Source organism: Gouania willdenowi, chromosome 9 (genome assembly GCF_900634775.1).
Source record: "Gouania willdenowi chromosome 9, fGouWil2.1, whole genome shotgun sequence".
In the NCBI taxonomy this organism is placed as follows: domain Eukaryota; kingdom Metazoa; phylum Chordata; class Actinopteri; order Blenniiformes; family Gobiesocidae; genus Gouania; species Gouania willdenowi.
Window position 1 is genome coordinate 29,677,200 of NC_041052.1, and position 137,464 is coordinate 29,814,663.

Genomic DNA, 137,464 nt, shown 5'->3' on the forward strand with positions numbered 1-137,464 from the left:
TACAGGAGCAAACACACAAGGGAAGAAGCAGACATAGAGGGAGTGTTAGAGAGAGGAATGGGACCCTCTCCGGTCCCTAACCTAAATGACCTCTCTCTTAACGCCCTCTCCAACCTCTCTCCAACCGAGCATGCCAGACCCCCCTGGCAGTCTATGCCTATTGCATCTTAACTATGAGCTATGAGCTGGTTCCTAACTAAAAGCTTTACCAAAGAGGAATGTTTTGAGCCTAACCTTAAAGGTAGAAAGGGTGTCTGCCCCCCGAACCGTGGTTGGTAGATGGTTCCAGAGAAAAAAAAAAATATATATAATTTTTTCTTCAAAACTTGGTGGAGGCGTGTGGCATGGGCCAAAGCAGAACTGCTTAAAAGGGGAATTATGGTTTGGATTCTTCAAACAAATATTAGTGTGGATCCAAATCACATCAAGGGGTGTGCTCTCTGTGCACCATTTTAATTGGGCATGAAGGGGTTAATTTCTGTACAGTGGGTAATGCCTGAACATGCTCAAGGGGGCAATAGAAAATGTAAATATCGACATTTTCAATTGCCCTATTTGAATACATTGAAACAAGCTTTGTACCTGCAGTCGTCGCTTTGAACTGGAGCAATTGCAAATATTGAAAATCTTACCACTCATTTAGACAAAAGTAGATGGGAAAATAGGGTCCAGGGTGCTAAAACCATACTTCCCCTTTAAGTGTTGAAATGTCTTGAAATGCCTGTGTGTTGAAAGTCACACTGTGATTAACTTGAATACTTTTGTGTCCTTTTTTCTTTTTCTATTCCACTCCAAGGGAAACAAGACACCCAGCACTCAAACTGCTGAGTGAGTCAACTACGGACAAGCTTGACCTCATCTCCCTCCCGGACTGTATATACTCCACTTCCCTTGTCCCTGTCTCCTTCCCATATTTTTATATTTGTCTGTTTTTTGTTTATTCTGTTTTGACATTGTTGTTGATAGTTCCTATTTAAAAAGAAATTGTAATTAAAATCACAAACTGCAATGAGTTGTCACGCCCCATATGTCTTGTTCCCAACTCGGAGGGGAAAATATCTGAATACATACACAATTACACATATGTATAGACATGTCTCTAGTGCCAAGTGTTAGGACTCTGCTATAATTTCTATTGAAGCAGTAGGCTTTTCTATTTGTTTTAGATCTCAATGGGACAAGTTTTCTCTAATGGTTTCCTCTAATGGTTCCTAATGGTTACCTCTAATGGTTTCCTCTAATGGTTTCTAATGGTGTCCAACTGCCATTAGACCATTAGAAACCTAATGGTTCCTATTGTTTTTTTTCATGGTTTTCTACTGGATTTTTCAGCAGGGGCTGCTGTTCTCTCACTTCATTAGAGGTTAGATCGGGACCAAAAAAATCCAGCCCAACCCAACCCGGGCCCGCGGGCATAAAGCCTGACCCGACCCGACCCCGACCCATTAACTTAAATTGTAGGCCCGAGCCCAAATCAAACCCGACGTAAATTATAATTTTATTGAACGTATTGCTGCCGCGCACACACTCACCGCAACGCAAAAGGTATTGTAATGACGTGACTCAAGCCATTATCACAGTTTTACAGGCTATAATGGAGGTCGTAGTAACACGTTAAAAATAAACAATCAGACACACAAAGAACCATCTTACACCTTCATACACTCACACTAAAAAAAAAAAAAAAACTACCGTGGGAACAGAATTATTCACTAGTCTTTTCCCCGCTTATGCCCGCTCTTTCCCCAGCCTCCCAGCCAATCAACACTCAGAACACATGCAAACAAAGACACGCATTGGCAGAGAAAGCTGCAGGTAACCATGATGCCTTCTCGGCCATGGGAAATCTCAATATCATTTAACCACTGAATACACACAAGTGAAGAACATAGAACCCAGTCCGTTATAGTATGCAGACCAGACTGGGCGGCTCGTGCGTGGAGCGCAGACCTGACTGAAGCACTCAATCATATTTGTTCCCTTAAAAGTTAAAAAAATCTTCTTCAACATGAAGATTCAACTATTCATATTCCATGATTATTGATCAAGAGTTTCTGCTTTTGTCTTTTGAGTAAAGTATACAAGTTTATATAGCAAATTAGACAGATTAAGAGTAATCATTGGAATATTTACTTTGAAGGGTGAATTAGCACAGTGTGACTCATATAATAATCAGAGCCGTATAGAGAGAGTTGCGACAACGTGAGTCCAAAATGCTTGACCGTCACGTGATTCATGTAAGACTGAATTTGTTCCCGGATGTTAGTGGCGGGCCATTCGAATCCATTGATTCATCAATAACTGCATTGATTGACAGTATTTATACAGTACACCCTCATATGTATGTGTATATACAATATATGTTTATGTAGTTCCATAAATAGTTTTTTTTTCCTAATGTAAGTTTGTTTTAATCCATCCATCCATCCATCCATCCATTTTCTTCCGCTTTTAGCCGGGGCCGGGTCGTGGAGGCAGCAGTCTCAGCAGAGATGCCCAGACCTCCCGATCCACGCACACCTCCTCCAGCTGTTCTGGGGGGACCCCGAGGCGACATCAGGCCAGCTCAGAGACATAGTCCCTCCAGCGTGTCCTGGGCCTTCCACGAGGCCTCTTCCCAATAGGACATGCCTGAAACACCTCCCAAGGGAGGTGACCAGGAGGCATCTGAAACCGATGCCCGAGCCACCTCAGCTGGCTCCTTTCGACGTGAAGGAGCAGCGACTCTACTCCGTGACTGAGCTTCTCAACCTATCTCAAAGGGTGCGCCCAGCGACCCTGCCAAGCAAACTCATTTCTGCTGCCCGTATCCGCGATCTTGTTTTAATAATTAGCGTAAACAGCTTACCTGCTTTTTTTGACATAGTGAAGGCCAACATTGATTTGGTTTAAAAAATGTGTTCATATGTATTGTTTACCCGATGTATTGCTTTGAATTTTTTTTAATCTTCTTTAAAAAACGGGTCATTAAAAAACACCACATCTTGACAGGATACAAAACATATTTATTATGTTCATACACATAAAAATAGAGATTTTTTACTATGCACTTATGTACCAAGATAAATTCATTAAATAAATGTCTAACAAAGTCAGAAACATTAATAACTTGTCATGCAGTTTGCTGTACTGTATGGGGATGCTCCACTCGTTCCGAAAAAGGAGTGAAAATGTATGGCTTCCCAACCGAACCAGAGAGGAGAAAGAAATGGTTAGCCTAAGTCAGCAGGAGCAATCAAAAAATAAATATATAAATAAATAAAAATTATTGATGATTATAACAATCAAAAAATCTGTGAGGCGATCATATTCAAACAATTAATTTGCTACTTTTTCCACAAATAACACAATTGAAAAGCTTAATGTTTGATAAAAAAAAAAAGAAGATACTGTATGTAGCCTATGTGGGTAGATAAAACTGTGTGAAATAAACGCTGTATATCTGCTCATGATCCCTTAATTTTCTAGGAAGAATTTATAATTTTTTTATTTTTCTTTTGAACATGAAAACAACAGCAGTGTATCTCACAATGAAAAAACATGCACTTTTTGAGTAATCCTTTGTCAAAATCCTGTACAGATCACAAATTTAAGGATATTTCACCTAACTTTGACATGGAATAAAAAGACAATTTTCCATAAGTAACGCATGATTCATATTTCACTGAACTTAGTATGTCCTCGACTACATGCATGCATAATATTGTACTTTATGAGTAACTTAACACTTCTGACAGAGGATTACTCAAAAAGTACACAGTAAAAGTACTCAATATTATTCATGCAAGTAGTCTATGAAGTGCTAAGTCAATCAAAATATGAATCATGAACTACTTATGGGAAAAAAGTTTTTTATTCCATGTCAAATTTGGGTGAAATATCCTTAAATTTGTGATCTGTACAGGACTTTGACAGAGGATTACTCAAAAAGTACACAGTAAAAGTACTCAATATTATCAATCAATCTTCAATCAATCAATCTTTATTTGTATAGCGCCAAATCATAACCAATGGTATCTCAAGGCACTTTACAGTAGAGCAGTCTTAAGGACGGACTCTTCATTTTATGGATACACACATATGCATATATACGTATATACACATACATATGTATCCCACACCCAACATGAATTCATCATGGCGGCAAGGAAAACCTTCTGTTAAGCAGCAGGAACCTTGTGTGGATCCCATTCCTATGATGAACAGCCATCCACGTTATGCTGTGTTGGGTGTGTGCAGAGGAAAGGGTGGAGACAGAGCCGCTGAGTCTCTGTAACGCCACACTGAGGATCCCACGGACCTGCAAGACAAAAGCCAGAAGGAGTACAGGAGCAAACACACAAGGGAAGAAGCAGACATAGAGGGAGTGTTTGAGAGAGGAATGGGACCCTCTCCGGTCCCTCTCTAACCTAAATGACCTCTCTCTTAACGCCCTCTCCAACCTCTCTCCAACCGAGCATGCCAGACCCCCCCCCCCGGCAGTCTATGCCTATTGCATCTTAATTATGAGCTATGAGCTGGTTCCTAACTAAAAGCTTTATCAAAGAGGAATGTTTTGAGCCTAACCTTAAAGGTAGAGAGGGTGTCTGCCCCCCGAACCGTGGTTGGTAGATGGTTCCAGAGAAGTGGGGCCTGATAACTGAAAGCTCTTCCTCCTATACTACTTTTAGAGATGAATGGAACAACGAGTAGTCCAGCATTTTGAGAGCGTAGTGTTCTGGGGGGATTGTATGGCACTACAAGCTCCTTGAGATAGACTGGTGCCTGTCCATTTAGGGCTTTATAAGTGAGAAGAAGAATCTTGAATTCTATTCTATATTTTATGGGAAGCCAATGCAGAGAGGCTAATACAGGGGTAATGTGATCTCTTCTCCTAGTTTTAGTCAGTACACGTGCTGCAGCATTTTGAACCAGCTGAAGTGTCTTAAGCGACTTGCTCGGGCAGCCTGCTAAAAGAGAATTACAATAATCCAGTCTAGAGGTAACAAAAGCATGGACTAGTTTTTCGGCGTCGCCCTGAGACAGGATAGATCTGATTTTAGCAATGTTACGGAGATGAAAGAAGGCAGTTCTTGAAGTTTGTTTTATGTGAGAGTTGAAGGATAAGTCCTGATCAAATAGAACCCCAAGGTTTCTAACAGTTGTGCTTTGTGCCAGAGTAATGCCATCTAGGGCAGTTAGGCTAGCATAGGTTTCTCTAAGGTGTCGCGGGCCCAGTACAATGACCTCAGTCTTGTCTGAGTTGAGAAGAAGAAAATTTTGGTCCATCCAGGCCCTAATGTCCTTTAGACAGGCCTCAAGTTTAGATAGCTGATTTGTCTCACCTGACTTCATTGATACATACAGTTGGGTATCATCAGCATAGCAGTGGAAGTTAACAGAGTATTTTCTCATAACATTACCAAGGGGGATCATATAGATACAGAAGAGGATTGGACCTAGCACAGAGCCCTGAGGAACCCCGTAGCTTACTTTAGTGTACACAGAAGACTTATTATTCACGTGTACAAACTGGTACCTATCAGATAGGTAGGACTTAAACCAGTTTAGGGCAGTCCCTGTGATTCCAAGTAATTTCTCTAATCTCTCTAGTAGAATATAGTGATCTATAGTGTCAAAAGCTGCACTAAGATCTAATAAAACCAGCACTGAGAGTCGTCCTTCATCTGAAGCCCAGAGTAGATCATTAGTTACTTTAACTAAAGCAGTCTCTGTGCTGTGTTGAGCTCTAAAACCTGACTGGAAGTCCTCGAACAGGCTGTTGTTTTGAAGAAATTCACAGAGCTGAGCTGCCACAACTTTCTCAAGAATCTTTGAAATAAAAGGAAGATTAGATATAGGCCTGTAGTTTGCTAAAGTGCTGGAATCAAGAGTAGGTTTTTTGAGAAGGGGTTTGATTACAGCTACTTTAAAGGACTGTGGCACGTAGCCTATTGATAGGGATATATTTATTGTCTCCAACAAAGATGGGCAGACCAGGGGAACAACTTCTTTAAACAGCTTAGTTGGGATCGGATCTGAAAGGCAGGTCGATGGTTTGGAGGATGAAATAATAGAGTTAAGTTCCTGAAGTCCTATATGTGTGAAACAGTTTAGGTTAGGCCTATTTACATTTAATGGTACAGCAGGCCCAGGTGAAGGCAGGGAGTGGCTAATTTTATCTCTAATCTTGTGAATTTTATCGTTAAAAAATGTCATAAAGTCCTCACAGCTGAGGGCTAGAGGAATCATGGGCTCAATAGAGCTCTGACTTTGTGTTAGCCTGGCTACAGTGCTGAAAAGGTACCTCGGATTATTTTTATTTTCTTCAATTAGTGAGGAATAGTATGTAGATCGACTATGTCGTAAGGCTGTCATGTATTTACTATGGCTTTCTTGCCAAAGTATTCGTGACTCCTCTGTTTTATTGGAGCGCCACATTCTCTCTAATTTACGGGTTGTTTGTTTGAGTGTGTGAGTTTCAGAGCTAAACCACGGAGCTTTCCTCTGACGTTTAATAGTTTTTTCCCTCAATGGGGCAATTGAGTCCAAGGTGGATTTTAGTAGACTAGCAGAGCTATCGACAAGCAGATCCAGTTGAGAGGGGTTATAATTAATATCATAGTTATTTATTGGATGGTGCACTGAGTTTAAGGCAGCAGGAATGGCCTCTTTAAATTTAGCCACAGCACTGTTGGATAGATTTCTACTTGTAACTATTTTATTGCACAGTGCGAGATCCTCTAGGATAATGTTAAAAGATATTAAAAAGTGATCTGATAGCAGAGGATTTTCAGGGTAGACTTTTAGTTCATTAATATCAAGGCCATATGTTAGAACAAGATCAAGAGTATGATTTAAACGATGAGTAGCTTCATTAATAGTTTGAAAAAAGCCAACTGAGTCTATTAGGGACATAAAGGCTGAGCTCAGGCTATCACTATCTTTGTCCACATGGATATTAAAATCTCCTACTATCAGTATTTTATCAGAACTGAGGACTAAGTTTGATATAAACTCAGAGAATTCTGATAGAAATTCAGAATAAGGGCCTGGAGGACGGTAAATTATCACAAATAAGACTGGCTGGCAGGTTTTTGATTCGATATGAGATAAATTTAGAACCAGGCTTTCAAAGGAAGTGTAACTGGCCTTTGGTTTAGGATAGATTAGGAGAGAGGAATGATAAATAGCTGCTACACCACCTCCACGGCCTATGTCTCGTGGCATATGAGTATTTAAATGACTGGGAGGAGTGGCTTCATTTAAACTAACATATTCATCTTGATACAGCCATGTTTCAGTTAAACAGAATAAATCAAAGTTATTTTCTGAGATAAGGTCATTTACTAGTAGAGATTTGGATCTCAGTGATCTAATATTTAATAGAGAACATCTAATGGTTTTATGTTTTGGTGTTTCTAGATTTGAGATTTTAATTTTTTTCAGATTTTTATAATTGATAGCTCTTTTATTTGATTTTATGTTAAAATCATTGTGAAATATGGGTCGGGGGACAGACACCGTCTCCATAAAATAATATTCACCACCATCACAACAGTTGTCATGGCGATGAACACAGCTATCCTGATAGCAATGGGAGGGAAACTGTCCTAAGGCAAGCGCAGAGGGGCGTGGAGGACTCCCCCTCTGTAACATGGTCTCATTCATGAGATGTCATAAATGTGCCATGTTTTCTGATAGTAGAGATGCTCCCTCCAAAGTAGGGTGGATTCCATCTCTTCCTATCAGGTTCGGTTTTCCCCAGAAGGATCTCCAATTATCAATGAAGCCCACCTCGTTTTCTGGACACCACCTCGATAGCCAGCGGTTAAATGATGACATGCGGCTATACATGTCATCACTGGTCAGATTTGGTAAGGGACCAGAGAAAATTACGGAGTCCGACATTGTTTTAGCATAAGCACAAACTGATTCAATGTTCACTTTGGTTGCTTCCGACTGGCGACGTCGGGAGTCATTAGTGCCGACATGGAGGACTATCCTATCAAACTTACGATTACTCTTTGCCAGCAACTTTAGATTTGATTCTATGTCGCCCGCTCTGGCCCCTGGGATGCACCTCACAATGCCCGCTGACTTCGCTAGCTTCACGTTTCTCACTATGGAGTCGCCAATTATCAGAGTTTGTTCCCCGGTGAGTGTGTTGTCCTCACGGAGGGGGGAGAACCTGTTTGAGACGTGAACATGGTGGTGTCCCGAGCGGCTTTTTGACCTTCGACTATGCTTACCACGGACAGTAACCCACTCATTGCTGGCCGGGGGGGAGGCTAAGCTAGAGCTAGCACGGTCCGCACCGGCTAGGTCCTGCTTGCTAGCTTCGGTTTTGGTATCAGGGGTGCGGAACCGCTTCTCCAGATTGTTGATCCTCGCCTCCATATCTAACAGTACGCTACACTTTATGCAACTACCATTGTCCCTAAAGGAGGACGAGGAGTAACTAAACATCTGACACACCGGGCAGGAGAGCGGAGGGGAGGAGAGAGAAGCCATAGGTGCTAAAGTTAAGCTAAGCTAAGCTAAGGACAAAAGGAAGTTTAAAGGAGATTGTACTGCCTATAAGAGGCGAGATTGCTTTTTACTTAACCTTCGTACGTTTAACTGTACGGTAAAAAATTAAAACAAGTGTTTTCAAGGCTAAAATATCAATGACAACAAGTTTGATTAGAGTTAGCAGAACACAGTAGTAGAGCGCTGCAAACAGCGGTAGAGTGTAAACAGGAAATGATCGATACGTCACCACGTCAGCACGTCAAACCCCGCCTCCTCAATGATAACCTATATGTAACCTATTATGCATGCATGTAGTCTAGGACGTACTAAGTTCAGTAACATATGAATCATGGACTACTTATGGAAAATTATCTTTTTATTCCATGTCAAAGTTAAGTGAAATATCCTTAAATTTGTGATCTGTATATGATTTTGACAGAGGATTACTCAAAAAGTACACAGTAAAAGTGTGATCCTGCTGTGAAATGGTATTTTATTTTGTATTGTGTGCTGTGTTTTTAGTGTGTTTTGTATTGGTTTTATTTTTGCAGTGCATTTTAGCTTTTGTTTTATGAACCTTGCCAGTCACATGCTGTAATTTGATCAACCCCATCACATGACTATGTCCAACCCCTGAGGCTAATCAACACACCTGAGGTTAATCAGCACCTGTGGCTGGAGCACAATAAAAGGGGCAGACAGGAGAAGGAGCAGGGGGGATGAAAAACGACACAGACAGGAGAAGGAGCAGCAGGGAAGCTGTGGGTCCTCCCCAGGTTCCCAGGGGCAGAGGAGGACTCTGCCCTCCAGGTTCCCAGGGCACAGGACGGCACACGCATCGGGGACCACAAGCACGCCGGGATCACAAGTGTTGCGAGGCGATATACACGCAGGGGCAGAGGAGGACTCTGCCTTCCGTGTGTCCCAGCGTGTGGAGGGCTGGAGCCAGCGGGAAGCATCGAGACTGATTGGAGTGTTAAGAGCCACATACACGCAGAGGCAGAGGGGAACTCTGCCTTGCCCTGTAAGTGACGTGGCAACACCCCTCCTTCGGACGTAGTCTCGGACCCCCGTGCTGGCCTATGTTTTGCATTTTCAGGGGACCCTGAGCCTGTGACCAGTGGGATCTACCGCCTTGGGACAAGGGAGAGCGGAGGACCTGGGCGTAGCTGCACATTGCACTTTATTGTGGACAGTGACTTTTTCCCCTATTTTATTTGTTCCTTAGCCCACATCGTTAATGGATTTTAGCATACATTGATTTTAATTTGTGGGCATTTTAATCTGTTTTACCTTAATCTTTTTAATAAATTTGTGACATCATGGTTGCTGTCCTCCTTGGTAACTAAGAGGTGCTCACACCCGGTCGCTTTACTCTCCCTCCATAAACTTTTGGTCAATTCAGTGTGATTCAAACTTCCCCAGCAACACCCCACCCCCCCATTACAAAAGTACTCAATATTATGCATGCAGGTTGTCTTGGACGTACTAAGTTCAGTGAAATATGAATCATGCACTACTTATGGAAAATTATCTTTTTATTCCATGTCAAATTTGGGTGAAATATTGAGTTTGTGATCTGTACATGATTTTGACAGAGGATTACTCAAAAAGTACACAGTAAAAGTACTCAATATTATTCATGCAAGTAGTCTATGAACCGCTAAGTTAATAAAAATATGAATCATGGAAAATTATCTTTTTATTCCATGTCAAATTTGGGTGAAATATCCTTAAATTTGTGATCTGTACAGGATTTTGACAGAGGATTACTCAAAAAGTACACTCTAAAAGTACTCAATATTATTCATGCAAGTAGTCTATGAAGTGCTAAGTCAATCAAAATATGAATCATGAACTACTTATGGGAAAAAAGTTTTTTATTTTATGTCAAAGTTGGGTGAAATATACTTAAATGTTTTTTTCTCTCTTCCAGCAGCTCTGCCGGGCGGTCTCATTGTGATTACCGTAAGTGTTAGTATATTTGCGCACAAGAAAACAACGTGCGGCTGATTTGACCAGGCAAACACGAACCACGGCTGGCTTGACCACAGACCAGGCAGGCAGATGGTATCCAAACGAGCCCGTGAAGTGTATCAAAGTATTTAACATCTTTATAATAAAAGGTTTACAGTAGTCCCTCGCTATATTGTGGTTCACCTTTTGTGGCCTCGGTGTTTCGTGGATTTTTTTTACAGTGCAACTTTGGATGCATTTTTTACAGCATATGAACGTGCATTGTGTTCTGCGTCGTGATTGGCTAATGCTGCTTTAGCCCACCTGCGACACATCCAACTGGGCGATTTTCACTGCCTGCTGAAGTGAGGAGCTGTGCTTCTTTTTTTTTTCCTCTCACAAACATAAACCACCAGTGAAAAAAGCCGGTGTGATTAGTGGCTAATGCTATCCTAGCTCAGTGCTACAGAGAGAACTTTTAGCTGCTACTACCACCTCATCGCTGATTTTCCTCCGCGCCTATTCCTTCCTCGTCCGGTCCCGGTTATGAAGGCCGTGTCATACAGCTCCAGGTGGTCACACACAGCTTCTACTCCATGGGTGAATGGGTGAACAGACCAGTGTCCGTGTTGGCATTACGTCATCGTCAACAAAGACTCTGAATGCGTTTCGCCATCAATGTCTGATCGCTAGCGGTGTGACTCTGAAGTGCTATATGTTTGAAAACAGCTTTATGTTTTAAAATCTACAAAGGTTTGAACGTTGAGTGTTTAAACAAGAGAGAAATGTTAATTCCTGTCTGAGATAAGTGTATAAAGTCTGTGGTGAGGGGTTTTACAGCCTTAAAACATATATAATAATTATAAAAAATAAAGCTGACTACCTAGCGGATTTCACCTATTGCGGGTTATTTTAGAACGTAGCCCCCCGCGATAAATGAGGGACTACTGTATACTCTTTTGAACAAAGGTTGACTGTTTTGTATACGTCACAGTGAAGAGCTTAGAGGCTTTCATTTTTGAGTCATGTACCATTGAGATATATTTAAACTTGAGGGGTCAAGACAACAAGCTCCGTGTCAATGATTGATAGGTTGTCTTTTTCTCCAACTATTTCTAGAGCAAGGTGATTCCGTATATGGTAATGAGCTAATGTTAGGGATACACCTCCTTTTGGATGATATATGGGCATTTGGCTGTTGGGAAATGCCCCAGAGTTTGTAGAGTTTTTGCAGAGTTTGCAATGATCTGGCTAGCTACTCTCAGCAGGTTTTGACACCCTGTTCTTGGACTCTGACTGTACAATGAATGTCATAATATTTGCTATTCAGTTGTCCCAAAGATTTCTTTTACACCACCTTTTTTGTCATCACCATCCACACCATCAGATGCAACACCCGAGTGTAAAAAATCCTTGAAAAAAACGCCAGGAAAAGCTATTTCTCCTCTCGCTGCTGGTTACGCATAGGGAGCTGTCGTCATCACGCCTGTTCGAAGGAGGTTAAAAACCGCACATACACACACAATTCTGGCAAAAGGTGTTGTATAACCTAACAAATTCTCTCAATCAAAAATTCTAGATTCATAGTCCATAATTTTAATTTTAGTAAAGTTTGTTATTTTCATTAATTTTACTTTCCATTTTTCCTTCTTTCTCCATCTCAGAGCGTTAGAAAACCCCTATAAATCCCAAATTTACTCAAATATCTAAAACACTCCGTGTCTAAAATGTACATTTTGTGTGATAACAATGAGTCAAAATAACTGTGAATAATTGTGAAACTGCTGAATTCATGCTTGTACTTATGTTAATAGCCTGTAAAATAAACATCTACATATTGAAAATGCTGCGTTTTTATCAACATTCAAACATTTATTAATCCTCTATTCTAATGACAAGAGCCCACTACAAAAACAGGGAACTGTAACAATTAATTAAAATAAAGTGATATAGAACATTTAAAACTCAATTCTAGATGGCACCTCTGGCAACAAACATATTAAAATTCATAATTAATATTTTTTAATATTGATTACCCTTTGTTCCCCTACAATAGACTTTTAAGAGTAGGTGGTCGACTATCAACTATGATCCCCTGGTAAAAGAAACTAGAGATGCCTGAAGAGTCCAAATATCCAATTATTTTCTCAAAAGACCTTCACATATCCACACTGTTGTCGAGACACATCCATGAACAACTCGGACATAACAGAAGAAATCATATGCTGGCTCACCTCCGCAAAAAATACTGGGTTATCAAAGCAAACTCTGCTGCAAGAAAAATCATAACAGACTGTGTTGTGTGTAGGGCTGAAACGATTAATTAATTACAGTAAATCGATGAATTTGATTAGAAAAAAGCTTTGATAAATATTTTATTGCCTCGATGACTTGTTTAATTAATGTGGCGCATTAAAATAAATTAAAATCCGACAGCGCGTAGCACCCGAAACTTTAGCAAAGCTTGTTTCCACACGGCAGCAGCGGGAAACGCAAGCGGGGCCAGGAAAGGCTAGAGTAGCAGAGCGGAGCTTGTCTGTGGGCATGTTGGAACAAAGTTGTGTTTTGCTGGGAATAGTGCATGGTGACGATGGAAAAAGATGGAGAAAAGGAGCGAGGGGGACAATGAAAATGACACGAAATGTCAAAAGTTTGGGAGCATTTTAAGTAAAAAACAGGCCGACAACTTACACATGGTACAATGTGTGCATTGCCAGATGGAACTAGCCTATCACCGCAACACTACATCCATGCATCAGCACTTGGCAAGAAAGCAGCAAATCTAACAACCAAACAACCAGAAACAATTTAAAAGACACGCGTTTGCTTCACATAACTTATGTCCCGTTTTTCAAACACGTGGGGGAGCCTGTGGGCACATGCTAACGGTCAGAAAGAAAACGTCTCCAATGCCGAGGTCACAGATATTTGCCTATCAACGCACATGATTAATATAGCGTGGTATCAATTGTGTGATATATATATAAAATAAAAAAAAACTCTTCCTCACCCTCTGCCGGCGGTCTCTTTTTTCCTCCAAGCTCGGGTCCTCTACCAGAGGCCTGGGAGCTTGAGGGTTCTGCGCAGTATCTTTGCTGTTCCTAGAACTGCACTTTTCTGGACCGAGATGTCTGATGTATTTCCTGGGATCTGCTGGAGCCACTCCTCCAGTTGGGGGTCACTGCCCCGAGTGCCCCAATGACCACGGGCACCACTGATGCCTTCACCCTCCAGGTTTTCTCCAACTCTTCTCTGAGCCCCTGGTATTTCTCTAGTTTCTCGTGTTCCTTTTTCCTGATGTTGAAGTCGCTTGGTATTGCTATGTCAACCACAACGGCTTTCCTCTGCTCTTTGTCCACCACCACAATGTCTGGTTGGTTCGCCATTACCATTCTGTCTCTCTGTATCTGGAAGTCCCACAGGATCTTGGCTCGGTCATTCTCTACCACCTTTGGAGGTGTTTCCCACTTTGACCTTGGGGTTTCCAGCCCATACTCTGCACAGATGTTCCTGTACACTATACCAGTCACTTGGTTATGGCGCTCCATGTAAGCTTTCCCTGCCAGTATTTTACACCCTGCAGTTATGTGCAGGGTGTAAGATGTCATTGGCCTCTTTGCACAGTCTACACCTGGGGTCTTGTCTGGTGTGATAGATCTGTGCCTCTATTGCTCTGGTGCTCAAGGCCTGCTCCTGTGCAGCCATGATGAGTGCCTCTGTGCTGTCCTTTAGTCCGGCTCTGTCTAGCCATTGGTAGGATTTCTTGATATCCGCCACTTCAGTTATGTTTCGGTGGTACATCCCGTGAAGGAGCTTGTCCTCCCATGACGGAACCTCCAGCACCTCATCTTCTGTTCCCCATTGTCTGAGACATTCACTGAGCACGTCATCTGTTGGAGCCTTGTCCTTGATGTACTTATGGATCTTGGATGTTTCATCCTGGATAGTGGCTCTCACACTCACTAGTCCTCGGCCTCCTTCCTTCCGGCTAGCGTACAGTCTCAGAGTGCTGGATTTGGGGTGGAACCCTCCGTGCATGGTTAGGAGCTTTCGCGTCTTAACATCTGTGGTCTGTAGCTCATCCTTTGGCCAGCATATTATTCCTGCAAGGTATCTGATTACTGGCAGGGCGTAGCTGTTTATTGCCCGGGACTTTTTCTTGCCATTGAGCTGGCTTCTTAGGACCTGCCGTACTCGTTGGAGGTATTTGGCCGTAGCCGCTTTCCTTGTCACCTCTTCGAGGTTGCCATTTGCTTGTGGGATTCCGAGGTACTTATAACTGTTGTTACGGCAAATTTGCGGTTGACCTCATTTGGAGACATGATTTATTGCTCTGGTTGAGTGATGGAGTCCAGGCGAAGCATTGATGATTCTATAAAAAATGTTTATTATAAAACTAAGTAAAGAAAAGTACAAAGATGGAACAAAGTGGAACAAAAATTAGTGACCGTCCGGCCGGACGTTCGAAGGCAGAGTGACACACAGTTCTAACTCAACATGTATATTCCCCCTCAGTTCCCCTCCCTCCTCCCCCCAGGAGATAAAGAGGACAGGGTGGAGGTGATAGAGGAGGGAGAGGAGAGACAGTTTCTTCTTTGGGTCAAAACAACCAGTTCTGGTATCTGCTGGTTGTCATGGGAGTGGAGGTGTGTGCGTATATGTGTTTGTGTGTGTAAATGGATGTGTATGGGGTGTGTATGTGTGACTATGTGAGTGTGTGTAAGCATGTGACTGTGTGATGCCTCCGTGTCTGAGAGATAAAATGTGTTTTGGAAAGCTGACCTCGAGAAGAGAGCAGAAAACATGAGACAGCAGAAATGAAAAGTCTCAACTTAAAGCCTATAAAAGAATAAGGTCTATGAGTAAATATGTTAATAAACATAACTAACAATTTTGGCCCTGACACTGTCCTCAATGTCTGCTATTGTTCCTTCTGGGAGTGAGACCCCTTCTGTGTGGACTACCTTCCCTCTTTTAGTCACCATCCGACCACACTTCTCTAGTCCGAATGACATCCCAATGTCTGCACTGTATATCCGGGTGGTATGGATCAGTGAGTAGATGTCTCGCTCATTCTTAGCATACAGCTTGATGTCATCCATGTATATATATATATATATATATATATATCAATTTTTTTTTTTCCTCCTCTCATTCAGCAGAGCTCAGCAGCATATAGACAGCTTCCTGAGAATGCCCCCTCCATGTACACCTCAACAAGCAGCAGGACATATGGACAGCACCCTGAATATGCTAGTTACTGACATGCATCCTCTCTCAATGGTAGAAGGCAGAGCTTCAAGGAAATGATTGCTACCTTCAGTCTTCAAGATGAACTACCATCTAGGATTTTTTATTTATTTATTATTCAAATGACTGCTCTCCTGTGGAGAAAAAGGGGCAATTTCAATATTGATGGATGTGCAATTCAAAATAAAGGTTTTTGATTTTCTATGTGGTTAAGGTCAGGCGAGTTTGCTGGCCAATCAAAAACAGGGATACCATGGTCCTTAAACCAGATACTGGTAGCTTTGGCACTGTGTACAGGTGCCAAGTCCTGTTGGAAAATGAAATCTGCATCTCCATAAATTTGGTCAGCAGCAGGAAGCATGAAGTGCTCTAAAACTTCCTGGTAGACGACTGCGTTGACCTCAGACCCAAAAGAAACACAGTGGACCAACACCAGCACATGACATGGCACCCCAAACCATCACTGACTGTGGAAACTTTACACTCGACCTCAAGTAACATGGATTCTGTGCCTCTCCTCTCTTCCTCCAGACTCTGGGACCTTGATTTCCAAAGAACATAACTTTGGACCGCTCAGCAGCAGTCCAGTCCTTTTTGTTCTGACGCTGTCTCTTGTTTAAGAGTGGCTTGACACAAGGAATGCGACAGCATTTTTGAATGGGTTTTGTTTCACACTCTTCTCCAGGGTGCGGTTATCCCTATTGCTTGTACACTTTTTTCTACCTCATCTTTTCCTTCCCTTCGCCTCTGTATTGATGTGCTTGGACACAGCTCTGTGAACAGCCAGCCTTTTTAGCGATGAACTTTTGTGTCTTGCCCTCCTTGTGCGAGGTGTCAATGGTCGTTTTTTGGACAACTGTCAAGTCAGCAGTCTTCCCCATGTTTGTGTAGCCTACAGAACTAGACTGAGAGACCATTTAAAGGCCTTTGCAGGGTACCAGGTGTATTCAATATTGAACCTCTCCACAATATTCTAATTTTCTGAGATAATCAATTTGGGGTTTTCATTAGTTGTCAGTTGTAATCATCAACATTAAAAGAAATAAGCACTTGAAATATGTCAGTCTGTGTGAAATGGATGTATACATTATTCAAGTTTTACTTTTTGAATGGAATTACTGAAATGAATCAACTTTTTCATATTATATTTTAAATTATATAATATTCTAATTTTTTGACCAGCACCTGTAGAGTTGCTCAGAAAGTGACTTTTCAGAGGGCTAAAACTCTAGAAAACAGGCGAGCTTTGGAAAATAAACCTCAAATGCTATGTTTTTAGGTTTCTTAGAACAAATGGAGATGAAAAATAACATGACATGGAACCTTTAATAAAGGTCCCTTTGTGACATTTGGTATGTGGCTTTAACTGACTTACCTTTTTTTAAGGGTTTGCCTCTGAAAAAAAACAGGTACGCTATGCTATAATAGTTAGGGGAAACCCCAATTACATCACAGAGAAAACATCAATATACTGTATATTTATTGCCATTCTGGTTCAATTGTATGCATCAAAGCATAATCTCAAGGCAAGGGCAAAATATCAATATATATTGTATATTGAGATATAGCTTGAAAATATCGAAATATTTAAAAAAGATCACATCGGCCAGCCCTACAATCTATTACAATTTAATTTATTAAAAGCAGCGCACAACAGACCGGACTAGAGGACGCTTCACTGTCCTGAGAACCTGTATACTCCTCCCTATGAGGATGAGGAGGATCAGCCATGTGACCTACGCTCTGCCTTTGATCCAATCAGAGGCAGAGGAGGAGCTTAGCGAGAGAGAGATAGAGAGAGAGAGGGAGAGGAGGATTAAAGAGAACAGAACTGAGGAGGATCACAGGGGAAGGATGGACAGACAGGCAGACAGACACCTGTGACCTACAGACGGTGAGTCTCTAGCAACTACAGACTTCAGTAGGCGCAGAACGTCCTGACAAAAGTCACACACACTGTCTGTTATTGTCTGTAGTTAGTTTGTCTTTAATCATTTAAAAACTCTCCTTAGAATCGCACCATAATTCCCAAGGGTCTGTTACTGTCCTCTGTCAAAGACGTATACAGAATAGATTTGTTCCTGTCCTTTATTACAGACATTACAGACCAGCAGAATATGTCTGTTCCTAAATGTACAAACATGAAGACACATCATCAGCAGCTGTTTAATGTCTCGTCCACATCTTTTAGAGCTTTATCTGACAGTCTGTGCAGTGTCTGCTTCATATTCCAGGTTAGAATATATTTCAAGGTTAGGGAGAAGAAAACATGAAGATGAATCTTTGTGTTGCACGTATTACAGATTGTACATTTTCTTCTTCCTCTGAGACTAAAGGAACTCCGTAGACCACTACACATGTTTGGTTAGCTTAGCAGGTAGCCACCAGTTCTAGTGTTGTGGTGGTCAAGACCGGTCTTGGTCTCGAGACCAAATTTTAAAGGTCTCGGTCTCGTCTCGGACTCTGAAGCATTTTGACTCGGTCTTGTCTCGGACTCGGGATTTTCCGTTAAGACCGTTCGAGACCAGCACTAATTCCTGCTATTTTTAAACTTTTTTATAATGTGATAATAACACGGAGAAGAACGGAATAAAACAATATTTAATTCATTATTTAATCCACCCCGTATAATGACCACAACCTTCCTTAATGTGACTGAGTGACGTGTGTGACACATTCATACGTGTGTGGCTACGGTGTCAGTTTGGACCGCGGAGCGCAAGGGAGATATGAACTAATCACTGGTAAGAAATCCCAGTAAAACTCCAGAAAACAATCACCAGTAATAAATATGATCTCCCTGGTAAAGACAGTAGCTCTAACAACTGGTAAAATGATAAACTGGTGATATTACAGCCTGTGAAGGCTGGATAGAGGACGCACTTACTCTGCTTCTGGGTCCTAGTGCCAGCCGAGCGGTGAAGCCTGTTCCGTTTACCATGTGTACTGAGGTCCGTGTGTGTTTAATAAGTCTGTGTGTGTCCGTGTGTTTATGCATCTGTCCATCCACTCTTTTCATTATATCCATGTCTTTTAAGGCTTTATTACATAATGTCGGCTGTAGTCCGGGCCGCCGCCATCTTGGTTTATGTCGTCACCAGCGCATCATCGCCGCAGAGTTGCACAAGCCAGAATGAGTCAAATAACTGTAAAGAGGTCTTATATTAGTCTATTTTCTTTTTAAAGTGGTGTTTTTTTGTGGCTTCAGACTCCAATTACATCTATGTATATAATATGTTCCCCACAATATAAACAGGTTCACAATATAATTATTTTTTAAAGTTTCTGTTTCCACTGTATCCAGAATAATAATAATTCTCAACAAGAACAATTGATTGATTTGTCACATGACTGTTCCAGGGTTTGAGTTTGTTTTATTTAGTTTCACATCTACCTGTAGCTCTATGTTTTTTACACTGCTGACAACTTGTTTGTAGTTTTATTTCAGCAAGTTTCACTTTTACAGTTACAGTTGGAAACCTTTGTTAATTGAATATCCTAGGTACATTACAGCAATCAAATTAAACTATATCAACTAAGTGAATGAATAAAAAATAACCTGTGTAAAGGCTTTTTCAAACTAAAAAATTATCTTGTGAAATCTGTGACCTGTTGACCTGCACAACTCAAAGAATCAGAATCGAGAATCATTATTTCTTGGCAGAAATGCTTTTAAACACTTGCTGTACATTCAGCTGACATAAAAATCTTGTTTTCAAATATGTAGAATAATTGTGAATTTATCAGTAGCAGTAGTAGTTTTAATATTTTAGTTAATTTTTTGAATTTTTAGAAGGTAGCCACCAGTTCCACGTGTTTGGTTAGCTTAACACGTAGCGGTGCTGGCTGAGCAGGGTCAAGGGTTGGGGCTACGTTATCAGTACTAAATGATCATTATTGGACAATAATTCTTCTCTAGTTCCAATCCTGACTGCAGGACTGAGTCCTGATAAAGTTCTGCTTTAGTTCTGTGTGTTTTCAGAGCTGGACCTGAAATTTGCCACCATGAGATCCTGAGGCTGCTCTGACCATGGCTCACCTCCTTGTCCTGCTCTGGTTCCTGGTCCTCTGGGCTCAGGTTGTGGCTCAGTATGAGGTCTGTGACTCAGCCTGTCAGCCACCGCCCGCCAACATGAAGGAGGTGATGCAGATCAGAGTCGACCCTCCAGGAATCACCTGTGGGAACCCTCCAGAGAGGTTCTGTACACTGGTGAGAATCACATTACATTATATTACTGACATCACATTCATCACAGCTCAGGAGCTTCCTGCTGGTCTTTCATCAACACACGCCCTCACTCTGGGATCCTGTGTGTCAGTACTTGTCAGTAATGTGTCTCAGTAGTTGTCAGTAATGTGTGTCAGTGACAGTTGGTAGCAGCTGAAGTTCACAGATTAACTCTCAGTTAGGAGATAATCTGAGTTAATCCTTCACACTGCAGCCGACAGGGTTAGCTGAACCTCACTGCCTTACCTGTACACGCTTACCTGTAACAATAATAATAATTATTATTATTATAATTATATCGGCTTGGATTTATACACAGAAGCCGTTATTCACTCACACCAGTTGGTGGTAAGCTACATTGTTGCCACAGCTGCCCTGGGGCAGACTGACAGAAGCGTGGCTGCGATTTCACGCCTATGGCCACTCTCAGCAACATTCACACTGATTCATATGAGGCAGTGTGGGTATAGTGCCTTTATTGGACAACCCACTCTACCACATTTACCTGTATAGCTCCACCCCCTCCTGTCTCACTTATAGGAGAACCCGTACCTGTGCAGTGACGAGTGTGACGCCTCCAGCCCCGACCTGTCTCACCCACCTCAGCTAATGGGAGACAGGGAGAGGGGCGGGCTAATCACCTATTGGCAGACGGTCACCTGGTCCAGGTACCCTGAGCCGCTATTGGCCAACATCAGCCTATCCTGGAACAAGAGTCTGGAGCTGGTCGATGACATCATTGTGACCTTTGAGTATGGCCGACCAACAAGCATGGTCCTGGAGAAGTCTCTGGATAAAGGTCAGTGTGTGTGTGTCTGTTTGTGTGTGTGTGTGTGCTAATGTGTGTGCGTGCGTGCTTTGATGTGTGTGTTTCAGGCGTGTCGTGGCAGCCCTATCAGTTCTATGCTGACGACTGCCTGGAGGCATTTGGCATGGCGCCGAAGCGAGTAACGGATCTGTCTCCCAGTAACGTGACGCGGGTCATCTGCACCGAGCAGTACTCGGGCTGGGTCGGAGCCAAGGTGTGTGTGTGACTTGTTGACAGATACGAGTCAGGGCTCTACACTAATTACTCCAGTGGTGGCACTGGTGCGACCAATTTTTCAGTTGGTTGCACCAGCACAGAATTTGGTCGCACCCCTTTTTGAACGGGGGGTGGGGTGGGGGTACAGCATAGTCATGCATGCTGATGAATAGTTGACAACTGGCATACCGTAGTTTTTTATGAAGTAAAGATTGACAATGACTTGAGATATTTGCAAAATATTTTCAGGTTTTAGTGACAATATTAAGTTTTTCTGCAACAAGCAGTGGCTGAAATAACAGGTAATTTATTTTATATAATTTTAAAAGATGTAACATTTTTTTTTTAAAATAACAGCAAAGCATAACAACAGCTTACATGTATTCTGTTTTTTTTATTTGTACTTAACTGTAACTTAACAGTAGCATAACCAACTTAGCATCTGCATTGCTTCACTACATTGAATTCAATTCAGAGGGTTCATCTCTTATAGTGGGGTCTCCTAACCCACTTCCCCTGGTCAGGGGTCTGCCACCTTTACTCTACAAGGAACTATTTTGCCTCATCTCACTTGGATTGAAGTACTCCCGGAGCCGAAAAAATACCTTCTCAATGAAGACAATACAGCGTATTAATCATGTAAATGGAAACGTAAAAACAGTTTAATATAAAATTTCAAAAATTGACATCAAGAAATAAAACAGTATCTTGCATCTTCAAATTCTTACTCATATCAGTTTACATGAACTATTTTCTTCCAGAATAGTGTTTTTGTTGGTTTAGATATCTTACCAGGGATTTAAAACTTAAGGTTAGCCACAGGTGCAGGAAAGTTGATGGTCCGTAAATGTTGCAGGAGGTGAAGTAGGGAAGGTGCAGAGACATTGCACAACGTGATTTATTTCTAGGTTAACAAATTGTTATATCTTGATTTTATTTGGCATGAATCATTAATAGCCTCTGTAAAAAATAACTCCTTATTTCAATAGTTTTTTTTAAAGCTATAGGGAGCCATTGCAAAAGAGTCAACGGGCCACATTAGGCCCCAGAGCCACAGGTTGCAGACCCCTGCCCTGGGAGAATCACAGCTGAACATCTGGCCTGGCATCATAGTCCATTAGTTCTGGTCCCTCCATGCTGATTCTGATGAGCGTGTACGTTCTAACGCTGAGCTCAGCACGTTCTTCATTTTTACTACTGCTCTCAATGTTAGCGCGCACTACGTGAAGGACTCGTTATGCCTGGCTCCATTCACGGACCGCGCGCACTCCAAAGGAGCACATAGGTAACCAAGTTGTGAGCGCGCACCGTTTCCTCACCCGGGCCCGCGGGTATAAAGCCCTACCCGACCCGACCCGAGCCGTGTTGCACTGGAGCAATGTTGCACTGGATAAGAAGAAATGTTGCAGTACCTAGCTGGATAATTTTGGAGAGAGGCTTGATCATAGCTCGCTCTCCTGCCACACTGCTTTGTTCTGAATTACCTTTCAAACTGTCCATCTCATCATATTCTTCCAATCCAGTAGTAATTCACACAGTTCAAATTTGGAATCAGTGTAGGAGGTCTTTGAAGTCGACCAAGTTATTGTTCACAGCACCCATCTCAAAGATCCATATCTTTACTCCATCAGTGACTGACAAGGCCTTAACATCTGGGATGGGAACAGATGGCCCCCAAACCTGGTCTTGGGGGCCATCAGCTCTGCTGTGATGAACCATGTTGGTGTGTGCAGGAGGAGAAAGCCGTTGTGTTGGAGGTGCGGGCGCGGCTTGCTGTGCTGGCTGGGCCCAAGCTGCTGAACATGGAGGCGGTGTATACTCGGATGGAGACAGTGCGAGGTCTGCGGGACTTCTTCTCCTTCACCAACCTCCGCCTGAGGCTGCTGCGGCCAGCACTCGGAGGGACCTTTGTCCAACCGGACAACCTGCTCAAGTACTTCTACGCCATCTCTGACATTAGCGTGCCTGCAAGGTGGGTCACACGAGCCGCCGAGTGCCACCCCGGATCTCTACATGTGTGTGTCTCACTGTGTGTGCGTGTCACTGCTTGTGTGTCTCACTTAGGTGTGTGTGTAACCTGCATGCAGAACAGTGTGTGTTGAGTGATGCGACCCTGCAGTGTGCATGTGAACACAACACCCAAGGACAGGACTGTGAACGCTGCAGGAGAGGGTTTGAATCCCAACCCTGGAGAGCAGGGTCGTACCTGCCTGTGGGCACGGGCAGTGCCAACCGCTGTACGCACAAACACACACGCACGCACACACACATACTGTACACACACACACACAGAAACACACAGAGAAACATACAGTAACACACAATGTTTTACATTTAATGTCTCTTATACAGGTGAACCTTCAGAAGAAACCAGTAAGTACTCTGTGTGTGTGTGTTCGTACGTACGTGTGTGTGTGTGTGTGCGTATGTGTGTGTCTCAATGGAGCTCCTACGCTGTTGGATGATCAGCTGAATGTTAGTTAATGCTACAGTTAGAGAGTGTGTTCCTAAAGTAGGTAATATCCTATTCTATTTAAACACACGCGCACGCGCACACACACACACACACACACACACACACACACACACACACACACACACACACACACACACACACACACACACTCCTGGTTCTTGTTCAGATCTGGATCGTTAGTGTAATAGAGCAGTGATGTCAGCAGTGATGTCTGTATGTAACTCTTCTTCTCTGACAGCGGACAATGAATCAAACACAGAAGCTTCATCACCTGGAGTCACTGACACAACTTGGACTGAAAGTACTGACAGCAGTTTCTACAGTATCACTGACCCAATAACTGACCCACAATTTGTAACTCTCAACAGTACTGCTCCTGTCAGTACTACTCTAACCGACAGTACCATTGTTCCTGTCAGTACTACTCTAACCGACAATACCACTGTTCCTGTCAGTACTACTCTAACTGACACTACCACTGTACCACTCAGTACTAGTCTAACTGACAGTACTACTGTACCGGTCAGTACTACTCTAATCGACAGTACCACTGTTCCTTTCAGTACTTCTCTAAATGACAGTACTACCATACCTGTCAGTACTACTCTAACTGACAGTATAGCTGTACCGGTCAGTACTACTCTGACTGACACTACTACCATACCTGTCAGTGCCAGTGTAACTGACCGTAGGGCTGTGACAGACACAGTATCACCTACAGACAGTGCAACGATGTGGAGCACTGGTTTAGCGTCAACAGTTCCAGTCCTAGTTTCAGAAACCTTCAGTCTGGCTACTGACACGTGGGGAACCAGTACTTTCTCTGAAGGTGTTACCAGTGCCACCATTACTGCTACAGACGCCACTGACACTGCTGTCAGTGTTACAATGTTTATCCCTGGTGGTACATTTAGTGCATTGACCCCCGAGGCATCCAAGGTGGACACCAGTCCTGGACCTGGTCAATCTGCGGAAACAGGGGCCCGTTTGTCCACAGCAGCTCCCAGTGCCACCAGTAGCTCCTCCCTGTTTACCAGCTTTACTGACTCTAAGGTGTCTATCTCTGAACCAGTGACCTCACAATCAGGGACTGCCAACATCGAGATGCTGACCACTGCTGCATCACCCTCTGCCGAAGCTCCACCCACTGCATCTGGAGTAGACGTATCTTCATCCAAAGATGCTGATCCATCTGACAATGTTCCAATAGCTAAGCCTGAGTTCACCAGTAAGGGTGAGGACGCTCCAGCAGGAACTGACTCAGCCCCTCAAGTAGATGCACCACTACCAGATAAGCCAGGCCTAGAAAACCTAGCCCTCCCTGATGTTCCACCTCAAGACACCCCATCGCCTGATGCCCCACCTCCAGAAGCTCCAAGTCCAGACACACGCCTTCCTGATTTAGCACCCAAAGTGTCCTCTTTTGGGACACCTATGAACTCTGAACGAGCTGAAGAAGAAGTTCTAAGCTCCATCCTCACCGGTGGTTCAGACCCACCTGGTGGTTTAGATCCTCCTGGTGATTCAGACCCTCCTAGTGATTTAGACCCAACTGGTGATTCAGACCCAACTGGTAGTTCAAACTCAATTGGTGGTTCAGACTCACCTGGTGGTTCAGACCCTCCTAGTGGTTCAGACCCACCTGGTGGTTTGGACCCTTCTAGTGGTTTGGACCCTCCTGATGGTTCAGACCCTCCTGGTGGTTCAAACCCTCCTGTTGGGTCAGAACTTCCTAGTGGTTTGGACCGTCCTGGTGGTTCAGACCCTCCTGATGGTTTGGACGCACCTAGTGGTTCAGATCCTGGTGGTTTGGGCCCTGTTAATGCCTTTTCCCCTGTAGACTTTAGCTTCCCTTCTCAAGAGGACCTTAAACCAAAAAAAACTGAAGATTTCGGACCTGAAACTGGAGAGGTTTCTCCGGGGGATCCGGGAAATTATTCAGACAATCCTCGTGAACCAATGACGGTTTCTGATCCAGATAATCAGGCTGTGGACTTGAGTGCAGCAGATTCAGATGGTGTAAAAAGCGGAGATGAACAATCAAAATCTGCTGGACGAGATCCCTTTGGGCCAATTGCTGGAGGTCGTAAAGACAATCCTGTGTCAGATCCTCCTCCAGTGGTTGAGAACACTGGACTAGGATCTCCAACAGAGAAGAAGGACAGATCATCTGCTGAGGAATCAGCTGGAGTACCAAGAGCCACAGAAGGAAAGATGGAGTCTAAAGACAAGAATCTAGAAGACCAAAGAGAGGAGAAAGGTACAAACTAGCACTGAGTATCTAGACTGTGGGTCCACATGTGCAAAATCACAGGAACATGTCTAAGGACAGTTTGGTGATTGTTTGACCATGAAGAAGGTTTTCAGAGGAAATTACTGCTTTGCTTCTGTTCAACAAACAGCCACCACAACTAACAAGGACACCATAGAGACAAAGAAGAAGGAAGGAGAAAAGGAAAAAGGCTACAAGAAGAAAGGTACAACATAGAAGTTCAAAACTGCTGCCTGTCAAGCTTGGGCGCGACAGTAGTAAGGCGTAGTAGTAGTAGTAGTAGTAGTAGTAGTAGTAGTAGTAACTAGTAGTAGTAGTAGTAGCTAGTAGTAGTAGTAGTAGTAGTAGTACTAAGGGGCAGTAGTAGTAATAGTACAAATAGTAGTAGTAGTACTAAGGGGCAGTAGTAGTAATAGTACAAATAGTAGTAGTAGTACTAAGGGGCAGTAGTAGTAATAGTACAAATAGTAGTAGTAGTAGTAGTAGTAGTAGTAACTAGTAGTAGTAGCAGTAGTAGTAGTAGTAACTAGTAGTAGTAGCAGTAGTAGTAGTAGTAGTAGTAGTAGTAGAAAAGATCAGTAGTAGTGATATGGGGCAGTAGCAGTGGTAGTAAGGGGCAGTAGTGCTAGTAAGGGGGGGCAGTAGTAGTAGTAGTAGTAGTAGTAGTAGTAGTAGTAGAAGGGATCAGTAGTAGTGATATGGGGCAGTAGCAGTGGTAGTAAGGGGCAGTAGTACTAGTAAGGGGTAGCAGTAGTAGTAAAGGGCAGTAGTAGTGGTAAATAGTGATGGTAGTAGTAGTAGCAGTAGTAGTAATAGTAGTAGTAATACTAGTAGTAATAGTAGTAGTGATGTCTATTAAAGCATTAAACATGTGATATTAAAGGTTTATAGTCCTTTTTTGAATAAAGAATTGACTCAAGGCAAAAGTGTAAACTATAGGTTAAACAAGAGGCCCTGTTTAAGCAATAACAGCATGACGAATTCCACAAGAATTTGGGTGCAGTATGGTAAGGATGGAAAACAGGCATTCAGACTCTGTGTCTGCAAAGTTCCTCTTGAATAATAAATCCTAAGGCTCCCCATTTTGATATTAACGGGAGGTGTACATCTTTTGGGGCATGAGGAATGTTTATCCAGCTAGTTACTTGTGATTTTGAGGCCTGGGAAGACATAGAATGATTCCAGATGTAATACTTGTTTTCCACAAGTCTGTGTATTACTGTGCCTGTTTTTTCCTTTACATCAAACTAGAACTGAGTTGACTCCTTACAGCATATGGTGATGAGCTAATGTTAAAGACATACCCCAAAGACATATACGCCTTGGCTTTCCCCGAGAAGTTCAGAGTTTTGCTTTTCTCTTTCGGGTTCAGAGTTATGCAACGATCCGGCCAGCATGCTCTTGACAAGTCACATTTTTTGTTACTTGTCCAGGACATTGATTGTATTAATAAACTGCATATTTTTTACAAGTCAGTTGTCCCGAAGACTTTTTCTACATCACCTTTTTTGTCATCACCATACACACCACAAGAAACAATAGTAGTCATAGTATTAGTAGTAGTGATACTAGTAGTAATAGTATTAGTAGTAGTGATACTAGTAGTAATAGTAGTAAAATGTTACAGGGTTTGGTCAAAAGTGGTCAACTTAGATGGGGTTCTCATCAGGGTCTAAAAATTTACAATTGCTGCCAATTGGTAGTTGAGTGAAGTGGCCAGCTGTGATTGGCTGGTAAAGTATTGGCCTGTTGCCGTAGTGACGGATGGTTTGTGTTCAAAGTGACTCAGAAGATTTTGATTCCTGGAGGACCAAAGTTCAGTGAGCTCTCCAAGATCGCCTACGTCACCTTCCAAGGTTTGACTCCTTACCTTTGATTCCAGAGAAACCTCTCCCATCTTGACTCCGACCCCACGCCCTCTGTGATTGGCTGCTCTCTTCTCAGACTGTGAGTGTAACGGTCACTCAAACCGCTGCAGTTACATCGACTTCATCAACGTGGTTACATGTGTGAGCTGCAAACACAACACACGAGGACAGAAGTGCCAGCACTGTCGACAAGGTTACTATAGAAACACCTCCCTGCCACTGGAGGACGAGAATGTGTGCGTCGGTCAGTCACACACATACATGCGCACACACTCGCACACACACTCCGTGTAAATCACCTGTTGTGTGTGTGTCCTCAGAGTGTGAGTGTGACGCAGCAGGAAGTGTGTCCCCGCTCTGCTCCGTGTCTGGTCTGTGTCAGTGTAAAAGCGGAGCCACTGGGAGGCGCTGTGACTCCTGTTTATCTGGATTCACCTGGAGAGATGGCTGCACAGGTACCACAGAGTTAACAATCATTGGTAACTAGTAGTTTATAGCTGGTAGTTAGTTGGCTAACTAGTTGTCTGTGCTCTCAGAGAATGTGTGTGATGATGAGCGTCGCCCGTGTCAGAACGGAGGAACCTGCGTTGACTCCCAACGCTGCCTCTGTGCTCCGCCCAACACAGGTAACACCTGATGATGTCAAAGCTCTGCCTCATGATGTCACAGCTGATGTTAATGATGTCATATATGCAGGGCTGTACTGTGAGCAGAGCGTCTGCGGGAAGAAAGATGGGTGCCTTGGTGGCGCTGAAGGTTCTGCCTACCTGATGACATCACAGCTTCACCTGCTGACCATTGGTCTGATTGCCACCACACTCTGTTGATTTTAAATAAACTTTGTTAAATAAACTTTATCAAAGTTTGTGTGGGATCACCTTAACTAACCCATAGAGACAGACAAGAACAGACTGACAGAGTTGAGGAAGCAGAAAGCTGAATAAAAAGCTGGTGGGAGGCATCATGTCATCTTTCCTTTTTCTTCTTCTATTTTGTGTAATAATGTTTATCGTGGCCGTGTTGTAAATGTCATCTTAACGTACTACTCATACTAAGTGTGACATCTAAATGAGTATGTAGTGCGTTCTGTCAGGTTTTCTCTACCTTCTTCCAGATCTTTTAATTGAACAGCTCTGAGGACAGATGACTAGAGTAGGATCATTTCAATGAGGTTTAGTCATAAGCAATGTTAAGTAGATTAAGCCCCCAGGCAGGGGGTCAGAGGAAGACGTCTGTGTCTCTCCATGTCTGTGTCTATGTCTGCCTCTGTTTATCTTCATGACTGCACCCTCCTTGCTCCAAGAGGAGACTGGTACAGATTTGTCTTAGCCATTATTCAGAGGAAGCCTAGGTCCTCTGCTGCTGACCTTGAGGTCATTCAAACAGTTCACAGTTAGTGTGAGTGTTCAAAATAAACATATACAGTTTCAGGGCCTATCAGACACATGTTAAGAAATACAGAAATACTCATTTTAATCCCCATTTTGACATGATTTAATCATGTCAACATAAAAGACACACTACTATGCAAATAACTTGACTTCTTCAGGTGTGTGTGTGTGTGTGTGTGTGTGTGTGTGTTATAGTGTTCGTTTACTCGTCTAAAAAACTAACACTGCATGTGTTTTTCTTCTCTAACTTACTCTGTAGCAGAGGAGCTGCTGAGGCATTCTTCAAGAGACAGTGTCCTGAATGTGATTTACTTTAAAAACGACTTTCAGCAACTCAGAGCTGCAACACAACATAATTTAATCACATTTCAGCCTTAATGAAGGAAAAAAGTCAAAAGTGACACAAAATGGTGTTATTGCGCTGCTAGTGATTAATAAAATGGTCTTTGTGGCTCCACTGACTTTGACTCATTATAGTTTTTCTTGTAAAACTATTGAAAAAAATAAAATAAAATAAATGGAGTTTATATCGCTTATAGCCATTTTGAGGAAAAATATAGAGATATGAATATTGGACCATATCACCCAGGCTTAATGTAACCAAAACAATAACGTTTTATCTTGTAAAGAATATTAATGTCCAAACTGTGTGAAATGAGGCGTTCAAACCGTGATTAAAGTAGGATTTTATTAATATGAGTATGTTACCTCAATAACAAATAGAAATCACTAGGCTGATCTGCTGCCTTGTTATGTAGCAAGTGTTGCTAATGCTGATGCTACATTACTTTAGTTAAACAAAGTAAAAAGACTGTGTGTGACTATAAGAACATGTCAGCCCTTTTGTTTGATGTTAATTGTACTTGGAACCAGTTTGATAAATTGCTTACATACAATTTAAAAGATTTTTTGAAAATTACCTTGTCTTAAATCATCTTTCATTCCTTTTTTCCATTTAAGACAATGATTTTGAGTCAGTGAATTGGTTTGTTTTATTGGTAAATAACTTTAAAATAGTCTAAATTATTTGAATGAAAAAAATCGTGATGTGATTTTTTTTTTTCCCCCTATTTCGCCCACCATTATGTTTGTGTGTTTGTGCTAGACATGAACTTAAATGAATTAAAACTCGTATTCAGCTAGAGTGTTTTGAACACTGCTAGTAGCTGAATTGCACTTGTAGGTTATATCAGAATAAATACATAGTAAATGAAACAAATGTCTTGTCTAATTTAATGTTCATTTGAACTGTTCTTATAATTATTTTTGTATGTAATAGTGTTTTTCTGTGGACCTTGAGTCTGCTGCTAAGACATTCATTCAATCAAAAATCACTTGATGTTTTAATGTTTTTTACATGATTTGCTTTTTAATGACCTCCTTTCTGTTGCAGACAAGGAGAGCTGAGGTAAAGGTAGCACTGCCTTGTGCCACAGTGTTTTAAGTGGGAGCCCCCTGCCTCTGTCATCAAGCATACCTGTCAAGTTTTGGATTTGAAAATAAGGGAAGTTTTCAGGCGCCCACTACCAGCCGTCCCACCCACCCAACCAAGCTCCAGTATCCCTTATATTTTAAGATCGGTGTACAAGAAATCTAAAACACCCACTTGTCAACCACTTACTAAATACAATTATGTGATTAGAATCTGGTAGGTCGACCTTTATTAACATTGAAATGCTGTGAACATTCCTACTAGGGCTGGGCAATATGGACCAAAACTCATATCTCAATATATTTTCTCAAAATGGTGATATACGATTTAAATCTCGATAATTTTATTAAATAAAGGCTGACCAGAGAGACAATTATGGGTTAAATTTGCTGATGCAAAATGCCACACAGGCTCATTTATTAACAAACAGATGATCAATATGTGCACTCAGAAATCCATCTAACTGAGCTTTACATGCTGTTCTGAGAAGTAAAAGCAGCAACTCTTAAAACTAGTATTTTGAAACATAATAAGCTATAATATATATATGAAATATTATAGTTTTCTATATCGCCAAAATAGAAAACTCAATACATCTTGAATCTCAATATATCGCCCAGCCCTAATTCCTAAAATATAAAACAGCCTAAATAAAAACATAAATGTGTATATGAAGCACCTGTGTTTATTTAATATACTTACAGTTTATATACAGTCAACACGTTGCATATTGACTGTTAATTTCACGTTACTTGTCTTTAAGTTAGATATTAACGTTTTATTTTCATTATGTAGGGAACCAAACCACATCAAGCCGAAAGACACCTCTTCCTAACAGGGATTAACCAAGGAGCCTGTTTCTTTATCATGAACTGTTAACAAAATAACTGCCCCAGCAACTTTGAGGTTCATAGCTAACCCCAATATGCTTCATTTGAACCCAATAATGGAGCCAAAGAGACTAGCTCTGACACTTTGAAGTTTTCATTGAACTCTTTTTACAACTCCACACGGGGGAAGAACCCCCATCTTCTCCAGTGACGTGCCGTCAGGGTAGGCAAGGTAGGCAGTGCCTACCCAAGGGTGAATTGATATTTTGATATCAATTCACCCTGTCTAGTCTAGTATTTAGACTAGACAGGGTCAAATCGAACGTTGGGAAACATAGTACTGTGTATAGAGCCATGAACCTCTGGAAAAACCTGGAGACACAACAATCCGGAAATCTGACAAGATTTAAGGAGAAGACACAAAGGATATTCCTTCATGCATACAGGTCCCAAGTCAACTCTTCATCAAACAACACAGAGTTGGAGGAACGTAAACAACGACTGGAAAAGAAAAAGAGATACGGATGAAAAGGACAGTGAGGAGGAGTAACAACAGGAATAATGACTGCAGACGAGAACACATCACACAAAAAAGGAAAAAAAAAAAAACATAAATGAAAAGATGAAATTGTGGTATGAAGAAGATAAAACCAGAAAAAAAAAAATGATGATGTGATTTTGCTCTGAATGTCAAAGTGAAATTTTGTGATTGCAACCATGTCGGAAATGAACTAAATAAATAAATTTAAAGAAAAATCATTTGTTTTAATTATAAATTATTTATTTTTCTATTTCCAATAGCCTACAGTACCTATAAGTTTGTGCGTTTCATAGCCCAAATTACTAAACAGCGCTATTTCCTGTAACAGCTGCACAGTCTCACTCAAGGCAGAGGGATGCCACGCCCCCTCCCAAAGGCACGTTGCTCCTCTGCCTCCATTCCCATTGCATGTTTTTACGTGTTTGCGCATGCGCAGTCATGTCCCCAAGATGACAACCATTTATGTCCAAAGGCAGCGTAGAGAGCTGCCTTTGGACGTAACTGTGCTATGCTAAATATTATATGTAAGTTCACAGTGCATTAGTGAATTGATGCCATGTGACCGCTGCTGCTACATTCTCTAGATAGATAGATATATAGATATATGTATTTTTCTATTATGGCGTGCTATAGTTGCTAACAGTGGACATGCCATAAATGGCACCAGTCAAAAACGCAAGGCATGATGGGAAATGTTTCAAGGCAGTCATAAATAGGCTTAGGCAAATGTAATATGTGTGAATTTTGGAATTGTGGCATGCTAACAAAAATTAGCATTGCAACTTTGCGGCGGCGCCACAACAAAACCTTTAGAGATACACAAATTATGATTTTTAATCTTCAGTCAGTCTTAGCCCCTCAGACTAGTTCATGCAAATGTGTTTCCAAGGCGAAATGCCCTCTTTGACCTTTGACCCAAGATGGTTGACTTTCTGTTTGGTTTTGGCCATGTTCTTCATGAAACTTTTTGCTCATCCTGGGGTCAATAATAAATGTGGCAAATTTCATACGAATTGGTCAAACCTGACGGGCGTGCAGTTCTATCACATTTTTATTTTACCGATTTTTTTCATAAATTTTCAAGATTTTCTCTAGGCCTGAGGTGCGTGGCAATTTTGGTGAGACTTTGGGCATGCTCAGGGGGTCAAATTAGCCATCAAATGCAGCCTGTGAATAATAATAAAAGCAAAAACAACAGGTTCCTATGTCCCATTTTGGTACTTCGGACCTTAACTACTGTCATGACTTTACTGATGGTGAAATCTGCGTGGTTTTTTTTTTCAGTAAGGGAGACAGAAGATGACCTGGAGGACAAAGCTGATGTATTTGAGAATGACAGTTATATAAGTCTGAGGAAGAAGATGGTCAGCAAGCACAACCACAAGATCGCCAACGTTCTGTCAGAAAAAAGCAAACTGTGCCGGGAGTTCCAGAGGAAACAGGTGAACATGTGACATATCAATTATCTTTCCTCACATCCTTTACATCTGACTTTGTTCATCTGACCCGGACTTCCTTGCTTTCTTCCTGTTGTCACCTCAGTCGTCCAGGCACTATATGTCCATTTTGTGAAGTAAAGCTTAAGTTTTTTTTATTTTTTTAATCTTTGTTACTGCCTTACTTTAAAGCCAAAAGTGATTTGTTGAATTAATGAAGGGTCATGATGAATGGATTTTTGAAAGAGCACAGTTCAACTCTAGACGTCAACAAGACGGTAAGAGTGCAGAATCATTCATCACATCTGTACACAAACTAGCAGAAAATTGTGGATTCGGAGTGCTTAAAGAAGAACTTATAAGAGACAGAATTGTAGTTGGCATAAGAGACAAAATACTGTCAGAGCAGCTACAAATGGACTCAGACTTAACACTTGCTAAAGCCATACAAAAAGTCAGGCAGAATGAAACCGTAAAGAAACAACAAACAATTGTGCACAGCAGCTCTGCAGAGGAACAACCACATAATATGGATTTGATACAGACAAATAAAACAAGAAGAAAATCACAGACATGGCAAAAGAGAGAACAAAAGCAAGCAATGCAAAATTAAAAAGAGTGCAGTCGCTGTGGTCGGAAGAACAAACACTCATGGAAAGACTGTCCAGCAAAAGATGTACAGTGCCGAAAATGCCAGAAGAAAGGACATTTTGCTGTAGTTTGTAGCAGTAGCGGAGCTGCAGGGTTACGTGAAGTGACAGAAAACCAAAATGATACAGACAGCAAGGATTGTGTGTTCCTGGGAGAAATAGGAACAGAGAGGTCAGAGACCTGGGTGCAAAATATCAAGTTAAACGGGGAAAATCTAGAATTTAAACTAGACACAGGGGCAGATGTCACATCTATTCCAGAGAATATGTATAGACCAGACAGGGACAGCAAGCTGCAAAATCCTAGAAAGAGACTACTAGGGCCAGGCAGTTACCCTCTAAAAGTAAAAGGCTGCTTTGGGGCAACGCTGGTAGTAAAAGGGCGCAGCACATCACAAAATGTTTACCTTGTGTCAGGTCCAGTACAACCACTATTGAGCAGACCAGCGTGTGAGGCTTTAGGACTAGTGTGCAGAGTAGACACAGTCACTGAAACAGAGACAGATTTCAGAGCAGCATACCCTGATGTGTTTAAGGGTTTAGGAGTGCTGAAAGAGTCTTATCACATAGAGCTGGAGCAGGGAGCAGTACCTGTAGTAGCCCTGTCTGCTTCACGACATATCCCCCTTTCCCTCAGAGATGCAGTGAGAACAGAACTGCAGAGAATAGAAGAAATGGGAGTCATTTCCAAAGTAACTGAACCAACAGAGTGGTGTTCAGGTATTGTTGTGATTCCCAGACCAGCTAACAACCCCCCTATAATATGTGTAGACCTCACACCCCTGAACACAGCAGTAAAATGGCAACGGCATATTCTCCCAGCAGTCGACCAAACTTTAGCAATGACGAAAAAGTTTTCACCAAGCTCGACGCCCATTCCAGATTTTGGCAAATACTCATCACAATAGAGTCAAGGCCTCTCACAACATTCCTCACTGCTTTTGGAAGGTTCCAGTTTAACAGACTTCAATTTGGCATAGCATCTGCACCCAAGCATTTCCAGAGCAGAATGTTGCAGATGCTGGAGGACTTCCAGGGTGTGATCTGTCATGCCGATGACGTTCTTGTTTACGGCAGAGACAAACTGGAGCACGATAAGAGAATGCACTGTGTTCTCAAAAAGTTCCAAAAGGTGGGACTCACGCTTAAGAGAAGTGTGAGTTTTCCAAAAGTGACATTATCTTTGTGGGACACAAAGCTTCTGCTAAAGGCATTGAGGCGGATCCAAATAAGGTAAAGGCAATACAGCAGCTGCCACAGCCCCAGAGTGTGGAGGATGTGCGGCGTCTCATGGGCATGGCTAACTATTTAGCTAAGTTTATGCCACAGTTAGCCACAATCACCACACCACTAAAGGAGCTGCAGAAAGAGAGAAATGAGTGGATTTGGGCAGAGCCACAGGAAACCGCTTTACAGAGACTAAAGCAGATATTAAGCTCTCTTGAAGTGCTCACTCAGTACTCCAACTCAGCAGACACAAGAGTAGCCGCAGATGCATCGCCATATGGTATTGGAGCCGTACTCACACAGAAGCAGTCTGACAGCTCGTGGCGACCTGTGACATATATCTCCAGAGGACTCACTGACACGGAGAAACGCTACGCGCAAATAGAAAAGGAGGCACTCACAGTCATGTGGGCGTGCGAAAGACTTTCTTCTTATCTGATGGGACTACAGTTCACACTCATCACGGATCACAAGCCCCTGCTTCTTCTTCTGAGCACAAGAGGCCTGGACGACCTTCCTCCACGCATATTGAGATTCCGCCTCAGGCTGCTTCGCTTCACATTCACCATCATCCACGTTCCAGGGAAGAACCTCGTCACCGCTGATGCCCTGTGGCAGGCCCACCCTCCACAGGAGGTCTTCAGCTTGAGAAAGAGGTAGAGGTTTTTATGGACTGTGTAGTATCTCATCTCCCAGCTACCGATAAAAGGCTGGAGGAGATAAAGTTAGCACAGGGAAAAGATGAACTGTGTATAAAAATCAGGAAACAATGTGAGTCAGGCTGGCCAGAAAGATGTAGGCTAGACCCAGACATAAAAGGTTATTGGCAACACAGGATGGATTTATATGTAGCTGTAGGAGGTCATGTCTATGACAGATACCACGCCACACTTCTTGACCACTTTGGTCAGAAACAGTTTCCTCCTTTTTCCCTTTCAAACAGAGACAAAGAGCTGAGTACAGAAATTTACGACTGTGTGTTCTTCCCCCACTCCTCCTTGAAGCACATGACAGAATCCTTTCCTTTGTGTCTACTGTTCTCCAAGTATTAACAATGAAACATCCTAAAAGCGGACACAAATTCCTGATAAAAGTTTGAAATGTATTTTTCTATACTGCCACTAACTCTCTTTATTCACAGGAAATCAAGAACATCCTTAGAATAAGATCATATAATTGTTTTTACAGTTAAAGTGTTCCTAAACAATATCTCTCATTCACTTTATGTAAAGTATATCATGTTTGGTGCCAGAATAACCGGGAAAATATGATCTCTGCTTTCGTCTCGCTTTGAAAATTATAATGTAACTGGTTTCTGATATATTATATCATTATATTCATATTTCTTGTTACAAAATGTTTCTCATTCCTTCATCTCTTATCACACATACATGATAGCCAAACCCACAAAACATCCAAAGCAATCTAATTGGCTCCCGAAAACAAGTCGACCAATAGAATCGCATAGACCACGATGAAACCGAAGCGCAAAATTCAAATCATTGGATTTTGGTGCTGGCCGCTAAGATGCCCAATGCAGTGTTATGTACGTCTTCTTTAATCTTTTATTTTCTTTGGAACAAAGTGTTTTCTTTCATTAGACCTTTTAAACAAGCTTGCGCGTCCCAGAGATAGAACCTCCTGTTCCAACTGAAGATGCTGAACACTGAACCAAGAACCTAAAACCTAGCCTGAAGGAGCTGAACACTGAACCACAAGAACAAAGCCTGCACACGCTGAACAAAGGCCAGACAGGCCTAACACAGGTCAGAACCAGTGGAAACCTGCTGACTGAACGAGCTGTGAAACCCGCTGAACAAGGAACAGAACTGTCCAGCCTAACACAGGCCAGAACCAGGTCCAGGAAAGGACCCTTTCGTACACCCTCCAGCGGTCCAGAGCCACGCTTTGCTGCTTCAGACTCCTCTTGCCAGTCCGCTCTGCCACAAGAGAAGGACCACCGACCACAGACCCATCAGAACCGAGGTACTCTGGATCTCAAATTCTAATCGGGCCTAAAATAATTGCAGCCACATTATTCTATACTGATTTTATCATAGCTCTCACACACACACACACACACACACACACACGCACACACACACACACACACACACACACACACACACACACACACACACACACACACACACACACACACGCACACACACGCACACACACAGAAATCATGCTACTTTTCTTTCTTTCTTTCTCTACTAAGCTTTTACCTTTAAAGTGTATATACATTTATCCTTAGTTTAGTGAGCATAGCGCTCTTTTAGCTTTATTGTGCTAGTAGGTTTTAACTTGTTTTGATTAATAAATGTTTATACTTTGAGAAGTTGTCTGTGGTTTATGAAAATATTGCAATCATAAGGTTTATTCAATGGAGAGTAGACAGTCTTGACAAGAGTTCACAACCCTGGATGACAAGGTATTAATAACTAATTAAGTGATCTGAAACACTAACTCGATTTCAGATGGCACCTCTTGGCAAATTACTGTAATATTAATAATAATTAATATTATAATTCTTATCACTCCTTGTCCAAGCTCATCCCCCTACATAGCACAGGGTCTTCTCATAAAAGGAGAGAGACTTGTGATACCACATCCGCTGACAGCAGGAATTTTTACAATGTCTGCATAAGGCCACCAGGGCATTTCAAAGTGCAGAGCCAGAGCAGTATGGTGGCCAGGCATCTCAGCACAGATAGGACAGATGGTGGAAAGTTGTGAAACATGTCAAAAACATAGGTTACAGAACTGTGAACCATTGTTGCCTACTCCTGTTCCTGACCGTCCTTGGCAGAAGGTCGGCATGGATCTGTTTGAGTGGTCAAAGAAACAGTACATTCTTATTATTGACTTCTTCTCTAGATACATTGAGAGAGTCGAACTGAAACACACGTCAGCAGAGGTCACTATTAAAGCAGTCAAAGAGGCCTTTGCGAGACATGGAACTGCAGAAACTGTGGTATCAGATAACGGGCCGCAGTTTTCTTCAGAACAGTTCAGGCGGTTTGCAAAAGAATATCAGTTCACACATGTTACGAGCAGCCCCAGGTACCCCCAGGCCAACGGTGAGGCAGAGCGCGCTGTTCGGACCATTAAGGACTTGTGGAAAAAGGACAGTGACTTTAACATTGTGCTGCTGGCGTACAGAGCCACCCCGTTGGAACACGGGTTCTCGACGGCGGAGCCGCTCATGGGAAGAAACCTGCACACCTCCCTGCCCCAGTCTGCAGCCAAACTGGTTCCTAAATGGCCAGATTTGGTCACTTTTGAAAAATGAGGAGTGGAGACGTGAGCAGGCAAAACACTACAATCGGAGACATCGTGCCAGACAACTCCCAAAACTATCGACGAGACAGAAAGTGTGGATTACAACAGAAGGAACCACTGGAGCAGTAGTTGGACCTGCTCCCAGATCTTATGTGGTGGAGACTGAAAGAGGTTTCCTCAGGACGAATAGAAGTCACCTGAGACCAACTGGGACTATTACGAAGTCTGGTCAAGTGGTGAGACCTCCAGAAAGAATGGACCTGTAAAATACTGTCAATGTCCATGAATGCTAAGACCTGTATATCACCTACCTCTCGACCTGTTGTGGTCCAGAGCAGGCGCTATTCCTGTACGGAGCCCCTTAAGGGACAGGGGTGACAAAAAAACTTTTGCGAGATCTCGCAATACCTTTTGCGAGATCTCGCAATACTTTGCGAGATCGCGCAATACTTTGCGAGATCTCGCAATGTTATTTTGTGAGCCAGTGAACCGGAAGTAAAACAGACACACGACAATGGAGAAGCATATGGGAGCATAATACGAATGTGGGACTGATCATGGAAGATGATTTGGAGCGGTTCTTAGTTTGTAGAGAGGTTCCAAGAGAGGACATAACACGAATGAAGAGAGACAAGGTGAGCATACAATTCATTCTATAACTTAACACACTCGCATTCGTGGCTAACAAAGTTAGCGTTAATGCTATGCTATTGTAAGCTAATATAAGTAACGTTTGTAGAAATGCATCATTGTTTCGTTTTATTATAGGGAAGGCACACTTGACAGCCTAATGGCAGTCATGACATGATATGATTAAACTTGAACAAAGAACAAAAACTTGTTGCCATGGTAACTTTGGACGCCATGGCTGGTTGTGCTTAGCGACTGTAGACTATTAAGGCCGGTCCGGTCTGGTAAATTCGGGTAAATCAGGAAAGTGTATCATCGTGACCAGCTGGTTAACGCTCCTTGCCAGTTATTTATCATAGTATAAAGTTAGAGAAATGAATATAGCCAACACCTTTTGCGTTAAAGGTGGCTTAAAGAGCTGAGCTTGACCTTGTGAGCTTTGCATAAAGTGTAATTTAGCAAAGCAACCTTTGCCAGTGGTCAAAGATCATTCTCAGATTATTTTATTAATCAGATTAAAACTACTCAATAAAATAACACATTGATAAGATCTCTGACAGAGCACTGTCTTTTACTTTATTAGCATGAATACCTTTCTGAAACATACATGATTTAATGTAGAAGCCATTTGAAACTAATTGGAAGAATTCATATTTAAGTTGGCAAATTAAACCTTAATTTTAAATCAATAAATATAAGGATGAATGTCGTTAAAATGATGTATTAATTTCAATATAAGTAAGTGGGTTGTGTATGTTATATTCTATACCTGCCCATAAGAAGCTGGGTTATGGGTGGAGTTGTTTTTCTTCTTTCTTTTGATGCTGAAACATGGAATCCTCATCTGCCAAAATAAGTGGTACATTAACTTTAAGTAATGGAATTATTTAATGAATGAAAGTGGACATATCATTCAGGGTGCTTTTAAAACTGTTAAAGAGGAATCTGCACTACAGTCAATAAGTTAATACATTTGAATGAATAAATACACAAATAAAAATTTCCATAAACCTGGGTGCTTCCGTCACTGTCAGGTGAATGTGAAAGATCCTGCAGATATGTGATGGCATCATCTAAGTGAGATCCATCTTCCAGCAGCTCATTTTTCTCAGATGAGGAGATAGATAATAAATAAATAAATAGCATTTCACTTGCATGGATTAACTAGATTTTTGATTAATAGAAATAGACATAATGTGATATCTGTGAAGTTGGACAGCTTTCTAGCTGACATCTCTATGTACAAACTTTTACTGTACTTACTCTAAGACCAGCTATGTCAAATTGCGGGTTACCACTGAAACACTGCATTGACACTGTTCTCTCTCTCTCGTGTTTGTAGGTTGACAAGGCAGTGTTGCGCATCATGACTGATGAGCAAATGACAAAATACATAACGTCATATGGTGACCGAGTAGCTGTCCTATCTTTCTGTGAACAAACACAGTGCCATTGCACCAATAAAGACACTCTTTTACAGAGATTAAAAGCTAAAATAGGGACACGCAAAATGAAATCAAAGACAAAAGGATCACTGAATGGTACCCCAGATGAACCCCAAAATACCATGGCCAGACAAAGAAATTCGGCAGAAGAGAAGACTTCAAGGAAGGTTGAAATTGGGTGGCTTAATTTTGGCAGTAACGGGTACAGTCAAGTACGGACCAACAGTGGTGGAGGTACAAGACATGTTACACTGGCAAAAACAACAACTGTTGCTCAGATCATGGAATTAGGAAAGGACCTATTTTTTCCTGATGGGCAGTCCACAAAAGGACCAGCTGATGACTTCACGATTGACATTTGTGATTTGAAAATGAACAAAATTCCCTTAGATAGCACTGTTGGCCACATGTATGAACAAACTAAACTGAAGCTACTCAGATTTTACATTTGTACAAAAGAGGGAGCTTCAACAGATCACTCCTCATCTGAGAAAAATGAGCTGCTTGAAGATGGATCTCACTCAGATGATTCCATCACAGAACTGCAGGATCGTTCACATTCATCTGACACTGATGGAAGCACCCAGGTTTATAAAAATTTCTATTTTTGTAATCCCTAAAGTCATATGAGTAGGTACATTCCATGTAATTGTCAGTGCCTTTTGTTTTTAGAGCCATGAGACAGACGTGTGTTGCTCAGTGAACACAGTGGAGGTGAACTAAAGATGAGTTGTAAACCACTCATCACAGCACTATGTCTGGAATGTAGTTCCGGCTATGTATTTGGCATGAAAACAACTCTTTTTGTAATGTTCGTTATTGTTTCATAGCGTGGTGAATGTGCGGATCACAACTTGTCCATTAAGACTGTTCTGAAGTTGTTGGATGATTTATTTGATAAGTTTTGAACAACGGAGCATTCTTTCACCTCCATTGTGTTCACTGAGCAGCGTGTGTCTCTACTTCATGGCTCTAAAAATAACAGGCACTGATAAATAAAGGGAATAGTCCAACTCATATGACTATAGGGATTATTACAATGGTCCAATTCACCTGCATGTTCAATCATCCCTTTTAATAGATTTTGTGTTTTGGTATGTATTCTTACACAGCATTTAATATTAAATTTGGAGCATATGTTCTGATGTTACAGCTGACAACTTTTTATCTTTGACTTGTTTTCAGATACAACCAAGATCAAAAAGGATAAGGGCAATATCTGAGAGTGAGACGGCACAAAGTCCAGATCCATCACATCCCTTTCAGTCAACCCCAACAGACATTAAATATAGTGACATTGGGCAAAGGCAAAACACAAGTGAAGTTAGTTTACCGGACCCCTTGTTTGACGAGGCAGATACACTTCTATGGGATTCCGACGATGACGTGGTGGTTATACAATTTAATCATGCTGAGGAAGATGAGGATGTCTCACAGGTAATGTTTTATTTAAAATTTCTATATGAAAATATTTTTTTTGGACTTTCATTTCAAATGCTTAGCGGTGTGTCGTGAACAACTTGTATTGAAAACAAATATCCATTGTTATCTTTAGTGAAAGTGGAAGTCAGGCAAGTCCTTTTGATCTAATTCCTGGGATTGTGCAGCAACTTTAACTGGCTAATGATTTTATTATACTGTTGTCTCTGCAATGTAAGATGTTTCCTTTTTTTTATTTCTCAAAACCTAAGTGGACTTTTTACATGTTATTTGGAGTGTTCCTGAATTTGACTCAAAGTTACACTGATCTAGAAGAGTAATTTATAAAGACTTCTATAAAAAATAGTCAGCAATGACATCATATATTTTAGGGTTAATGTGTCTGCTGTCATTTATTGTATTCTTCAGGGCGCTGAGGTGAGTGAAACACCTACGCAGGTTATACAGCTTCTATTGCCTTCAGCTGATGGCCTACCTACACTGGATGAGGAGCAGTCCATACATGAGGACGCAGTGCAAACAGCCCAGGTATGACACATCACTTCAATCATTTCTGATATTCTGGGGGGTAACTTGTATTGGGGTATGAGATCACTAATTTGGAATAGAAAGCAGTTTGTAACAGGGTCTCATAAAACATGCGTTGGTTGAGTTTTTTTATGAGATACATTGGACCCAAAACTATTTTAACCTTGGCACAAACATGCTAAAAGCTATGATACTTTGGCCTCTGCTTTATTCATTGACCACTCTGTTTGTTTTGTTCTTCTAGTTGGACAGTGGGCTGTATTTCAATTTGGCCTCAGATTCAAGCAACCGGATTTCATCACCAACATCAACCAGCAACCCAGGAAATCCACAGACAACACAACGTGCTTCAATTTGCAGGATAAAGGTTGTTGATGATCTTTTAGCTGTATTTACCGACAGCAGGATCATGAATGTGACTTTAAAGATGGACTTTGTAAATGAAAAAGCTGTTGATGATGCCGGAGTGTCAAGGGACGTGTATACAGCTTTCTGGGAGCAATTTCTTGAACAGTGTGAAGGGGAAACAGAGCGAGTTCCAAGGCTTAGGCCAGATTTTTCTGAGGCTGAATGGCAAGCGGTGGGACGCATTTGGGTGAAAGGATTTGTAGACCATGGTGTCATGCCAGTGAAGCTATCGATGGCTTTCATTTTAGCATGCATCAATGTAATCGACCATGTGGATACAGACATCTTGATGTCATCGTTTCTTAACTATCTCCCTCCGGTCGAGAGATCAGCTGTTGAGAAGGCTCTCCAGGGCACAATGGAGGAAAGTGATCAAGAAGACTTGCTCGACCTTTTCACACGAATGGGTTCCCATTTCTTACCTCCAGAGAACAGCATGAAGTCTGCCATAGAAACAATGGCTCACAAAGCCATTCTCCAAGAGCCAAAGTATTGATTGCTTATCCACCCCCATGTCACTTGTAAAGTTGAAGCTACCAGATAAGGAAAGTGTGTTGAGTCTGTATGAGTTAAAAAAGCCCACAGGCAAAAGAGTGATGCAACTGCTTGAAACAACAAAGGTGGTGCTGTCTCAAAGAGAACAAGCAACCTTAAACCATCTCCAACGTTATGTGAAAAATGCTGATCAAGCCAAAGCTGAGAAAATCCTACGCTTCTGCACAGGTTCATCAGTTATATGTGTTGATAAAATTATGGTTAGCTTTAATGCTGAAACTGAGCTCAACAGGAGGCCTGTTGCTCATACCTGTGGAGCTACACTCGATGTTCCATGTACATACAGTTCTTACCCAGAATTCCGTGCAGAGTTTGACAACATTCTGTCCAGCAACTACCTAGAAATGGACATCATTTGAACTTAAGAGCAATCTGGATCAGGCCAAATAGTAGCAGACCTCATTATATGGTTGATTCTATTTTATTTATTTTTTAATTTATTTTAGTTTGTCTCTTTTTGTTATTTAAACATTATGCACTGAACATTGTGGTAAGCAGTCTTTCATTTAATTTTATATCAGCCTGCTATTCTGTTTTTTAATGGTGCAATAGTACACCTCCATAATTTGTAGATTGATTTTATATTTTGAATTATAATTTGAAAATGACTGCAGCATAAATTTCCATCAGATTGAGTCTAACCCAGCGTCAATGCTGAACTTGTTCCTAAAAACCATATTAGTGTCTTATTCTGTACTTAATGAGTTGTCCATCACTTGGAGAATTGTTGATTGTTGATGTCATGCCAGTTGGTTACTTATTCAGAAACCGTTTGCAATTCAATGTTGAGATACCAATGAGTGTTCCTGTTTACAAAATGTATGAGATGATTTTGTCTGTGTGAGATGGCCTTCAGAATGATTTTAATATTTCCATTGTATTACTTTAATTTACTGCTGAAACTTAATGCCATCACATGTATTTTTATTGAGTGTGAGTGCATTTTGCCATGAAGTGATCTTGAAGTGCTGTAATGTAAATATTTGTATCAACTGTTTTTTACTGACAGACCAGTCCAATTAGGCAAAATTTACATTTATTCAGGGTGCAGATTTCACATGTTTTTCAAAATTCATACAGAATAATAAATACATTTCCTGCTAAACTCTGACAATACAGTTCTGGGCTACAAAGTTTGTTCATCTGCAGATACTGTATCTTCACTATCAATTACACGTCATTTCATATGAGCTGCAACTAACTATTCCCATCTGTGAAATAGAAAACATTTTGTGACATTTTTACAAGCAAATTTCACTTAAACGATTAATCCATTATGAAAATAGTTGGCAATTAAGCGCATAATGAAATATCCCTGACTTACAGAGATGTAGTGATGGCCTCTCTTAGGTGCCTATACAAGTTCACAGCCTGATAGGGATCTCTTGGTAGAGTCAGATGGGACTCTGCCATTAATATGTTGCATAGTTCATACACATCTGAATCGCATGGTATCGGCCGGCGAAAGACACATTCATCTTTGCACAGCTGAAGATGTTCATCTTCAACAGGGTAAAGGAAGTCTCTGGTCCCATAGAGTTGAGGCAATGCATACATCACATTTGGCCGACCACTGGGCACACTGATGTTTTTTGATGGTCTGATGGTGTGTGCATTCCAAACCTGGACAGTGTCATCCAACTCATCCTGTTAAAGACAATGTACAAAATACAATTAGGAAGAACTGTACATACATATAAACCTTAATAATGCATTTATTTATTATATATATTTATTATATATATATATATATATACACGCACACACACACACACAATTCTCCCTGTCTGTCTCCCCCTCCTGCTTCCTCCATCCTGTCCTCCCTCCTGCTTCCTCCATTTTCTTTCTTTCTTTCTGTCTGTCTCTCTCTCTCTCTCTCTCTCTCTCTCACACACACACACACACGCTCACCTGGATGAGTCCCATGCAACAAAACTGAAGGATAGCCTTGTCCAGAAAACCGCCGTCAAAGAATCCATTGTCTCTGATATCTGAAAACAAGGACATCCAGAACTGGTTGCGCAGAAAGCACTACCAATACTCGATCCGTTGATTGGCAGTGCTTGCGCCGTCCAGGTAGCTGTCAACAGTCCCGTCTGGATGAATCGGGACGAGGAACCGCTGAAAGCCTCTGACATAGCCGTTTTCGGTCCCGAGATCAGCTCTCACAATCCTAGGGCAGCCCCCTAAATGTTGGACTGCATCAATGTAATAACCCCGATCAACTTTGGATCACTACTTGTGGTATAGGCATTAAGCCAGATTATTTTTTGCGAAAAACTGTCGATGCTTCCGTTGATACAAAAGCCATATGGCTTCAGTTTGTCATAGCTGTCCATGTGCCAAATGAAGTTGGGACCTTTCGAAAAGTAGTTCCGTCGTCTTAGGCGTCTTGCTTGCCTTTGTGACACTCCTCTCGGATCCAGCTCCTTTAACACCAAACGCACATCCTCCTTCTTAACTTGTAGTCCATGTTCTCTACACTTTGCGTACATCCACCTGTATCCGTGAAGCTGGCCAGAGTACTGTAGTTCGTTGCTGATGAATTCAACCAGGACCGCAAGATCACAGTATCCATTACGACGAGAAAGTCCCCTCGCCCTGAGTATTCTTTTCAGATGTCTCTCACTTATGTCAAAGCCATGTCTGCGGCCGAGAACGGCTTTAATATCTTTACACTTTAGGCCTATAGCAAAATAGAAATCAATAAACTTCCCCCACGGATGAATATGGTCCTCCATTGTCCTGTGTCTGTTTTACTTCCGGTTCTCAGGCGAAGGAAATAACGCATACCTACTGGTACGGCCCCTGCTTGGGCAGTGCCCCGTGAGGCAGGGTGTTGGGGCCGGAATAAGGGGCCACATCCCGGCGAGGCGGTCTGGCTTGGCCCTTGGAGGGGGCCCTGGCTTTAAAAAAACTGAAGCTCGTGGTGCGGGCGGCATCAACAAAAGGTGATCTAGGGCGCCATGGGGGGCTAGGTTGGGGTGCCTGGGGGCCGGCGGGGAGACTCCCGGCGGCCCCCTGGTGCCTTATGCGGCTTGGGGTGTGGTCGTCCTCCCTGGGCGGGCTGCTCCTGGCGCTGCGTTCGTTCCGGGTCCCTCTGGCCTGGGGTCGGGTCCCTGTTGGCTCTGGGCTCGCCGGCGGGTGCCCGTTCGGCGTGGCTCTGGTTGTTTGCTGGGCGTGGGCTTCGGCTCCTCCGCTGGGGTCTCGGGCAGGGAGCTCTCTGGGCCCTCCCCTCGGGGGGCTGGGCGCGGGGGTTGGATCGGTGGCGTGGTGCGCTGGGTCCTTGGCTCCTTGGGGCTTTCTCAGGTGTGTATGGAGGGGGCGATGGCTGCCTCTCGGCTTGGGATCTTGGGGGCGTTCGGGGGGCGGCTTGGCTGTGGGGTGGTCGCCGGGGGCCCCTAGATTGCCCACTCTTGCTGCTGGCCTGACTGCTTCTTCGGGCCCGGGGGCGGCTCGTGGGTTTTGCAGTGGCGGTTCTTGGAAATACATTTGTCATGGATGCACTGGCCTTGGGCTGTGGGATAACACTCATACTGGGCTCAACCATAGACACGTTGTTCCCAAATACCTGTTTTATGGAATTTCCACTCACTTCTTCCTCTGTTCACAGCCACCACCATTATTCCTAAGCCGCACACTGGTCACTAAACTGGCTTGATAACACAACAATAAGCACAATATACACAACCACAATTTCACATCGCATCACTTGAAACCTATCGACTACTCCCCACCCATTCCATTTCCTATCTTGTATCCCTCTTCCCTGTTAACTTCCCCACCCCCCTCCACCCCCTCACCTTGGTGTAACACTCCCCTCTCTTTTTTACATCCTCCCTTTAATAAAGTATTTCTTACCCTTCCCTAGGGAGGGCTGGTGATGGTCACAATTATGCAATGAAATAAATAAATTTATTTAATTGCAATAATAAAATATGCATTGCTGCTAAAAGATTGCACTTCTTGTAGTGTTAACCTTCGACAGCATGTGCAAAAAAAAAAAAAAAAAAAGGAAATAACGCTACGAAATATCGCGAGATCTCGCAAAAGGTATCGCGAGATCTCGCAAAGTATCGCAAAGTTTTTTCGTCACCCCTGTCCCTTTAGGGGCTCCGTAATTCCTGCCAGTGTCCAGCGACTGGAATAAAGAAAATCCGCCTGTGGACAGTTAAACTGGCAAAAAAATACGCAAGATAGCTGAGAGGAGAGGTGGTGTTTGAACGGTGCGCGTCTGTCCACGTCCTCCTTTTACAGGAGGTGGGTCTTCCCCTAGCAGGCGAACCCGCTTCATCTGCCAATCAGGATTGGCAGATTGAAATAAATGCTTCTGAGGAATGCAGACAGAGGTTGCATCCCATAGTGAGACATCTCACGAACTATTATGAAATAGAACTAGTGTTTATCCTCCCTTGGCTGGCACATGGCTACACGTGTGTCTTCTTTTGTTATGATACTAAGATATTTGTGATTGTCAGGGTCAAACATGAGCTAATCAAAGATAAAGACATAAGTATATAGGTCAAAGCACAGTTTAACTTTAAAAAGTTTAAATCTTACAGTGTTCTTTTAATTTGAAGATGTTTTACATTTAGAAATCAAACTATCAGTTGTTATGTGGTTAGTTAAAGATGACATTTACTGCTGATATAAAGCATTACAAAGTATGTTCAAGATGATTTATTTATTATTAATAATAATAATAATAATAATATAGGGGTCTATTGTGTCTGTTTATTTAATTTATTAGGTACATCCGTTGTTTAATGTTTAGTATTTAAAATAGTATTAGTCTTATTTGATAACGATATAGATTTTGCACACTTTAGTCAAACTGTGTTTTTTTTAGTGTTACTGTTAGTATATAGTAAACAGTATATATTAATTTAGTTTGTAGTGTGTTTTACGTTAGTGGAACATTTACAACACAGCGCCTGTTTTTTGAAAACCCAGGTTTAGAATGCAAGGATGATCACGTGTGTAATGTGTATATATATTTCATTTTCCAGGATACACAATCACTGCTGTAGTTGTATCAATGGGTGGATTGATGCTGAATTCTGACTTTTATTCAACATTTGTTCCTTTGCGCTTAAACAATCGCTGCGGAAGTGGTATTCTTACGTGACGTCACAGTTTGAATGCAGCTTTATTTAAAGGCGACAGTATGAGGTCGTGGCGGAGCTCCGTCCTGTCGGCGCTGCTCGGAGCGGGTCTCGGGGCTGCTGCTGTCCGCCTATGGAGCTTCGAAGGCCCGCATGAAGAGGCCCGGACCGCCGCTGCTTTCAGCCACTGTCCCGTCATCCCCGTACCGGGAATAATACCGAGAGTTCAGGCCTCCGAGCTGACGGTCAGTGTGTGTGTGTGTGTGTGTGTGTGTGTGTTTCAGCGCCCCCTCCCGGGGTGGTGCACCTCATCGTGGGATTAAAAAAAAAAAACACACAAAGAAATGACTAAATCAGGGGTCCCCAAACTTTTTGCTGTGAGGGCCACATAACTTTTCCCTTCTCTGATGGGGGGCCGGGGTCAGTTTGTAACAGAAAAAGTATGACGATCACAGGGGTGCCTAAACGTACACATTTATTGTTTTCCAGAAGGCCACACATAACCAAATATTAATAACCCTTTCCAGGATCTTCACAGAAAACAAAGTCAGGAAATAAATAAACACTATTAATGAAATGAATAACACTATTTATGAAATAAATTATAACCAAATAACACTCTCTGGGATCTTCACAGAAAAAAGTCAGGGAATAAATAACACTTTCTGAAATAAAATTACAATATTTATGAAATCAATAAAAAACAAATAACCCTCTCTAGGTTCTTCACAGAAAAAATAAAGTCAGGAAATATATGACACTATTTATGAAACAAATAATAATCAAATAACCCTCTCTGGGTTCTTCACAGAAAAAACATCCATGGAACATTAACTTTCTGTTGTGCCGTGCACAATCTTAACAGGTAAAAGTTCAGCTTAGTTGTCAGAGCAGAATGTGTAGGTTCTAGTAGGCTTGTAGACACCGCTGTTTGCAGCCCTCTCTCAACTTCCCTGTGAAAACCACAAAGCCAGCAGGCTGAGAAACCAAACTAAGTGATACAGCACAATACATTTCACTACCAGTATGGTTGTGGAGATGGATTTTATCCCAGTAGATTTTTTTATGATTATATTTGTTTATACTCAGAATGACTCATTCAAGTCAGAAAAGTGAGCTTACCTGTATGTTCATCAGTGTGAACTGTGCGCCTGCATCTGGCTGGTGAGAAGGTTAATGTCAGGTTCCATTCTAGTCACAGCCAGCCTCAAACACTGATGCAGATGTTCATCCGTCAGTCTTGATCTAGTCGGAGTTTTCAGGTGTTTCATGTGTGAAAAGGTTTGTTCGCAAATATACGTACTGCCAAAAAGTGTGGACATCTTCATTGCGTGTTTTTTTATGTTAGGGTACGTGTCTTTTGGGAGGGCGGCATAAAAGTTAATGAGACTGTTGGGCTTGAATGCGTCTTTCAGAACATCACAGTTCTGTAACTCAGCCAACTCTAACTGATAAGAAGGCTGGGCTTCATCGATGTCGGCAACAAAGAGGTTCTGAAAAAGACGGATTTCTTTTGCATTAACATGTAGTTCACGGAATCGCACACCGAACTCCGCCTTCAGCATTTCCAGTGCTTCCACACACTTTTCAGCTGGGAACGGGACCGCTGGGTTCTCTGTAGAGAGGTTTTGGGTAGCAGGGAGATGGATGAAGTTGTGCTTTTTCACTTGTTCCAAAAGCAGCGCTAGTTTCACCTCAAATGCTTTTATGTGGGAATACATGTCGCAAATGAGTTTCCCCTGGCCCTGTAGCTGCAAGTTGAGGCTGTTCAGCATTTCTGTCACGTCTGTTAAAAAGGCGAGGTGCCATTTCCATTCTGGGTCGATCAGCTCTGGGGTTGTTTTGTCTTTTAAATGAAGAAATGCGTTAATTTCGGGTAGCAGCTCGTAAAAACGCCTCAAAACTCTGCCCCGGCTTAACCATCGGACCTCCGTGTAGTACAGCACATCGCCGTGCGCAGACTCCAGTTCAGTCAGGAACTGTTGGAACTGCCTGTGTTTAAGTCCGTTTGCTCTGATAAAGTTTATGCATGACACCACAACCTTCATGACAGAATCCCACTTCAACACTTTGCAGCACAGTGTTTGCTGGTGAATTAGGCAGTGGACTTGTAGCGGGGCGGTGAGACCCCGTTTTTCCATCTCCCGGTTCATGCGTCCCATTAGACCCCGAGACGCGCCCACCATACTAGGAGCCCCGTCAGTCGTAATGCTGGCAAGCTTTGACCAGTCCAGGTCCAACTCTTCCATGGTTTGACATACTTTGCCGAAAATATCCTCCCCCGTTGTAGTCCCTTTGAGACTTTGGAGGGCTGCCAGCTCCTTGCGCATCTCAAAGTTTGCACTAACTCCACGAATAAAAATGAGCAGCTGCGCCGTGTCCTGCACGTCCGTGCTCTCATCCATTGCTAATGAAAAAAAGTCAAATTCTTTCGTCTTCTGCTGCAGCTGGGCATATACATTACCCCCGATTTCTTCAATGCGTCTGGTGATTGTACTCGCAGACAGACTCACGGCATTAAAAACATCTTTCTTTTCTTTCGGGACACACCTCCTCCACGACAGCATTCAAACATTTCTTGACAAACTCTCCATCAGTGAAAGGTTTACCGCTGCTTGCTATCAGTTGAGCAACCCGAAAGCCGGCCCGAATGGATGCCTGGTTCAGCTGAGCTTGGCGTACAAATGTATTCTGCTGAGTTAACAGTCCACTTTTTAGCTTTGCGAGTTTGTCTGCGCTCATTTGGCCTTGCAAGCTATCATACTTGTCTTTGTGACGGGATTCATAGTGTCGGCGCAGGTTGTATTCTTTAAATACTGCCACCGCCTCCTGACAGATGAGACAAACAGCCTTTTCTTTGCATTGAACAAAAAAATAATCGTTTGTCCATTGCAGGTTAAATACCCTGCATTCAGAATCAATTTTTCTCTTACCTAACCTTTTCGCCATTATTCTGTTCTAACAGGGAGGGGAAAGTCTAGGAGGGGAGGGAAGGGGAGGGAGGGGGGGGGGGCACACACTGCAGAAGGGTGGACTAGCATGTCATGTTCTATGCGGGTAATCTCGATCGCGTGGCCAGACTTTAAAAAAATCATAAGGTGTCTCTGGTATTGTTCAGGGGGCCGGGCCAAATGTGGAGGAGGGCCGTAGTTTGGGGACCACTGGACTAAATGAATAAAATGTAGATATTTGTCCTCATCTCTTTACAACTCATTCTGAGTTAATAAGTTTGATGATTTTTCTCTTTAAACAGTTGTTACACCCGCTTAAGGATTTAGCAATACAAAAGAAGCAGTCAAATAGGTAGGGAGAAAGAATCTTTATTATTAAAACCAGTTCATAAAGATTAATAAGCCTCACCATACCAGACTCCCAGTTCAACTCTCAATTATATAACAGGATTGGGGGGGGGGGGGATATGGTTTCACAACAATTACACACTGCAATTCAAATATTGCTCTCAAAGAGTTTACACACGTGAATATGCACGGCACACTTACACCCTTAAGGCCCCACCTGAATGCCTGACTGAGAGCTTACCGGGTATTGGTGACAAGGGGGAGCACAAGTTCAAATAAAACGCAAAACAAAAAATGAATAAAGAGAAGAAAAAAAAATAGGAACTAGCTCGCCCCACGGGCAAAACCCAGCTATTTGCCCCTGACCGGCTCACGTGTCAGGGCGGACTAGAACAAAGGAAACAAAACCTAACTAATAAACAAAACAAACAAATTATTCTCAGCAAGAGCAGCGTATGGACCCCGATGCTCTGTAAAGAAAACATTAATAACCATAAAAACACTTTAATACAAAAAACATTAAAACATATCAATAAAAGATGAACTACAAACAAACTTTAAAATACCTGGTCTGTCGGTAATCTACCAACAACCAGCTGTACTCCACTCAAGCAGAGAACAAGCAGGGAAGCACATCTGAAATAATAGAGATGGTAAATGTCATGTGCAAGACACCAACACAACATACCATATACACACCAAACAGAATTTCCTACCAGCTTTCCCTGCACGCTCATGTGGAATAAGGTGTGCACCTGCCCTATTCCACTGTCCTCATACCAATGGCTAAACAACCTGTGTTCTTCCTGCAGGTCACCATTTGCAGCAGTCTTGATTAGAGCACCTGCCACATTCCACAACCCAGTAGCTGGAATACCTGTGTTCTTCCTGCAGGTCACTATTTGTAGTGTTCGTAATTAGTGCACCTACCTAACACCTGTCACACAGTGTTTGCAGCTCCAGTTGAAATACAGAGCTGTCTCACAGACTGTTGCTGGTTTGTGTTTGAACACTTCATTCTACATCTGTCCTATTATCTGATCAGTTAGAATCATCATTAAATCATTTAGATCAGAGCCATGTTTGTTTGAATGTTTACGGGGACTGTGTTCAACCAATGATCAATAACACGCTCATCTCTTACCATCAGGGCGTGTCCAGGGTGGGAGAGATCAGCCTTACAGGCCTGAGGGGTATTCCATAAAGCGGGTTATGTTCAAACTCTGAGTATGTTCGGGCTCAAATGAGGGAAACTCTTGAGTATCCCATTCCTGGCTCCGCCCACCTGAACACTTACATGAACCTGAACCTTGACACTTTTCTCTTAAACACATTAGTAACATTACACACCACAGACATGCTCATAACATTACCAATGTTGTTGCTTGACGTTTTTTTTCTCTTCGTTTTTTTGTTTTTGCGCAATCTGTAGTTTTCTTATTAACATTGTGGATGCAGAGCATTAAGTGAAAGTCACTGAGAAGTTGATCTGCATTAAAACACCTACTGACGTCTGTAGTTCCCTGAATACAAACCTGTGAGGAGAAGATGACAATTTAAGTTGTTTTATATTGTAATACAGTTTGATCTATAGATCACGCAACTTTGAAGTTATGATGGAGCAGTGAATTATGACACTGCTTTTCAAAGCGATGGGTCGCAGGTTCACGTCCCGCTTCAGTTTTTTTATGACATATTTTTTGGACGTTGAGATGACTCTGGTGACAATATTACATTGAAAATCAATATAAATTGTGATATCAAGCGGCAGTCACTGTCTTTATATCCAGTGTAACAGTAGGGCTCTCTATGCAGCCATCCTATGCTGCTGTCACATTTCCTCAAACACATTTCATTCATATTATTCCCCGCTCGTCACGTCACTGAAGCGATGAAGTGACCCAAAAGCGCGACTAATCACAGGTGATTTAGAACAGGCTCATATTCCTCAAATGCTGGCTTGTTTCCCCTATCAGGGTGAATAAATCACTCTCTTCCGGGTGGTTGCCATGGCAGCTCAAGTAATCTCTGATCCATTGATGATGGCTTTGTGAACGAAAGTAACCCAAGGTTTACATAGTCAGGGTTGATTGACCCACTTCATACCAGCTGTAATGGAATCCGATACCCAGTTTCCCATCGCGGGGTATGTTGACCCAGAGTTTATGGATAAACTCACGAGTTTGTTAACCGTCCTTTATGGAATACCCCTCTGGACTCGGTGTACAGTCCTGCAGAGTGGATGACTCGCTGCAGCATATCATAAAGTGATGGTCATCCTATCAAAAACCCACTGGGGGCATCTGGGGGGCGCTTCTGAGCCTTATTATAGTGCAAGCTACTGACATTATGTCAGTTTAAAACTAAACCAAATCCTGTCATCATGACAAACAAATATCCCACTGAGTGCATGAACATAAAATCAAAGTTGGAGAGAGAACAGATTTAGGATCTGTGTCTCCTGCTGTTGGACAGACACACTCACTGGGACAGACGTAGCGGAAATGAAAAGGATGCAGACAGAGAAAAGGCTGAGTCACAGAACAGCTGCTGCATGCTGGGAATGATGGAAAACCATAGATATATAAACACAGACATCACACACAAACGCCTCATTGACCGCTGCTCCAGATTGGAGCTGATGTGACTATCAACGCCATCTTGCTTTGATCCCACGTGCTGCTGTAGTGCATTGAGTCTATGAAGAAATGAACGATTTAAGTGTTGATTGGTCCAAATATATTAACAAACATTATGTTCATTCTATGATAGAACCTGAACACAGAGCAGATCTTATATTTATTTTACACTCTCCATTATCTACCTGTAAACGTGAGTCCACAGGGTCTACTTTCTACACTCAATCCTTAAAACAGCCACAGGAGGCATCAAAGAGCAGTATAGTTTTCTCTTCTGTCACAAGAGGAAAACAATTAAATCAAACATTGTGTGTGAGAGCAAGATGTGATCATTAATTAAATGTTTTAAAACTCCATCGTTTTAGTCAGTATTTCTGCTTTTGATTTATAAACACAAGATGGCGTCGCTTGGCCAGGCTCCTCCAGGGGTGACGAGGCGTCTACGTCACTGCTGTGTGCGTGTGTTCAGCAATCATTAATGTGCTTCACTCTTCTGTTGTGTTATTGTGCGTCTCAGGGGAGTCCGGGAGCGGTGATGAAGTACGGCTTCCCCTCTTTGGCTAACGTGAAGAGCAGAGATTCTTACATCACTTCCTACGACCCTCGCACACGCACGGCATCATGGGTTATAGAGCGGCTAAGCCCTGCCTCCCTGAGTGGGTCAGCTGACAGGAAGTGTTGCACCTTCAAAGAGGATGACAGGTAATCAATAAACAAACACACAAACAGGTGAATTACCAGTCTCTGATTGGCTGCTATTGCTCGTCGGTAGCGTGCACGTTTTTCACAGAGCGACCAATGAGGACTACAGGGGGAGTGGCTTTGACAGAGGTCACATGGCTGCAGCAGCCAATCACAAGTGGAGTCAAAAAGCCATGGACGACACATTTTACCTGAGCAACGTGTCGCCACAGGTACACAACCACACACTAATGCACACACATGACAGGTGAGTCATCTCCTTGTTCTGATTGGCTGTCAGAACCCTCACTTGAACCAGAACACCTGGAACAACCTGGAGAAGCTGTGCCGTGCGCTCACCAAACGCTACCTGAATGTGTATGTGTGCACGGGGCCACTCTACCTGCCCAGGTACGCCGTGCACATCTCCTGAGGCTAGGGCCACAATGACATCACACTGTGTTTCAGACAGGAAGCTGATGGGAAGCTGTACGTCAGGTATCAGGTGATCGGACCAAACCACGTCGCCGTGCCAACGCACTTCTTCAAGGTCAGTTTCAGGAGGTCACTCAGGACTGGTGATATCACTGATAACGTCACCGATGTCACAGGTCCTGATCCTCGAGCAAATGGATGGAAAAGGGGTGGAGCTTCGGTCCTACGTGATGCCAAATGAGCCAATCAATGAGCGGGTTCCTCTGGAGCGTTTTCTGGTTTCCATAGAAACCATCGAGCGAGCGTCCGGCCTGCTGTTTGTCCCGAACATTATGAAGAGGACGAGCACGCTGCATGCCATCACCGACAGATAACCTGTCATTAATTGTCTGTACAATCCTCAATAAACTACATTGCCCACAATCCTCAGCACACTTTATTGTTCATTTCATAAATCTTCTCTGTAAAATAAAAACATAAAATTCATTGAAACCCATTGAAAGTGAGTAATCAATCACAGGGCAGTGGGCGGGGCCCGTGAGCTCAGGTGTTGTCAATTTCCACATCCTGTTGGTTGAAGATGTCATTCAGCTGATACAGCTCCTCGTCAGGCTCAGCTCCAGGCTCCGCCGTGTTCGTGCTGCACTTGCTCAGTCTTTTCTGAAGCTGCGGCACCACGTGTTCCTGAAGGAAGTCCACGATCTCTGAGGGACAGACGGTCAGCAGTTAGCAGGTCAGTGGTGAACACGGGCTTTATGTACAAAGACTTGCGTGAAGTAAGCCAACGTCTCAATCCAGAAACAGGCGTACACTCGTAAAAATTCAGAAGTTTGAATCTGTGTGTAGGACTGGATTCACGCACCTATCCTTTGAACATCTGAATCAGTGTGGATGTGAGCACACATGCCCCCTCCCTGTCCACAGCCCCTTTTACATATGACAATCGTATTGAAATTAGATCGGCACCGGGATTCTTCTTAGCGTGATCAGAAAAAGCTGCGACTCTTACCACCAGCAATACAGGAAAGAAGAGATTAGATCGATATGAACATGTACTGTTGATGATTCAACAGTCAAGATACTTTAATTAGACACATACAGTTCCCAATGTGGGAATCGAATTGAGGAACAGAGGTAAAACACTAATAATAATAACATATGTCCCTGAGTAACAATAATGAGCAGGGACAGAGCAATATAACAGACAACACTTCTTCTTGGGAGAGAATCAGAGACATTCTGAAGGATCACGTCAGTCTTAATGTTTGTTATGCTTCATCTGAGCATAAACAGGTTGTGAATGTGTAACAGGTAAATGTGACTCTGTAAAATGCTCTGAGAATAAAACCTCTATAAGTGAAGTCCATTAACAATACGTCAACCACCAACCCCACGGCCTCCACCCGACCCCCCTACAAATAGTGAGGCTGCTAATGATGCTGAACTGAAAACGTTAACCAAGTGTTCAGGCGTAAATGTGTCTGTTACTCAAAGGATGACTGACCACCTGCAGAAGATCTCAGCACACACAACTTTGACAGGTAGTGAACAGCATATGTCTGACTCACATTAGACAGATGAAAAAAATTTTACTTTAAAGGTGCAGTATTATGCTATTTTTACATAGTATTTGAGGTTTTGTTTTCCGGAGTTTTAGCCCTCTAAAATATCACTTTCATGACTGCTCCTAAAAACAAGCCGTTTTGAGGCCTTTATGCATATGCATGAGTAGGCGTGTCTGTAGACGCCAACTCCCAGGTTAAACCCTGGTAGAGGGAAACAACACCAACTTGTTAGGGCCTCCAGCTGGTGCAATTCGAACTCTACCCGGGAATGATGGACTTGGGGGAACCAGACCTTTCCGCTGATACCTCGTTCCAATTCGAGCACTTTTGGAAAATCAATTGGAGATCCTTTCAGGCCCCGCCAGCCATGACTCTACACAGGAATAAAGCACTCTGCCTGGCTAAAAGGGCAGCAGAGATGCCCCTGGTCCCATCGATTGGTCTCTAAGTGAGGAGTACCGACTTCCAAAGACTCCAGCAGGCGCAATTCAGACTCTAGGCAAAAACCGAGCACATATTCGTACTCAGGGGAATAAAATCTGTCCACTTCTACCACCTTTTGACCAAAATTAGCATGTTTTTGGCTCTAGCAGCTGCAATTCAGACTATCTAGGAATGATGCACCTATTCGAACTCGGGGGGGACTAGACCTTCCCGCTGACACCACTTTTAGGGTAAAACATCCAGAAATTGTGCACTTCGGCTCCAGAGGGCCCATTTCGGACTCTATTACCATTTGGATTTTGCCCCCTTATGACTCATAAGGGGGCAAGATCCAACTCGCTCATGTGGAGCTCACTTTTTACAAAATGTGGAATAGCAATGGAGGGAGTAAACAGAAGTTTTTCAACTTTGGGCCTCACTGGATTTTAATTTTTATTTATACTTTAATGTTGCTGTTCTTATGATATTTATGCACTCTTGTTTTATTCTATTGTGTTGCACTTGTACTTTTACCACAACTCTGTACAGCACTTTGTGATTTTCTCTGCAAAAAACGCTTTATAAATAAACTACTTACTTACTTACTTACTGTAGCAAAACCATTATAAAGTGCTCTTTTCATAACACTGCCCCTTTAACTCACAGTAAATGTGTAAATGATACAGGTCAGCAGCAACTCAGAGGTTTGTTTGTGAATGTATTGTAATATGTGGGCAGTGTGCTTCATAAATCATTAGAATTTAAAGCATCAACTACGGCAGTGTTTCTCAAATGGGGGTATGCAATGGCACTACAGTGGGTACTTAAGAGAGCGAAAAAGTGGAAAGTTTACAAGTAAAGTGTCAGTGTTGGTCCCATCCCAGATCATGGGAAATGATGAAAACTGTAGAACTTAATCTTTCCAGGAGCCACTAATTCAGTGTTTTTCAACCTTAAGGTCAAGACCCCATCTGGGTTGGCCTGAAATTTCTGAAAAATTCAAATAGATTTTTGAATTTTTGTAATTATTTTTTTTTTTTTAAATTAAAACAACACAATATTTAAATTTAGTTCAACTAAAATGCACTAAAAATAGATATAAGCTCAAACATAATCAAAAACTAATTCTAGAAAAAAATGTTTCTTTCCACTTATTTATAAAATTAGATTCTTTAAAATGTGAACTTGGGGTGCTTGAGCCAAAAAAGTTTGAGAGCCAATGAACTACGGTATGTAGAAATGTACGTACGCCACCTCGGGACTCGACATGAAGCACAGCACATTTCAACGCTCACTAGTTTTGATACATCCAGATTTTGCCATGAGGCCATTTGTACATGAAGCCCCAGGTCAGTAGTTAGCAGGTCAGAAGTTACCTCCGTACGACATTCGGCTCCAGTTCGGGACTTTAAAGACTTTCAGACGATAAAAAGTCTTCTGGACGCACACAGGAGTGACATCACTATAACACAACGACACACAGGAGTAAGAGCACTGTAACAAGCGACACACAAAGGTTAATGTGTCGTTTCTTACCCGACACTTTGAGCCACTTTTTCCCAGTCAACATCTGCTGCATCATCTACACCCATGTTATACAACCTACACATGCACACACAGAGTTCTTGGGTTCTGTTCCTGCTGGGCTTGAGTTGTGGTTTTAGTTGATGTTCTTACGTGTTGATGAGGAGGATCTTGGCCTGCAGTCCTTCCCGTCCTCTGTTAAACACTAAATGTCCTGCGGACAGCCTTGCCTTCAGGACTGAGAACCTGCAACTTGCATAACAACAGTCAGAACACTTGAAAGAACTAGAACTGGACGGGGAAGTACCCACCATTTGAGACGGCACTGGATCCAGGAGCGGGTCTGCACCTGCTGGCTGATGTCCTTCCAGGGCAGGTTGGTACAGAGCTGGGTTCTGCTGAGAGCCGAGCCAGGTTCCACCAGACCCTCCAGGTGAGCCCTGAGAGCCTGCAGCAGTCTCTGCTCCTCCTCCGTTTCCCACAACCCCCGACCTGTAGCTGTAGGTCGGTTACAGGTGTGACAGGGTCAGAGATGTAGACGTGTATACGTAGAGGCTACATTGACTGAGGAGGGCTGCCCTTGGGGGACAGTGGTTACCCCCAATTTCCACTGGAAGCGGCTCCGCTGCGTTACGTCACCGCCGCGTCACCGGAGCTGATAGGTTTCCACTTTAGTCTATGTGCTAATTTCCACCGGGTCCGCTGCGGTGCGTGTCTGCTCCTTCTAAGATGCGGTAGTCCGGTGCCCTCCGCCAGATATACGCAGGGCTTCTATTTCTGGCGAACACCGGAGCACAATGCATCAATCAGCACGAAGCAGATGAAGCTAAACAGGAAATTAAGCACGTACTACGCAATAAAATATCGGGTTACTTTTCAAAATAAAACACTTCAGATAATATTTCAAGTAAATACATCACCAAAACGTCACCTTCTTGTTCTCCTACGTTAGGAACACTGACCTGTTTATCTGTTTATTGTTGCGTTTATAACACATACATTTAACTGCGTTCTCGCGCGATTATATAAATATTGTGAGAACTGCTCTGTCTAATGACGTCACAGTCGTTCAACCGGAGTGCACCGCGGCGCACTCAAAACGCAACCGATGTGAATTACCGGACGGCGGACAGCGGTGAAAAACCGGATCGGTGCAGTGGCGTATCCAGTGGAAACCCCGGGTTAGAATGCAGAGATGGGGACGAGAACCTGCAATATTACAACGTGCCCGCAAGCTGACTCTCTCTACCCTTCGTAGGGTAAAGAGCAGCAGGGCAGGTTGCTGCCCCCTCAGGTCAGCAGAGGGAGTGTGTGTTTCTGGTGTTTTTAAAGGATGTGATGATGTTCTGTTTCAAAAGGAAAGGTGGGATTTATCTTATTGTGTACATTTTTTTTTTAAAAGTTTATTCTTCAAAAATGCTGGTTCAATGCGCTGTAAGAGCCAGCAGCCCTATACCAAAATGGCCATCTCTTAAGCACATATAGTGGAGCAGCTTCTAGGTATATATGTCTATGGTCTCACCGAGGCTCACGAAGCGTTTCTGCAGGGCGTAGATGCTTCGGTCCATTTTTTGTGCGATGGTTCTCCAGTCATTTCCATGTAGACGCTGAAGCTTCACCAGAGAGTGAAGCTCCTCCTCCGAGAACCTGCAATGTCCACAGTTACTGGTGATGTTACTGATGATGTCACTGATGACCTCACTGACCTTCCCATGTGGTTTCTGTCATCAAATATTTTTTTTGCTCTGGTGTTGACCTTAAGGACTGAGCGAGGGATGCCCTCCGCTGTAAACAGGTAAATAACAACAACAAAAGGTAAATACCAGCAAAAACAACTATGACAGGTAACAAGAACACAGCTGTAGCCATGGTAACTTACCAATTCTCACCAGGAAGTGATGTTGTGCTCTCAGTTTCCTAAGCTCCGCCTCTTGACCTTTGAACCTCTGAGGAAACAGGAGCTGATTGGCCGAGCTGATGCCTGTCAAAGCCAGGAAGTCTGCAACATTGGCTATGATTCGTTGATTCTCCTCTTGAGAGCACCGCCCCCGCCGCAGAGCCACACCTGTAAACAAGTATTCACAGAGCAGGAGGTCGATCACAAAGTCACTCATTGGAGACTTTACGTGTTCACTGACAACATCAATACGTGAAGAGGTTTCTTTATTTTACCATTTCAAAAGTTGTAAAAAGTACACGTTGATACTCCGCCTTCCTGTCAGCCTGCTGCCCAACAAGCTAACAAGCTTATATCTTACAGAGCTCCTTAAAGTTATTTGAATACATTGATAGACTTTACACTGAGTGTTATTACTCCTGTCCACACATCACAGAGCCAAGGTGTGTGTGTGTACCTTGCTGTTTGAAGCCCTTGAATCGCTCTAAGTCGTACCGGAGGAGCCTCTGGATCTGGTCCTGGGACTTTGTCTTCACATCAGGAATAAATTCTTCCAGCTCGTCCAATGGAGTTCGATGAAACCTGAAGATACACATAAGTTGGTCACATGATCACACTGGAGAGTGTGCGTGTGTATATAGACTTACTGTGTGTCCTCCACAGTCTCCATGGTAACCCTCTCCTTGATGAGGTTGCGTTTCTCTTTTTTCTTCTTCCTGGTTTCTTTGGTAACCATGCTGGTTGCCTCGGTAACTTCCTCTCTCTCCTCTGTTTCACTGGTTTCTATGGTAATACAGTCCTTTTTCTTCTTCTTTCTCTCTTTGGTTTCCATGGTTACCATCTTACTCTGCTTCTTCTTGGTTCTGGTAAATGTGGTGACCATCGACACAGTGCCTGGCTCCTCCTCCCTGTGCTCTGTCTCTCTGGTTTCCACGGCAACAGCTGTATCCCTCAGCCTTTTCTCCTCCTTCTTCTTCTTCTTCTTCTTCTTCTTCTTCTTCTTCTTCACTGTAGGAGGAGTCACAGCCTCGGGGCACCTCCTCTTCCTGTGGGTGGCGGAGGCAGCATGAACAGCCTTCATGATGGAGAAGGAGGAGTTAAACTGCAGAGGAAAAAGATCAATAAGCCAATCAGTGGTCTCCATCAGCATCTGAGAGTTTATCCGATATGTAATTATTGCAACATGGAAGGACACGGACTCACGGGGGGCAGAGCAGAGTCAGATAGATGGAGTGTGTGATATGAAGAGGAACAGCAGTGTGAATTAATTTGTGGGTAACGCATTCATTTATTTGTGGAGGCCCGACACAAATAGATCTTGGCACTGTTCGGCCTCGCTTTAAAATAAAGCAAGTAATTGCAACTCCTGTACATTTGATGGCAGTATGCATTATATATACTAGTGGAATGCCTGTAGGAAGTATGTATTGCTATGGAGAAATGGGAGGTTAAGTAGCTTTTTCATAGATGGCCTCAGATTTCTTGACACATGGTGTCTGCATGGGGACCGTTACGTCCAGGAAGGTGATCTCCAGACGCCAGCCTGACGGGCCTGTGGAGTTGTGATCATCTCCTCTCTTTGAGATCGACACATGTTCCCGGGGTCCTTGAACGTAGGTGCGGAACCGCTGTCCAGGAGCGCGCCGGTGTACAGGGAATGCAGGTTACACCCACTGGTGGTGCAACAATTGTGGGCCCGCTATGGACGGGCCAAGGTGGATCTTTCCGCCGCGGAGAAAAACGTGCAGTGCGCATTCTTTTTCTCCCTGCATGGCACGGATGCTCCCCTCAGCGTAGACGCACTGGCGCACGTCTGGCCGCGCACACTGCTTTACGCGTTTCCCTCGTTGGCTCTTATACTCCCCGATCTGTCCAGGGTGAGGGAGCAAGTTCATGCACTGATCCTGGTGGCCCCTCACTGGTCATCCATGCACTGGCTGGCAGAGATTTACCAGCTGCTGTGTGCTCCTCCTTGGCAGCTCCAGCTGTGCAGAGATCTGCTGTCACAGGCGGGAGGAACGATCTTCCACCCACAAGTGGGGGGTTCTTTGTCATAAATATGCGTGAGACATCTCTCTCATATTACTCATGAGACCGGGGTTATGTAAATAACCTACAGTGTTTCGAGGGTTGGTTTCTCCAGGGATGTCACATCCCTTTTCAGGGCCCGGGAGGAGTGATCTTATCATCCCTGCAGGGCCTGATTGACAAGCGTGTAGACTGTTCCACTGTGAAAGTGTATTTGGCAGTGATTGCAGCCTGTCATATGGGTTTTTTGGGGATAATACGGTGAGTCAGGTCCCGCTGATCGGTTCGTTCCCCCCCATGACCAGTACGCTGGTTCCACCGTGGGATCTGGCGGTGGTTCTCATTGAAACTTAATATGTATTAAATATTTTAATTAGTAATGATTAATGATTCATTATTTTAATTAATAATGATTCATTATTTTAATTAATAATGATTCATTACTTTAATTAATAATGATTCATTACTTTAATTAATAATGATTCTTTATGTTATGGTCATTTTTATATTCATCATCATATCCTCAAATGTATGTTCATGTGTACAATTTGTCATGTTTTAATACATGACGACTCTATTAATCTTTACACTTTTGAACAGCTGAATCATGATTAAACAGTACAGATCGTATTATTCTCAGTGCAGCACAGTCTCTGCCAAGCCAGAATCTCTGCTCACATGCAGACATACACTGACGCACACACTTATCAAGACAGATAAAGACTGGAGCAGAACCTTCTCATAACATCTTCATCATCCTCCAACATTTCCACTATGGGCATCTGACTCCCTCCCTTTTGTCTCTCACTGTTGGGACCTTTTCTTATCTGTATAAAAAGCTTAAGCTTTGAAACTGTTGGAGCGGGGCGCGGCACTTCCTTCGGACGTCCGCTAATTTTGTTTCATTTTGTTCCATCTTGTACCTTTTTACTTAGCAATAGAATAAACATTTTTTATATAAAATCATCAATGCTTCTCCTGGATTCCATCATTCAACCAGAGCAATGAATCATGTCACTAAATGAGGTCAACCGTAAATTCTGCCGTAACATTTACTTTAATTAATAATAAGGGATCGACCGATATGGGTTTTTTAGGGCCGATGCTGATTTTTTTCCCATCAGCCTTAGCCGATGACCGATAAGGACTGTCAATTTTCTTGAGCCGATAATTTGAGTGATACTACTTTTGCTCCCTCAATTTACACCATAAAAATTACACAAAGATGATAACAAATGGTACAAGTCTCAATTAAAAAAAGGAACATATATTGAAATTAACAAAGGTGAGGTAGAACGACACCAAGTAAAAAAATATTTAACAAATAATAAAAAACAGGGGATGTAGAACAAGAACAAGTAAAAATAGTGTGAGACATCTCATGAAATATTATGAAAGAGAACTGTTCTTCCTTGTCCTGAAAATAGCTTTGACAAAAGTTGGCCTGACTAAAGATATATGTTATTAACAGGACTATTAATTATATATATATATATATATATATATATATATAAATTAGAGATGTAACGATTCACTCAACTCCCGATACGATTCAATTCACGATACTGGGTTCACGATACGATTTTCTCACGATTTAGTTTACAAAATAGGACTGTAGACAAATGATGACTGAAAAATATTCCTTTATTTTTTTTGGGAAAAAAACTACAAAATACTGTTCTATTTTCCTTTTTTTCATTGTCAAAAAAATCCCTTGATAAACTAGTCAAAACAATGCAATTTAACTAAAAATAAATCTTGAATGAAATAAATAAAGGAATAACACAAATGAAGAAGCCTATTAATAAAAATTCTGGTTTAAACTACATAATAGTTATTTTTCTTTTCAAAAGTGCAACTGAAAATGTATTTTGTGCCTTAACAATTGGACTTTAAAAAAAAAACGTCATTGCCCTGATTTACGTCAGATGTTTGTTTGGACCAGCAGTGGGCGCTGGCATGCAGAAATTCTTGCAGTGAAGAAGAGATGCTATGCTAGCAGACAGAGCTAATAGAAAAACGTGACTTTTACAGATATTCACGTAATATTACAGATATTCTTTCGGTGCTAAAGGGGTAAGGAATCATTTATCAACATGTTTAAGAGTAGAAGGCGGCCAGAAAGAAAGTAGTAGCAGATTCCGCCCGCCGCTTGTACACTGCTGGACAAGAGAAGGGATAAATATATATAAAAAAAGTACTGCGATTCAATTTTCAAAGTATCATTGACAATCGTGATACCTATGAATCGATTTTTAACTGCCTTACGATTAATCGTTACATCCCTAATATATATATATACATATATATATATATATTTATATTTTAGATTTGTAAGGCAGTGAAGCAGAGAGAGCCCCTCCCCCCACTCTGCTAGTGGGGACAGGGGCTCTGCACTCTGTCTGTAGCAACAGGGAGCCCTGGAGCAGCCGCTCTGTTAATAAAGTGTATCAGCGAACGCAGCAGCGCGCATCGGCCGATGTCGATACATGTAAAACATGCAAAAATCGGCTGGCCGATGAATCGGGCGATCACTAATAATCATTATTATTGGTTGGAGGATCTTGTTAAGCGTCCTCCCCTTGAGCCACTGGGGGAAGCTAACCTTAGGGTTGCTTCTCTGTGAGCTGTGTTGTTACTGGCACTGGCTTCAGCTAAGCGGGTTAATGACATCCTTGTGCTCTCGGTTCATTCGTCATGCGCTCAGCTCTTCCCGGGCAATGTGAGGATGATTATGGAGCCCAACCCGACCTTTGTGCCGACGGTGGTGGACTCTTCATCTCCCTTTAACCTGTTGGCCTTCTTGCCTTGCAGGATGAGCAGCGGTTCAGTCCGTGCATTACGCACGTACATGAACATGTAGGGGTCCTCAGAAGAAGCAATCAGCTGTTCGTCTGCTGGGCTAATTTTATTTTTTTTAATTTTATTTATTTATTCAGTTTATTTCCGACATGGTTGCATTCACAGTTTTCTTTTTCTCTCTTTTTTTTTTTTTTGTACATGCCGAAAAAGGAGACGAGAGAAGCAGGTTGCTTATCCGAGTCCCGTCCCCTATTTTGAACACAGAAAATTTACATCAGAGCTCGTCTCTCTGGTCAAACATTCTTTGGTTCTGAACACAATTTCATTTTTTTTTTGTCCTTTTTTTGTGTAGGATTTATTCTCATCTGTAGTCAGTGTTGTCTTCTTTTTTTTTTTATTCTTCCTCTCCATCGTTGTTTGTGTCGTCTTTCTTCCCCGTAGATTTCATTCCTGTGTTCCTCCAGTTCAAAAGAAAAGTTCATCTTCTTTCTCATTGATGTGTTGATCTCGTATTCTTGCAAAAATGTCTTCTGAGTTTTTTCTTTATATCTAGCCAAGTTTGCAGCTTGTTTTGTCTCTGCATCAAGGCTATTCCAGCTGGTAATAGCTCTGTTGACAGTGCTGTATTTTCCAATGTTAGATTTAACCCTTTCTTGTATAAACACATTATTATGTCTTAGTTCATAAGCAGTGTGTTTGTATGTGAAACGTTTTTGTATTTGATATGGGCGTGTTTTTAGTGATGCCCTATATGCGAGAATTTGTGTGTTGTAGTGTATTATTTCTTTTCGTTGTGTGGTGCCTTATATAAAATCCTAATTGCTTTTTTTTGTAGTTTAAATAAAGGTTCAAGATACGTGTTGTAGGTGTTCCCCCGATTTCTGAGCAGTAAATTAAATGTGACCCAACAAGGGAAGAATAGATTGTCTTCAGTGATTTGGTATGTAGTATTTGTTGTAATTTCCATAGGATGTAGGTGCTTTTAGCAAATTTGTTTTTAACTACTTGTATGTGTTTTTTCCAAGTCAGTTTCTCATCTATCCACACTCCTAGTGCTCTATATTATTTTACTTGTTCAATTATATCTATGTCTAGTTTCAGTCTAATATTTTCTGTTATTTTTTTATTTCCAAAGCTGATGAATTTTGTTTTGCTGACGTTTAGGGCTCATTTATTTACATTGAGCCATGTTTGGATTTTTGATCATTCCTACAGGGGGAAGCCTGTTGCTTATGGGGCAATTGCTTTGGTTTTTTTGCTCATTAAGTATGTCTGCACTAGGGGAGCTGCCATAAGAAATCTCACAAAATATTATGAAATAGAACTTTTGGTTATGTATATAACCCCGGTTCTATAAGTAAAATGTCCCACCAGACAACCCTTCTTGCTCGAATGAGTGAGAAGAGGTGCTTATTTTGAACTGCACTTCCGCCTGTAGTTGCACAATACACACGGTACCCCGTGGTGCCAAATTGAAACAGTTCCTACAACACCAGAAATTCTACACAACGGTACGACCGGTACCAGTTTCCACTACATAGCGGTTGCCTCTACTCTCCTCCCGGCTTCTCACTGCACAGTCTAAACTCACTGCATGCTACTCACTTGAAAACACACCAACATGGCAACCGGACTCCACAGCTGCTGAATGATTGGCTGCTTGCCTGTTACTGGTGACGTTCAGAGATATAATTAGCTGTTTCTGCACGCTGGGTCCGCCCGTCTGTAGCTGATTGGCTGTTTGTGTGTTTCTGCCGGCATGAAGGAACTGAGGACACCTCCTCTTCTACAGAAACTTGCTTCAAAACAAACAACAAGCTAAAGTTCTGTCTCACCTGGATGCGTGCACGGCTTACAGCCACAAACACGAGACAACACATGGCAGAAGCACCGGGCCCGAGCAGCGAGTGTGCCGCGGCGGCATCAGTGGAATCACTAATTTTGCTCAAAAAACCAAACTCCAAAAGTCCCAATTGGAACTATTTTGGCTTTAAATGAGGCAGAGACAATAAAGCAATAGGAGATCCACTGTGCAGGCGCTGCCACCAGTTATAGGAGCCAAAGGAGGGAACACTTTTTGTTTGTTTTTCCGCACGGACTCAGGGCAATCTTTTATATATATATACACACACACACACAGAGATATTTACAATGTTCAAACAATATTTACAAATTATATAAATACAAAGGAGAGCTCACATTCGATCTCAAAAAACACCAGTGATGTCACCCAGAAAATGCATACAAATATAGTTTTCTCAGGGAATCAGTTCCTGTTTATTGTATTTTATCCTCTATGGTTTATTATGTTGGGGAAGAAGCATTACTGTTAAATAGTTTTTTAAAATTTTTTTAAAGACAGTAGATTCATTATCCTAAGTTGACTATTGATATTAGTTAAACATAAATTGATGTGCAAAGGAAACTGAATGATAATGTTTTTAATTTCAACCATATAAATTCTAACTTCTTTTATTCGTTTTTTATTGCTTATATTCTTTTGTTCATGTACTCTTATCGTGCACCAAACAACACTATAAGCAATTAATAAGCATTTCAAACTTGTACAAATACACTGCAGTTCATAAAAATAATAATAATAATAAAAAAAAAAGCTTCAGTATCGCGATATTACCCGGAACCGTGATACTTTACCTGGGATAGTATCGTGGTTACTCATTTTGGTATCGTGACAAGTCTACATCCGCCCTCCCTCTTATAGAGGGTGGGAATGTCCCTGGCGGATGGACAGCTCTTTTCCAGCCAATCGGGGTTTGGCGGATTGAAAAAAAGTGTTTCTGAGGGCTACAGGGAGTGTGTATCCCCAAAGTGAGACATCTCACTCATTATTCATAGAACCGGGGCTACATACATAACCTAAAGTTTTTCTTTTTTTTGCGCAGAGGAGAGGGTATGAGTATAGATTGTATTTGTTTGTTCAGTTATCCCATCCGGGTGCGCCGGCAGCTTCTTCAGGGGTGTCACTGATGGAGTTGCTCCGTTACAATTGTGCTTCAATATAAAGTCTCGTGTTTGGTCCTGGTTGCTTTCTCACATGGTTAAAGACCGCACCATGCTTCGCTTGAGCCAAAACGTGAACTACATATTTCAGAGGACGGTGATTCCGGTGATTGTTCACATATCGCAAAAAGACCGAAGTATCCGAGGAAGCGAAGCGTAGTGCGGAGCAAAGAGGCATGTGTGAAAGCACCCTTACACTGTGAATACATTTAAACATGTTTTATTTGCACGTGATCATTTATTTAGATATCATTCACACATTTTCACAGTAATTCATAATGATTCCCAACAGACAAAACAAACATTTGTATGAATCACACATTCTGCGGTTAGAGTGATGACTAACCACACGATTAACCAGAACACATTACTCCAGTTTTAAAGTCTTAACATTGGCTCCCAGTCACCCTTAGATTATACTTTAAAGTTCTGTTGCTGGTGTATAAACCTGTGAATGGGTTTGATCCAGAATACATCAGTGAGATGTTAGTCAGATATGAACCCAGCAGGTTCAAATCTATGGACACAGTTCATATAATGGAGCCCAGAGTTCACAGTAAACATGGTGATGCTGCTTTTAGTTGTTATGCTGCAAAGAAGTGGAACAAACTGCCAGCAGAGCTGAAGTCAGCATCACATGTGAACATTTTTAAGACTTAAAAATGTTTAAGACACTCTTTCTCTGCTGCGTATGATTGAGAGGGAGATTTTTAATCATGTTATTGTTGATTATATGTTTTTACTGCAGATTTTAATGTTTTTATAGATTTTTAAGCTGTTGAATCTTTTCTGTTGCACTTTTTGATCATGTAAAGCACATAGAATTGCCTTGTGTGTGAAATGCACTATACAAATAAATGTGCCTTGCCTTAGAGATACAGCTGTATAAAGACATATGGTCAGTAAAGAAATAAACCCTTTCTCGAACCTAAACTGTTATGAAGCCTCGTGAGGCTTCATCTCACCATCACTTACACTGTGAGGTCCGTTAATGTCCTAGAGCCACGTAAAGAAACACCATTGTGTAATTGTGATAAAGTCACAGGAACTTACCCCTTTAGTGTGGTTTAGTTAGTCCGGTTTGTGTTAGTTTAGCTCAGTTTAATCCAATTCTTCTGTGGAAGTCATCTGCACGCGGGCTGCAGCGTGTTTACATTTGTTTGTCTTTTGCGCGCATGCGCTGTGATTTTCTTTGTTTTCTTCGTGTCTAATGGGATCTTGATGGTTTGAACAGCGCCGCTCACAGGCCGGATGTTTAATAACAGTTTGAACATCCGGCCTGTTCAAGAACAATTAGAACAGAAACTCTGGGATGAAAGTAAATAAGATTATATGGTCACAACAAACAGCAATGAAATGTAAACATGTAATCACTTAGCTGCTATCACATGACCACATGTGTGTGTGTGTGTGTGTGTGTGTGTGTGTGCGTGTGTGTGTGTGTGCGCGTGTGTGTGTGCGCGCGCGTGTGTGTGTGTGCGCGCGCGTGTGTGTGCGCGCGCGTGTGTGTTTCACTACAGACACCCTCAGGGCAGGTCATGATGTCACTCCAATCACTGTGTACTCTGTGAGGGGCTCAGCCGCTCATTAACCTCGTTAGCACAGCCACCTGATGACCTACCAATCATCAGTGGGATGCTGAGGAGGAGACAGAGACAAATAAAGTCCACAGACAGTGTGGGGACGATCACGGACTAAGACCTGAGGATGATGAGCAGCAGAGAGATGGAGGAGTACCTCAACCATCATCAGATCAGTCACATAATGGAGGTCAGACTGTTACTGTTTGTTTATGAGATTATGATGATGGTACTGGTGGTGTTGATGGTAATAATGATGTTGATGTTGATGATGATCGTGATGATGATGGTGATGATGATGATCATCATGATGGTGATGATGATGATCATCATGATGGTGATGATGATGATCATCATGATGGTGATTGCGATGGTAATGTTGATGATGATGGTGATGATGATGTTGATGTTCATGATGGTGATGGTAATGGTGTTGATGATGATGATGATGATGATGATGATGATGGTGAAGTTGATGATGATGACGATGACGATGACGATGATGATCTTTCCTCAGACTCTGGTGAGGGCGCTCCTCCATCATCGCCCAGAAGATCCACTCTCCTTCCTTCAGAGCTGTTTGATCAGAGCTCAGCTGATGAGAGGAGCTCAGAGTCTCAGCTGGGACTGTTTCCCCAAACTGGGACCAGTACAACCACCTGAACCATCAAGACCATTGAAACCACCAACACCACCATCAGAACCACTAAAACCATTAAAACCACCACCATCAGAACCACTGAAACCATTAAAACCACCACAATCAGAACCACAGAAACAATTAAAACCAACATCAGAACTACAGAAACCACCAACACCATCATCAGAAGCACGGAAACCAATAAAATCACCACCATCAGAACCACTGAAACCAGTAAAGCCACCATCAGAACCACTGAAAACATTAAAACCACCATCAGAACCATTGAAACCATTAAAAGCACGATCAGAACTGCTGAAACCTAAAAATCCTTCAGCCATAAGCGGCTCGTTTTACTTTTTTGAAAATATTCCACCTGCAGAACCAACACACCAACACTCCACAGCATCACAGATCCTTCCAGGTCCTCCTAGTCCTACTGGTCATCCTGGTTCTGGTCCTCCTGATTCTCCTGATCCTCCTGCTTCTGGTCCTGGTCATCTTGGTTCTGGTCCTCCTGATTCTCCTGATCCTCCTGCTTCTGGTCATCTTGGTTCTGGTCCTCCTGATTCTCCTGATCGTCCTGTTCCTGGTCATCCTGGTCCTGGCCCACTGCTGCATTCTCAAATCTCTATTGACTCAGATTCGGAGCTGACAGAGAGTTATGGTCTCCAGCAAGAGGTCGGCATCCATCTGACCCGTCAACCATTCATCATCTTCGTCATAGGTAAGAATAAAACACGTATTTAACTGGTCAGAGGTCCAGGTCCCAATTCAAGATTTTATCTACTTTTGGATCTCCAGGATGTCGGGCAGAGCTCCAGATGGAGAAACTGGCTCAAACGTTTGGGTTTCAAAGTATCTCAGTGGACAATCATGGAGAGACAAAGGTCAGAACCAAGAATGACTCAGACAGAACCAGCTCTGGGATTCAGACTGGGACTGGATGCCTCTAACTGGTTCCTTCGTTGCAGGACGATTTGGTGGTCGAGCTGAGGAGGCAGCTGATTGATCAGCAGGATGTCTTCGGGTTCCTATTCGATGGGTTTCCATTGGACGTCCACCAGGCTCTAAGCTTCCAAGAGCAGGTGCTGATGAGTCGGTGAGAGGAGGAGAGCTGTCTGATAGGTCAGGAGCCTTAAGTCCCGCCTGTTCTCTCCACAGATTGGCTGTCCGGACTTGGTAGTACTGCTCTGTTCGAGCCAAAGGGCCAGCATTCACAGACACATGGACATGGACATGGTTTCCCTCAGAAGATACTACCAACATCTGTCCCTGCTCACTGAGGTGTCCCCCTGTCCAACTGTGCTGTTTGTGTGTTTGTGTTTCCGACTCAGTGTTTGTGTCTCTGACTCATTGTTTGTTTTTGACTGGATGTTTGTTCACAGGTTGATGCTGATCAGGATGAAGATGCTCTGTTTGTTGTTCTCAGCTCACTCATCAAACAGAAAGTGTTTGTCAACAATCTGCCAGTAATAAACAGTTATTTCTATTCCGTTAATGATAGTGTTGGTTAGTTAGTGATAGTACTGGTTAAGGATAGACCGATATGGGTTTTTTTCCATTAGCCTTAGCCGATGACCGATACGGACTGCCGATTTTCTTTAGCCGATATTTGGAACCAATACTACTTTTGCTCCCTCAATTTACATCATAAAAATGACACAATGATGATAACAAATAGTACGAGTCTCAATTTTTCATAAAAAGGAACATTTATTGAAATTAAAGCAGAACTAACTAACTTGCGCTTAGTGCTCCCCCTAAAGGTCCCTTTTGGTTATGTCTCTGTCGTAAAAACTCCGCACCCCCTGCCGCCTGCTCCACCCCACAGCTACATGCGCAAATTTGCTCTTCCAAGACGGTAGCAACTGATCACTGAAATATCCTAATACAACAGTGACACTAAGGGTGCTTTCACATATACTGTATAGTCCCATGTGACAATGTGAACAGTGTGAGGAAAAGAGACAAGTAAAATGAATGAATGATGTGGGAGTAATACGGAAGGGAGTGTGGAAATGTGTGTGATGTGATTTGTTTGTGTGCTGACAAAGATGCTCTGAAAATGGATGGATGGATATTTGTGTGTGTGCTAACTGATGGAGCACTGGGAGTGTGTGTGATTGCTGTGTGTTGCTGCTGAGCTGTCACTGCATGGAGTTACACAGTTCCTCGGACAAAGGTCTTCTCTGCCTTTTTTGCTATCTCCGCCATGATATGAGTTTGAGAAAAGTGAATTTGTAAACAACCGTGTGCAGCCACGGGGCTGGTTATAATCTAGCATTAGTTTGTATTGGGCTGCCGGAAAGCAGTACGTCTTGCCACCGGGTCGGAGGCAGAAAAAGTTGAAAGTGCGATTTTCTGGTCAGAGACAGCAGGGAGAGATGAAAGACCCCCAATCACCCCATATACACTTGTATTACCCTCACACGGACTGCGACAAGGATTTATTAAGGGGAAAAAGTTACTTAGTTTTGCTTTAACAAGGTTGAGATAGAACAAGAAGTAAAAAATATTTAACAAATATTAAAAACAGGTGATGTAGAACAAGAACAAGTAAAAAATATTTAATCTCTCTGTAAATAATGTGGATCGGCGAACGCAGCAGCCCGCATCGGCCGATACATCGCAAAAATCAGCCAATAATAACAGCCAGCCGATGTATCGGTCTGACATTAGTGTTGGTTAGTGATACAAGGTGGGCTGATTTATTATTTCTGTTACTTAGTATTGATAGGCTAGTTTTGGTATATAAAGACTGATTAATTTTATTGATTAGTAAATGACTGGTGATTGTTTACTATTTATTCCCAATTGGATAGTGTTAGTTAAATAATGTTGGTTAGTTAGTGTTGATCAGTAGTGATTAGTTAGTATTGACTGTTAAGATCAAAGTTAGTGATGTTGGATACTGTTGGTGATTAGTTAGTATTGGTTCGTTAATGCTGGTTATGGGTTAGGATTGGTTAGTTAGGATTGGTAATCGTTAGTGTTGGATAGTTAGGATTGGTAATGGGTTAGTATTAATCTGTAAAATACTGGTTAGGGTTATTAATTAGTGGTGTTTCATTGTTGATCATGAGCTAGTACTGGTTGCTTGTTATTACCAAGTTAGTGGTTGAACCAGTGGTCCAATCAGATGCTTTCAGTCATTGTTTCCATAGCAAGTTGAACCTTTCTACCTTTACTCTGACATTCACCAAAGAGCAAAACTCAGAGCAGCCAATTATAGTGTGAAGGTCAGCCAGTGACACACACAGAGTAACACACACAGTAACATAGACAGTAACACACAGTAAAGTGTGAGAGTAAATGCTGACTCAGTAGTTAAATGTACATGTGTGTGAGCTTCAGTGTTTGTGTAACTTTGAGTCTGTGATGTTTGTGAGAGCCTCAGAGAAGCTCCACCTCTCCTCTCAGCTGGAGCAGCTGAGATGTTTCCATGTGAGCAGTGAAGTGGTAAAGTCTGATAAGAACTGAACAGAACCATCTGCAGGTCATCCTTAATCTGAGGAATGAGCTCCTTCTTATCAGCCTCAGAGTTTCTATTCCTGTTCGTCTCCATCTTTGGTCTCTTCCTGCTCTGAGCTCCGTCACCCCTCCACTATAAGACTGGAGCGCTCCATCAGCAGCAGCATTAGCAGCAGCGTCAGTATGGCTCCAAAGAAGGTGGAGGCCAAGAAACCGGAGGTGAAAAAGCCGGAGGTAAAGAAGGAGGAACCTCCTCCAGCAGCTCCTAAAGTGGAGGAGCCTCCCAAAGAGGAGCTGGACCTGAAGACTGTGGTCCTGGACTTCAGCCCAGATCAGATCGAGGAATTCAGAGATGCCTTCACGCTGTTTGACGAAACGCCCACGGGCGAGATGAAGATCACCTTTGCTCAGTGCGGCGACGTGCTGCGAGCGCTGGGACACAACCCCACCAACGAGGAGGTGCTGAAGTTGCTGGGCCGGCCCAAAGCCGAGGAGCTGCAGGTCCGCCTGCTGGACTTCGACGCCTTCCTGCCCGTCCTGCAGCACGTGGCACGCTCTAAGGAGCAGGGAAACTTTGAGGATTTCGTGGAGGGACTGAGAGTCTTTGACAAGGAGGGCAACGGTACCGTGATGGGGGCGGAGCTTCGCCATGTGCTTGCCACGCTTGGGGAGAAGATGACAGAGGACGAGGTGGACCGACTGATGGCGGGACAGGAGGACGCCAATGGACACATCAACTACACTGAGTTTGTCAAACACATTCTGTCCGGTTAGAGAGGGAACGTGTTCACCTGCCGTCTGTCCTCAGAATGTCATTTGATGTGACCTTTGATGTTTCTCTGATTCTTTAATGTCCTCTGAGTGTCCTCATGTTTGCTGAGTGTCTCTGAGAGGACAGGTAAAGTGTACCAACAGAATAAAAGCTTCAGAAAAGCCCACTTTATCTCTCCTGTGTCCTTCCTCTGTGTGTGACCTTCAAATTAAGAGTTTCTTTATTATTTTTCAATGATGTGTGTGTTACTACTTTAAACATAGCATCACCCCTCCACAGAAGAAGAAAGTAAGCTTTATTTGGTTGTTACAGTGAAACGCATAAAATCACATCAATAGAAAGACCACACAGATGTTGTTCATGGGAACTGAGGAGGTGTAATGTGTTTGAAGGTCATTCTTGGTAGAGATCATGAGCTAACCACTAATGACACTAACCAATCACAGGCCAATAGATCACATGTTGTAACAGTGTTTATACTGGTTCAATGAGAAATAATGTTCCAGGACTAGTTAGGGACAGTTTCTACTTCAGTTGTACTGTTGTACTACAGTCTACAGTTAAACTCCTCTGTTGTCTGTCACTACATATCCCATCATGCAACTCTGAATTAGACGTCATGCCTGATCCACAGTGTTATCCACTGTGCTTTGATTGGTCAATGTGGTGTAGAGGTGAGACTTGAGGAAGCGAGGGTAGCTGTCACTCATCATCAGGTTAAAAACCTGCTCCTGGGCTTGGTCGAAGGAGGTGGGGCCAACACCGTGACGCACACTCTGATTGGTTGATTCTCTGACGAACGAGTCCACGTTGACCTGTTGACACAAAGCAGCTGAGTCACATGATCACAGCCCAGGCAATGGGTGAAGATAGATTAGGTCATACTATTGATACATTTAATTAATACTTAGTGTCCAACCTTCATAAACACAAACAAACAAGAAGAAGAAGAAGAGAGACAGTCAGAGAGTCAAACCTCTTCCAAAATCCAAATCTGCTTTTCTCCAAATATTGTCAGTTATCTGATCAATGATCAGTAGGAAGGTAACAATATCTAAATCTCCCAGTTTGATATAATCACAGTAGTAACCTCACTGTACAATAATTATTGCGATATTGTGGGAAAGCTCATGGTTTTACATGGAGGCACACAGTTTGCAGCAATGCTAACAATAACAAAAATGATAAAAATTGAGAAATTGTCTCTTCACTATTTTGACAGTATGTATTGTTATACTTTTAGATTGATATTATAAACTGAATACTGCCTACTAACAGATAAAGATTATTTAGCTGAAGTGCAAAAACTTTACAGGAGTCAGGAACACTCTAATTAGGTATCGCAACAGCACAGTAATAATAAATAAAATAATAATAATAATTAAAAAAAAAAAAAAAAAACAGCCAAGGAAATCAATGTAGTGCAAACTGCCTTATTCTGTGTTTAGATTAATTATAGGTTTTTCTAGAGAAAGATGAACAAGTCAACATTTGAGATTAGGAGTAATCTCTGAGCATTTAAAGTATCCACTAACCTTTTAAAGCCCTCGTTGTCAACAACAGAAAACGGCCATAACTGCAGGACATCTCTTATTATTTAATGAGCCCTTGAGCTGTTATGAGCAAGCTTGGTTGTAAATGCTTCCTTTAAAATGTTTTGACCAGACTCAATTGTTTGTTTGACACAATCCTTAAACTTTTCGGGATGTCGGGTTGTTAAGTGGCTTCTCATGTTACTTGTATTTCTGGAAGAGTAGCACACAGTACATTTGCAGTATTTGCATATTGTTTACCCTTTCACGTTGATGGTTTGTTGATGTGGTGAATCCAAAATGTTTCAACACCTCTGACTTGTAAGCTGCTGCATCATGCACAGGTTCTACAAACTCCTCCATATCTACCTCTGCTGGCTGCCACCATCCGCTATGTTTCCATTCCCCTGCGTGCTTGCACTGTCGCACGCCATTGGCTCAAACGCCTGTAACCTATTTACTCTGAAACGGTGCGCTACAGCCAACCCAAAACTTATTTTTTTAGTGCCGCGACTCATTTCATACTGTGACATAACCACGACAATATCGAGGCTCTTGTAATACTGCTGTTGAATGTTTTCTGTTGCACTTTTTGATCATGTAAAGCACATTGAGTTACCTTGTGTATGAAATGCACCATACAAATAAATTAGCCTTGCATTGCCTTGCCTTCAAATTATTGGTGACGCAGACGCAGCTGTCAGTGATTACTGTGATTGCTGAAGCTCTTTAAAAAAAGTAAAATACAAGAGTATTAAGTGGGAATCACGTCACAAGGGAAGAAACAGAGCTGGGAGCTCATTGCCCTGATAATTAGTTAGTGTTGTGTTCAAGACCACACTATCCGAGACCAAGACTTGCCCGAGACCAGAATGCACCGAGACCAAGACAAGACCAAAACTTCCGGGAGCCGAGACAAGACCAAGACCGAGACAAGCCAAGACCAAGACCATAAACATTTTTTAAATAAAAAAATATATATAAATAAATAAACTTATGACAAGGTTTGACAGTTAAATAACATTTTCTCTTTAGTTTAAGTTTCTTTTAAATACATTTGACGGAGAAAAAAGGTGCCTGCAAAAAATAATTAAAATATTAAAACTACTACTGCTACTGATAAACTCACAATTATTGTACATATTTGAAAACAGGATTTTTATGTCAGCTGAATGTACAGCAAGTGTTTAAAAGGTGAAACTTAATAAAACAAACTCAAACCCTGGAACAGTCATGTGACAAATCAATCAACAGTTCTTGTTGAGAAAGATTATTATTATTCTGGATACAGAGGAAACAGAAACTATAAAAAAAAATTGTTATATTGTGAACCTATTTATACTGTAGGGAAGATATTATATACATAAATGTAATTGGAGTCTAAAGCCACAAAAAACACCACTTTAAAAAGAAAATAGATTAATATAAGACTTCTTTACAGTTATTTGAGTCATTCTGCGCTTGCGCAACTTGCGGCTTGCGGCGATGAAGCGCTGGTGACGACATAATCAAAGATGGCGGCGGCCCGGACTACAGCCGACACTATGTAATAAAAAGCCTTAAAAGATGTGGAAATAATGAAAAGAGTGGATGGACAGAGGCATAAACATGTTGACTTTCACACGGACATGCACAGACTTATTAAACACACACAGACTTATTAAACACACACGGAGTCATTAAACACACACGAAACAGGCTTCACCGGGCGGCAGGCACTAGGACCCAGAGGTGGAGTAAGTACACAGGCTGTAATATCACCAGTTTATTAGGTGATAATAAACTAATAAACTGGTGATATTACACCAGTTTTATTTTTGTATCTTTCTGTTGTCTTTTTGTGCATTTTTTGTATAATTATTGTTTTTTTGATGCCATTGTAGTGTCATTCCAGAATCATGTTGTGTATTTTTGTATCTTTTTTGGTGTAGTTTTGTGCATTGTTGTCATTTTGTGTATTTTTTGTATAAGTATTTAGTTTTGAGTATTTTGAGTCATTTTCATAGTTTCATAGTTTTATGAATTTCTGTTGTCATTTTGTGTACTTTTTGTATAAATATTGTTTAGTTTTTTGTTTTATTTTACTCATTTAGTATATTTTTTAATATAAATATTGTGTGTGTGTGTGTGTGTGTGTGTGTGTGTGTGTGTGCGTGTGTGCGTGTGTGTGTCGGCCATCTCCTCCATGCGTTATCTATCACACGCTCGCCTGCGTCTTGCACATAATCCGTCGCAGGTTGTTAAGAGAGACATGGTAACTACGGCACGCCAGTTAAGTCAACTATTCGGCAGCATGCATGGCTATGCTGTACAACCCCTCGACTAACAGAGATATTTTGTCACACCAGTGCCACCACTGGATAAGTTTGTGTAGAGCCCTGATAATAATAAATATGTTGATAGGGATATAATATTAATAGTTAAAGTAGTAATAGTAATAGTAATAAAAGTAATGTTGTAATAATATTAATGGTAATAATTGCAATAACAAAATAATATAATAATGCACTAAAAACAATATTAATAATAAACAATATTAAATAATTATTAGGTAATATAATGATAATAATACAATGAGAACACCAGTAACTCTAATAAAACATGTTAATAATGAAAAAGAATGTAATGGTAATTATAAGAATAGCAATAACTTTAATACAATAGTAGTAAAATAAAACAATAACAAAATAATATAATGAAAATCCAGTAACTATAATACAATAAAAACAATAACAACATAAAATAATAAGGTAATAGCAATAATAACAATACAATGAGAATACCAATAACTATAAGATAAAAGAATAATACAAAAAAAGAACAATAGAAGAACAGCAATAACAATAATACGGTAGTAGTACGATTAGATAAAGATAATATAATACTGTGTGTGTGTGTGTGTGCCTCCATCTCCTCCGTGCGTTATCTCTCTCACACGTGCGTCATGCACATAATCCGTCAGGTTGTTGAGAAATTAAAAAAAAGAAGAGAGAGAGAGAGAGACCCGAAAGTACCACGAAAAATAAACGTTTTGCAATACCAAAATCGCAACTCTCTCTCAACGGCTCTGTATGCGTTCACCATGTACATCCCGATGTAGTGCATGCACGCACACACGCGCATCAGCCGTGTGTGTGTGTGTGTGTGTGTGTGTTTGTTTACATTGTTGCTGCTAGCATCTTTCTTAGCACATATAAGAATATAAGAAGAAACACTCACCGTTGCGCAGAACAAACAATAGTCATAGTGGATCCATCCGCTCACAAAAACGTTACATTCCTCTGTTTGAAGAATCAGAATGTTTGTGATATAATCGGCTAATGACCGTCAGCACAGCCACCGCCCACAGTCATGGAGACAAAGGAGAAAGTGAAGTCCGTGACCGGAGATTTAAATTAAGTTTGGAATCACGGGAATAATATTAAATAACCATGAAATATTAACTTAAATGACTTTTAGCGGTACAAAACATTTTTAATATTGACCTTTTTTTTTAAACCCAAACAAACTGCGACACAGTGACGTCATGAACCCAGAACCGGAAGTTGCGCGCTCAGTACCGCGCTCTTACAGAGGGAGCCGTAATAGACGTTCCTTGCTTTTATAGGTAGATAGATTAATGCATAGATCTATGCTTTGGATTTGATATGATATACCAACTTGTTTTATTAGCTGTAGCAAGGAAACGTTCAGGTGTATGTCTGCAGTAATCAAAGGTCACAGCTGTGTGGTGTCTCCAACCTGTCGAGGAGCGTCAGCAGAAATAAACTCTCTGTAGATTCTCTGTCCGTGTGCCTCCATCTTCAGTGGGCGTGTTTGCTTGAATCCCTCCACAGCCAACCAGAAGTCCAGATTCTCCTCGCTGAACTCGGATCTCAAGAAGTACCGGAACACTGCCACGCCATCTGACCAATCAGAGGGAGGGTAAGTGAGCCTGAGTCCGCTGCCTTCTGCTCATTGGTTAAATACATAAAGTCGGTCTTACATTGATTGGCAAGAAGAGCATCAAAACTCTCCGCCCATTTCAGCACCTCCTTCAATGACGGCCTGGCAACAAAGACCCATGAAGATCATGAACTAGGACCAGGACATGAACAAGACCCAGTGAGCCTGACTCAAAGACGTGAAGTGGATTCACATCTTAACCTCCAGCAGTTTCACTGAATGATGGAAAACATCTCCTCCACATCATTCAGAGCTTCCTTTGACAGTCTGTGCAGCTTCTGTTTCATATTCTAAATATCTTTCAGGTGAGGGAGAAGGAAATGTGAAGATGAATCGACCATATACGTAAACTGTATATAGTCTTTGGTAGAGGGGTCGTCTTCTGTTTGGTTAGCTCAGCACATATGCAACCAGTCTCACACGTTTGGTTAGCTTAGCACAGAGCAACCAGTCCCACATGTTTTGGTTAGCTTACCACATCGCCACCAGTCCCACATGTCTGATTAGCTTAGCACATATTGGCACAGGGTAAAGGGGCAGGGCCACGTTATCAGGTCATCGTATTGGTTTAACGTGTGATGGGAGTGAGCAAATGTATAAATACAAACATGTTGTAGTTTGTGTTTACCTGTTGTTTCTCAGAGCTCTGTCCAAACTGTTTCCATGGAAACCTCTGCTGTTATTACGTTTCCTTAGAAATGACAGGCGTCCACGAACATCCACAGATCTGAGAAATTAACAAATAAATCAATAAACAAAGACTGAACGATCCAACCAATTATATATAGAGAAGATTAGTTTCCTTACACACTCAGATTCTTCCTCTTCAGCTTCACGTTGTTGCACTCTGAGCCCTACAAACAGACAGACAGACAGACGTTTTGTGAGCTACTGTGGCCTGTAACCCAATTAGAGTTACAGTTAGTTAAGGTTAGTTACATGTGTTGGAGCTAGTTAATGCAAGTTAGATGTTAGTTAAGGTTAGTTGGAGTAAGTTACATTAATTTGGGCTAGTTAGGTGCTAGTTATATGTTAATTAAGATTAGTTAGAGTAAGTTACATTAGTTAGGTGTTACTTAATGCTAGATAGGTGTTAGTTAAGGTTAGTTAGGTGTTAGTTAGGTGTTAGTTAGGGTTAGTTAGCAGAGCTGCTAAGCCTTGAGTGACAGTCACGCAATTTGACGCATTCTCACACCACACGCCACACTTGACATTTCTCACGCTTATATTTACCCATTCAATACTCCTACGACTACTACTACTACTACTATTTATTTTTTTCATGATAATGAACTTTGGTCCTTGTGGCTTGCTGTAGCTCGAATAACACTGATTGACTGACCGAGATAACCAATCACAGACCAATCCATGTCTCCTTGGGCCTAAATCTAACCAACCACGGCAGGCATCACACAATAATAAACCAATCAGAAGCAACGTAAGGCGGGTCTTGATGAGCTGGTCTCTAGACACCTCACACAACACACAACGAGTCGTTGACATGCTTTCAGAAAGAAAGTGTTTCTAGAAATGCTGTCTGAGATGGTATGTAACTACCCAATTTTGTTCACTGTTTATATAGCTGTGTGTGTGTGTTATATTGTTAGTTTACTCATCTAAAAAACTAACACTGCATGTGTTTTTCGTCTCTAACTAACTCTCTGTGTAGCAGAGCTGCTGCTGAGGCATTCTTAAAGAGACAGTGTCCTACTTTAAAAACGACTTTCAGCAACTCAGAGTTGCCCTGAAAAAAGCAACACTACATAATTTAATCACATTTCAGCCTTAATGAAGGAAAAAGTCAAGTGTGTTACCTCAATAACAAATAGAAATCACTAGACTGATCTGCTGCCTTGTTATGTAGCAAGTGTTGCTAATGCTACACCACTTTAGTTAAACAACATAAAAAGACTGTGACTATAAGAACATGTCAGCCCTTTTGTTTGATGTTAATTGTACTTGGAACCAGTTTGATAAATTGCTTACATACAATTTCAAAAAATGAAAATGACCTTGAAAATGACCTCGTCTTAAATCAGAGGTCTCATTCTCGCAGCCCGCGGGACGGTAATTTGTGGACCGCAAGACAATGTGAAAATGTAATGTTAGTGTGGCCTGTGCGTTTTATACTGTATTGTAATGACATGACTTGAGCCATTATCAAAGGTTTATCAGCCTTTAACGGAAGTCTTTAAAACATCATGTACCCCTCATTCTCCGCTTATGCCCGCCCTTCCCCAGCCTCCCAGCCAATCAACACGCAGAACACATTTAAACAAAGACGAACATTGGCAGAGAAAGCTGCACGTAACAATGCTTCAAATGCCATGGGAAACCACAACACCTGTTAAACATTGAATAAACTGGACGTGGAACATAACTCAGTTAAATAAGACCCAGTCTGTAACAATATGAATGGCACTTTACAGCATTGTGTCACCAAGGGAAGCAGACCTCCGATGGAGCCACCCACCCACCAGCTCGCACCCGCCATCCCGCTTCCAAGGCTGGGGGCTCATAGGTGACCTACACGTCTCGGTTATAGTCAACGAAAAAACATCGGTGTTGGCTGGAACGTACAGCTGATTCCATGGGGTTATTATAGAAAATAAAAGCCAGTAAATAACGCCTCTGTGGCTGCGTCCCATGGTTTATATTGGCTATAATCGGCTAATGTCTCAGTACTTTCTACCATCTACAAATGTTACGATGTTCATGTCGTCACAAAATAAATGAACATTGAGCGCAAAAAGAAAGGCGATTGCTGCTGAGTGGTTCATTATCCGCCGAGTTGTTGCCGGAAGAAAAAGCGGAAATGACGTTCTCCATGCGTTTGGTTGGCTAAACACTTGGCTAAAAAAAAAAACTTTATTAGGAGAGTGACAGCAATTAGCCAACACCATGTCATGTTCAAAGCCTGCAGTGAAGAGAAAGTTTGGTGATGAACACAGACAATTTCTATTCTAATCTGTCAACTGTAGCAGCTGTAAACCTGCAATAACTTCAACCAATGGAAAAAACAAACTGTTTCTTTTTTTAACCAATCACGTCTCCCTGTCTCCCTGCTCATTCTCGATCAGTGTTATGAACACTGGTAACAGCTGAATTGCACTCATAGGTTATACCAGCATAAATACATAGTAAATTAAACAAATGCCTTGTCTAATCTAATGTTCATTTGAACTGTTCTTATTTGATTATTTTTGTATGTAATAGTAATTTTTAATGTTTTTAGGAGGCCACATTGCAGGGAGAGCCGCCGACATGGAGGTGAGGACATCAGTCTTAAGGTATAAACCAACGTTAAAACAGGCCAAAGCCATGTTAAAAAAAAGGCCACATTTCTTTCGCCGAAACGCATCATGTCACAAAAGTCTCACTCTTATCAATTTCTGAAACTTGGCAGCCCTGTAGTTTGGTGCTAGTTAGATGTTAGTCAAGGTTAGTTAGGTGTTAATTTGGTGCTAGTTAGGTGTTAGTTAAGGTTAGTTAGAGTAAGTTACATTAGTTAGGTGTTAGTTAAGGTTAGTTTGGTGCTAGTTAGGTGTTAGTTAAGGTTAGTTTGGTGCTAGTTAGATGTTAGTAAAGGTTAGTTAAAGTAAGTTACATTAGTTGAGGCTAGTTAGGTGCTAGTTAAGGTTAGTTAGAGTAAGTTACGTTAGTTGGGGTTAATTAGGTGCTCGTTTAGATAATGTTGAGCTGCTAACTTGTTTACCTTATTATTGTTGTTGTTGTTGAATAGCAGCAGCAGCTCCTTTAGCGTCCCGTCTGTTCTGGTCAGCTGTTTCCTCACAGTGTGAGGGGAGGGGTCAGAAGTCAGGGGGCAGGTCAGACGGTGGATAGAGCTGTCAGACAGGAAACGGGGCGATCGAGGCTCCTTCAGCAGAGAGCCCTCAGAGAGAGAGCGGTGCAGCCCTGAAACACAGCCAGCATTTCCTTAACTAGTTACCACTGAGCGATTGGTTAACCACTGAGTGACTAGTTAACCACTGAGTGACAATTTAACTGCTGAGTAACTAGTTAAACAATGAATAACAAGGTAACCAACCTGTAGGTTTGTGGTTTGGCTTGTCTTCATCACTGTCTCCATCATTCAGGGTGTGGAGGTGGCTCTGCCTTTTTTCACAGCGGCTCTGTCCTTGTCCCTGCTGTAGCTCCTCCTCCTCTTTGCTGTTCTTCCTATCTGAGTGAAATGGGTGTGGCTCAGGCAGAAGGTCAGCAGATGGAGGAGGAAGATGGAGAGGAAGTGTGGAGACCTGGTAGCGAGCAGGGTAGAGTCAGACTTACAGGGGTGGAGCTCCTCGTGTTACCTGCTCCTTACCTGTGGGCAGAGATTGGTTTCCGGGGCAACCAGCTGCATGTTGTCATGGAGACAGAGGCTGACCCGGATCTTCTGCTCGATGCTGAAGGCCTCGAGGCAGACCACACAGCGCCACCCACTGGCGGAGCTCTGCAGCAGGTAGAGACGCAGTGGTTCGGAGGACACTGAGGACCAACCAGAGAAGGAGGTGGAGTTTACCATCAAAGTATCGGGTTGCTCGTCTGAATATCAGTGTGTGACCAGGACACAGGAAGGCTCTGATTGGTCCAAGCCCCACGCGCACGCACGCACGCACGCACGCACACACACACACACACACACACACACACACACACACACACACACACACACACACACACACACACACACACACACACACACACACACACACACACACACACACACACACACACACACACACACACACACACACACACACACACACACACACACACACAGAGGGCTCACCTTCTCTGAGCTGCAGGCCGTCCAGGAATAATGGAGTCTGCAGGACCAGGAACCGACCCACACTGTCAGCGGTGGTTAACAACAACAGGTCAGTGTACACAAAGACCGTCACCTGGAACACACATACACACACAGAGAGTTCAGCCTGTGCTACACTTGCAGTGGTGTGAGTGGTTGTGTTACCTTTGTAGGCAGTTGTTGTGTTGGTTGTAACATCATGTTCTCTGAGAGCAGCAGAGTTCTGTCAGAGCTGCACAGATCCACAGGCTGGAGACAACAAAAGAGTTTAGATAACTAAAATAAGTAAACTAACTACCCACTGACAACTCTACCTTTACTAATAACTAGAACCTGACTCCTGATCATCTGAACCACAGCAGCAACTCTGCAGAATATACTCGTTGAAGTCATAAAGAAACCACTCCATGCTTTACAGTAAATAACAGTATTGAAGGTTTTATAACGGTAAACTTTGTTTTGAATTGGCTTTTTTTGGTGTGAAATCCCTGCCTGGAGGGTTCTTAGTTTGGGTGTCACGGGCAGATGATTATTCAGCACCGCTGATCAATATACAGACATTCTTTAACTGTTAACACCTCATTCACACGTTCTTGGTGGTTGGGTCAATCAACTGCAAGTTAAAGTCAAATACATGCAGGATGAGTTGTTTCACTGTAGACACACTCGACATCGTCAGCTCATCAGGAGAAGAAATATGAGCGCACTGCGCCGACTAAAAATTAACACTGTCATGTGCGACCTCTGACCTGGATGAAGACGGGGAAGATGAGGGTTTGGGGTTTGGGGCTGATGAAAGAAGAGTATCTGGAGCTAGGCCGGTGAGACTGCACCATGGTGCAATTCTGGTAGTTGGAGAACTTTGCGGACAGAGCCGAGGTGGGAGGAGGCAGCATGGCGGTGTGACTGCTGTATGGTTGATGTGACGGCTGGGGTCGGAGGTCGCGAAGGAGCTGCTGTCCTTTGATTGGGTGAGTCTGATAGAGTCGACCTGCAGAGAGAGCAGAAGTCAGGGAGCTGCTGCAGCATGTGGAAACAGAGACGGACAGAAGACGTACCCACAGTGTCCTCGCACTCCTGGAGACACGACTGAAGGATCTGAAACAGGAGACACATCACAGGAATCATTCAGAAACAGTGTATACCTGCCACACCCAATCCCACGCCCAATGCCCACTTAATGCCATGCCCAATACCATGCCTAATGCCCACTTAATGCCATGCCCAGTGCTACACCCAATGTCACGCCTAATGCCCACTTAAATCCACGCCTAATGCCCACTTAAAGCCACGCCTAATGCCCACTTAATGCCGTGCCTAATACTCACTTATTGTCACGCCTAATGCCACGCCTAATGCCTACTTAATGTCACGCCCAATACCACACCTAATACCATGCCCGATGCCACACCCAATGTCACGCCTAATGCCCACTCAATGTCACACCTAATGCCACACCCAATGCCTACTTAATGCCATGCCTAATGCCCACTTAATGTCATGCCTAATTCCACACCTAGTGCCCACTTAATGCCACGCCCAATGCTCCACCCAAAGTCACGCCTAATGCCCACTTAATGCCATGCCTAATGCTCCACCCAAAGTCACGTCCAATGCCCACTTAAAGCCACACCTAATGCCCACTTAATGCCATGCCCAGTGCTACACCCAATGTCACGCCTAATGCCCACTTAAAGCCACGCCTAATGCCCACTTAAAGCCACGCCTAATGCCCACTTAAAGCCACGCCTAATGCCCACTTAATGCCGTGCCTAATACTCACTTATTGTCACGCCCAATGCCACGCCTAATGCCTACTTAATGTCACGCCCAATACCACACCTAATACCATGCCCGATGCCACACCCAATGTCACGCCTAATGCCCACTCAATGTCACACCCAATGCCTACTTAATGCCATGCCTAATGCCCACTTAATGTCATGCCTAATTCCATGCCTAGTGCCCACTTAATGCCACGCCCAATGCTCCACCCAAAGTCACGCCTAATGCCCACTTAATGCCATGCCTAATGCTCCACCCAAAGTGAAAGCCACACCTAATGCCCACTTAATGCCATGCCTAAAGCCTACTTAATGTCACGCCCCATGCCACGCCTAAAGCTTACTTAATGCCACGCCTAATGTCACGCCCAATGCCACACCCAATTCATGCTTAATGCCACGCCTAGGTAGGTCCCTCTAAGGACACCTACATTTAAAGTCAGACACCTACCATTTAACAGCCCTTACTTTTCTCAGCATCTAGCACAAACGGTGGTCGCTCTCTGTCTGACTGTCTCTGAAAGGACGTAGACATTATAGTGAGAGGGTGTGTCTCACCGCTCCTCCGTGACTGACAGGTGACAGGAAGATGTAGTTGTCTCCGTTTGATGATGTCACTCTGGTGCCCTTCAGTGTGTGGATGGAGAACTCCTGCTGTGGGACCTTCTCGTCTCTCCACAGGAAGCTATGCCGCACGTCAGCATGTGGAGCCTACACACACGCACGTACACACGCACACGGCATGAAGGACATTGTGTGTCTGTGTGTTTGCTCAAACATGTAACACCACCTTAAAAATGTTCCTGAAATATTTACAACCAACATCTTTGTGAATATCATTTGTGGGAATTCTGAGAGATCATTTTCAAGAGTAAAATTTTAAACAAAAATTAGTTCTTGCCTCGTCAATTCCCGGATCAATTTTTGCAACTCACTCCTTTTTGGTGTCCCACACAAATCCCTCCATAAACTCCAACTGGTCCAGAACTTTGTAGCCCATATCATTACCGGAACCCCCTCCTTCAGAAGCTCCACTGGCTCCCCGTCCAGTCCAGAATCATCGTCAAAGTTCTTCTGTATACTTTCAAGGCCATCCACAACCTTGCCCCTCCCTACCTGTCTGACCTCCTTCATATTGTCACTCCCTCTCTCTCCCTCAGGTCTCCCATCCTCCATCCAACTCTCTGTATCCACTGCCCTCCTCGTGGGGAGCAGATTTTTCAGTCGCTCTACTCCCAAACTCTGGGACATCAGAAACATCAACACCTAACCCCTTTTCAAAACAAAACTCAAAACCCATTTCTACCAATCTGAATATTCTCTGTAATTAAATGTTTCATCTCATTCCATAATTTCTCCATTGATCTTTTTTAATTTCTTTTTATATTATTCTGTTTTATAATGTACAGTATGGCACTGTTTTTATTATTCTGCTTTTGACCTGAAAGGTGCTTTTAACTAAAATTAATTATTATTTAATTATTATTATTAATGTTCCCATCACTTTAACAACTGCCTGTGAACAATACAAACTGTTCGTGTGTGTGTGTGTGTGTGTTACTGACGGTGTCTCTCAGAACTTTGCTCTCCTGTGATTTTCTCCACAGGACAAGGACAATGTGAGATGAGCAGCTCCTGAAAAACACACACTCATTAGTTACAGTCAGTGACCTACTAACAAACACATACACACCACACACATAAACACACACACACGCGCACACAGTGTATTCTGTTTGTTTGTTTCTTGGTTATTGCGTGTTGTAGCCAAAATTAATAGGTGCATATTGCCACTTACTGTACTAGTTTGTGTCATCTACGTATTAATGGTGGTATTTAGTGTAGGAGGCCAAGCTTGTGGCTTGTTACAGATACCACAGAACACACTTAGATGACAACCAACAACCCATAATTTAATCAAAGCAATCTGATTGGCTCCCGAAAACACGTCGACCAATAGGAACAGTGTACCTTTATTTTTCTTGTACGTTTATACTTTTTATGTAACATCACAGTATTTTGTTTCTTAGATTTTCAATAAAACGTGCGCTCCAGAAGAAGACCTCCGTTTCCAACTGCTGCAGGAGTTGAGCCACTGAACGACAAGGAAAAAGTTGCACCGTGCTGAAGCGACACAAGGACAAATATCTGTGAGCCAAACTACTGAAGCCACAGAGGAACAACGTCTGTAAACTGAACAACTGAAGCCTACAAGAGAGCAAAGCACGCTGAAGAATTCCACGCAAAGTCTGTTTTCGACCCGTGGTGAAGAAACCAGCCAGAACCAGGTGAAACCTGCTGGTTCTGAATGAACTGTGAAGACCAGCTTTGAAACTAACTGTGAAACGAGCTGAAAACCCAGCTAAAGTCTGACCAAGCCAGAACCACGCTTTGCTGCTACAGACTCTTTTCACCAGCCCGCTCTGCCACAGAGAAGGACTACGGACTCGTCAGAACCAAGGTACGTTGGAGATCAAAATTCCAATTAGGCCTAAACTAATTTCAGTCACATTGTTCATCTCCATACTGATCCTAGCATAGCTAGCACACGCACACAGACACACACTGAAATCATGCTACATGTACATCTTTCCTTCTTTACTAAGCTTTTTACCTTTAAGTTGTAAGTACATTTGTCTTTAGTTTAGTGAGCGTAGCGCTCGTTTTAGTTTCATTGTGTAAGTAGGTTTTAACTCATCTGATTAATAAATGTTTATACTTTGAGAGTGGATAGTCTTGACAAGAGTTCACAACCCTGGATGACAAGGCATTAATAACTAATTAAGTGACTTAAGACACTTTAAACTCTATCTTAAGTGCAGAGCTGCCAAGCCTCACGTTTTGAGCGTGACAGTCATGTAATCAAAGCAGTAATGTTTTATCTTGTAAAGGACATTATTGTTCAAACTGTGTGAAATGAGGGGTTCACACACTGTTTAAAGTAGGATTTTATTAACAATGGAAATCACTAGACTGATATGCTGCCTTGTTATGTAGCAAGTGTTGCTAATGCTAATGCTACACCACTGTAGTTAAACAAAGTAAAAGGATTGTGTGACTATAAGCACATGTCAGCCCTTTTGTTTGATGTTAATTGTACTTGGAACCAGTTTGATAAATTGCATCCATCCATCCATTTTCTTCCGCTTTTATCCGGGGCCGGTCACGGAGGCAGCAGTCACAGCAGAGATGCCCAGACCTCCCGATCCACGCACACCTCCTCCAGCTGTTCTGGGGGGACCCCGAGGTGACATCAGGCCAGCTCAGAGACATAGTCCCTCCAGCGTGTCCTGGGCCTTCCACGAGGCCTCTTCCCAATAAGACATGCCTGAAACACCTCCCAAGGGAGGCGACCAGGAGGCATCTGAAACAGATGCCCGAGCCACCTCAGCTGGCTCTTTTCGACGTGAAGCAGCAGCGACTCTACTCCGAGCTCCTCTCGAGTGACTGAGCTTCTCACCCTATCTCGAAGGGTGCGCCCAGCCACCCTGCCAAGGAAACTCATTTCGGCCGCCTGTATCCGCGATCTTGTCCTTTCGGTCATTAAAATTGCATACATACAATGTGAAAAAATATTTGAAAAAGACCTTGTCTTAAATTATCTTTTATTCCTTTTTTCCATTTATGGTGATGATTTTAAGTAGGTAAATTGATTTGTTTTATTGGTAAATAACTTTAAAATAGTCTAAATGATTTGAAGGAAAAAAATTGTGGTGTGATCGTGATTTTACAAAGAATACTCCTACGTGTGTGTCTAATGTGCGTCTAATTTTGATTTGAACTGTTCTTATTTGATTATTTTTGTATGTAATAGTGTATTTCTATGGACCTCGAGTCTGCTGCTAAGACATTCATTCAATCAAAAATCACTTAATGTTTTAATGTTTTTTTTTACATGATTTGCTTTTTAATGACCTCCTTTCTGTTGCAGACAAGGACAGCTGAGATAAAGGTAGCACTGCCTTGGGCCACAGTGTTTTAAGTGGGAGCCCCCTGCCTCTGTCATCAAGGCATCAAAATCTGCGACAAACATCTACAACATGAGACATGTCCACAGCTAAATGATGGAGAATTGGTTGAAATTAAATATTGACAAATAAATGTATTTTGTCAAAATTCTTGTTAGTTTTCATTTCTAATTTCTGGTTGATTAAAACTAGAATTAGGAGGCCACATTGCAGGGAGAGCCGCTGGCATGGAGGTGAGTACATCAGTCTTAAGGTAGAAATCAACGTTAAAACAGGCCAAAGCCATGTTAAAAAAGGCCACATTTTTTTCGCCGGAACGCATCATGTCACGAAAGTCTCACTGTTGTCATTTTCTGAAACTTGGCAGCCCTGTAGTTTGGTGCTAGTTAGATGTTAGTCAAGGTTAGTTAGGTGTTAACTTGCTGTTGTAGACAAGAACACACGACTTTTGCTCTTGGAGTGCCAGGACAGATGCCTCCGTTTATTTTTTCTTTTACACAACACTTCTGGTAACCACAGGACGCATACCAATTACGTCACTCACATACAAGGCAAATCATAACAGCACAGCACCAATTGCAGTGCTCACACTAGAATACACCCTGGCGGAGGTCCCTCATCAATATCTAAGGTGTAGTGTGATGTAGTGACCAACTGTGCCCTAAAGGTGGCAGCAGGGCACCTTTAGATGAGAAATTAGCCACTGATGCTACCATTAGCTAAAGAGGAAGAAGCAGGACGAGGGAGACTATGGAGCTACGGAGTGATATTGTGAAGTATCCAGCAGCTCACAGCACCAACTAACGGGTAATCTCTGCATGTCGGGAGGAAGAGGAAGTTACGTGTGTGTGATTGACAGGGGGATGGACTTGGAGGAATGCCAAAATACAGTAAGAAATCCATTCAACTCTGATATAGATAGCAAAATAATAATAATTTTGCCATAAAAAGCCCGGTAGAAATTCTGAAAATGGCTGGCACTGAATGAGTTAATTCATATTATAATTCTTATCACTCCTTGTCAAAGTTATTCCCCTCACATTAGCGTACCACCATTAGTACGCTAAAAATCTTGGCGTAGTCCATCATTATTGCAAGACTTTAAAGGCACACTGTGCAACTCTTGGCCACTAGGGGCGCTAGTCCAGAAACTTTCATGCAAGCGCCCCTAGTGGCCACAAGCGCTGCAGCACTGTCGCAAAAATCAACAGTCAGTCAAGCCAGCCTCCCTTGTCTTTTGATTATGTATGCAGACAGTAGTTGACCTGTAACTTCGGGATAAGGATTGGCTCTAAGGGCTGGGGTGCGAAGCGGGGCTGGGCTTGCGCAGTCTATGGGCTGGAGGAGCAGTCGCCACGCCGCCCTCCTCTCCCCGCCGCTGGAGTCCCAGTGCTCAGCCTTCCTCGCGCTCCCCCCCTACTCCCTGGCGGACGACTGTGGCGAAGCCAGGGAGTAAGGGGGAGCGCCACCGACGCGTTAGGTCGGGCCGAGCACCGGGTTTTCGGTGGCAGGGAGAAGAGTGCGGCGGTGGCGGCTGCTCCTCCAGCCCATACACTGTAGCCGCGGCACGAGCCCAGCCTCCACTTTGCACCCAAATTCTTATCCCGATGTTACGGATCTGACTTGTCGACGTCCCTTACTAAAGAATCCATGTTTAACTGAACTATCGCAGCAATTAGTGCACCCATTAACCCAACACGAAACTACCATATTGTGCTCTTTTGGCTGTAAACAGAAGCTAACTCGTTTCAGCTGCCCACAGAAATGGCGCCGGGTCGGGAAATGCCCGTATGTTGTGACGTCATGTGGGAACTATATATAGCCGAGCCTGTGGTCACATGATTGCCATAAAGTGAAACGTTCTCCAGGCATTCTCCAGGTCACATGACCTGGTGAAAGATGGTCCTTCTCTCCAAACTTACATAGTCGGTATTTCAAGAGGGAAGCCTCGCTCGGAGCATTGATACTGTCAAGCCCTGTATATTGGCCTGAGGAATCATTTAAAATAACTCATATGGGTCAACTCTTTAGGTCAAAAAGTCCACGGTGTGCATTATTTTCCTCAGTCCTGTTACTTTCAAGAAGTGTAATAGAGCCTTAAGGCATTCTCTCGTTTCCTCCACTCTTCCAATAATCCTTTCTAAACTCCATAGTCGCTGTAGTTATTATATTCTGTTATTTCTTTCTCTCCCTTTCATACTTACAAGACGTTATGATTACATGCTCAACATTTTCACTGAACTTGCATATATCACATACATCTGTCTGACTTTTACCCATTAAGTTGTCGGTTGAGTTTAGTTCTGTGTCCTAATCTTAATCTTGAAATAATTACCTCATCTCTTGGTAAATGGACTTGATTTATAAAGCACTTTCTCCCTACACTGAAGTAGTCTCAAAGCGCTTTACATATCAGCTCTTTCACCCACTCACACTCAAACACCAATGGGACTGAGCTGCCATGCACTGGGAGCAACTTAGAGTTCAGTGTCTTGCTCAAGGACACTTTGACACATAGACAGGTATAGACTGGGATTGAACCAACCTCTCAATCAGAAGACGACCCCTCTACCACCTGAGGGGTCTGTCTCCCACTTCTTCTGCTATAAACTTCTTACCGTTCCCCTTATCATTGACTTAGCTTCACCTTTCCCAAAATGCGACTTGTAAATCATTGCTGTTTTGTAGTTTCGGTGCTCTTCTGGCTGTTGTGTCCCTCAACTTCTGCATGGGCTGGTACCCAACAAAATTGTAAATCAACTCCCACTCTCTATACCTTCATCAGTGTCATATAGTATCTCACTTTTTAGAACACTGTTAATTCTGTTGTTCTTGGTTAATGGCATGTTGCAACCAACTCAAATAGGTGCATGTCGCCACCTATTGTACTGAAGTGTGTAAATCTTAAGAAAATAATAATAATAAAAAAAGTTTATTCTTCCACCAGTTTGTTGATATAAAGATGATGATAACCATGATGGTCATGTGATTAGTGTATGCACTCAAAGGTCAAAGGTGGGCGGTACCTAATGGCATGTGCGAGGTCCACACACTTCCAGGTTTCCACGGGGATCCCATTGAGTTGAAGCACAGAATCTCCCTGACAGAGTCCAGCCTGATGGGCGGGACCACCTGTAACACACAGCCAATCAGAGCGCGCCCAGCAGCCCTCGGGGCTCTGATTGGTTCAGGGCTCACCTGTTTCCACGGCCTGCACTCGCACCGGTGCATCGCAGCAGATGGTGAAACCAAAGCCGTTGTTTCCTCGAGTGACCCTGACCTGTAAGAAAAGATGGTTACCATGGAAATGCTCAGCTTGGTTTCCACTAAAGCTCTCTGTTACGAGGCACGCCATTGGCTGAACATCTGGGGATATTCTGCTTCTCCTCTCTGCTCCACGTCTGCATATCAGTCACAGCTACACACTGTCCATTCACATGCACTGCACACGTTCACTCACTAGATGGTGCTGCTGGCACAAAGACCTACAGGCCTGTGCTGCTACACTGTCCTTATGACATTACAATACATTTTACCACTGTATACTTATTTTATCCAGATATGAACTATAAATTGACTACATTTGTGACAATGTAACTCCAGCATCAAGTCAGCACTGTGTGTGTGTTACATGTTCTCCTGATTATCTGACCATCCAGTGAGAGCAAATAACAAAGACATGAATTTACTGATTCTTATTATTAAAGTACAAGCTGCAGTGACACACACGCACACACACACGCAAAAGGTCAGCTCGTCCTTAGCAAACACTTCTGGCAGGAGATAAAAACCATACCCTGTGCAGGCAACCTATTTGGGGGATTGTAGTGCAGCACAGCGCAATATTTTTTTTTTAAGATTTTGGGGCAATATTCCCCCCCACCCCCACAAACTCCACCTATGGGTCAGCGCTAATACAGATGTTCAGTGCTAATACAGAAGATTACTGCTCATTATAATAAATTATAAATCAATAATGGTGATGGGTAATTTGTAAAGCTGCTGCAGTGTGATCAGTAACATGTGACTGTGATCAATGTCATTGTTGCTCTCACTGAGTGATGAATGATGCTAACAACTCTGCAGTATTTCTCTGTGCCTCCAAAACTCTGTAAACATGAGGCTCTGATTGGATGCTCTAGGTGTCACCTGACACTGAGCCACAGGTGGAACTACTGTCCCATTCCTTTGTGAGGAATCACCACAGCTAAAACCAAGTCTGGGTTCTAATTTGCCACAGGTCCTGGTGCATTATGGGTTCTAATCGCCTACAGATCCTGATACACTGTGGGTTCTAATGCCCAGCAGGTCCTGGTGCACTGTGGATTCTAAACCCCAACAGATCCTGGTGCACTGTGGGTTCTAATGCCCAACAGGTCCTGGTGCACTGTGGGTTCTAATCCCCTACAGGTCCTGGTGCACTGTGGGTTCCAATCCCCTACAGGCCCTGGTGCACTATGGATTCTAAACCCCAACAGATCCTGGTGCACTGTGGGTTCTAATGCCCAACAGGTCCTGGTGCACTGTGGGTTCTAATCCCCTACAGGTCCTGGTGCACTGTGGGTTCTAATCCCCTACAGGCCCTGGTGCACTATGGATTCTAAACCCCAACAGATCCTGGTGCACTGTGGGTTCTAATGCCCAACTGGTCCTGGTGCACTGTGGGTTCTAATCCCCTACAGGTCCTGGTGCACAGAGGGTTCTAATCCCCTACAGGTCCTGGTGCACTGTGGGTTCTAATCTCCTACAGGTCCTGGTGCACTGTGGGTTCTAATCTCCTGCAGGTCCTGGTGCACTGTGGGTTCTAATTCTCTACAGGTCCTGGTGCACTGCAACCATGCCTGACTTTCAGGGATACGCCTACAAAGGTGCGGCAAGCAAAAAGCTATGAAGAGCGCGCAGACACTGCAGGAACAGTTAGAAACAGCTCCCTGGTTTCAGACTGAACTAATCTAGACCAGAACCACAACTACAAGAGCAGGTCCTGGACCAGAACCAAGAACATCACAGAGCTGATCCAAACCAGTCCTCCATAGAAAAAGCAGAACCAGCACAGACCTGAGGAAGGTTCTGTCCGATGCAGAGCTGACACAGACGGTGGATGGTGTGCATGTTCTCCTGCTGCTCCCACTTCACCCTGCACTGCTTTATATACACACACACACAGTAACTAGAGAGTGTGTGGGAACCAGCAGGGAAAAGAATGGCAGGAAACACACACACAGGACGTGTGGCAGTGAACAACACACCTGGTCTTCAGTCTCTGTGAGGACCGCTCCTCACTGTGAGTAATCTGATAAGAATAAAATAGAATATACTTTATTGTTGTCACATATGTAGAGCTAGATATACATAATTTGTTGTCTGCTTTTAACCCCTCCATGAAGAGCAGTTGGGATTAAGGGACTGATCAACATCCCTCAGTGATGGACCAGGTGAGATTCGAAGTGGTGACCCACCGATTACAAGTCCGCTTCTTTAACCACTAAAACCAGTTTCAAACACAGACACAATCAGTTACAGAAAGTGTCTGTGGGTCACAAACCATGATGAAACAAGGAGCACAGAGAGCGTTTTTATTACTTTATAACAGCTTTAATACAAACATCAGGGTACATCACTGTGTCTGAACACAGCTTTGTGTATACTTGATCTGTTTGTGTACCTTGTTTATTGTGTGTGTAATATGTTTACTGTTTGTATACCATGTTTACTTTGTGTACCTTGTTTGCTATGTGTGTAACATGTTTACTTTGTGTGTGTTATGTTTACTGTGTGTGTACCTTGTTTATTGTGTTTGTACCTTGTTTACTGTGTGTGTACTTCGTTTACAGCGTGTGTACCATGTTTACTTTGTGTGTAATTTGTTTACTGTGTGGTCAGTCCTTCAGTTGCAGATGGATTGGTGTGTGTGTGTGTATGTGTGTGTGTGAGCGCACGCACGCGTGTATGTTGCCTGATATAACCACAGCTAACTCTATAATTCATCACATGTGAATGTTTGATGAGATTTTACGGGAAAACTGTAAAAAGGCCTGAATACACACACACAGATGTATATAGAGATACACAATTTTCCTTGTAGCACAAACAATCCAGTTGTGTTATGCCTGTAATTTGACCTTTAACACCAGTGTTATAAGTGTGTGTGTGTGTGTGTGTGTGTGTGTGTGTGTGTGTGTGTGTGTGTGTGTGTGTGTGTGTGTGTGTGTGTGTGTGTGTGTGTGTGTGTGTGTACTCACAGTCATTCTGCCTGTGTTTGCTGTAGATTTGTGGAGGTGTTGAAGGTCCAGTGTGTGGCTCTTCTCCTGCTTGTGGAGGACATTGGACGACCTTGTGGGGACAGAAGAGCCAAAGTCCTCTCTGTGTTGCTCTGGTTCTGGTTCTGGAGTGGATCCTGCTGCAGATAGAAAATCATATTGGTGGTGAGGGTGTGTGGAGGCATCCCAGAGCAGCGCTGAACTCTTCCAGAACATCTCCTGACCGGGCCGAGCTGTTCACAGAGTGATACACACAGAGAGAGACTTTCACTGAGACTCACATCTCAGAAGGGGGGCGGGGGGGACGCTAAGGTAGTGAAGAGGTCACATGATTACTGAGGACTTCACATCACCACAGTAACCAGCAGGACCTCCAGGGGACTGGGGAGATGTATGTTCTCACACACACACACAGAGTCACACGCAGACACACACAGAAAGACACACGCACATGCACACAGAGAAAGACATACACACAGACTAATTTGGTTCTGGTCCTGGATTGTGGACCAGCTCCACACCCTCAGAGCAGGTCCAACCAGTCCACGTGTGCTCTGCGGACTTGGAAAAGGAATAGATCTATTCTTTTTATTAGCTAAACCACATGGCTGTCAATTACGTCGGCAGCATGGGTTCCATTCCCAGGGGGAGGTTTATCTGATTCTAATATTTGTGTTCCAAATTCAAACAATGTGTCTTATTGATAAAAGTTTTACAGTATTGTGTGAACATTAAAGATTTTATGTTGATTAAAAACTTTCTAACCAGTGATCAGTGTGATGATTAATGATTATTGGTGATCGATGATTATTGATTATTAATTATTATTGTTGATTAAATGCTTTCTAATCAGTGGTCAGTGTGACTTCATGTCCTTTCTTACCTTTGGCTCTTCTCAGGGTTCTGATAGGTCGGCCATGCTTCGGCTTCACTCGAAGGTGTTTGCTCCGCCCACATTCCTTTCCCAGCAGGAAGAACCAATCAGAGACCAGCTTCACACAGAGAGCTGGGGCTTAGAGCTGAGTGACACCTGCCTCTGAGAAATGATTGGCTGAAACTCACCTTACAGGATAAAACCAGAGAGCCAATCCCAAAGCTCATACAACCAATCAGCTGTCGGCACCTGAAACACATGACAGGCAAAACTATTGTTTTCCCTTTGTCTGCACATGCTGTCTAAGGTCAACACTACAAAAAGTGCACTCTTTTTAAAGACAGTGATGCATGTTTTGTTATTGCAATTAAATAAATTGATTTAATTTAATTGCATAATTGTGACCATCACCAGCCCTATATAAGGAAGGGTAAGAAACACTTAATTATAGGGAGGATATAAAAAAAGAGGGCAATGTTACACCTAGGTGAGGGGGAAGGGAACAGGGAAGAGGGAATCAGGGTAGGAAAATTGGCAGTGTTACATCTAGGTGGGGGAGAAGCTCCAGACTTGTCTAGTGACAAGTGTGGAGCTTAGGTATAAATGGTGGTGGCCATGAACAGAGGGAAGGAGTGAGTGGTTATATCTAAAACTGGTATTTGGGATCAACGTGTCTAAGCCCAGCATAAGTTTATCCCACAGCCCAAGGCATGCCAGTGCCTCCAAGACCAATGTTTGTGCAAGAACCGCTACTGCAAACCCATGTGCCACCCCGGGACCGAAGATGCAGCCAAGCCAGCAAAAAGAGCAGGGACCAAGGAGCCCCAGGCCATCCCTCCACAACCAAACAGCCCCCCAGATGCCCCCGAGATCCCAAGCTGAAAGGCAGCCATCGCCCCCCACATACACACCCAAGAAAGCCCCAAGGATCCAAGGACCCAGTGCACCACGCCACCGATCCCAACCCCAAGACCCCCTGCCAACATCCCCACCCCCACCCACACTGAACCAAAGCCAGTCCCCGAGCAGATGGCAGGAGAGCATGCCCCGAGAGGCCCAACCTAAAGAACCACCCCCCAGACACCCCTGTCACGGTAGAGCGACCATGGGGCCCGGGGCACCCAGCCAGCAGACCAACCACTCCTGATGCGGATCAGCCAGGTCAGAAGCCACAGGCCACACCTCCACTCTGCGCGACCCCAGGGGAGGCCCAATAGCACCGCCCCCCAGCACCTCACACGCCACACACCAACCCAGAAGGTCTCCCCAAGTGAGCCGAGGTGGGAGCCCGACCCGGCCCACGACACCAGCGACATCTCCAGCAAAGGTTCCCCAGGGAACAAAGCCAACTAATCACTTGATCATGTGATGCCATTACTCACCTGTGGTCAGCTGACCTCCTGTAAACAGATACCAACAACCTGCAGAGCATCAGCCTGTCAGTGATCCTCCTACACACACACACACACACACACACACAAACACACACACACACACACACACACACACACACACACACACACACACACACACACACACACACACACACACACACACACACACACACACACACACACACACACACACAGACAGATGTGATAACACTATTTGAAGGGGTTTACATAAGGCTGACATTACGCTGTTATTATTATGACATGGCACTGTCATTAAGCATTAAGTGTTGTTTGCTAAATTATGACATCTTTGAAGCCCTGTTGGCATTTTTTGGGTTAGGGTTAGGATAACAAAGGGTTAGGGGTTAGGGTATAACACTTAATGACATCAGTAGTGATGTCATTGATGATGTCAGTGACTCACAGGCTGAACCTTCGGTTGTAGTCGGGGTTCCTGGTGGTGGTGACGGTCTGGGTTTTTCCGCTTAGACACTGATGGAGGTCAGAGGTCACGGTCAGCTGTAAACACAGGGACTTAGTGCACAGGACAGGATTGCAATCAACAACCTTCTAACCAAGGTATTCATCCTCACCGTCACAAAGGAGTCACATGACCTTTGACTCCGCCCCATCAGACCTTTGGCTTGTTGGACTGTAAAGACAGAACTCAGTATTGAGCCTGTTCTATCGACAAGCATTGTGTGAGCACGAGTGTTCTTCACAGCGTGAGAGAGGGGAGTCTTGATCTGACATCTGATTATCGTTTATTAATTATTTATATTCATTAATGACTGAAATGATTAATATTATTACTGAATAACAATTATTATGAATGATTAATAATAATTATTGGTGATTGATGATGATTGACTGTTGTTGATAAATAATGATTGATGATTATTATTGATTAATAATAATGATTGATGGTGAGCTGAGTGTGTGTCTGCACTCACTGTGAATGATGATGTGTGTCTCCTGTGGAAGGATGGAAAGCTTTAACTGACCTTTGGACAGACAACAGACACACTCAGCTCTGACAACAGGTACAGACTTTTGGATCATCTTAGTCACATGAACATGAACATTTAAGAAACATTAATAGATGGATGATGGATGGATGAACAGGTGGTTGAATGAACCAATGGATGGAAGAACAGATGAATGAGTAGACTGATGTATGAACAGATGGTTGAATGAGTAAATGGATGATGTATAAACAGATGGTTGGATGAGTAGATAGATGATAAATGAACAGATAGTTGGATGAACAGGTGGTTGGATAAACAGATGGGTTGATGAACCGATGGATGAATGAACAGATGGATGAGTAGATGGATGTATGAGCAGATTGTTGGATGAGTAGATGGATGGATGAACAGATGGTTTGATAAACAGGTGGTTGAATGATGGGTGAATGAGTACCTTTGTCTCCGAGGGAGGATGGATGATTCTTCTTCTTCTCTGGTCTTGGAGGTCTTCTGGGGGACTTCCTGTGGGTCGTGCTCTCTGACTGATGGGGTTTGGACATGGATTGGGTTCTTATCTTCTGATCCAGCTGGGTTCTGGTCCTGGACTGGACCAGGACCTTCTTCTTGATGCTGGAGATGTGAGCCAGTCTGACCTCAGCTCTGAGATGAGATGATCCAAAATCTGCTCCGGGTATGTTCGTGGAGCCAGAGACTCTAAAGAAGACAAGTTCAGGTTCAGGTTTGGACCAAAGCATCCAGACTTTCATGAAGACACGAGGACATTGTGAACAGTGAGGATGGATCAGCACGGATAATGATGATGAACTACAGGATGGTGGGACTGGACCTGGACTGCCACAAATTACTTTGTGAAGTATATGATTTTATTTAAAGGTTTAACTCTTTTGATCAACTTCAAACATCAAATGAACGACATCAGAGACGCCTGAAAATCAATCAGAATGATCAAAATGAGTTTCCTCTGTAGGTGGGCGGGGCTCTCCTTAAAGAGAGGGGGAGGAGCTTGGAGTAGAGCCGCTGCTCCTTCAAGCTGAGTAGAGCCAGATGAGGTGGCTCAGGCACCTGTTTAGGATGCCTCCATGGAGAGGGGTGCAGGACTGAAATTGAAGACCTGTAGCTGCGCTACTGACAACAGCCAGATGACGTGTGCCAACAGTTCAGCATCAACAGTTCCAGCTGGGAATGTCGGGAAGCAGGGGGAGGGAGTGGGGGTAAGAGCTGCCGTCTGCAGAAACTTCCTGGTGATAAGAGATGAGACAACCTTGGCTTTAGTCTTGGCTAGCTGGGGAGCCGAAAGGTAGATAAGCAATGTGTTTTGATACAGGCTGTCAATTTTCAATAGCCTTCTGTCCTGGGTCTCTCTGCTGTAACCCAATGAGTGGCCTAGCTATTACTTCCAAGCCGGGCCTCCAACTTCTCCCAGTTGTTATCCAAAACGTGTAGACGATCCATAAGCAGCTCGAGATTGCTTTTGATATCGACCAACACATGAGTCTGAGAGTTCAGAGCCCTGCTACATCCTTCAGAAATCACTGGCAGCTTTTCCAAAACAGTCGCCAGCGGAGTACGGACTTTTCGATAGATTAGGAAGCCACCAGCTACGATCAGCAGCATGCCTACTATCATTATTCCAATCATGTAGATGTCCTCCACGTCTTCCACGGAAAGGATGGACAGACACACAACTCGCCACTTATTCCAAGGGTCAAGTGCGTATCCAGCCACAAACGTCCCACTTGGACATGCAGGTTCAACACCCCCGGTTCTTTTCGTCAAAAAAATCTGGTCGATAGCAATGACAGACCAACTAATGAATTCCATTATTCCGTTTTTGGATGAGTCGCAGAGAGAGGCTCTTGTTAGGCTCACAGGACCAGACAAAGCAGCAGCAGGGAGAGATAAGGGTGGAAGGGAGGGAGAAAAAGAGAGTGTGACTGCCTTCGTCAAGAAACAGAAGAGAAAGATGAGCATGAGTATGTATATACACACACACATATGTACTATGAGTATATACGTACTGTATATGCAGAGGTGAAAGTAATGGATTACAAGCACCAGTACTGACGTTACTGTAATTGAGTTGCTTTTATGGGTAATTATGGGTTATTTTGGAGTATATTTCTAAGTCATTTTAGCTGTACTTAAGTACATTTTAAAAGAAGTAAAGTCATTCATTACATTTCTACACCCAACCATTACTGAGTAAATTATAATTATTGTTTTAAAATGATCAACAGACATGGTGAAACTACAAAAAATGAAATGACCATACAACAATCAAATGCATTGCATCATAGCCGACCAACCAGATTAAACATAATGCACGGCGCCAAAACAACATTGAATGGAGGTTTTTTTGACAAACCTTTTATTCTATACAGATGCCTTTGTCGCTCTCGGTCAGTTCTCGTGTGTGAGTTCAATGATCAAGAGGGATAAATTTGCCTTGGCTGACAGCGAGTCTGACAAAGATTTAGATTATTTTTTTTACCGTTAGAGCATTGATTCCTTGAAAGATCTTTTGCGGAAACGTGGTATTGGTCACCAAGGCAGAAATGCAGAGTTAGCTGCATGTTGATTTTCTGGATTTTTTTTCTTCTCATTTTGTCTCTCATAGTTGAGGTATAACTATGATGAAAATTACAGGCCTCGCTCATCTTTTTACGTGGGAGAACTTGCACAATTGGTGGCTTACTAAATACTTTTTTGCCCCACTGTATGTGTATGTATATTATATATTTATATATGTATGCATATATATATATATATATATATATTATATATATATATATATATATATACATACATATAAATGCGTATAAACATACAAATATATTCATATACACTCCTGGTCAAAAGTTTTAGAACACCCTAATTTTTCCAGTTACTTATTACAATTCAAGTCATGCAAGTCCAATGAATAGCTTGAAATGGTACAGCCAGAGGTAAAAAAAAAAAAAAAAAGGTTTGGTTACCCAAAACTGAAAAATAATGTACATTTCATAATTATACAAATAGGCCTTTTATGGGGAACACAAAGTGGGTTAACAATCTAAAGCTGTTCTGCAGCAATGAAGGTTGAATCAGCCTTGAAAGCTGGTGGTACTAATTCCTACACACCAACTTTTCTTGGTGACTTCCAGCCTCCTTTATCTGCATAAAAGCAGTATTGGAACACACTGCGATACCACACCCTCGATGAGCATCAGGTGAACAGTATCTTTTTCAACTTAAATTGCTTATTTGTTCTATGCTTTCATTTCAGAGTGCAATGACACAATAACCTGAATAATTTTCAGTAAAAAACTGGAAAAAGTGTGGTGTTCTAAAACTTTGACTGGTAGTGTAGATGTGCATGGATAATTCTTCTGTCTTATTTCTTTTTGGGTTTTATAAAGTATCTATTATAGTTATCCTGTCTGAGCTGCTGTGACATCAATAACAACACCCACTACATCCCTCTGTTCATCCATCCTTTTGTTCATCATCAATCAGACTTGTCATCCATATACTGTATCTGTTCCACCATCCATCATTTCATCCATTCGTCACAGCCTGTCTGTCTGTAACTCTGTCAGATATCTTTAGTCTGAGCCAACAATGATTCAAACATGTCTTTGTGTTGTTTGTGCTCACCTGGTGCTGGCAGTCGTCATCCTGTCTGTCCTTCACTGACACAGCTCCAGTCAATGGTCTTCACTGAAGATTCAAAATCTGAAGAAAAAATTCAAACCAGCCTTCGAAGCTTCAGCCTGTCACTATAAAACACACAGGCACACAGCATCCTGTGTTCACCTTCAGAATAAAAGCTGCTGTGTATTGGATAAGAACAGTTCAGCGTGAGGCTCGCTGACCTTTGACCTTTGAGGTCAGGGCGCATTTAGTAGGAAACCAAAGGAATGTTTTTTATCACGAGAGCAGAGGACAACATCTGTCCACCTTTCTCTCACTTTTATTCTGACAGGTCAGCATGACATCCTCTGTTATTGTTGTAAGTCTGAGGATGACATCACTTCCTCAAATATGTTGGTGATTAGTGGTTGGGTGGAGCTTAAAGCGCACATGCACACTGAAGATCAGAAATCAGAGAAAACTCAAAAACACAAAGTTTACAGAAACCTTTAACTCAGCTTTATACACTGTGTGTGTGTGTGTGTGTGGGGACAACAAACAAAAGAGCAATAAAAAATAAAAGTGTGCACACAGCACTGATGGAATGTTTTCAGGTCAGCATTTCTCTGGTTTTGTTGTACTATTTGTTCTTCTTGTGTATTAATGTGTTGTTATTACATAGTTTTGTTGCTGCAAAGTCCTGATTTACCAGTGTCATTTTTGTTCTTCGGCTGTGTTGTTTTTGTGGGTCAGTCTCTCTCACGTTGTGTTTGTCTCATTCAGGGACATCCTCATGTTTTCAGTGGATGAGACAGCGCTGTTAGCACAGTTAGCACTGTTAGCACAGGCTGTTTGAAGTATACGAAGCCTTTCTGATACAGTGAGTGTGTGCAGAATGAGGGGATGAGGTCACGCTGAGTCTGAGTGAAGAGATGAAAGTCTGTCGATGGATCGAAGAATATCTGAAACCAACCGAAGAGAGTCTGCTTCAGCCAGCAGCGTTCTACAGACAGACAGACAGGTCAATGACAGAAAGACACGTCAATGACAGACAGACAGACAGGTCGGATACTGACTTCAGTGCTGAGTGGGCAGAGCTTGTAGTCCTATTGAGGTACTCTGAGGCTGTCTGTGCTTTTTCTCTCATTGTCATGACGACCTCACACTGTGATTTCAGTGTGTTATTTTCCTCCTACACACGCACACACACGAACACAAACATTGAATTCTGCTCATTTTGGTTTTCCACAAGGGATGATCCTAGAAAAGTGTGTGTGCTGATCAGGGATGTAAATGAGCACACACTAAATGTGTGTAACCGTGTGAGTCTGTTTACACTCTGTGTCCGTCTGTGTCTGTGGGTCAGATCTGATCAGGTTATTGATCGATGATCATCCAGGCTGTGCCCTATTCCTTTGCACAGTCAGATGAACAGGATTGTGGGGAATGCAGTGTTTTATTGTACAGAGTCAGGAACAGACCATGAAACCTGTATAGGCCCATGCTGATGTACTGACTGTCCTCAAACTACAGACTATAACAAACAAAAATAAAACACATGCAGGGGGACAAATACGGACTGACCAGACTCATGTATGCTACTCATACTGAGGCCACAGACACACACAGATGCAGCTGCAGACAGAGGCAGACATACACAAACAGCGATGCCTCCCTGACCATGGATGTGTTACAGTCCTAACAGTGAGCTTTAACATAGAGTTACATCAGTTAGATCAGTTAGATGTCTTCACTGAGACACACATTCATTATTCTCTACATGTGTTGATATTTTACAATATATATTTATTATAATACAAACCACACAGTGCTGAAAATATTGAAGTACTGTGTGTTTGTATGTTTTTGTGTGTTACCTGCAGCTGTTGAATCTCAGCTTTCAATTTGGAAACACAACTTTCTGCTTTCACAGCTCGTTTCTGAAAACACACACAAAGTCAATGAGTGTGCAGTTACTGTGAAGTAGTTATGTTACCGTAGTAAGCAGCAGGTTGTGTAGCAGTTGTGTTACTGTGGTAAGAAGTAGGTTGTGTAGGAGTTGTGTTACTGCGGTAAGAAGTAGGTTGTGTAGGAGTTGTTACCGTAGTGAGCAGTAGGTTATGTTCTACGCTCTGAAACATGGTTTCCAGGTCTGCAGCTTCTTTCTGTTCTTTGACCTTTGATTGTTGCAAGTCCTCACAGAGCTGCTGCACCCTGTGTGTATGTGTGTGTGTGTGTGACAGAGAGAGAGAGAGAGAGAGAGAGAGAGAGAGAGAGAGAGAAACCATGGACATGGATATGTTGGTGTGACAACGTCTTACTTTGGTTACTTTGTTTATTCCAAATTGAGTAGATCTTTCTATGATTACATCATTACTAGGTATGATTAAAGATTTGTTGTTACTGATTGAATTCATGGATGATTTTTTTTTTCAATCCAAAACGATTCGGTGACTTTTAATCCAAAATAATAATGTAGCCAGTGTGAGTGAAGTAAAGCCCTGGATACTGTACAGTGCAGGTGACCTTTCATAGATTCCTATTTCTTGTAAGGGAATAGTCTTTAAATTAAATAAAACATTTAATTAACAGGATGTTAACTTTTCAATACTCAATACATTTTCAAAAAAATTACATATTAGGTTTATCTGACTTTACTGCTTGGTTTTATAAGTCAAAATAATACAATATTAGTATCAACAAATCTGTTCAGGTTAAATGAGAAGTGGTTGAACCTGATACTTTTCTTTTTAACATGATGGTTATCCTGAGGATTCTGCAGAGCTAATGCTAACAAGCTAATGCTACATGTGCTGCTGCAGTGAAGGCAGTGGTCGACACAGTGAGCGACTCCTTTAGAATATCTCTGTGTTAAAGCGAGACCTGGGCCGATAACAGATTTTGCTGGACAAAATATTGTCCCACAAATTATTGCCGATAAATGATATTATTGTCATTTTTTTTTTTAGACGAAATTAACCACTAATGTAATAACATATCATAAAAATGCAAGCAAGCCCTTTCAAATGCAATCAACTTGTATTTCTCATTAGTATTTTTTACCATTGTAATCAGAATGTCAAGAACTTTTAAATATTTTTAAAAAATAATTAAAATAATTAAAATAAAATGGACTCAGCTTCTGTTAGCAAAAAATTGCACTTTAATAAATATCACAAACAAAAACAATAAAATAAACCCTGTCTCTGTTAAGAAAAACCCACACCTCAAATGCAAAACCACACACAACCAAAGCAAAGCGTTGCCACATCTACCAGACTATAACTGTTTGATTTACCTAAATCTAAGATTGCCTGGCGGTGGAATAATACTTTAGAGTAATTATGCTGCAGGTTCACTGAGAAATTATTAGAACTGACTGAGTTATCTGCTGTTTAATATCCATTGCTAACTCTAGCGTCTGCAGCAGACAGGTGCGCTGCCAAATATGTATGAATATGACAATATGCCGAGGCCGGCAAACTTATCGAGTTCATTTTATTTACCATCCGGTCAATTGATTTCTCGATTATCGGCCCAGGCCTAGTTAAAGCCAAAGTGTTTCCACACACTGGACCCCAAAGGCGATAGCATCCATTTCTACTACATGCTATGTTTTGTTGTCTGCTGGCATGTGGCGATAATGTCACAGACACTAACGTCTTTATTATTAAAAGAGCTTTGAAAACACATCCATATAAAATCTGCTGTGTTTCCTTGTATCAATACAATCGATTGATTAAGTTGGATCGTAGGAATATAAATTGATTCACCGATCTAATAGATGAAAGCAATGAATAAACAGATCAATAAGGGATGATATCACTGTGAGAGTGAGCTGTGGTGTCTGACCTTGAGTGCAGCTCTTGGTTGCTTCTCTTCAGAGCAGAGTTTTCCTCCTCGAGCTGAAACACATTCACAGTTTCATCATAAGAACACTTCATTCTACAGTGTGTGTCACTGTTAGATCATCTGTTCATATTTATCAGACTAGGAATCAAAAGGAGATTATAGCCTCTATCCTGAGTTATTAATGATGATTAGGGAGTGTTTGTTCTGAGTGTAAGACGCACACACACACACACACACACACACACACACACACACACACACACACACACACACACACACACACACACACACACACACACACACACACACACACACACACACACACACACACACACACACCTTTCTTGCATTATTCGGAAGTATGCATTCATGTGGGAGCATAAGGGGTGTAATTGCGTATTTTTGTAGTGTTTTTGTGCATTTTTTGTATAATTATTGTTTTTGTTACTCATTTTTATATTTTTAATTTTGTTTGATGTATTTTTCTGTAATGTATGTTTTTGGAGCCCTTATGTGTATTTTTGTATCTTTCTGTTGTCTTTTTATGCATTGTTTGTTTAATTATTGTTTTTTGTTGCCATTGCAGTGTGATTCTGGAATCTTTTTTCGTGTAGTTTTGTGCATTTCTGTTATTGTGTATTTTTGTATAAATATTTAGTTTTGTGTATTTTGAGTCATTTTCATATGTTTGTTGTTGTTTGGTGTATTTTTCTGTAATGTATGTTTTTTGGAGTAATTTTGTGTATTTTTGGAGCCTTTTTGTATATTTTAATGCATTTCTGTTGTCATTTTGCATATTTTTTGTATAAATATTTTTCATATTTTTGTTGTTGTTTGTTCTGAGTGTAACACAGACAGAGACACACACACACACACACACACACACACACACACACACACACACACACACACACACACACACACACAGAGAGAGAGAGACAAACAGACAGACACACACACAACATTAGAAGCTCATTCTGTCTGTGAGAATCATCAATCATAACCTGCTGTATGTGTTTCCTGTAGGAAGGTTCCTCTCCTTCTTCCTGTTGTGATAAAAACCTTCAGAGAAAACAGGAAGTCAGACACACTCAGGAGGAAGTAACAGTAAGAGAGGCTGTGTTGTAAATGTCATTCTAACGTACCACTCATACTGTCTAAATTAATATGCAGTGCGTCACATTAGATAGATAGTATGTAGTACGTACGGTGGGCACACTAGTCATACTCAACCGTCCCATGATGCATTGGGAGTGGAATGTAAAATGGTGCATCACTTAAAATGTATAACTTTCAAAGATAGAGAATCAATCAAGGTTTCAGGTTCTTGTCTTTGTAGGTTCCAAATGCATCTTGGGAAACTTAAAAGTATACTTCAGTGGGAACGCTCATCATCCTAGTCATACTTATAGTAGATAGTAGACAGTATATACTCATTGAGTTTGCAGTGTATCGGACGTTAGTGGGACATTTACAACACAGACCAAGACTAGTGTGTCCACCGTGCACACCTAAAAAATGTCCCCAATAAGTATACATCCAAGAATTTCTCACCTACTCAATCTTTTCATACTATCTAATGTGAACGCACTATATACTTATTTAGACATCACACTGAGCATGAGTGGTACGTTAGTGTGACATTTACAATCCGGACAGACACACACTCACTGAGCCACCGCTTCTTCTTCTTCTTCATCATCTGGTTCTTCTTCTTTGGATCGTAGGAACTCTCTGAAGGAGAACGGGTTGGTCTCCTCGTCTATGGTCATCAATCATTATTTTTATTCATTAACACAGAAACTAAAAACAATTATTTATTACAAACAGTCATGATTAAATTGTGATTAATTCTTTATAACACATTTGTTTTCAAAATAAAAAAAGAAGAATCTGCACCAATAATGTGATATTTATCACGGTATAAATCACATTATTAATCACTGTATAAAACACATTATTATTATCACTGGTGTTACAGTTGTCATTGTTTGATTCGTGCTACCAAACACGTTCCCTGTGTACGTTCATCTGCAGAGATTGAAAGTCACGTGATGAGAAGTTATAAAGTGTTAGTCAGTGCTGGGAGAAAACAAAGCTCACTGACCGTCAGTGATGATCAGAGTCCTCCGTCTGTGCTCAGACATCCCTACTGACAACAGCTACAGACACACTCGCCTCAGAGCTGCACACAAACTTTGCTTCGGAGTCCGAGCACTCACACGTCATATCCGCCCGATGCGTGACGTTCCTGCGCTTTGTCGCCCCCTGTTGGATGGACTCCTAACTGTTCACGTGTAGTAGTGACAGAGCCGTAGAGAGAGAGTTGCGACAACGGAAGTCCAAAATGCATGACTGTCACGTGATTCATGTAAGACTGAATTTGTTCCCGGATGTTAGTGGCGGGCCATTCCTAGTGACATAACTGGGATTTTCTGTAATTTGTCATCAATAATTGCATTGATTGACAATATTTATACAGTACACCGTCATGTGTATATTTATATACAATATATGTTTATGTAGTTCCATAAATAGTTTTTTTTCCTGAACGTAAATTCCTATTAATAATTAGTGTAAACAGCTTACCTGCTTTTTTGACATAGCTTAGGCCAACATTAATTTGGTTAAAAAATGTGTTATATGTATACAGGATGTATTGCTTTGAATTTTCTTTCTTTCTTTCTTTTTTTTGTTTTAAAGGGGGGTCATTAAAAACACCACATCCAGACTGGACACACTGAACACATATTTCAATGTGTGTGAAAAAAATAAATAAATCAGGGTTATCAACAATAAAAAAAACAAAACATTAAAAAAAAAATTGTACGGCAATCATATTCAAACACTTAATTTGCACTTTTTCCACAAATAACCCAATTGAAAAGCTTATTGTTCGATAAAAAAGAAAATATGTATGTGGGTAGAGAAAACTGTGTGAAGTAAACGCTATGTACCTGCTAATGATCCCTTAATTTTCTAAGAAGAATTTCATATAATAATAGCAATAAAAAATAAAAATACTGTTCAGAAAAATCCACTGAAAATACAACTGTTTATTTGTAGGTACATAATCTCTGATATTTGTAATGTGTATGAGAAAGTAATGAGGTACTCCTTTATTAATCTGTGAATCTTTAATGGGAAAGTTGACTGTTGTTACATATAATGTCCATGGCTTAAATCATCCCATAAAAAGAAAAAAAAATACTGAGCCAGTTAAAGAAATTACAATGCTCCATTGCATTACTACAAGAGACTCACTTAAGTGAGCTTGAACACAAAAAACTTAGACGAGAATGGGTGAACCAAACATATAGTGCATCTTTTGGAAAAAAAAGAGGGGTGGCTATTTTAATCAGTAAATCACTAGCTTTTTCAACAGAGAAGGTAATCAGGGATAAACTTTGTTATGGTAATTGGCCGATCAGAAGGGGAAGAAGTGTCTATTTTAAACCTGTATGCTCCAAATGAATATGATGAAAACTTTTTTAAAGATATTGCAAACACCATAGCAGAGAATGCAAAGGGAATAATAATAGTTGGGGGAGATTTTAATGCTGTGCAAGATGGTAAATTGGACAGAACACCATCAGAGGTGGGCCCGCAAAATAGGAAAACAAAAACACTTAATAACATGATAACAGAATTGGGTTTGGGGGATCCATGGAGAGATAATAATCCAAGTAGGAGGGATTTCACCTTCTTCTCTAATGTCCATAATAGCTATTCAAGAATAGACTTATTTTGCGTCTCTCAGCAACATATGTACAAAGTAAGCGACTGCCAAATAGGAACAATAACACTGAGTGACCATGCATTTTACACCTTGGTTTGAATAAGGAGAACGTCTTTAAATATTGGAGGGCAAATGTTTCATTGTTCACCAATACAGAAGTAGTTCAAGAGCTGAAACAAACTTTGATTGATTATTTGGAGATAAATGATAATGGAGAAGTTGACCCACCTATCCTGTGGAGTGGAGCTAAAGCTGTGATAAGAGGAAAAATGATTCAAATATCGTCTAGATTAAAGAAACAGCGCTTAGAGGAACAAATCAAGATTGAAAATAAAATAAAGCTCTTAGAAATTGAACATAAAAATTCAGGATCAAATAATATACTAATAAAACTAAAAGAAGCTAGAAAAGAATTAGATAAAACTCTCACATACAGAGTAGAAGGGGCTCTGAGATTTACGAGACAAAAATATTATGAAATGGGAAACAGAGCTGGTCGCCTGTTGGGTTTCCAACTTCGCAAAATACAAGCTGATAGAGTAGTACATGATATAGTAGATCCAATTCTTAATAAAAAGGTATACAGACCAAAGGAAATAGCTAATGCATTTGCAAACTTCTATAAAAAGCTATATGAGGAACCAAATCCAATGAATGACAAATTTGGGGAGAAGTGTGATGCCTTTCTTACAAATCTAAACCTTCCTTTATTATCTGCAGGAGAAGCATCAAGCATGATCTCAGAGATTACACAGGGTGAAATACGAGAAGCAGTTAAAAAGTTAAAAAACAACAAGTCTCCAGGAACTGATGGGCTTCCTGGAGAATTTTATAAATGTTTTATTGATGTTTTATTGCCATTACTGACTAAGGTTTTTAATTACACACTTAAGAATGGTAACATACCTGATTCATGGCCTGAGGCCATAATTTCAGTCATTCATAAAGAAGGAAAGGATGCAGCCCATTGTGAAGGATACAGACCAATTAGCCTATTATGTAATGATTTAAAATTACTGACTGGCATCTTAGCTAAAAGGATACAAAAACATATAAAGAAACTTATTCACCCAGATCAAACGGGTTTTATCCCAAGCCGGCACATTACCAATAACATAAGAAGAACTTTAAATATTATAACACAAGCCAAAAACTATAAGCAAAATTCAATGCTAATCAGCTTTGATGCACAAAAGGCATTCGATATGGTCAATTGGCAGTTTTTATATAAAACTTTATCAGTTATGGGTTTCCATCCACAGTTCGTGGAATGGATAAAGATTATATACACAAATCCCAAATCACGTGTTAGAGTGAACGGATGCTGCTCGGACTTCTTTTATTTAGAAAGAGGGGTCCGCCAGGGTGATTGCCTCAGTCCACTTTTATTTGCAATTAATATTGAACCCCTTGCAGCATCAATCAGGATGAATAGAAATATTAGGGGCATTGAGGATGGGAATAATAAAGAACATAAGATTTCACTTTTCGCGGACGATATTTTACCATATATCAGCGACCTTGCAACATCATTGACCCCACTTATGAACGCTTTAGAGGATTATGGCAATCTTTCGGGCTATCAAATAAACCAGTCAAAATCAGAAGCAATGATGTTAAAAGGCCAATGGCCCACAAATTCCAGAGATAAAGTTCATTTTCGACTCTCTAATCAAGGATTTAGATATCTTGGAATAATGATTACTCCAAAAGCATCACAATTATTTACAGCTAACTATAGTAAATTGATAGATGAAATTAAAAAAGACTTCACACGGTGGGAAATTTTGCCCCTCTCACTAGTAGGCAGGATAGAAACAATTCGAATGAACATATTACCAAGACTTCTTTTTCTATTTCAGTCACTACCTATTAAAATCCCAATGTCTACATTTACAACACTCAATAAATGGCTCTCAAAATTTATTTGGCAAAATAAACGTCCAAGAATTAGACTCAAAACTCTCATGTGCCCTAAAGAAATTGGTGGATTGAATATACCAAACTTAAAAAATTACTATTACGCAGCTCAACTTAGGTCTCTGCTGACATGGGTGTGTCAAGAGGAAGACTCAATCTGGTTTGGAATGGAACAGGGAGACTGTCCTGGAATGTTTCTTGATACGATTCCATTTATAAATCCAGATGCATGGTCAAAAGAGAAGAAGAAAGTTACAAATGAATGGGTCAAAACCACTTTATCCATATGGTCAAATATCAGAAAGACACTAAATCTTACCGAGTTCACTTTGCAGACTGATACAAATTCATCATAATTTGGAGTTTCCACCTTCCTCTGGCTTTAAAGGTTGGGCTGGAAAGGGTCTTATTATGCTGGACCAAATGGTTGAAAGAGGAAGTTTAATGTCTTTTCAGCAACTCCAGCAGAGGTATGACCTGCCAGCCCAAGATTTTTATAAATATCTACAAGTAAGGAATTATTTTGTTAAGCATAATTACATAACCCTGTTACAAACTCCACCCACAAATTTAGAGCAATTTTTTATTCATGTAATAAAGGGGAAGATTAACAGTAGATACATATCTCATGCTTACAAATTACTACAAGAAAATACAGAGAATACACAGGAAATTAAGAGAAAATGGGAACTAGAAATGAACATAATAATTAAAGATGATGACTGGGAACGGACATTGCGGGAGGGACACAAAATAACAAATAGTCCAAGCCTGAGAGAATTTGAGTGGAAAACTAAAATTAGATTTTTTAGAACCCCCTTTGTCACGTCTAGGTTTGGTGGAACCTCTGATCGGTGTTGGAGGGGCTGCGGTCTGGTGGGAGACCATACCCATGTGTTTTGGGACTGTCCAAAATTAACTAACTATTGGAAAGACATACAAGGAGAAATTAAGAATTGTCTCAACATTGAAATCCCATTAGAACCTAATTTATTAATATTGGGAATTCTTCCCAACAACATAAGATTAAATGATATTAAATTTATACTCAAAATACTACTCTTAGTTGCAAGGAAAATGATTACGGTCTCTTGGCTCAAGCCTCAGCCCCCCACTATTACTCAATGGAAGAACAAACTAAAAGAAGTGTACCATATGGAGCAAATAACAGCAAGACTGCAAATGAAAATTGATGTATTCATGGATAAATGGTCCTTAATGCAAAGATACATTTCTAATGGCTGATTTGTTTATACTATTCCATGCTGAAAGAAAGAAGGGAAGGAAGATGCACGTGTATGTTTATAAACTGTCTCTTTTCTTCTTTCTTCCCCCACTGTGATGCTGGCTCTACTTTGAAGATATAAGGAGTAATGTATGATGTGCCTACATTTTGGCTGATACTACTGGATTTTCTTTTGTTGTATTTGACCTGTATTGAAGATTTTCAATGAAAATAAGTTCAAAAAAAAAATAAAAAAAAGATACACGATTATATATATTTTTTATGTGTATGCATTGATATGGGCTCTCTAAACATTTTATATGACTGATAAAATAATATATTTACGTAGCATGACCATATGTTTACTTTCACGTCAGGTTTTGCGCGTAAAGTTAATTAGGATGCGCAGGTTTCCTACAGACTTTGAACGTCTCACTGTGATTACTTTAATTTACTGTAACTCCGCCAATAATTGCTCTATCGGGACAATTTATGTATTTTTCTGTTTTTTGGATTCATTTTGTTTTTTATGTCATTTTGTGTGTTCATCGAGTCATTCTGTAGCGTTTGCTGTTATTGTCATTTTTTTGTTGTCATTTTGTGGATATTTCTGTTTTTGTAGTCATTTTGTGTGCTTTGACCTTTGCTCAAGGTCATATTTAAGGTCAAGGTCAGTCTTCTGTTTTTCCTGCATTATATAACTTGTCAACAAATCCAGATACAGGTTGTTATTTTTGCCAATTGTTAATTGCCAAATACGTATTCGCCTTTCAAATACAGGTCTTGTCTAGTTTAAACTTATTTTTGTAGTCATTTTGTGTTTTTCTGTTTTGTTTTTTTTTGTGATTTCGTATGTCTTTGCAGTGGGTTGATTGGCTGATTTTTATTGTCATTTTGTGAATTTTTATTGTCCTTTTTTAAAGTTTTAGAGTCATTTTGTGTAATTTTGTGTTGCTGTGGTTTATGTTATTTTGTAGAATTACTTTGGGTCTGCACAAAATTATACTGAAGGCCACATGTGGCCCCTGAGCCACAAGTTGCCCTTGTCAGTGTTAGAAGCACTGTGGACCTTTTTTGTTTGACACTTTGAAACACTTTCTATTAAGAAACGTATATATAGTATCTCTCTCGTTGATGAGGTTCCTGTGTTTTTAGAATGAGACCCAAACATTTTTCATTTATTTTTTTTTTTTTTACAGAATCATTGCAAACCTTTGAGGATATAATGAGATCTGCTGTCATCTAGTGCATTTCATGAGAAATTACAGTATTTATAACAACAACAAAACCTACCAACAGGACTTTTGTGTTCTATTACTTGAAGGTGAAAAAAGATGTAGGTAAATTTGTGTGTCATCTTTCTTAATGTACATATCACAGCAGGATGAATAAAACTTGAAATAAACATATTCCTGTGAAAATATATTTTTGGCTAAAAAAAAAGGAAACATTTACAACTTTTTTTTTTTAAACACAGAAAAAATGTGTTACTGCGTATGAAATAAATCCTGAAACAGAAGAAATCCAACACAAAGTCAAATATGATAAATCAATAACTTTTTGGGCTCATTTGAAGTAAAAAGAAGCAAAACGGCACAAGTTTAAATTCTTAGTTTAAACTACATTAAACCATGTAAAGTTATTAAAAAATAAAATACCAAGACTAAAAGAAAATGATTTTTTTAACAATCTAAACAGAACAAGAAACAAGCCTTTAATGCCATATTTTAAACCAACTAAATTATTTTAAACAAGCTAACAACAACTAACATCCTGAAGGGCTAAAGTGGCTTGATTATTTGAAAATGATATTTAAAAAAATACAGTAAAAAAATATTTACTCCTAATAGATGTTTCTGCTTTTGGTATTCATTTATTTACTAGTTTTTTTTCTGTAAGAGCCCTTGAAACAACAAATATATAAGACAGAACATAAAACATCCTATAGTAAATTGAATATGAACATATACTGTATATATAAATATAAAACATAATCAGGGTTCCCACCAGGAATTGTTCACAGCATGGGGTAACATTTTGAAATGTACAACTCTTTGAGGGCCAAATTTAGTGAAGTAAAGCTTTGTTACTGCCTCACTTTAAAGCCTAAAGTTATTTGTTAGTATAAGGGTTAGAATCATATAAGTTTCTATCTCCTCCTACTCCTTTTTGAACATGTACAGGCTTCACGTGCAGGATTTTAATCATTTATTCTCACTTTGCTTTGTTTGATTGTTTTCTAAATTACAATTATTAGCATTTTCATTGTAGTAGATACACTGTTGTTTTGTTTATGTTCAAAATTAAATTAAATCAAATGAATTGGTGAGGGTTCATGGATGAATGTAGTTAGAGTTAAGCCTGGTATACGTACTCCACTAATAAATACTCACAGACACTGTATAGACAAGAAATAACATTTTATTATACTGTACAATATATATATGTATGTAGTTATGCTTAGCACACATAACTACACACATGAACGAGTGCATTCATTTATAAACCATTACATGTGTGCAGATGTCCACGTCACACCTACTGGGAGAGCACTGGGAACCATTAGATTGTAAAGGATCAATAAATAATCATGAACCATGACAAAAACCTGGTGTAAAATAATAGTAATAGTCAATAATAATACATTAGCAATTTATTGATGGAAATTGGCTCAAGTTAAGCCAAAAAAATGCATGAAATTTGGGTTGGGATGTATGCATCATACTGTTGAGAAAAGGAAAAATCTAAATGTCATATTCCATAAATCATCTTCTCCATGTGTGAGCTGTGTCAGTCTGTACGAAGAACTGATGAAGAAACATCCCAGTGATGAAGATGAGCTTGGATTCAGATGGAAAGTGAGTTGAAAATTCAACAGTTTTTTGTAGAAAGTTGAAACCAAAGCAGTCTGTGTAAACACTGCAGTGCTGGTGACGAACATCTGGAACTGTCGGATTCTCCTCTGAAGCAAAACTCTGCAATCAAACAAGACAATTGACAGTCATTAGTATCAAAATCATCTTTATTTTTACATTAAACACGTATTCAGATTCTTTCTGCGTAAATGAGAGGCTTTACTTACATTGATTGTTTTGGTGAATAGAAGTCTTTCTGTCCTCTGGTAATGTTTCCTCCTCAGGATGCTGTGGATGCTGGTGCTCCTGTCTGACATTTTATAGGCATTAGTATAGCGTAACATCTACCTATTTTTTTTTTTTATTAAACGTGTAGTATTTTTGCTTACATTGTTTTGGTGAATAGAAGTCTTTCTGTCCCCTGTTGATGTTTCCTCAGGATGCTGTGGATACTGGTGCTCCTGTCCTCCATCTTCATCCTCCTCCTCCATCAGTAGATGCCATTGTTCCAGTCCAACATTTTACAGGCATTAGTATAAAGTCACCTCTATTTTTACATTAAACATTAGTTCAGTGTCTTTCTGTGCCAATGAGAGGCTTTACTTACATTAATTGTTTTGCTTTCTGTTGATGTTTCCTCCTCAGGCAGCTGTGGATACTGGTGCTAATGTCCTCCATCTTCTTCATCCTCCTCCTCCATCAGTGGATGCTGGCACTCCTGTCTGACATTTTACAGGCATTAGTATAGCGTAATGTCTACATATTTTTTATTAAACGTGTAGTATTTTTGCTTACATTGTTTTGGTGAATAGAAGTCTTTCTGTCCCCTGTTGATGTTTCCTCAGGATGCTGTGGATACTGGTGCTCCTGTCCTCCATCTTCATCCTCCTCCTCCATCAGTAGATGCCATTGTTCCAGTCCAACATTTTACAGGCATTAGTATAAAGTCACCTCTATTTTTACATTAAACATTAGTTCAGTGTCTTTCTGTGCCAATGAGAGGCTTTACTTACATTAATTGTTTTGCTTTCTGTTGATGTTTCCTCCTCAGGCAGCTGTGGATACTGGTGCTAATGTCCTCCATCTTCTTCATCCTCCTCCTCCATCAGTGGATGCTGGCACTCCTGTCTGACATTTTACAGGCATTAGTTTAGCGTAATGTCTACATATTTTTTATTAAACGTGTAGTATTTTTGCTTACATTGTTTTGGTGAATAGAAGTCTTTCTGTCCTCTGTTGATGTTTCCTCAGGATGCTGTGGATACTGGTGCTCCTGTCCTCCATCTTCATCATCCTCCTCCTCCATCAGTAGATGCCGTTGTTCCAGTCCAACATTTTACATGCATTAGTATAAAATCACCTCTATTTTTACATTAAACATTACTTCAGTGTCTTTCTGTGCTAATGAGAGACTTTACTTACATTAATTGTTTTGCTTTCTGCTGATGTTTCCTCCTCAAGCAGCTGTGGATGCTGGTGCTCCTGTTTAACATTTTACAAGCATTATTATAAAGTCAAGTTTATTTTTACAGTAAAGGTGTGTTCAGTATTTTTACTTACATTGTTGTGGTTGATAAAGAGTCTTCTTTAGCCTCTGTCCTCTGTTGATGTCTCCTCCTGTCCTCACTTGCTGGGATTAAAAAGGTTATCTCTAATTTTTAACTCTAACCTAACTCAACCTAATATATTATGCATGTTTTCATAACAGTGACAGGACAACCACTCCAACTGTGGCCTGTCATAAAGAAACAAAAAATAAAATCCTTACCATTAAAAAAGTCCCGGTACCAGTCGTTGCCTGGGACATCAGTCGTCTCGCAAGACGCAAAGGCCAACTTACCTGAAACAAGGAAGCCGGGTACAAACGGGGAACTCTGCTCATAGATGGAGAGGAGCAGGAAAAGGAAAAGTACAGATGACTCTAAGATGAGTCAGAGCTGTCGTCCCGTCTCGGCCTCTTCGTCCCAGGCTCACAGTGACTGTCAGAGTCGGACGATGCAGGTTCCTCAGAACCGTCTACGTACCTCTTCCTGGAGACACTGCGTCCAAGTGGTGACTCCTGGGAATACTCACCTTCTTCAGGGGCGTCTGTGTCTTCTGGTTCTTCAAGGTCTTCTGGTTCTTCAAGGTCTTCTGGTTCTTCAAGGTCTTCTGGTTCTTCAAGGTCTTCTGCTGCTTCTGGAGTCAAGTACCAGGTCGGGAGCAAACCCAGAAGTTCGGCCCAGCCTGGGACCAAACCCGGAGGTTCTGCCCAGTCTGGGACCGAACCCGGAGGTTCAGGCAAACCTGGGACCAAACCCGGAGGTCCTGCCCAGCTCTGGACCCAGCCTTGCGTTCCAGCGCTGTCAGGGAAAAAACCTAAAACTAAAAAGTAATTTAATGAATAAAGAAATAGGTTAGTATACAGTGATTTAAAAAAATATATAATTTCATCACATTACAAATATCAAATCTTTAGATTAAACATTACCAACATTATTCAAATGAATCACAGAAAAATTCAAACACAAACAATGCAAACTACATTTCACCCAGTCTAACTGAACATCACTGGCTGCTAAAAATAAACAAAAACACACAAAAAACATTCAATTTTCTAATATTTATAAAGTATGAAATAAAATACACATTTCTAATCAAATCTAACTCAGATCAGGACTTAAATATTTTTTTACTTTTTCACTAAATACACCTCTGCAGCCCAAACGCTCACTTCAGAGTAAAATTATCACTAAATCTATCAGCATTTCTTAATTTTCATTGAGTTAACACAGTTTTCTGAACGCCTATACATGTTTATTTTTAATTATTCGACCGTTTTTAAACCTAAACCTGTGTAAAGTTTAAACCAAACGTCTCAGGCCACAAACCTAATTTAAAGACACAAACCTCACGATTAAATGATACAATGTTTAGGCTCCATCATGTTTAATGCTAATGATTAAAGTAGGTTTATCAGATGAGAATAATTCAACATGACTTACACTCTGGACACTCTGCCATGCGTGGCCCCATGGTCTCCTCCTGGTCTTAACTTGTCCTCTGGTTTGAAGTCTTTCTCTGTATGGTACGGGTCTGAAGTCCTGGTCTGGTTCTGGTTCTGTAGGAGTCTCTAAAGAGACTTTTCTGTGGGTCTGGTAAATGTTTTCTCTGCTCAAAGCTCTCCGCACGTCTGTCTCCGTCTCTCGCTGCTCGCAGAGTAACTGAAAATCAGCAGGTGATTTTTAAATAACGCCTCCTCCTTGTCACGTTCACGTACACACGTACAAATGTATCAAGATTCAAGAATATATATTTTTTTATGTGTATGCATTGATATGGGCTCTCTAAACGTTTTATATGACTGATAACATAATATATTTACGTTGCATGACCATATATTTACTTTCACGTCAGGTTTTGCGCGTAAAGTTAATTAGGATGAGCAGGTTTCCTACGGACTATGAACGTCTCACTGTGATTACTTTAATTTACTGTAACTCCGCCAATACTTGCTCTATCGGGACAAATCGAACAATTTTTGAACGCAAAAAAGTTGCTATTTGGAGTTTTTAGTTACTTGTTATTATCTTAATGCTGAACCCAAATATTACACTGTTGAGGCCACTTTAAAGGGAAAATACTATGTGAGTTATTTAGGTTTTAGATTGTTTGAGGTAAGATCACGAGCAGTTAGCATAAAGGCTGTCAAAAATTCAATTACTAGTGAATTACGACAAAAAAGAAAAAAAAAAACACACACAAACACATATTTCAGCTAGACAGCATGAAGACGTAGGTAATTTAATTTTTACAATCATTTATTGGCTCCTCAAGTGACAATGCTCTTGCTAGGCTATTGGTATTGCAAGGCTAATGCTAATGATAGTCAATGTTAATGCTAGGCTAATGCTATTATTATTATTATTATTATTATTATTATTATTATTAATATTATTATTAATAATAATATTAATAATAATACATTTTATTTATATAGCGCTTTTTCTGTGCTCAAAGACGTTTTACAGGGATAAAAAACGCAGTGCGTAAACAATAGGTAAAAATACTGAGGCATAGAAGCAAAAGTAAAAAGACAATGTAATAAACAATAGATAAACTACAAGATAAAATGGCTACACATTAAAAGCAAGTCCAGAATAAGTGTGTTTAGAGGTGTTTTCTGAAGGTGAAAAGGTCCATGTGTAGCCTATGTGGTCTTATTGATCGATTTCACCAAAATCCTGTGGCCTTGATTTAAAAAAAAGGTGTATTTGGTTTTATGGTTTTATTTTGAAATGTTTTATCTGAAGACTTTTATTTTGGCGGTGACTCTACTTCCTGTGAGTTCGTGGGTCCTACCTTAGTTCTGTGAGGAAGCAGTCAGGAGGTAAGCAGCTGTATCAGCTCCCCTGGTTGAAATGTTAGTTTTCAACAAATACTTTATTTAGGTTATATTTAAACATTGTTTATACTTTATAAGGCCTTTGCCATCATTTATGTTAGTAGTTTATGGGTGAAATTGCGTTTTTTAATGTTAGTACATCACTTAGAAAAGTTTCCTGTTAGCACGTGTATGTAAGCTCACTAGTGCAGTCTCACATGTCTGTGGCACCTCTTCCTTTGTTTTTTTTGCAGATTTCTGTGGGATGTGAAATGTGGAGTGGCTGTACTGATGTTATTTTGTTTCACACAGGTGTGTAGACAATATATTGTACACTACATGTGTTATTTATTTTATTTTGATTCATGTGATGTGTATCTTTTGTGAATTATTCATTGTTCGTGCAAAAATGTGAAATTGCTAGGATGGGAGGAATTTATTTGTAAATTATTCAACCGTGTTTTTGGCAAATTGATAAATTAGTAAAAAATCTCAGTTCAGTGAGGAAGTAGTCAGGAGATTTCTGTGGGATGTGAAATGTGGAGTGGCTGTACTGATGTTATTTTGTTTCACACAGTAAATCACCTTCCGGAATGGCAAACCCCTGTGTGTGGCTCAGCTCATTAATTCATTCAACACAACGCAGAAGGATTCTAGTCGACTAGTGCAGACATGCCGGCTACAGTGGTGCCGTGACCCGGATTCACATCGCTCAGCCCTTTATCGTGGTTCTTGGAGCAGTGGATCAACGTCAGCTCGGTCACCGGAGGTTGCTGTCATCACGTCAAGAGTCCGGGGGTTTGGTTTTTTTTAGAGAAAAAAAAAAAAGACATTCATACACACAGCTGAAATATCATCAGATCAGTTTTGCTTAAAGGTTCAACCTTCCCTTTTGTGAACTACCAAACGCTTGAAAGCAAAATGACATTTATTGTGGATGAAGGGGAAAGACAAAAAGTTCCCACAGAGGTATTTTCTTTTGGTAGGGGTAGAGGTAGACCCAGAGTTGAGTTACTACAAACTCCAGTGAGAGGTGCAAATAATGTGAATTCACCTGCATTTTGTTCTACCCGCATACTTGAGAATGTATCTGTTAATACAAGTTTCTGTACACTCTGCCATGCGTGGCCCCATGGTCTCCTCCTGGTCTTAACTTCTCCTCTGGTTTGAAGTCTTTCTCTGTAGGGTACGGGTCTGAAGTCCTGGTCTGGTTCTGGTTCTGTAGAAGTCTCTAAAGAGACTTTTCTGTGGGTCTGGTAAACGTTTTCTCTGCTCAAAGCTCTCCGCACGTCTGTCTCCGTCTCTCGCTGCTCGCAGACTAACTGAAAATCAGCAGGTGATTTTTAAATAACGCCTCCTCCTTGTCACGTTCACGTACACACGTACAAAATGTATCAAGATACACGATTATAGGGGGGTTCCGGTGACGTCATGACCGAAGAAACAGCTTGAAACCTTTGCTCCGGGGAAAGACCGAAAAACTAGCCAACATAGCACGCGCTTCCTGTTATAATCGATGTGAGACACTACCAAAGATGTCTACAACTCGACGACAAACTGAAAACAAAAATAAGAGCGGTAAAAAAGACAGCAAACATGATCCCGCAGACGAGGACGCCGCGGACATGAGCGAACCTGAAGACAACATGGCGCCTATACTTCAGGAGTTGCGAAACTTCAGAAAAGAACACTTGGATGCCTATAAAGACACAAAGGCTGCTCTGACAAGAGTGGAGACGACATTAAAAGATGTGATTGACCGCACGGACCAGCTTGAAAAGCAAATGACCGACGTACAGCAGAGGGTGAGCGACAACGAGGATACGCTACAACGCCATGAGAGAGCCATTCGCCATCTGCTGTACCGGGATGCCAAACTATCTGCTAAATGTGAGGAGCTTGAGTCGAGGGCAAGGCGAAACAATCTGCGCATATATGGAATAAAAGAAGGAGAAGAAAAAAACGACATGATTCCTTTCATAACCGGAATGCTCCGTACTTCACTGAAGCTGCCCGCGGACATGGAGCTGGGCATTGAGAGGGCACACCGCTCCCTGACGACTAAACCAAAAGAGTCTGCACCCCCTAGATCCATTATTGTCAAGTTTCTGGACTATCGGGTGAAGGAACAGATGCTTCGAGCGGCGTGGAAAAGTCGCGAGGTTATGCACCAGAACCAGAGAGTGTACTTCGACCAGGACTACACCGCGGAGGTGCAGAAGAAACGTAAACAAGTAAGGGATGTGATTAAACGGCTGAAAGAGAAGAAGATAAAGGCGGTGTCGCCATTCCTTGCCCAGCTGAAACTCTACTACGACCATGGACCGAAGACGTTTGCTACACTAACAGAGGCAGCGCCGGCACTCAACGAGCTCGGAATACATGTTAAGGTGGATGAACGGGAAAACATCCGAGACAAGCTTTTGCACAACACCTGGGCCACTGCATCCAGAGGAGCCACCGGAGACGCAGCGCTGGACGTCACCGATCTGCAAAAGTTTGTACGAGATGACGAATAATAAAAGACTGAAAAGTGAACTGCGACAGCAGGAATGTGCGCATTGCTTAAACAACTAAAGTTTACTAACAAGGCTAGTTATCGCCAACATAAACTTTACCACTATGACATGGGACTTTCCCCCTCCAAAGGGGAGGTAAGATGACTCTTTTTCTTTTCTTTTTTTGGATTTCTTTATTTGGATTTATGAGAGCGACTGGGAATGCAGCCTTTTGCTGCAGGACAGTTGCTACGACACTGTGTGTTAAACCCGGAGGGATTTCGTCACGCACCTCCGTCTCCACCGTAATCGCTTTTAAGGAGGGCTGGTTTGTTCGCGTGAAAGTTGGGAGTCTGTTCATGTTCCTAATTACTGTTCTTTTCCAGGTCAATACTGTTCAGAAAAATCCACTGAAAATACAACTGTTTTTTTGTAGGTACATAATCTCTGATATTTGTAATGTGTATGAGAAAGTAATGAGGTACTCCTTTATTAATCTGTGAATCTTTAATGGGAAAGTTGACTGTTGTTACATATAATGTCCATGGCTTAAATCATCCCATAAAAAGAAAAAAAATACTGAGCCAGTTAAAGAAATTACAATGCTCCATTGCATTACTACAAGAGACTCACTTAAGTGAGCTTGAACACAAAAAACTTAGACGAGAATGGGTGAACCAAACATATAGTGCATCTTTTGGAAAAAAAAAGAGGGGTGGCTATTTTAATCAGTAAATCACTAGCTTTTTCAACAGAGAAGGTAATCAGGGATAAACTTGGCAGGTTTGTTATGGTAATTGGCCGATCAGAAGGGGAAGAAGTGTCTATTTTAAACCTGTATGCTCCAAATGAATATGATGAAAACTTTTTTAAAGATATTGCAAACACCATAGCAGAGAATGCAAAGGGAATAATAATAGTTGGGGGAGATTTTAATGCTGTGCAAGATGGTAAATTGGACAGAACACCATCAGAGGTGGGCCCGCAAAATAGGAAAACAAAAACACTTAATAACATGATAACAGAATTGGGTTTGGGGGATCCATGGAGAGATAATAATCCAAGTAGGAGGGATTTCACCTTCTTCTCTAATGTCCATAATAGCTATTCAAGAATAGACTTCTTTTGCGTCTCTCAGCAACATATGTACAAAGTAAGCGACTGCCAAATAGGAACAATAACACTGAGTGACCATGCATTTTACACCTTGATTTGAATAAGGAGAACGTCTTTAAATATTGGAGGGCAAATGTTTCATTGTTCACCAATACAGAAGTAGTTCAAGAGCTGAAACAAACTTTGATTGATTATTTGGAGATAAATGATAATGGAGAAGTTGACCCACCTATCCTGTGGAGTGGAGCTAAAGCTGTGATAAGAGGAAAAATGATTCAAATATCGTCTAGATTAAAGAAACAGCGCTTAGAGGAACAAATCAAGATTGAAAATAAAATAAAGCTCTTAGTAATTGAACATAAAAATTCAGGATCAAATAATATACTAATAAAACTAAAAGAAGCTAGAAAAGAATTAGATAAAACTCTCACATACAGAGTAGAAGGGGCTCTGAGATTTACGAGACAAAAATATTATGAAATGGGAAACAGAGCTGGTCGCCTGTTGGGTTTCCAACTTCGCAAAATACAAGCTGATAGAGTAGTACATGATATAGTAGATCCAATTCTTAATAAAAAGGTATACAGACCAAAGGAAATAGCTAATGCATTTGCAAACTTCTATAAAAAGCTATATGAGGAACCAAATCCAATGAATGACAAATTTGGGGAGAAGTGTGATGCCTTTCTTACAAATCTAAACCTTCCTTTATTATCTGCAGGAGAAGCATCAAGCATGATCTCAGAGATTACACAGGGTGAAATACGAGAAGCAGTTAAAAAGTTAAAAAACAACAAGTCTCCAGGAACTGATGGGCTTCCTGGAGAATTTTATAAATGTTTTATTGATGTTTTATTGCCATTACTGACTAAGGTTTTTAATTACACACTTAAGAATGGTAACATACCTGATTCATGGCCTGAGGCCATAATTTCAGTCATTCATAAAGAAGGAAAGGATGCAGCCCATTGTGAAGGATACAGACCAATTAGCCTATTATGTAATGATTTAAAATTACTGACTGGCATCTTAGCTAAAAGGATACAAAAACATATAAAGAAACTTATTCACCCAGATCAAACGGGTTTTATCCCAAGCCGGCACATTACCAATAACATAAGAAGAACTTTAAATATTATAACACAAGCCAAAAACAATAAGCAAAATTCAATGCTAATCAGCTTTGATGCACAAAAGGCATTCGATATGGTCAATTGGCAGTTTTTATATAAAACTTTATCAGTTATGGGTTTCCATCCACAGTTCGTGGAATGGATAAAGATTATATACACAAATCCCAAATCACGTGTTAGAGTGAACGGATGCTGCTCGGACTTCTTTTATTTAGAAAGAGGGGTCCGCCAGGGTGATTGCCTCAGTCCACTTTTATTTGCAATTAATATTGAACCCCTTGCAGCATCAATCAGGATGAATAGAAATATTAGGGGCATTGAGGATGGGAATAATAAAGAACATAAGATTTCACTTTTCGCGGACGATATTTTACCATATATCAGCGACCTTGCAACATCATTGACCCCACTGATGAACGCTTTAGAGGATTATGGCAATCTTTCGGGCTATCAAATAAACCAGTCAAAATCAGAAGCAATGATGTTAAAAGGCCAATGGCCCACAAATTCCAGAGATAAAGTTCATTTTCGACTCTCTAATCAAGGATTTAGATATCTTGGAATAATGATTACTCCAAAAGCATCACAATTATTTACAGCTAACTATAGTAAATTGATAGATGAAATTAAAAAAGACTTCACACGGTGGGAAATTTTGCCCCTCTCACTAGTAGGCAGGATAGAAACAATTCGAATGAACATATTACCAAGACTTCTTTTTCTATTTCAGTCACTACCTATTAAAATCCCAATGTCTACATTTACAACACTCAATAAATGGCTCTCAAAATTTATTTGGCAAAATAAACGTCCAAGAATTAGACTCAAAACTCTCATGTGCCCTAAAGAAACTGGTGGATTGAATATACCAAACTTAAAAAATTACTATTACGCAGCTCAACTTAGGTCTCTGCTGACATGGGTGTGTCAAGAGGAAGACTCAATCTGGTTTGGAATGGAACAGGGAGACTGTCCTGGAATGTTTCTTGATACGATTCCATTTATAAATCCAGATGCATGGTCAAAAGAGAAGAAGAAAGTTACAAATGAATGGGTCAAAACCACTTTATCCATATGGTCAAATATCAGAAAGACACTAAATCTTCCGAGTTCACTTTGCAGACTGATACAAATTCATCATAATTTGGAGTTTCCACCTTCCTCTGGCTTTAAAGGTTGGGCTGGAAAGGGTCTTATTATGCTGGACCAAATGGTTGAAAGAGGAAGTTTAATGTCTTTTCAGCAACTCCAGCAGAGGTATGACCTGCCAGCCCAAGATTTTTATAAATATCTACAAGTAAGGAATTATTTTGTTAAGCATAATTACATAACCCTGTTACAAACTCCACCCACAAATTTAGAGCAATTTTTTATTCATGTAATAAAGGGGAAGATTAACAGTAGATACATATCTCATGCTTACAAATTACTACAAGAAAATACAGAGAATACACAGGAAATTAAGAGAAAATGGGAACTAGAAATGAACATAATAATTAAAGATGATGACTGGGAACGGACATTGCGGGAGGGACACAAAATAACAAATAGTCCAAGCCTGAGAGAATTTGAGTGGAAAACTAAAATTAGATTTTTTAGAACCCCCTTTGTCACGTCTAGGTTTGGTGGAACCTCTGATCGGTGTTGGAGGGGCTGCGGTCTGGTGGGAGACCATACCCATGTGTTTTGGGACTGTCCAAAATTAACTAACTATTGGAAAGACATACAAGGAGAAATTAAGAATTGTCTCAACATTGAAATCCCATTAGAACCTAATTTATTAATATTGGGAATTCTTCCCAACAACATAAGATTAAATGATATTAAATTTATACTCAAAATACTACTCTTAGTTGCAAGGAAAATGATTACGGTCTCTTGGCTCAAGCCTCAGCCCCCCACTATTACTCAATGGAAGAACAAACTAAAAGAAGTGTACCATATGGAGCAAATAACAGCAAGACTGCAAATGAAAATTGATGTATTCATGGATAAATGGTCCTTAATGCAAAGATACATTTCTAATGGCTGATTTGTTTATACTATTCCATGCTGAAAGAAAGAAGGGAAGGAAGATGCACGTGTATGTTTATAAACTGTCTCTTTTCTTCTTTCTTCCCCCACTGTGATGCTGGCTCTACTTTGAAGATATAAGGAGTAATGTATGATGTGCCTACATTTTGTCTGATACTACTGGATTTTCTTTTGTTGTATTTGACCTGTATTGAAGATTTTCAATGAAAATAAGTTCAAAAAAAATAAAAAAAAGATACACGATTATATATTTTTTTTATGTGTATGCATTGATATGGGCTCTCTAAACATTTTATATGACTGATAAAATAATATATTTACGTAGCATGACCATATGTTTACTTTCACGTCAGGTTTTGCGCGTAAAGTTAATTAGGATGCGCAGGTTTCCTACAGACTTTGAACGTCTCACTGTGATTACTTTAATTTACTGTAACTCCGCCAATAATTGCTCTATCGGGACAATTTATGTATTTTTCTGTTTTTTGGATTCATTTTGTTTTTTATGTCATTTTGTGTGTTCATCGAGTCATTCTGTAGCGTTTGCTGTTATTGTCATTTTTTTGTTGTCATTTTGTGGATATTTCTGTTTTTGTAGTCATTTTGTGTGCTTTGACCTTTGCTCAAGGTCATATTTAAGGTCAAGGTCAGTCTTCTGTTTTTCCTGCATTATATAACTTGTCAACAAATCCAGATACAGGTTGTTATTTTTGCCAATTGTTAATTGCCAAATACGTATTCGCCTTTCAAATACAGGTCTTGTCTAGTTTAAACTTATTTTTGTAGTCATTTTGTGTTTTTCTGTTTTGTTTTTTTTTTGTGATTTCGTATGTCTTTGCAGTGGGTTGATTGGCTGATTTTTATTGTCATTTTGTGAATTTTTATTGTCCTTTTTTAAAGTTTTAGAGTCATTTTGTGTAATTTTGTGTTGCTGTGGTTTATGTTATTTTGTAGAATTACTTTGGGTCTGCACAAAATTATACTGAAGGCCACATGTGGCCCCTGAGCCACAAGTTGCCCTTGTCAGTGTTAGAAGCACTGTGGACCTTTTTTGTTTGACACTTTGAAACACTTTCTATTAAGAAACGTATATATAGTATCTCTCTCGTTGATGAGGTTCCTGTGTTTTTAGAATGAGACCCAAACATTTTTCATTTATTTATTTTTTTTTTACAGAATCATTGCAAACCTTTGAGGATATAATGAGATCTGCTGTCATCTAGTGCATTTCATGAGAAATTACAGTATTTATAACAACAACAAAACCTACCAACAGGACTTTTGTGTTCTATTACTTGAAGGTGAAAAAAGATGTAGGTAAATTTGTGTGTCATCTTTCTTAATGTACATATCACAGCAGGATGAATAAAACTTGAAATAAACATATTCCTGTGAAAATATATTTTTGGCTAAAAAAAAAGGAAACATTTACAACTTTTTTTTTTTAAACACAGAAAAAATGTGTTACTGCGTATGAAATAAATCCTGAAACAGAAGAAATCCAACACAAAGTCAAATATGATAAATCAATAACTTTTTGGGCTCATTTGAAGTAAAAAGAAGCAAAACGGCACAAGTTTAAATTCTTAGTTTAAACTACATTAAACCATGTAAAGTTATTAAAAAATAAAATACCAAGACTAAAAGAAAATGATTTTTTTAACAATCTAAACAGAACAAGAAACAAGCCTTTAATGCCATATTTTAAACCAACTAAATTATTTTAAACAAGCTAACAACAACTAACATCCTGAAGGGCTAAAGTGGCTTGATTATTTGAAAATGATATTTAAAAAAATACAGTAAAAAAATATTTACTCCTAATAGATGTTTCTGCTTTTGGTATTCATTTATTTACTAGTTTTTTTTCTGTAAGAGCCCTTGAAACAACAAATATATAAGACAGAACATAAAACATCCTATAGTAGACTGAATATGAACATATACTGTATATATAAATATAAAACATAATCAGGGTTCCCACCAGGAATTGTTCACAGCATGGGGTAACATTTTGAAATGTACAACTCTTTGAGGGCCAAATTTAGTGAAGTAAAGCTTTGTTACTGCCTCACTTTAAAGCCTAAAGTTATTTGTTAGTATAAGGGTTAGAATCATATAAGTTTCTATCTCCTCCTACTCCTTTTTGAACATGTACAGGCTTCACGTGCAGGATTTTAATCATTTATTCTCACTTTGCTTTGTTTGATTGTTTTCTAAATTACTATTATTAGCATTTTCATTGTAGTAAATACACTGTTGTTTTGTTTATGTTCAAAATTAAATTAAATCAAATGAATTGGTGAGGGTTCATGGATGAATGTAGTTAGAGTTAAGCCTGGTATACGTACTCCACTAATAAATACTCACAGACACTGTATAGACAAGAAATAACATTTTATTATACTGTACAATATATATATGTATGTAGTTATGCTTAGCACACATAACTACACACATGAACGAGTGCATTCATTTATAAACCATTACATGTGTGCAGATGTCCACGTCACACCTACTGGGAGAGCACTGGGAACCATTAGATTGTAAAGGATCAATAAATAATCATGAACCATGACAAAAACCTGGTGTAAAATAATAGTAATAGTCAATAATAATACATTAGCAATTTATTGATGGAAATTGGCTCAAGTTAAGCCAAAAAAATGCATGAAATTTGGGTTGGGATGTATGCATCATACTGTTGAGAAAAGGAAAAATCTAAATGTCATATTCCATAAATCATCTTCTCCATGTGTGAGCTGTGTCAGTCTGTACGAAGAACTGATGAAGAAACATCCCAGTGATGAAGATGAGCTTGGATTCAGATGGAAAGTGAGTTGAAAATTCAACAGTTTTTTGTAGAAAGTTGAAACCAAAGCAGTCTGTGTAAACACTGCAGTGCTGGTGACGAACATCTGGAACTGTCGGATTCTCCTCTGAAGCAAAACTCTGCAATCAAACAAGACAATTGACAGTCATTAGTATCAAAATCATCTTTATTTTTACATTAAACACGTATTCAGATTCTTTCTGTGTAAATGAGAGGCTTTACTTACATTGATTGTTTTGGTGAATAGAAGTCTTTCTGTCCTCTGGTAATGTTTCCTCCTCAGGATGCTGTGGATGCTGGTGCTCCTGTCTGACATTTTACAGGTATTAGTATAGCGTAACATCTACCTATTTTTTTTTTTTTATTAAACGTGTAGTATTTTTGCTTACATTGTTTTGGTGAATAGAAGTCTCTGTCCTCTGTTGATGTTTCCTCAGGATGCTGTGGATACTGGTGCTCCTGTCCTCCATCTTCATCCTCCTCCTCCATCAGTAGATGCCATTGTTCCAGTCCAACATTTTACAGGCATTAGTATAAAGTCACCTCTATTTTTACATTAAACATTAGTTCAGTGTCTTTCTGTGCCAATGAGAGGCTTTACTTACATTAATTGTTTTGATTGTTTTGCTTTCTGTTGATGTTTCCTCCTCAGGCAGCTGTGGATACTGGTGCTAATGTCCTCCATCTTCTTCATCCTCCTCCTCCATCAGTGGATGCTGGCACTCCTGTCTGACATTTTACAGGCATTAGTATAGCGTAATGTCTACATATTTTTTATTAAACGTGTAGTATTTTTGCTTACATTGTTTTGGTGAATAGAAGTCTTTCTGTCCCCTGTTGATGTTTCCTCAGGATGCTGTGGATACTGGTGCTCCTGTCCTCCATCTTCATCATCCTCCTCCTCCATCAGTAGATGCCGTTGTTCCAGTCCAACATTTTACATGCATTAGTATAAAATCACCTCTATTTTTACATTAAACATTACTTCAGTGTCTTTCTGTGCTAATGAGAGACTTTACTTACATTAATTGTTTTGCTTTCTGTTGATGTTTCCTCCTCAAGCAGCTGTGGATGCTGGTGCTCCTGTTTAACATTTTACAAGCATTATTATAAAGTCAAGTTTATTTTTACAGTAAAGGTGTGTTCAGTATTTTTACTTACATTGTTGTGGTTGATAAAGAAGTCTTCTTTAGCCTCTGTCCTCTGTTGATGTCTCCTCCTGTCCTCACTTGCTGGGATTAAAAAGGTTATCTCTAATTTTTAACTCTAACCTAACTCAACCTAATATATTATGCATGTTTTCATAACAGTGACAGGACAACCACTCCAACTGTGGCCTGTCATAAAGAAACAAAAAATAAAATCCTTACCATTAAAAAAGTCCCGGTACCAGTCGTTGCCTGGGACATCAGTCGTCTCGCAAGACGCAAAGGCCAACTTACCTGAAACAAGGAAGCCGGGTACAAACGGGGAACTCTGCTCATAGATGGAGAGGAGCAGGAAAAGGAAAAGTACAGATGACTCTAAGATGAGTCAGAGCTGTCGTCCCGTCTCGGCCTCTTCGTCCCAGGCTCACAGTGACTGTCAGAGTCGGACGATGCAGGTTCCTCAGAACCGTCTACGTACCTCTTCCTGGAGACACTGCGTCCAAGTGGTGACTCCTGGGAATACTCACCTTCAGAGTCACTGGAGGCTGAGCAAGCAGACTCCTCAGGGGTCTCCCAGCCAGGGGTCACCTCGTCGAAGTAGAACGCAGTCCACTCAGGAAGCTCCTCCTCAGGGGCGTCTGTGTCTTCTGGTTCTTCAAGGTCTTCTGGTTCTTCAAGGTCTTCTGGTTCTTCAAGGTCTTCTGCTGCTTCTGGAGTCAAGTACCAGGTCGGGAGCAAACCCAGAAGTTCGGCCCAGCCTGGGACCAAACCCGGAGGTTCTGCCCAGTCTGGGACCGAACCCGGAGGTTCAGGCAAACCTGGGACCAAACCCGGAGGTCCTGCCCAGCTCTGGACCCAGCCTTGCGTTCCAGCGCTGTCAGGGAAAAAACCTAAACTAAAAAGTAATTTAATGAATAAAGAAATAGGTTAGTATACAGTGATTTAAAAAAATATATAATTTCATCACATTACAAATATCAAATCTTTAGATTAAACATTACCAACATTATTCAAATGAATCACAGAAAAATTCAAACACAAACAATGCAAACTACATTTCACCCAGTCTAACTGAACATCACTGGCTGCTAAAAATAAACAAAAACACACAAAAAACATTCAATTTTCTAATATTTATAAAGTATGAAATAAAATACACATTTCTAATCAAATCTACCTCAGATCAGGACTTAAATATTTTTTACTTTTTCACTAAATACACCTCTGCAGCCCAAACGCTCACTTCAGAGTAAAATTATCACTAAATCTATCAGCATTTCTTAATTTTCATTGAGTTAACACAGTTTTCTGAACGCCTATACATGTTTATTTTTAATTATTCGACCGTTTTTAAACCTAAACCTGTGTAAAGTTTAAACCAAACGTCTCAGGCCACAAACCTAATTTAAAGACACAAACCTCACGATTAAATGATACAATGTTTAGGCTCCATCATGTTTAATGCTAATGATTAAAGTAGGTTTATCAGATGAGAATAATTCAACATGACTTACACTCTGGACACTCTGCCATGCGTGGCCCCATGGTCTCCTCCTGGTCTTAACTTGTCCTCTGGTTTGAAGTCTTTCTCTGTATGGTACGGGTCTGAAGTCCTGGTCTGGTTCTGGTTCTGTAGGAGTCTCTAAAGAGACTTTTCTGTGGGTCTGGTAAACGTTTTCTCTGCTCAAAGCTCTCCGCACGTCTGTCTCCGTCTCTCGCTGCTCGCAGAGTAACTGAAAATCAGCAGGTGATTTTTAAATAACGCCTCCTCCTTGTCACGTTCACGTACACACGTACAAAATGTATCAAGATACACGAATATATATTTTTTTATGTGTATGCATTGATATGGGCTCTCTAAACGTTTTATATGACTGATAAAATAATATATTTACGTAGCATGACCATATATTTACTTTCACGTCAGGTTTTGCGCGTAAAGTTAATTAGGATGCACAGGTTTCCTACGGACTTTGAACGTCTCACTGTGATTACTTTAATTTACTGTAACTCCGCCAATACTTGCTCTATCGGGACAAATCGAACAATTTTTGAACGCAAAAAAGTTGCTATTTGGAGTTTTTAGTTACTTGTTATTATCTTAATGCTGAACCCAAATATTACACTGTTGAGGCCACTTTAAAGGGAAAATACTATGTGAGTTATTTAGGTTTTAGATTGTTTGAGGTAAGATCACGAGCAGTTAGCATAAAGGCTGTCAAAAATTCAATTACTAGTGAATTACGACAAAAAAAACAAAAAAAAAAAAACACACACACAAACACATATTTCAGCTAGACAGCATGAAGACGTAGGTAATTTAATTTTTACAATCATTTATTGGCTCCTCAAGTGACAATGCTCTTGCTAGGCTATTGGTATTGCAAGGCTAATGCTAATGATAGTCAATGTTAATGCTAGGCTAATGCTATTATTATTATTATTATTATTATTATTATTATTATTAATAATAATAATATTAATAATAATACATTTTATTTATATAGCGCTTTTTCTGTGCTCAAAGACGTTTTACAGGGATAAAAAACGCAGTGCGTAAACAATAGGTAAAAATACTGAGGCATAGAAGCAAAAGTAAAAAGACAATGTAATAAACAATAGATAAACTACAAGATAAAATGGCTACACATTAAAAGCAAGTCCAGAATAAGTGTGTTTAGAGGTGTTTTCTGAAGGTGAAAAGGTCCATGTGTAGCCTATGTGGTCTTATTGATCGATTTCACCAAAATCCTGTGGCCTTGATTTAAAAAAAAAGGTGTATTTGGTTTTATGGTTTTATTTTGAAATGTTTTATCTGAAGACTTTTATTTTGGCGGTGACTCTACTTCCTGTGAGTTCGTGGGTCCTACCTTAGTTCTGTGAGGAAGCAGTCAGGAGGTAAGCAGCTGTATCAGCTCCCCTGGTTGAAATGTTAGTTTTCAACAAATACTTTATTTAGGTTATATTTAAACATTGTTTATACTTTATAAGGCCTTTGCCATCATTTATGTTAGTAGTTTATGGGTGAAATTGCGTTTTTTTAATGTTAGTACAGCACTTAGAAAAGTTTCCTGTTAGCACGTGTATGTAAGCTCACTAGTGCAGTCTCACATGTCTGTGGCACCTCTTCCTTTGTTTTTTTTGCAGATTTCTGTGGGATGTGAAATGTGGAGTGGCTGTACTGATGTTATTTTGTTTCACACAGGTGTGTAGACAATATATTGTACACTACATGTGTTATTTATTTTATTTTGATTCATGTGATGTGTATCTTTTGTGAATTATTCATTGTTCGTGCAAAAATGTGAAATTGCTAGGATGGGAGGAATTTATTTGTAAATTATTCAACCGTGTTTTTGGCAAATTGATAAATTAGTAAAAATCTCAGTTCAGTGAGGAAGTAGTCAGGAGATTTCTGTGGGATGTGAAATGTGGAGTGGCTGTACTGATGTTATTTTGTTTCACACAGTAAATCACCTTCCGGAATGGCAAACCCCTGTGTGTGGCTCAGCTCATTAATTCATTCAACACAACGCAGAAGGATTCTAGTCGACTAGTGCAGACATGCCGGCTACAGTGGTGCCGTGACCCGGATTCACATCGCTCAGCCCTTTATCGTGGTTCTTGGAGCAGTGGATCAACGTCAGCTCGGTCACCGGAGGTTGCTGTCATCACGTCGAGAGTCCGGGGGTTTGGTTTTTTTTAGAAAAAAAAAAAAAGACATTCATACACACAGCTGAAATATCATCAGATCAGTTTTGCTTAAAGGTTCAACCTTCCCTTTTGTGAACTACCAAACACTTGAAAGCAAAATGACATTTATTGTGGATGAAGGGGAAAGACAAAAAGTTCCCACAGAGGTATTTTCTTTTGGTAGGGGTAGAGGTAGACCCAGAGTTGAGTTACTACAAACTCCAGTGAGAGGTGCAAATAATGTGAATTCACCTGCATTTTGTTCTACCCGCATACTTGAGAATGTATTGTTAATACAAGTTTCTGTACACTCTGCCATGCGTGGCCCCATGGTCTCCTCCTGGTCTTAACTTCTCCTCTGGTTTGAAGTCTTTCTCTGTATGGTACGGGTCTGAAGTCCTGGTCTGGTTCTGGTTCTGTAGAAGTCTCTAAAGAGACTTTTCTGTGGGTCTGGTAAACGTTTTCTCTGCTCAAAGCTCTCCGCACGTCTGTCTCCGTCTCTCGCTGCTCGCAGACTAACTGAAAATCAGCAGGTGATTTTTAAATAACGCCTCCTCCTTGTCACGTTCACGTACACACGTACAAAATGTATCAAGATACACGATTATAGGGGGGGTTCCGGTGACGTCATGACCGAAGA

General features: G+C 41.3%; 6 protein-coding genes and 4 long non-coding RNA genes across 20 annotated transcripts; 4 read left to right on the forward strand and 6 right to left on the reverse strand.

Moving 5' to 3' along the window:
* The first annotated feature begins 19,729 nt into the window (after positions 1-19,729).
* On the forward strand, positions 19,730-29,182 carry LOC114469519 (serine-rich adhesin for platelets-like). The gene is made up of 13 exons (XM_028457075.1): positions 19,730-19,909; positions 20,468-20,726; positions 20,804-20,949; positions 22,685-22,923; positions 23,016-23,188; positions 23,304-23,324; positions 23,666-25,687; positions 25,830-25,904; positions 27,481-27,555; positions 27,644-27,811; positions 27,888-28,022; positions 28,104-28,193; positions 28,264-29,182. The coding sequence occupies exons 1-13, from the start codon at positions 19,730-19,732 to the stop codon at positions 28,392-28,394; spliced, it is 3,714 nt and encodes a 1,237-aa protein (XP_028312876.1). The 3' UTR covers positions 28,395-29,182.
* Positions 29,183-48,481: 19,299 nt separating this feature from the next.
* endog (endonuclease G) lies at positions 48,482-55,953 on the forward strand. The gene is made up of 6 exons (XM_028457399.1): positions 48,482-48,715; positions 54,926-55,110; positions 55,181-55,322; positions 55,391-55,500; positions 55,558-55,639; positions 55,701-55,953. Exons 1-6 carry the CDS (start codon positions 48,533-48,535, stop codon positions 55,896-55,898), a joined length of 900 nt encoding a protein of 299 aa, XP_028313200.1. The 5' UTR covers positions 48,482-48,532; the 3' UTR covers positions 55,899-55,953.
* LOC114469667 (transcription termination factor 1-like) lies at positions 55,943-69,979 on the reverse strand. 2 transcript variants are annotated; one of them, XM_028457398.1, is made up of 11 exons: positions 69,838-69,979; positions 61,581-62,035; positions 61,391-61,515; positions 60,916-61,101; positions 60,743-60,821; positions 60,559-60,683; positions 59,348-59,534; positions 59,190-59,282; positions 59,049-59,114; positions 58,889-58,974; positions 55,943-56,228 (listed from the first exon to the last, which is right to left on the reverse strand). In XM_028457398.1, the coding sequence occupies exons 2-11, from the start codon at positions 62,012-62,014 to the stop codon at positions 56,068-56,070; spliced, it is 1,542 nt and encodes a 513-aa protein (XP_028313199.1). In that variant the 5' UTR covers positions 62,015-62,035; positions 69,838-69,979; the 3' UTR covers positions 55,943-56,067. The 2 variants fall into 2 exon arrangements, with proteins under 2 accessions (XP_028313199.1, XP_028313198.1); XM_028457397.1 differs by having other exon boundaries at positions 59,190-59,288.
* Positions 69,980-71,632: 1,653 nt separating this feature from the next.
* Positions 71,633-72,578, forward strand: LOC114469520 (adenylate kinase isoenzyme 5-like). The gene is made up of 6 exons (XM_028457077.1): positions 71,633-71,731; positions 71,809-71,894; positions 71,979-72,092; positions 72,169-72,309; positions 72,393-72,476; positions 72,573-72,578. The coding sequence occupies exons 2-6, from the start codon at positions 71,829-71,831 to the stop codon at positions 72,576-72,578; spliced, it is 411 nt and encodes a 136-aa protein (XP_028312878.1). The 5' UTR covers positions 71,633-71,731; positions 71,809-71,828.
* Positions 72,579-74,339: 1,761 nt separating this feature from the next.
* On the forward strand, positions 74,340-75,252 carry LOC114469572 (myosin light chain 4-like). Its single transcript, XM_028457184.1, has one exon. The coding sequence runs from the start codon at positions 74,662-74,664 to the stop codon at positions 75,250-75,252; it is 591 nt and encodes a 196-aa protein (XP_028312985.1). The 5' UTR covers positions 74,340-74,661.
* Positions 75,253-75,524: 272 nt separating this feature from the next.
* LOC114469947 (regulator of G-protein signaling 3-like) lies at positions 75,525-106,313 on the reverse strand. 8 transcript variants are annotated; one of them, XM_028457873.1, is made up of 28 exons: positions 106,293-106,313; positions 105,492-105,607; positions 105,125-105,377; positions 104,440-104,517; positions 101,237-101,496; positions 100,768-100,818; positions 100,408-100,466; positions 100,239-100,333; positions 99,803-99,871; positions 98,609-98,669; positions 98,430-98,505; positions 97,529-97,683; positions 94,485-94,566; positions 94,313-94,418; positions 88,884-88,953; positions 87,877-88,029; positions 86,593-86,632; positions 86,284-86,525; positions 85,700-85,783; positions 85,517-85,628; positions 85,049-85,212; positions 84,776-84,983; positions 84,443-84,642; positions 81,535-81,581; positions 81,356-81,454; positions 80,768-80,829; positions 80,524-80,687; positions 75,525-76,065 (listed from the first exon to the last, which is right to left on the reverse strand). In XM_028457873.1, exons 4-28 carry the CDS (start codon positions 104,457-104,459, stop codon positions 75,868-75,870), a joined length of 2,877 nt encoding a protein of 958 aa, XP_028313674.1. In that variant the 5' UTR covers positions 104,460-104,517; positions 105,125-105,377; positions 105,492-105,607; positions 106,293-106,313; the 3' UTR covers positions 75,525-75,867. The 8 variants fall into 8 exon arrangements, 7 of the variants coding, with proteins under 7 accessions (XP_028313674.1, XP_028313673.1, XP_028313668.1 ...); XM_028457872.1 differs by having other exon boundaries at positions 97,529-97,686; XM_028457867.1 differs by having other exon boundaries at positions 97,529-97,779.
* Positions 106,314-117,786: 11,473 nt separating this feature from the next.
* On the reverse strand, positions 117,787-118,293 carry LOC114470177 (uncharacterized). Its single transcript, XR_003674834.1, has 2 exons — positions 118,234-118,293; positions 117,787-118,126 (listed from the first exon to the last, which is right to left on the reverse strand). It is a non-coding gene; the product is annotated as an uncharacterized LOC114470177 (long non-coding RNA).
* A 33-nt stretch (positions 118,294-118,326) lies between these two features.
* On the reverse strand, positions 118,327-118,847 carry LOC114470178 (uncharacterized). The gene is made up of 3 exons (XR_003674835.1): positions 118,802-118,847; positions 118,614-118,728; positions 118,327-118,491 (listed from the first exon to the last, which is right to left on the reverse strand). It is a non-coding gene; the product is annotated as an uncharacterized LOC114470178 (long non-coding RNA).
* A 176-nt stretch (positions 118,848-119,023) lies between these two features.
* Positions 119,024-119,496, reverse strand: LOC114470180 (uncharacterized). The gene is made up of 2 exons (XR_003674837.1): positions 119,208-119,496; positions 119,024-119,134 (listed from the first exon to the last, which is right to left on the reverse strand). It is a non-coding gene; the product is annotated as an uncharacterized LOC114470180 (long non-coding RNA).
* Positions 119,497-131,762: 12,266 nt separating this feature from the next.
* LOC114470176 (uncharacterized) lies at positions 131,763-134,873 on the reverse strand. 3 transcript variants are annotated; one of them, XR_003674832.1, is made up of 5 exons: positions 133,145-134,873; positions 133,007-133,066; positions 132,373-132,699; positions 132,210-132,292; positions 131,763-132,102 (listed from the first exon to the last, which is right to left on the reverse strand). It is a non-coding gene; the product is annotated as an uncharacterized LOC114470176 (long non-coding RNA). The 3 variants fall into 3 exon arrangements; XR_003674833.1 differs by lacking the exons at positions 133,007-133,066; positions 133,145-134,873 and adding an exon at positions 132,786-132,831 and having other exon boundaries at positions 132,373-132,708; XR_003674831.1 differs by lacking the exons at positions 133,007-133,066; positions 133,145-134,873 and adding an exon at positions 132,786-132,831 and having other exon boundaries at positions 132,373-132,712.
* Positions 134,874-137,464: the final 2,591 nt, after the last annotated feature.

Coding starts and splice junctions, on each gene's coding strand:
- LOC114469572 (XM_028457184.1), top strand. CDS start 74,662: ATGGCTCCAAAGAAGGTGGAGGCCAAGAAACCGGAGGTGAAAAAGCCG.
- LOC114469947 (XM_028457866.1), bottom strand. CDS start 104,459: ATGACGACTGCCAGCACCAG. Junction 100,467..100,767: donor GACACACATCATCATTCACA/GTGAGTGCAGAC, acceptor CTGTCTTTACAG/TCCAACAAGCCAAAGGTCTG. Junction 81,582..84,442: donor ACAACAACAACAATAATAAG/GTAAACAAGTTA, acceptor GTCTGTTTGTAG/GGCTCAGAGTGCAACAACGT.
- LOC114469667 (XM_028457397.1), bottom strand. CDS start 62,014: ATGAAGGCTGTTCATGCTGCCTCCGCCACCCACAGGAAGAGGAGGTGC. Junction 60,684..60,742: donor GACAGAAACCACATGGGAAG/GTCAGTGAGGTC, acceptor TGGACATTGCAG/GTTCTCGGAGGAGGAGCTTC. Junction 59,289..59,347: donor ATCCAGTGCCGTCTCAAATG/GTGGGTACTTCC, acceptor TTGTTATGCAAG/TTGCAGGTTCTCAGTCCTGA.
- LOC114469520 (XM_028457077.1), top strand. CDS start 71,829: ATGGAGAAACTGGCTCAAACGTTTGGGTTTCAAAGTATCTCAGTGGAC. Junction 72,093..72,168: donor CTCTAAGCTTCCAAGAGCAG/GTGCTGATGAGT, acceptor TTCTCTCCACAG/ATTGGCTGTCCGGACTTGGT. Junction 72,310..72,392: donor AGGTGTCCCCCTGTCCAACT/GTGCTGTTTGTG, acceptor GTTTGTTCACAG/GTTGATGCTGATCAGGATGA.
- endog (XM_028457399.1), top strand. CDS start 48,533: ATGAGGTCGTGGCGGAGCTCCGTCCTGTCGGCGCTGCTCGGAGCGGGT. Junction 55,111..55,180: donor ACCTTCAAAGAGGATGACAG/GTAATCAATAAA, acceptor GCTCGTCGGTAG/CGTGCACGTTTTTCACAGAG. Junction 55,640..55,700: donor TGCCAACGCACTTCTTCAAG/GTCAGTTTCAGG, acceptor CCGATGTCACAG/GTCCTGATCCTCGAGCAAAT.
- LOC114469519 (XM_028457075.1), top strand. CDS start 19,730: ATGGCTCACCTCCTTGTCCTGCTCTGGTTCCTGGTCCTCTGGGCTCAG. Junction 25,688..25,829: donor AGACCAAAGAGAGGAGAAAG/GTACAAACTAGC, acceptor TTCAACAAACAG/CCACCACAACTAACAAGGAC. Junction 27,556..27,643: donor CGCCTACGTCACCTTCCAAG/GTTTGACTCCTT, acceptor CTCTCTTCTCAG/ACTGTGAGTGTAACGGTCAC.